At 33.5% G+C, this 103,037-nt stretch overlaps 7 protein-coding genes across 13 annotated transcripts in view; 4 read left to right on the forward strand and 3 right to left on the reverse strand.

Annotated features, from left to right (window-relative positions):
* Positions 1-5,826, reverse strand: part of LOC112031029 (uncharacterized) — an 8,165-nt gene extending 2,339 nt beyond the window's left edge. The window contains exons 1-2 of one of the 3 annotated variants that reach the window (XM_024063701.2): positions 5,470-5,826; positions 3,827-4,326 (exon numbers count right to left, since the gene is read on the reverse strand). In XM_024063701.2, coding sequence (XP_023919469.1) covers positions 3,827-4,326; positions 5,470-5,512 — 543 coding nt within the window. In that variant the 5' untranslated portion in view covers positions 5,513-5,826. Of the gene's footprint in view, positions 1-3,826; positions 4,433-5,469 lie in introns of all 3 variants that reach the window. The other 2 variants (XM_024063699.2, XM_024063700.2) reach the window with 2 other exon arrangements.
* A 16,546-nt stretch (positions 5,827-22,372) lies between these two features.
* LOC112031026 (uncharacterized) lies at positions 22,373-25,177 on the reverse strand. Of its 3 annotated transcripts, none has more exons than XM_065772947.1 (8): positions 24,919-25,174; positions 24,469-24,653; positions 23,770-24,045; positions 23,618-23,676; positions 23,125-23,161; positions 22,974-23,045; positions 22,702-22,852; positions 22,373-22,606 (listed from the first exon to the last, which is right to left on the reverse strand). In XM_065772947.1, the coding sequence occupies exons 1-8, from the start codon at positions 25,093-25,095 to the stop codon at positions 22,388-22,390; spliced, it is 1,176 nt and encodes a 391-aa protein (XP_065629019.1). In that variant the 5' UTR covers positions 25,096-25,174; the 3' UTR covers positions 22,373-22,387. The 3 variants fall into 3 exon arrangements, 2 of the variants coding, with proteins under 2 accessions (XP_065629019.1, XP_065629020.1); XR_010628768.1 differs by having other exon boundaries at positions 22,449-22,606; positions 22,702-22,809; positions 24,919-25,173; XM_065772948.1 differs by lacking the exon at positions 23,618-23,676 and having other exon boundaries at positions 22,702-22,809; positions 24,919-25,177.
* A 10,674-nt stretch (positions 25,178-35,851) lies between these two features.
* Positions 35,852-41,438, forward strand: LOC111996585 (NAC domain-containing protein 82). The gene is made up of 6 exons (XM_024028567.2): positions 35,852-35,981; positions 36,552-37,021; positions 37,165-37,436; positions 39,043-39,417; positions 40,061-40,387; positions 41,025-41,438. The coding sequence occupies exons 2-6, from the start codon at positions 36,829-36,831 to the stop codon at positions 41,268-41,270; spliced, it is 1,413 nt and encodes a 470-aa protein (XP_023884335.1). The 5' UTR covers positions 35,852-35,981; positions 36,552-36,828; the 3' UTR covers positions 41,271-41,438.
* Positions 41,439-45,311: 3,873 nt separating this feature from the next.
* On the forward strand, positions 45,312-52,586 carry LOC111996583 (NAC domain-containing protein 82). Its single transcript, XM_024028563.2, has 7 exons — positions 45,312-45,484; positions 46,347-46,847; positions 46,974-47,224; positions 49,744-50,106; positions 50,819-51,055; positions 51,251-51,460; positions 52,126-52,586. The coding sequence occupies exons 2-7, from the start codon at positions 46,655-46,657 to the stop codon at positions 52,459-52,461; spliced, it is 1,590 nt and encodes a 529-aa protein (XP_023884331.1). The 5' UTR covers positions 45,312-45,484; positions 46,347-46,654; the 3' UTR covers positions 52,462-52,586.
* Positions 51,913-54,678, reverse strand: LOC111996584 (uncharacterized). 2 transcript variants are annotated; one of them, XM_024028565.2, is made up of 4 exons: positions 54,465-54,678; positions 54,273-54,335; positions 52,999-53,180; positions 51,913-52,719 (listed from the first exon to the last, which is right to left on the reverse strand). In XM_024028565.2, exons 1-3 carry the CDS (start codon positions 54,555-54,557, stop codon positions 53,043-53,045), a joined length of 294 nt encoding a protein of 97 aa, XP_023884333.1. In that variant the 5' UTR covers positions 54,558-54,678; the 3' UTR covers positions 51,913-52,719; positions 52,999-53,042. The 2 variants fall into 2 exon arrangements, with proteins under 2 accessions (XP_023884333.1, XP_023884332.1); XM_024028564.2 differs by lacking the exon at positions 51,913-52,719 and having other exon boundaries at positions 52,945-53,180.
* A 15,593-nt stretch (positions 54,679-70,271) lies between these two features.
* LOC111996594 (uncharacterized) lies at positions 70,272-73,854 on the forward strand. Of its 2 annotated transcripts, none has more exons than XM_024028577.2 (6): positions 70,272-70,607; positions 70,725-70,865; positions 72,717-72,830; positions 72,955-73,117; positions 73,330-73,476; positions 73,571-73,854. In XM_024028577.2, exons 3-6 carry the CDS (start codon positions 72,721-72,723, stop codon positions 73,595-73,597), a joined length of 447 nt encoding a protein of 148 aa, XP_023884345.1. In that variant the 5' UTR covers positions 70,272-70,607; positions 70,725-70,865; positions 72,717-72,720; the 3' UTR covers positions 73,598-73,854. The 2 variants fall into 2 exon arrangements, with proteins under 2 accessions (XP_023884345.1, XP_023884346.1); XM_024028578.2 differs by having other exon boundaries at positions 70,272-70,595.
* Positions 73,855-78,012: 4,158 nt separating this feature from the next.
* Positions 78,013-82,276, forward strand: LOC111996586 (BTB/POZ domain-containing protein At2g13690). Its single transcript, XM_024028568.2, is given in 3 exon segments — positions 78,013-78,523; positions 78,525-78,975; positions 81,147-82,276. Coding segments are annotated over 3 exon segments (1,647 nt in total). The 5' UTR covers positions 78,013-78,266; the 3' UTR covers positions 82,086-82,276.
* Positions 82,277-103,037: the final 20,761 nt, after the last annotated feature.

Consider the following 103,037-nt stretch of genomic DNA (forward strand, 5'->3'; position numbering starts at 1 on the left):
TACTTAGTTTGTGCAGATATCCACAACTGAATCCAATATATTAAATTCCTCAGTCTTCATACCTTAGCATCATTTATGTGCCCCCTAATCAAAGCTAATGCTAAACATGGCCATAATCTTTCTAATCACAGTAAGCAATCTTGAATCACAACCATAACAACAATTTTCAACATAGTGATTTCAAAAAGAAAATGCACTTAAGCAAGACCAGAATGATAAAAAGGGAAAATTTTTGCACATAATGTAAGATTGTACTTTAAGGTTCAGAAGATAAGGGCAATAACAAGAAAATTATGTCAAATGAACATCCGCATCATGCTAGAGAATATCATCCAAATTGGTGTTTCTTTGGCAATGTAAGTATCAATATTCCATGCATGAAGTTATGCAAATGGCAATGTTTGTTCATACTTGTTGAGTCCATAGTTTAGGTTGGCAAACCATGATAAAATTTAGTGTCTTGTAAGTGTTTTTGAGTTGTATTTGAAGTCCAAGACACATGCCCTTGACTGCTCAAGAAGATTTGCAAGTTCTAAAATCTCAATGCATAGTTGACACACAGCTTACTAAAGCTGATCAATCAAGAATCATGCAGAAAGAATCCTGATTCAGCCCAATCAGCCGTCCAAGCTTCTAGTTTTCGTGGATTCCAAGCCAAGGTATAAAATAAAACCTAGAGGACATGAATTCGTACTTTGGGAGAGTTGTGAATTGTACACCTAGGGCAAGGGTTAACCAAATTCTCTCAAAGCATTACCCTGTGTTCAAAGATTGAAGATTTGGTGATCAATTAGAAGTTACAACAACCAGGGTCTAAATTTCCCTACAATACTAATGTATTCTCCATACTCATTTGCCTAGATTCATGGCCACAAGGAGCCACTTTATATGAAGATAGAGATTAAATAAAAATATGCTCAAGGAATGTCTATTCCAGACTCAAAATTTGTTTGATAAAAATGTGTACATGATAGGAGTCAAAGGTAAAGCCATACTCGTACCTCAATCACGAATAAAGAAAACTAATGAATTTGTAAATAGAACAGCAAAATCTTTGAATGTGTCAAAATGTACTAGGTTAGACTTTGAGATTCCCCACATATTCAAGAAAACTCTCAGATTTTCAATGACCTCCGCTTTTCTTTTGCCTTCAACTCCATGGGAGCTCTAGTGAAACTCTAGTGACCTCCAACCGCTGCTCTCCACTTTTTCTTTCGCCTTTAACTTCATGAGAGCCCTAGTGAAACTCTCTCCCTCCATTCTCTAATTATCACACATCCATAGCCTCCACCCTCTGCCTCTCTCCAATCACCTCGAATCCTCCATATCCTTCGATTCACAACAAATTCCTCAAGTAAAATTTACATCTCCTTTTGTTTTTGTTTTCCAATTTTGAATTTCCTTATGTCAAACTCAATCACTCTATAATAATTTATTTGGTCAAATATAACAACTATTAGAAATGTACCGTCAAATGATCAAGGTTTTGACGACTTTTTCTTTTTGGTTTGGCGAAAGGTATAGGTGAGATGAGTTTTGCCTCCTTTTTTGTTTTTCCTGGTGGATTTGTGTGATGGGCTTGACTTTATTTTTGCATGTAAAAGAAAATATTGAGGGATTGGAGTAGAACTGTGGCTCAGGGATAAGTTTTTGGCCTTTTGCACAGATGGGATGGTGGATGTTGGAGTAGGACAGAGGCACGAAAAAACTGTGGGATGGGTTTGAGAGGTGGTTGTGTGGGTGATTTGCAAAATTTTGGGTTACAGATTTTGGTATGGCTCAGGATTTTGCAAAAAATTTATTTGACATTATATGTTTATTATTTAATATTATTGACATGTAAAATTAAACTGTTTATTATGTAATATTTTTAATGCACTATATTTTACATTTCTTGTTTTTATGTTTGGAGTATATGTAAGAGATGTGAATTTAAATGCATGTGAATTTTTGTGTTATTTTCTAGTCAAGAAAGAATATATAAAACATTGGTCACACGCAATTAACTTAAAATTTTTCATTTGTGTTATTTTTATGGGTAATATATATGCATGTAAAATTATTAATATCTTAAAAAAATATTCACCATACCCATCCATTAATATGTCCTTACTATTGGCAAAAATGTATTCCGCAAGAATGAAAAACCAAATGCAATTTCATTCACTAAAATACTTTTCAGTAAAAATTTCAGCATAATACTAAATGCAATTTCTTTTAAAAAAAAAAAAAATGCATTCTATCATAATGCATTCCAGTGAAATGCATTTTGCGAGTAGTTACTAAACGCATCCTAAAGGGGCAACATTAACCAACCAAGAAGCAGAACAGTAATGTCTTTTCTACATCAGCCATAAGATGTACTTGGCTCTACTAAAATATTTCATCCATATTTTATTTCAAACCGTTTGAAGCAAATTTTAGACCTAATATCTTTTAATCCATAAATCCAATCTTTTAGCATCAGTGGAGGTACATGGATTTCAAACTGAGTCCATCACAGCATAAAACTCGCGAGGATTTCCATTTTATCACAGGTCACAGCTTTAAAAAGTTTTTTTTTACTACACATAACACTCCCCAGAAGTAACAATGCAATCATTAACAAAGATGACATTTGAGTTGTTTGGCATGCATACTTTGATGTCATATCAGTAATATACCATTGAGGAATGCAAATTTTGTTTCCAGTTCAGAGTTAAAAGTTTGTGCGACCTTTTCCCCCAACCTAAACCCACCACTTCACAGCCTGCCGCCCCTTTTGGGGGGGCATGTTGGTGTGGGGGAGTCCATTTAGAAAGAGGCAGCAGAGAATTTTCTGTTCCCTAGTATTAGAGCTTTTGTTTGCGAGTAAGTTCAATTCTTCATTAGAAATATTAATCAACATAGATGATGTTCTTTATTAGTTCTTTTCTGCATTCATAGAACTAAAAAAAGGGTATATGATACTGAGACAAAACAAAGGACAGGACAAGGTGTCCTTAAAGTAAGTTTAACAACACAGTCTACTAGAAAGAGATCAAAAGGCTGATATGAGTGTCCACATTGATAAATCTTTTCTTAACAAGTAAATTCTTGTTAACCAAGGATGCTCCCATTCAAAGGTAACCTCAATTTCTACGCAATACTCAAGATTCATTTGACGACAAGCTAAAATCTTGAACTATCCTTAGTGAAGTTTTTCACCCAAGAGTTAAATTACACCACTGTGTATCTATAGCAGTATAGCCTTTGGCTCTTGGCATGTTTATGAACTATGAAGAGGGCCAAATTCTCCTGTCTAATAGCCCAACCCTTGTCAAAAAGCATGGAGAAGTTGTAGCTGAAAAAGTTCTAAAGATTCTACCACCATCAATTGGACTAAGATTTCCCAAGGTGCAACCATCAAAATTTAGTTTAATTTTTTACAATGGGGAAATACAAGTCATATATACCGGAAACAATATAAGCTTACGCCAGTGCTAGAAACTGAATCTTAAAGTTTAGACCTGGCATTATTTTACTTTGCATGATTTGCTTGATTGATGTACTTTTAGCGTTTAATTTTGGTGTATCATTGTACACTTCCTGTGTACATGGGTGGTGCCCTTCTAGCATTTTCTGATGAGATTTTACTTATAAAAAAATTTAAAGTAATTAAAGAGAAACAAATCACATATGATGGTAAGATTGATATCTAGCAGCAGCAACATAATCAAAATGCATGTAAACAGATATCACACAGATAAAGTGGAATATAAAAACTATGAAAACTGCATCCCTAGGGCCTTAAGGCCTGAAATTATAAAATCAAGCCACAATCGGGAATGTAAATTAAATAACTTACCCGCGCCGCCCCTTTTTTGTGAGCATGGTAGGTGGGCCCATCTTTATACTCTCCATACCAATAATATGTCTCTGATTTTTTATCAAATAGAATACCCCCTCCATGGGCTTGAATAGGATTTCCATCAGTGTCCAACCAAATTCTCCCTGGATGATAGTAGGAGCTATCATTCCCTGCGTCCTTCATTGGATCTATAGCAGTTTTGTGATCAGGAAAGAACATATTTCTAAGTTGGGAATTTTCATCAAGAAACTCATCAATTATTGTGGTTGGCCTTTTGGGTCTTCTTTTTGCTGCACGTGGAGATCTCTTTCTTGGAGGGGGCATCGGAATATTTTCTTCTTCAACTGCTTCAAGTTCACGGAATTGTGGGTGATGGCTCATGCCCAATTGGAGCTCTCCACGCACCCCATCTTTTTGGCGAGCAAGGGAGTATAAATGAAGCATAACAAGACATCCTACCAAGCTCCATACCACAGCAGACGTTGAACATCTGCCCCCTGCATTGCAATGGAAAGTGGTTGGTTTCCTGTATTTGTTCTTGATCCTCATTTTCTCTTCTCTTTTTTTATCTTCAAGATAATGCTGCAATTAAGAAAATGCAACCTATGGAGATCCAATACATCCAACTAAACATGAGTCACAACTACACTAAATCGATGTTTTCTAGACTAAAACTTCTAGTGTATTTCATGAAAGTTAAAAGAATGAGAGAGAATCTAAAGCAAGAGTGAGAGTTAAGAAAGATATATGTAAATTGATTAAGGTGCCCTCCAATTTATATGAGATATTAAGTACTCAACTGTATAATCGCTAAAATTAATTGTCAACAATTCAATGAATAAATTCATAAAACTGAATAAAATCCAATCCATACTTCTTGTTATAATAGCTAAATTCAATGAATGAAGAACAACAAATGAGGAACAACAATTCAATGAACCAATTCACTTAGCCACAAAGCCTTCCCGGTTACATGAATATAATTAATAAGAAAGCATTTGAATCTCTAACAACAGCCAGATATTGATAGTTGTAGTAGAAAATAATGAAACCAAAAGTACCCACCAGTCCAAAAAAAAAAAAAAACCAAACATAAACTAAACAACTACAAGTACATCAAAAAAAAAAAAAAAAAAAAATCATTAAGTTGCAAATTATAAAAATATTATATAATTTCACATAATTTGTTAAAAAAAGTTATGTAACTAAAAATATACATGAGTTGTCTTTTTAATTATCACATAGTCAATTAAAGGAAAATAACTCCACCCAATTTAGAGTCAAATTTATTCCTAAAATAAATTTCACTTCAGATTTTTTTACGCAATGCTCACATCATTTCTCTTTTTAGAACTTTGCATTTTTTTTACCCATTTCGTCATTTGTAGTTTTGAGGAAATATGTTTTTTCTGGAGTAAAATCTTCTTTATCTTACTATTATTACTATTATTATTATTATTATTATTATTATTATTATTATTATTATTATTATTATTAAATCTTCTTTATCTTATACTTAATAAAATTGTAGTTTTATTAATATNATTGACACATCCAAATTGAAATAAGAAATATTCCTACAAACCAAGTAAGTCATATATATTAGAGAACAAACAGTCACGTGTATCAAACATGTTTACCTGAAAAGACACGGACCATGATTGCAGCTAAATTCCCAGACATGGGTTTGCTGCCGACGGTGCTTCAATTTCGACCCCTCCAGTATAGTAAACTAGCAAAGCAAGCAAGCCATAAGACAACCCAGTTCACTATTTTATCAGATTGTAAAAAAGAGAATGATGGGTTGTGCTGGTTTAGACTTTAAGCTTAATTGGTTGAATGGATCTGAGTCTGAGTCTAAGGAGTAAAGAACGATGATGACGACTTGCTACCAAAGACGCTATGCCGCTAGCTGTTATGTGCCTGGGGCTTTGGTCTTGACTCTTGTAAAGGGTATCTTAAGGTAGACATATCTGGGAAGCCTGTAATGATGGACTCGTAATTATTTTCCTCGCCCTCCATTTTTTTAATGATTGTCCTTTTTTAAATTAGATTTTTTGAGATTTTATAGTTCAACTTCAGACTACGATTGCATTTTTTTTACCCATTTCGTCATTTGTAGTTTTGAGGAAATATGTTTTTTCTGGAGTAAAATCTTCTTTATCTTACTATTATTACTATTATTATTATTATTATTATTATTATTATTATTATTATTATTATTATTATTAAATCTTCTTTATCTTATACTTAATAAAATTGTAGTTTTATTAATATTGAGAAATATCCATAGAAAATTACCAATTAATGACATGTCTCAATATTTCGTTAGACTTTTTTTTTTTTACCATATGTCTCTTCTTGGATTTAGCTTATTTTAACATCCAAAAATAGAATGTATAATTTTAAAATTTAATATTTTTTAGGTATATTTATAATTTTTGTCACTCATTCTTTAAATAAAATAAATCCAACGAAGACACCCTAATGGAAATAAACACTCATGCTCAAGATTTGGAAATAAGTTCTCTAATTAAAGCAAAACATGAGATTTGATCACGTTGACTTTTTAATGTAAATCCATAAGTATAAAGCAAAATTTGCCAAATAGTAGCTTTTTAGAAAAAATTTTGGTGCATAGCATGCAAATGAAATATTTTAGTAAGTTTAACTGTTTTTGAAACTTAAGTTCCAACCCAATTTCCTCTTGCATGAAGTCTCATGTGGACCAAAAAAAAAAAAAAACGTGGAAATCGAGTCTAGAAAACTCGATTTCCATTTGAATAGAACTCGAGTTCCTTGTGAAAAATCTTGGAACTCGAGTTTCATAGGCTCAAGTTCCACTTATTTTTTTTAATAAAAACAATCTAAGTTACTAAAATGTTTCATTTGCATGCTTTTTTGTTAGTATTTTTCCAAAAAAATGCTTTTCTGCAAATTTTGCCTAAGTATAATGTCAAAAATGTTTGTCATGATGGTTGTGTTTTGATGCACGTAGCTAATGGTCAACAGTTACATACAATTACACGGAGAAAAAATCTTGGGTCACGGGATACCTTATCCTGCACGGATGTCTTTAAACTCCTAATACAGGCCATAATATAAAAAACAAAAGACTGCTATTAATATTGCAAACAACTTGCCCTGACAAATATTGCCAACCACCCAGGACTTAAAAGAGGGCCAATTAATTAGTACTATTATTGTTTATTGATTATGATTATTATTACTGATTAAATGCCATATGCAGGGCTTCTTTGGTCACCTAAAGTCATTGGTCACGAAGAGTCACACAGTACGGGAAGAAATTGCAGTTAACTGTTTTCAACTTTTGTAGTTTCAAAAGAAAAATTACAATTTATTTATTTTAGTTAAAATGGTATATTTGGCACTCAATTTTGTCATTTTAGAGAAGTGTTACGTACATAATATTTTTTACAACAAATTATAAGTAAAAAGTTATTATTAGTTTTAATTTGAATTCACAAATTAAAATTTTTTTTTATCCACCCGTAACAGCCTACTACCTAAAATGTGTTGTGAATATAAAATCTCTCTTTATTTTAAAATCTTTCTTTTATTTGAAAATATTCATTTCAAAATTGTTTAAAAAACTCTTTTAATTTCATTTCATACATGGAAAATATTAACATAACTTGATAAATAGAATTCATGTCACATCATAGCTATTCAAGCCCCGATCTAGCCTGACAAATTGCACCGAAGCCATGGTGATCGAACTGAGTAACATAGTTGCCAACAGTGAACAAAGTAATTGCCAGACGTGTTTCTAAGTTTCCAACATCAGCCAGTTTCTCCCTCTAAATTCCAACCTCTGCATCGCACCATTAACCTACCTATTAAGTTTTCCTCCTCACAACCACTACATGTCTCCTCCTTGCCCAGATATTGTTCAACCCAAATTTCTCCTCCTCCCGCTCACCTCTTTTGTTGCCATCGCTACCTATCTATCCTTTTTTAGTCGTTTGGGTTCTTAGATCTACTGAATTTTGATCATTTGGGTCCCTAGATCTAGCTACTGAGTTTTGGTTATTAGGTTCTCACTTCTCAAATCTACTTAATTTTGGTCTATTTTTGTACGATTTGAGAAATTTATTAAAGTAGAACAAAGTTCACAACAGAACAACAGCATCTAGAGACATTGGCCAACAAAACACTAGATTACACTATGCACAAAATATTGCATAACTGTAGACTAGAGACATTAGCCAGTTGTTGGGCTCTCAATCTGAGAAGACCAATGAGCTTGGCATAAACCCAAACAAGCCCTCCAACACCAACTGAACTTGCCGCTATTCACCCCTAATCATAACCATAGGCTCCATATCATCAAAATAACCTCGGTTTCATGAATTTCAATTGCTATGAGAAAATAAGATTAATTTTAATACAAAAGGTTAAATGTTGAGAAATGTCCAATTTAACTTCTCCTTTTATTTTTATTTTTAAGTAGTCTCACACTTTCACCAAATATAAAAATAATTCCTAAAAGGCCAAAAAAAAAAAAAATTAAAGAAGTTACATCCGGATTCCACGAATCTGGGGGAAGTTATTGAACCAAATAACCGCCCTAAAGTACCCTATATAAGGACCGGTCCGGATTATGTAAAGGTATGATATTCTGAGATCCTTACATTACAGTTAGATTTCCAGGAGGGAAGGCACTAACTTCACCATCGGAGGATATTGGACCGGTCCACCCCGGTCATTCCTTTGATTCTTTTCTTCTTTTTCAGGCCTTTGCGAACGTTGTAGCCCATCGGAGCCGAAGTATTCAACCAAACTGATTTTATCCACTATCAAGTAGCTTTTTAGAAAAAATTTTAGTGCATAGCATGCAGATGAAATATTTTAGTAAGTTGGACTGTTTTTGGAACTTGAGTTCCAACCCAATTCCCTCTTGCATGAAGTCTCAAATGGACCAAAGAAAAAAAAATATAGAAATCGAGTCTAGGAAACTCAATCTCCATTTGAACAGAACTCGAGTTTCCTAAACTCGAGTTCCTTGTGAAAAATCTTGGAACTCAAGTTTCATAGACTCGAGTTTCACTTTTTTTTTTTTTTTAAATGTCTAACTTACTAAAATGTTTAATTTGCATGCTTTTTTGTTAGTATTCTTCCAAAAAAATGCTTTTCTGCAAATTTTGCCTAAGTATAATGTCAAAAATGTTTGTCATGATGGTTGTGTTTTGATGCACGTAGCTAATGGTCAACAGTTACATACAACTACACGGAGAAAAAATCTTGGGTCACGGGATACCTTATCCTGCACGGATGTCTTTAAACTCCTAATACAGGCCATAATATAAAAAACAAAAGACTGCTATTAATATTGCAAACAACTTGCCCTGACAAATATTGCCAACCACCCAAGACTTAAAAGAGGGCCAATTAATTAGTACTATTATTGTTTATTGATGATGATTATTATTACTGATTAAATGCCATATGCAGGGCTTCTTTGGTCACCTAAAATCATTGGTCACGAAGAGTCACACAGTACGGGAAGAAATTGCAGTTAACTGTTTTCAACTTTTGTAGTTTCAAAAGAAAAATTACAATTTATTTATTTTAGTTAAAATGATATATTTGGCACTCAATTTTGTCATTTTAGAGAAGTAATACATACATAATATTTTTCACAACAAATTATCAATAGAAAGTTATTATTAGTTCTAATTTGAATTCACAAATTAAATTTTTTTTTTATCCACCTGTAACAGTCAATAATAACTCACCACTTAAAATGTGTTGTGAATATAAAATTTCTCTTTATTTTAAAATCTTTTTTGCATTTGAAAATATTCATTTTAGTTTACGCTTTCAAAATTGTTTAAAAAACTCTTTTAATTTCATTTCGTACATGGAAAATATTAACATAACTTGATAAATAGAATTCATGTCACATCATGGCTAGTGATATTCAAGCCCCGATCTAGCCTGACAAATTGCACCGAAGCCATGGTGATCGAACTGAGTAAAATAGTTGCCAACAGTGAACAAAGTAATTGCCAGACGTGTTTCTAAGTTTCCAGCATCAGCCAGTTTCTCCCTCTAAATTCCAACCTCTGCATCGCACCATTAACCTACCTATTAAGTTTTCCTCCTCACAACCACTACATGTCTCCTCCTTGCCCAGATATTGTTCAACCCAAATTTCTCCTCCTCCCGCTCACCTCTTTTGTTGCCATCGCTACCTATCTATCCCTTTTTAGTCGTTTGGGTTCTTAGATCTACTGAATTTTGATCATTTGGGTCCCTAGATCTACTGAGTTTTGGTTATTAGGTTCTCACTTCTCAAATCTACTTAATTTTGGTCTATTTTTGTACGATTTGAGAAATTTATTAAAGTAGAACAAAGTTCACAACAGAACAATAGCATCTAGAGACATTGGCCAACAAAACACTAGATTACACTATACACAAAATATTGCATAACTGTAGACTAGAGACATTAGCCAGTTGTTGGGCTCTCAATCTGAGAAGACCAATGAGCTTGGCATAAACCCAAACAAGCCCTCCAACACCAACTGAACTTGCCGCTATTCACCCCTAATCATAACCATAGGCTCCATATCATCAAAATAACCTCGGTTTCATGAATTTCAATTGCTATGAGAAAATAAGATTAATTTTAATACAAAGGTTAAATGTTGAGAAATGTCCAATTTAACTTCTCCTTTTATTTTTATTTTTAAGTAGTCTCACACTTTCACCAAATATAAAAATAATTCCTAAAAGGCCAAAAAAAAAAAAAAAAAAGGTAATTCTCATATTTTGTTTGAGAGTAAGTTATTTAGTTAAAATTGAAATTTTTTTATTAAAAGTACTATAAATAAAGCTAAAAAGTAGCTATATTGAGATCTATAAATAGTACTAAAAAGTTTAATATAACCCATAAATAATAAAAAAAAAAACTAAAAAAAAACTAATTTTTTAAGCCTATTTCAATCGTAAGCCTGAAGTTTTGATTTACAATCAAAAGAACAGCAGCTAGTGCGGTCTCCTAACGAATTGAGAATAGCTAAAATTAAAAAATAAAATAAAAAATGTTAATTAATAGATGGAAATTAGTTGGTGTGACATCTTTAAATTCGGGATTAGTTGACCAACTATTAGCGTCTGACCATATGTCCTTTTTACTTCTCTTGCGGGTGTTGGTGGGGCAAGCATAATAAAAAAATTGCCCATTAGAGTTCATGTTCAACTGCCCTAGACGCAAAGCAAAACTAGACCAATTTTTTTTTTTTTAAATTAATAATAATAATATTTTTCCACAACTTATAGAGTTCTCTAATCACCATAACACATAAATTCATTATTATTATTAATATTACTTTCACATGTGTTAGCAATGATAAAACATTTTAACAATCTAGGAAAAAAGTTGTGATTTTTGTGTTTGTAAACTTGTGGATTTGGATAGCTTATTTTACTATTCAGTTTATTTTTGTTACTATTCAGTTTATTTTTATTACTATTTATGGGCTCCACTACACTTTTTGGTACTGTACGGCCCCCGCGTCGTACCCTATATTGGGCCTTGGACCCTGTCCTGGGTATATGGCCCATGAGGCCAATCCCCTTATACCCGGCAGCCCACCCCAGGCCACGCATACTGCAAGCCCGAGCCTTGCCTCTTCATCGTTTCTCGGCAACACCTTCCCAGGCAGTGACAGATATTTGACTCTCGGGAAGCCCCGCGCTGTACCTACCCGGCCGTGCCTCGGAGAGCCACCGCTGCCGAGAACTATCGTAAAGGTGGGAACCAAGTTCCAACGCCACCCTCACAGTTTCCCACTCCTACCTGACCACCCACTTACGATCGATAATAGTGGACCGCCGGTTGCACTCGTTGACAAGTAATTATGACCTCTCCACTAAACTATGGACTATAAATACAGGAAGTTTTGAGAAGAGAGGGGTTAGAGAATGGACGGTAAGAAGAGTGTATGCAGAGAGTGAGCAGAGAGAGAAGGTGACCCAGACCCACGAGGAAAGAACAGAGAGGACGTTAAGTCTTAGCGAGAAGAACGACCCAGAGTAGGAAATCCAAGCCCACCATACAAATAAGTTGTGAGCCCAAGTGAGGCCCAGCCCAATGGGCTTTGGTATTGGGCGCGCACATAAATATTAACTAATATTTATTCAACTTTCTATATATACATACATATATATATATATATGTGTGTGTGTGTGTGTGTGTTTAAAAATCATTCATATTGCTTTGAGATGTAAAATTACTAATTAAATTTTTGTTTTTGATTTTATTAACACTTCTTTTACAATGAAAAATCATCAATCAACTTCATCTTCTTATGACATAATCAATCTTAAATATGATTATTAATTTATTAAAGAAATTATATAGCTTTACTTAATAATATAATCTACCATGCGGAAGTACAAAAATTAAAGTTTCAAGTTGTTAGAAAAATTGATTGTTTATGATTATTCGGCACTCGTAAGCATAACAATTTTTCCTTAGGCCTTGTTTGGGAGAAGGGAATGAAATGAAATGGAATAGAAATTAATGAAAAGAATAATTTAAGAATATTCTTCCATTCCTTTGTTTGAGAGTTTTAATGGAGAGAATAGAAAGTTTATTTCCTTATTTGAGAGTTTAAGTAAGAGAGAATGGAATGAATAGGAATGAACACTCATTCTTCTCTATTCCCTTAAAACCTTAAATTTTAATTCCCCCCGAAATTGGGAAGAATAGGAGGGAATGAAATTATATTTAATGAATTTTTCGCTAAAACTCCCAAAATACTCCTATATATTCAACCCTTTATTTTAAAATAGAGGTCTAATAGTAATTTTGTCATAAAATGATTCGATTCGATTCCATTCCTTCCATGTTACTCCCAAACAAGATTACTTACATTCCATTCATTTTCATTCATTCCCATTCCTTTATTTTAAAACATCCAATCAATGTTACTTAATTCCACTCCATTCTATTCTTTTCCATTCTTTTCCCTTACTTAAATACATTTCATTCCTTTCCATTCATTTATGATCATTCCATTATATTTTCTTATGAACTCCCAAACGAAAATATTTAAGCAATTAGCTTATGTTGAATTATTTTCAATGGGCAATTTAGTTCTCTCTGTCTCTGTCTCTGTCTCTGTCTCTGTGTGTGTGCGTGTGTGTGTGTGTGGGAAAATATGCAAAACTTTCATTAAAACAAACAAAAAGAACCAATATATACATGAAGAGCATTATAGCTCAACTTCATTTTCTAGTATACACTATCTGCTCTCCTAAGTGCAGAAGAGGCCTTAACCACAGCCTAATTAAGGGCCTTATTCCACACCTAGAGGCAGTAGTTTCTACCTACCCTTGAGACCTTAGCCCTGAGGGCCTTCTTGGTCTTTGCCACCCCCACATGATAGCCATCTTGCTCGGCTCGGTCGCTTACCTTCTCGGCCTCCTCCAATTTCTTCTTTAGGTCAATAATTTGCTCTTTGGAAGTGACTAGTTGGTCCTCGGCCTGGCGAAGAAGCATTCGTTGACCTTCAGCTTGACTCTTAGTGTTGTCTAAGGCAGCTTCAACACTTTTTTTGTCCCTCTCCGCCTCAGTCAGCTTATTCTTAAGCTCTTGTATACTTTTTTCAACCACGTGGAAGGCCTCTACGGCCACTATATGTCTCCCTTCTTCTTCCTTCATCTGTCGGTGAGAGTAGTTTATCATCTCCTTGCTCTGAATGTGGCTTGAATAGCTTGTAAAAAAAAAAAAAGGAATTGGTTGGAAGACTTACATTGCAAGGTCTTTTTTCAGGCTAAGGAGTACCTAGTGTTTCCTCATTGATCTGAGGTTAGCCATGTCGCCGGGGAGCAGCAACACCTGTTCCACTACATCGACAACATAGCCGATGCACCCCATCTAGCATAAGGGTAGGGTTCCAAGCTAGAGGTCTAACTTGAGACTCATGTCCCTTGTCAGCCGCCATCTGCCCCACCCTGGCTTATTTAGCCCCTCTTTGGGGCTTAGCCTCTTGGGAGGGGTGGGTTTTTCCTCCATCCACCACCTCTTTACCCTTATGCTCCCTCTTCCTCTTGTGGTTAGCAGAGTCAGTTTGGAGGGGCTAGGTGGGTGGGGGGGGGGGGTAGGAAGCCTAGTCTGGGCTGACTTCCCAGGTGCATTTACCCCTGTTTGGGACTCCAACAGCTCTTGGAGGGTCGACCTTAGCTTGCGCTGTATCCCTATATTGTCTGGCGTGATAGTAACTTCTTGGTGGTGACTGATTTGGGTTGGAAGAAGCTGGCCGAGGTCATCAATTGAGATCTCTAGGAACAAAGGCTAGTTAAAGACCTCGTAGATGTCTTCTGAGTCCGAGATGTCTACTATCTCTTCTTCTTTTTCTTCTTCCTCTTCTTTGATGATAGGATGGGAAGGAGTGGCCTCTCTGCTTGTATACTGAAGTGGTAGAGTTGCTAGAGGTATGCCTTCTGGGATAGGGCCAGTGGTAAGGAAACTAGGAGCTGCGACGTTTATTTGGTGTAGGTGCAGGTCCCTTGCCTTTATCTGGCACTTCGACGCCTGGAAGCTAGACGATAGAGGCTTGTAGCTGAGGATCAGATGGGCAGCTCTCAGTTGACTGTCTTTGTGAACGAACACCTTAGCCTGGAGAATCTTGTCTAAGCTTGGTTAGTTGACAAGGTTGAAGTTCGGGATGGCAGCGTGATGATCTGCAAAACCATTATGAGAAACAATTAGAGAAGGGAATGATTAAATCAAAGGAAATTTCAAATACCAACACAAAAGGAAGAAAATAGGACCAGAATGTGTCAAAGTGAAGAAAAGGTAACTTAAAAGAAGTAAGCCTAGACCTAAAACCCAACCTGGTTGCCCCTCCCTTGTCGGGCAGGGGAGGCCATCGTGCCATTCCCCGGATATGATTAGGAAATCATTGTTCATGCCCTTGTTGGAACTAGGAAGGCATGAGATAAGTTTGACCTCGGGGTGCCTAGTTTTTAAGTAATACCCCTACCTCTTTAGGTGGTGAAGGTTGTAGACCCAGTTGACATCATGATGAGTAAGCCCTAAGCCCATTTTTTCATTAAGGGCATCTACACTCTCTAAAATCCTAAATATGTTTGGGGTACATTGGGTAGAAGTTAATCTATGAACCCTAAGGTAGTCCCTAGTGGTTCTCATAGGAATTCTCATCCCACCCTTTATAAAGGCAATCATTGGGATGACCACTTCTCCCTCTTGCCTTTTCTTGTGCCATTCCCCCTCCTTACAATATCTAATGGAGACTCTTTGTGGTATTTTGTATTGAGCTTTAAAGTTCTCAATACCTTCCACGAAGTCTACCAAGTAGGCAAATCTACCCATTTATTTGAAGATAGGTAAAAATGAGAAGAACAAAAAGGGAAATTAAGAGGGCTGAGGAGGAAAGAAGTGTGTGAGAAGAAAAAATAGAAGGAAAAGTAAACATAAAGAGTTGAAATGACTTACGTGAAATAGGAAACTCTCCTCAGACTAGCACTTGGTATTTATGAGTGCAAAGAATTAGTTTGTGGGTGCAAAGGTTCAGTGTATGAATGCTAAAATGAGATAAATGAGGTGTTCAGGTAATATTTATATTAGAAAGAGGGTGACGAGCGGGAAAATTCCCGCCCAAGTTCCAATGAAATCTCCAGCCGTTGGATCTGCATCACATCGTAGAACGTGGGGAACATAGAGCCGCAAAAATTTAATGAGGGCACATCTTAGATGCTGAAGCATCAGGAGCATGCGTTAGGTAGTTAAAAAGGCATCTGCGCAGACAGAGGTGATGTATGGTAAGGGCAGAGTGGTTGTGGTGATATCGAAATCCTCTTTTTCGCTCGAGAAGCAAAAGAGGGGAATTTCGAGAGGCTATTATAGGATGTTAGGCCTAGTAGAATATATTGGGCTAGGGACCTAGTTCGAGGACACTTCATAGTCCGAGAATGGATAAACGTGTTATAGAGGTCAACGTTAATAAATAAAGGAAGGGATTTAGGCATGATGTTCCAGGGAGGTGATCCGAGGAGGAATGCTTCCTCGGCTAAGCAAAGTCCAGATCAGAAGATGCGGTCTGACATCAAGAGCAACATTTCGGATAATTCCACTGATGGGGATAAGTATCAAGAAGGAACAACACAGAGGGAGGCTATGAAATATCTAAAGGGAAAAATGCTACCACCGCATTAAATACTTTGCAGCTAACTCTCTGGCCGCATTAATGAAGAATTGATACCTAAACAGTAATTTTCAGCCTTACAGTTACTCTCCAATGACTTCAAGAAGGAGCTGATAGGATAAAGATCAAAACCAGCAATCTAATCTACACGTGGAGGGTAGAGATGAAGGAGGATGATAGTATAAAATAGAAAAAACATCCTAAGGGGAGGGGATCGGGAATTGATAGAGAAACGCTGTTGCAATAAGAAATATACTTATAATCAAATTCAAGAATTATATACAAGAACTGATCTCCTTAGATTGTGCCAAGGACGATTTTCATTAGTTACAACCAGTTTATCTTTACCTTATTGTCATTTGGATCCACTATAATTGCTATCCAACTCATTATAATCTAGTTTTTCAACCTACTCTCTACAAATTCATTGTGTTGGACTCTTTGGGCCTAGATCCTTTGCATTTTTGGGTCTAGGACTCAAATCATATCCTTACATACACACACACACACATAACAATAAATTCTTAATTATTATGACATATTAAGAGTTTGAAACTAAAAATAAAAACAAAAAAAAACAAGAAACCCTCATGCCACTTGTTCTAGCTTACCCATGTAAGCTTTGTATATTTTGATATAAATAAAAAACATGACATAATTTGAAAGGCTTACCAAACCAGAATTTTGAATAGAACTCGGGATATTGACCTATTTTTCTTAATTTACGTTTAAGTAATCAAATTACTTGTTAATTTAGATATGTAATTAATTTATTGAATTTACCATGAAACATATTTTGATTATTTTTTATTCAGTTAATTATATAAAATATATATATTTGTAGGAGCAATTTTTTGTTTGATTTTCCAATATCCTGGTCTTCACACTCGTGCAGGAAGTGGTATAGGGATTAGATAGCTTGTTGACAAGAAAATTGTAAGGATGCAATTCGAGTCCTTAAATCAAGTGATGGATGAACTTAGGCCCAAAAAGCCCAATACAATGAATTTGTAGAGAGCGGGTTAGAAAACTGGGCTTTAATGAGTTGGACAACAAGTAAAATGGATTCAGATGACAAGAAAATGAAGATAGACTGATTTAAACTAAATGAAATCGTCCTCGGCATAGTCCGAGGAGATCAGTTCATATATATATATATATATTTCTCTCAAGTTTGATTATAAATTCAGCTCTTGATTGCTATAATGTTTTTTTTCTTAGTTTCTCGATCACCCTTCTCTTATTGTCTCCTTTTTCTTTTATACTCTCTTCCCCTTTCATCTTTACCCTCCACATATAGGCCAGATGGTTGGTGTTGGTACTTGTCTCATCAGCACCTTCCTGAAGTTTTTGTGTAGTAGCTGTAAGGCTGAAAACCACTGTTCAAGTATCACTTCCACATTAATGCGGTCAGAGGGTTAGCTGCAGAGTATTCAATGCGGTGGTAGCAGCTTTCTCCTTAGATATTTTAGGACTCCCCCCTGCTCTATGTTTCTGTAATACTTATCCGTACCAACAGAATTTCTTGGAACATTCCCTTGAACGGCAAACCACCTTTTCGGACTTCGACTTTGGTTAGCCAAGAAGGCATTCATCCTTGGCCCACCCTCCTGGGCCTTCATGATCAAAACTAACTTCTTTATTTAGTAACATAGACTCCCCTAACAATGTTTACTCCTCCTTGGATGACTTCACGTCCTAGGATTAGGCCCTAGTCCCAATATATTCATAAATAATGAGCTCTTGGGCCCAATACTCCTACAACAATAAAATTAAAACAAAGAAAAAGTTTTATATCAATTAGTATACTTAATGGAGACATGGTCATTGATTTTACTAGTTGCGATAGATACCATTGAAATGAAAAAAAAAAAAGAAGAAGAACAAAGCAAAAACAAAAACAAAAAGCATTAGCAATGACCATTGTAAAAAAAAACAATTACACCATAAAAGGGGAAATAGAAGTACGAATGATTGTTTTAAAAAACACCCTATAGCTGTGTTTGAAAAAAAAATGCTATTATAGACTTGTTGGACCTATAGTCATGGTGTATAGGTCACGCCTAAAAACGTGGCTATAGACCAAATGGACCTATTGCCACGTTTTTAGGAGCTGCAGCTGCGTTTTGAAAATGCAGCTATAGACCAATTTTTTTGTAATGCGCCAATATATATTCAAGACTATTAAGGATGAAAAAATTATGCATCAATTTCAAAATATGAAAAATTATTGAAGGCAATTGAATAAATTAAGGCAAAAACACCATTTTGGTCCCTACATTTTGGTAGCAGTCAATTTGGTCTCTGTTATTTTCAATTTCAGTCAATTTGGTCCCTACCGTTAACTCACTAATGAAAAATGCCTATGTGGCAAACGGTTTGTATTGTTGGCGTATCTAATATTAAAATATTTATTAAAATGCTGACATGGCTTAATTTTAGTAGCCACATCAGCGCATAAATGAAAAAAAAAAAGCCAGGTCAACTTTTAGAAAATAATTTTATTTTCTTTACCAAACTTTTTCCTTTCTCTATTTTATTTTCTTTTAATTTTCTTTTCCATTTCTTCAATCATTTGTTGTTCAGAAAAGATTCATTCATCATTGTTCTTGGTAAGTTAAATTAGGATTAGAACGGATCACAAAGAGAAGCCATGTCCAACGGCAAACATTTGGTAAAATCCTTTTCTTCTAGAAGCAAATTATAAAAGAACATTTCAAGCGAATCCATTATCCATCTACCTGTTTTGCATACACAACAATAAAACCCAGTTCAAGCAAATCCACCATCCTTGTACCCATTTTGCATATCTAAACCCATTTTGTAGGTCACACGAGGTGAAGGCATCTCAGAGAATACAAGAGAGAGAAGCATCGGCCTCCCAACAAAGGTCATTGCTACATGCGCATCTACCTCTTTCTATCCTCTAATCTCCATGGATCTTCGCCTTCGCGACCACCATGGCTGGATCTGCACTGTGCCAGTGGCTTTTATCTCTTCCCCTCTCCTTAAATAAACCCTCAATTCTCACAATCGAACTTAAATCTAACCCTTTTCTCACTCAATCCGATTCTTTCCAAACCCAAAGCTCTTGTTCTTTGTCACTCACACGAGTTTCCGAGATTTATGATGGAGGAGATTTTTGGGTGTTGCGGTGGACTTGGTTGGCCAAAGATTGGTGGTGGTGGTGGTGGTTTTTTTTTTTTTTTGCCATCTAAGCGTTGATGTGGCGACTAAAATTCAGATTTTATTTAATATTTTAATATTAGATATGCCAACAATGCAAACTGTTTGCCACATAGGTATTTTTTGTTAGTGAGTTAACGGTAAGGATCAAATTGACTACAAATTGAAAATGACAGAGACCAAATTGATTGCTACTAAAATGTAGGGACTAAATTAACTATGACCTCAAAATGTAGAGATCAAAATGGTGTTTTCGCCATAATTTAACTATGTAGGAATAAAATAAATTATATTTTACATTTATATTATATTTTGTACGATAATTACATATTTATTTGTTATTTTATTCTAAATATTGACCTGCACTTAGAAGAAGAAGTAGAAAAGGAATAAGCAAAGTGATAATTTCATTCTTCGATTAATATTTTTAAAATTAAATTGGTCTTTTAAAACAATTAGTATGAAAACAATTGCAAGTAAATCTTTGCTCACGAGTCACGAGGACTATCATAAGAAACAATTTATTTTTTATTTGAGTCAAGAATTATTTACTTTTTGTAATTGGTGAGTTGTAATTAGTAAAGTAAAAAAAAAAAAATGCAAATACACCTCTTGAACTTTAAGATAGTGGTCATAACATCCCCTAAATTTTTTTTTTTTTTTTTTTTGAATAATTACACAAACGTCATGCATCCATGCAGTGCCTCTAAGACATGCTACTATCATTGCTTATGGTTATGACAAAATCACCCTGACCCATTTGACCCTCAATGAGGCAACAATGAGACACCTATGTTCCAACCCCATCCCATCCCATTACCATCTTCGCCTTCATTCTCAATCAAGAATAAACTAGTACATGGTAATGAATAACCAAAAAAAAAAATAACATCCCCTAAACATTTTTTTTTTTTTTAGAATAATTTCACAAACGTCATGCAACCATGCGGTGCCTCTAAGACATGCTACTATCAATCTATCATTGCTTATGGTTATGACAAAATCACCCTGACCCATTTGACCCTCAATGAGGCAACAATGAGACACCTATGTTCCAACCCCATCCCATCCCATTACCATCTTCGCCTTCATTCTCAATCAAGAATAAACTAGTACATGGTAATGAATAACCAAAAAAAAAGAAAAAGGATCGTAATGTGCTTGTGGGCTCAATAATAAACTAATTTGAATCAATTACTTGACTAAAATATTATTTCCTTAGCCAAAAATTTTTTTAATTATTATTCTCCTACCATGATTTATTCCACGTCTTGCGACGACCATGGAGTGAATTTTTTCTTGACTTCCCACAAGAATATTTGAATTTCATCTTCTTTTCTTCTATCACAAATTGGGGGTGATGGAACACATAGTGAAGCTTCTTCCTCTATCTTGATAAGCTTTTGTCACCCATATTAATACTAAAACCACCATGAAAATGGAAAGAGATAGCATTGATGACCATAACAATCGAATTGAATTGCTAAATGGCTTGCATTGATGTGAAACAACATCAGAAAATCTGTCCTTCACAAAAGTGCATTCTACCAAGCTCTGCACATCTGGATATACATCTAGCAAAGATTGGACAGAATAACTATAAGCCGAGATCATGTTGAAAGAGCCCTCAGGAAGAAGTTTTCCTTTGCTTTGACATTCTTTACTCGAGTTCTGTTTGTAACAGGTGAATTCAGCAAGAATCTACACAAGTACACACGATTTTGCAGCCAATAGTCAGTTTTTATATATACCTAAAACTTAAAAATGTTATTAGAAATACGTAGTTAAATAATTAAATTTATCATTTCTCAATAACTTAAACTTTTAAAAGAATCGGTAATTTAACAATAGCTACAAATTACTTTTATAGCCTTGCCACATATAACGCTAACTTCAAATTACCGACTTTTTTCTTATTTTTATATCTTATCTAAGTTAGAATGAAGATGGCAAAATGTCTTCACCAGCTTCATCCTGTCCTCTGGTTTTTCCATCCTAAATGGCAAACATGATAGGGGTAGATTTTGCATGTGCTATCTCTTCCAACCAGAGAGCATATATAAATATACATCATCCACATTCCTCTCTCTCTTAGTTATTGACATTCTCCCCTTCTTCCCTACTTATTTGTCATATCTTTTTTTTTTTTTTTTTTTGATAAGTTATTTGTCATATCTTGTCTCCTTTATAAAAGTTTCTCTCCCTTTTATTTTATTTTATTTTATTTTTTTAAGTTGTGTAAAATTTAACTGATGACCCCCAAAATGTTCTTAACATATGACAGCTAAAATTTTTTTTCTTCTTATTATTATGTATAAAATTTTACTACATTTATGTAAATGACTAATGCATCATTTTTTCCTACTTATTACTCTTATACCATTACCATACTTACACAACTCATTTATTTTCCTAAATCATTCATTTTTTCTCATTAAAGATTGCAAAATACCTCCACCTTTCGAGGCTCGCATGATAGGGATGGCAATGGGCAGGGCGGGGCTGAAGGATGGGGTCTTCGTTCCCACCCAGTATGGTTTTATCTTGCCCTAGCCCTGTCCCGCCTCGCATGACGGGGAATACTTTCTCACCTCATCCGCGCCCCTTGGGGCCCCGTGAAGCCCTGCCCCACCCCGTAAAACTCTACTTTTTGTTCATTTGCCCTATAACTAGTACAATTTTTTTTAATGAAACCTATTTCATAAATAAAAATATACTTGAAATTACAACTAAATTTATCCTATCAAATCAATTTTTAGAAAAAATTGAATAATATATCCAAGTGTTTAACAAGACAATCATAAAAATAAAAATCTTATAGTATAACACATATCAAAATAAAGGCAGCGAATCACATTGAGTAGAATTAAATATGCTAATATTAATATGATTATTTAAATAGTAGGGTTTTAGGGTATGAAAAATTTACAATTATAACCCTTAGTAACGCAAGGCGAGGTGGGGACGGGAAGGGGTGGGGCGGGGCTAAAATCTTGCCCCATCCCCGCTCCACCGCCCTTGAGGGGCGGGGGAAACCCGCGCGGGGCGAAATGGGGAGGGGTGGGTTAAGCGGGGTGGGGAAAAATTGACATCCCTATTGCACGATTCTCACCTATGCAAGTTTTTTCTGGCCTAAAACGGGACATGACATCCACAATCTTACTCTATCTCATCCTGTTGTTTTCCTTAATAATAAAACAAACATTTTTTTTTTTTTTTTTAAGTATGACTTGCTTACTTTTGGTAAGTCTCCTACTTGAATAGCATCTTTGGGGCAGCTATACGGCAGGTAGCTGTAGTCAGGTGCTCCCGAGAAAGGTTGACAGACCAATTTAAATCCACTATCTAATCCCAACATCTTGTAATACTCTGATATTTTAGAATTCAACTGCAACACAAAGATATAGAACCACTTGTTACACATAATGACATAACAATTCAACTCTTTGCATGTATGCAAGTGTAGTTTGACCAATTTAGTACCCGATCTATAAAAGTATGGATGTTGTTGCCAATTTCAACCAAGAGTTTTTGTGAGAACGAGGTACTCTTGCATGGTAGTAATGAGCTCAGACTACTATTGTGGGGGTCCTGTTCAAAACCTACAAAAGCTGAACATGTGTCCTTTCCAAAACTGCGTTTCAACAAGTAAATTTGATGACCACCGTGAATAAGAAAGCCAATGTTGCGACAGTATATTAAAATTAAATGTTATCCTTAATTCTCGAAGAGGAGCGAGGAGAGGTTTTACTCACTTGTGAAGGAAGAAATCGATGCCAGTTAACACCCAGCAGAGAGTTGTTAAAATCCAGCAGCAGAAAATTATACTGAAATGAAAGCAGAGCATGTGGGTGAAAGAGAGAGACCTTAAACAAATTAAATTGGTTTAAATTTAATTTTACTCACGCTATAAATCCGGGGTGCCAATGCAACGAGAGCAGAACTGAGCCAAAGCAGCAATCCATTAGTCTAACCAAGTTGGTTTTCTATACATCTTTGTTAGAATCAACCAGATTCAAAAGTATGTAAACCATAGAAAAAAAATGTACAAGTCATAAAAGAAAAAGAGTTTTTCTAAGTTCTAAAAACTTGTTTTCTATCTACCAAAAAAAAAAAAAAAAATTGCTACACTATATTACAGTACTGTGTAAATTATTTTCCATTATAAAAGTGTATAATTCATCCAAAATTGTCAATAAATTAATCCTGCGTTCAATGAGCATCATGCCACTAACCAATTCTTGAACGTAGAGGGTTACTTTTGATGGTGTCCTGTTTTCTGGTTCTATCTCAATGTTGCATTTGTTAGACTTATATGTTCTGCCAAAGTAATTAAGGCATGTGATATGCTTAGATGCCTAATTCATTTATGAAGGGTATCACAGTAAAGAAAACATACCTATTGCAGCAACCAACAATACCAAATTGATAGTTACAATCACAAGATGAACTATGTGCCTAGACACATTTCAAAAAACAAAAAATAAATCTTTTGAACATATAAACAACACATCATCATAGCTATGTTAATTAGGGGAAACAAATGCTTACGAAGATTGAATTGCATGATCAATTGAATGGCCATTCTTGTCAACAAAACGTCGGATAACATGCGATTCTCTTCCAAGTCTATCTATGGTAGTATTCAAGCTCATCGATATGTTTGGATCATATGGGAGTAAAAGGGACTGCATTTTAGTCAGTGATGTTATTACTTTCTGGATGGTCTGACTGGCATCTCGTCCCATTGTGACAATAGTTCTTATTATTTTCTCTGTTCTCCATAAGGTGCTATGATTTGCTGCGAGGACAAAACTGGATGCAACTCTTGAAATCCAAGAAGATGCATATACAGATATTAGATTAGTAACACTACCATAACTTTATAGCAACAAACAAATAATTAGGTAAAGCATTATTATTATTGAGAAAATTGCATTCACCTCATTGAGGATTTCTTTATTACACTCACCTTTCCTAAAATGGAAACTATTTACATAGTAACTAGAACCACACTTATGGGCCCACTGCCCACACATATGGTGAAACAGAAGTCCCATGAAACTGCTTTCATAAGATACTTTCTTTTTTATGAACGGGATGAAACTTTTATTGCAAAAAAAAAAAAAAAAAAAAAAAAAACCCGGGTCACAAAGAAGTATCACAGACATTGACTTGCTCTCATAAGATAACTTTTTTCACATGACCAGACAAAAAATATGGAATTAAGGATCACTTTGACGTACTTACATGGCGAGAACGGTGAACAGCAGGACCATCAAGAACATTAGGAAATAATGATGACCCAAATACTTCATAAATAGCCAAGAGCCACTGCTTGGCTTCTTCACGATCAAGAAAATTCCAAATCCCAGCCCACACAGCAACCAAACTACCCCAATCGCATAACCATAGGCTCCTGTAAATGCCGCAGACTGGAAAAAATGAGAAAAACACACTAAATCAATCCCATTTTCTTTAACCCCACATTATTATTATTATTATTAATTTGCTAAAAGTTTCTATTTTTCTCATAACATAATGGTTGACTGCTCCAAAAAAATTGGACATTTGCTTTGGAGTTGGGACCCCTATATATTCAGTAACATTTATGATGTGGGTTCTATCCTCACAAAAAACATAACACAGAAAAGCAATGATGAATAATTTATGTCCTCCTTAAGAGGCAATGTAACTTACAGCCCAGTAATGCTTGTTTCTAACGTCGTAACGTCCTCTGTAGTAATGAAAGTGGCGCACAGGATCAGGCCTCTTGAAATTTGGTTCCTCAGCTGACACTGTACATTTTGGTGAAAACAAAGTGGTGTAAACCAAGAGGAGAACAAAAGGAAGAAGAATCCCATTTGGGTTGGACATAGAAGAAGCTGTTTTTTATTCTTTGTACAATGAAAAGGGCTTCCAATATGTGTTCTCCCAAACTTTTTTTAACTTGAGAGAGAGAGATATATAGAGACGTAGTGACAGGGAGGTTCTTGGTATGATGACTTATTCAGTAAGGTAAGAATAGCTTGTGGCTATGGTTATTCTGGAATATTTGGTCTGTTGAAAAACAGCAACTTATTATAGAGTGAGGTAACGAATCAAGCGAAGTTTCAGGTTGAATTTGACCACTTTTTTTCCGCTTCATGTCTTTCTCCGTAAGTCTCTCTGCTTAATTAGTTTTCTTCTACTGTTTGTTTTTGCTATATTTATAGGGGTAGGCTTTTCATTTCCTTTTAGCATGTGTGTCTTATTGCGCAAATTTCTCTGTGTTATTTCATATTTGATTAAAAATGGGATATTCAGACTGCTTGCAATTGTAACAGAGTTGAATGGCATAAATGATAAAACTATTGGTATTGAATGGTGAGATTGATGGTGCTAAACTCATATCAATATTAGCCTTGCTAAGATTTATGAGGCGTGAAAAAGCACCTGGGCGTGCTCATGTTTTGTATCATTCGATCTCCATTTGCATTGTGATAAATAGAATCTAGGGAATCTATTTGATGGCAAGAATTTATAGTTAGCATTCAATTTGATGGCAAAGAATATATAATATCAGAGTCATTTAAAATCAATTAGCATTCTTTATTTAATAATAAAATTTTAAATGATATTATATAGTTTCATATAGACACCTTTAAAATTATGGCATTAAATTTGAACAATGAAAAAGATTATGCAAATGAAGAGGATTTTAGTTTTTAACATCGTGAGTAAGTTTTTCACCTTCTCCAAAGAGTTGTTATCTTCATGTTCTTTTTGTTAGGTTTTGTCATAGTGCTTGAATCATGGTTATTATTATCATCGATCCTTTTTTTTTTTTTTGGGGTATATTTAGGGGTGTCAAATGGGCGGGCTTGGGTGGATTTGGGGTGGGCATAATTGGGTTGGGGTATATAAAATCCATTTACCCATTAAAACTCATTTAAACTAATTGTTTCTAACCCAAATCCAACCCAACCCAATTATTATGGGTAAATCCTAACTCACCCAATTATCCAATTATCAAAATTATTAAAATACCATTATAGTGAAAACATCAACACTTTCTTGGATTCTCTTTTCCACTCTCTCTAGTCTCCATTTTTTAGATTAAAAAATTCCACATAAGCACATCCATATCAGCAATTATATTAAAAATCCAAATAAAAAAATATTTTCTTTTCTTTTCTATTTTCTCTCACTTTCTTGGCAACCAAACAGTGTGACAACTACAAAGAAATGTCATTTCAAGCTCAAAATTTTCCTGGAATTTCAAAAGCAACTGTCCTTGAAAAAAATAGAAATTCTTCTGAACCAAAAAAAGAGAAAAATGAACGCATCCTTATCAATTACTCCATTCTTAAATTACCCAAATAAAAAAAAAAAAATTCAAACCCAGCAATGGTGTTTGAGATACAATGTCAAAACTATTAAGTCAAAAAGTACCCCAACTCAAGCTTTTGTCTTTCACGATCAGTGAGCTTGGCAGCAAACCCATTTAAACTCCTTTTGTAACTTCAAAACCAAACAATTTTCTATAGAACTAGAGAGAGAGAGGGAGCGAGCATAAAAAGTAATAATTGCTTGCTAGTGATACAATAAAAAGTTCGAGTGGTGCTTCGGGGGAGATGACGGCGAGCCGAGTCTGGACTTGGCGATGAGCCTTCACGTTTTGGCGGCGATCTACTCAAGTTTAGGGCAGTTCGAGGAGGTGATTCCAGTTCTAGAGCGGGCCATTCAGGTTCCGGATCCTCCTAGAGGCGCCGATCACGCGCTCGCGGCATTTTTCGGTCTTATGCAACTCGGTGACACATTTTTTATGCTTATGGATAGGTGGATCGCTCAATCGCTTGCTATGAAGAAGGGCTTAAGATCTAGATCGAAGCCTTAGGCGAAACTGATCCACCCATCGGTGAAACTTGCAGGTTTGAATTTTTGTGCTTTTGATTTGCTAAATGTAGATCGGATTTCCATAGAGAAATGTGTTTATTGTGCCTCATTGTTCTCTGTGAGAGCTAGAGAGAGAAAAAGAGAGAAAGCAAGTGAGAGGAGAAAGAGAGATAAGTGTTTGGAGTTCGAGAAAATGAAGGAACATAAAAATACTGAAACGTCAGAGGTTTTTTTTTTTTTTTTTTTTTTTTTTTTTTTTTTTATGAGAAGGGCTGGGTTGAATTTGGATGTATTGTTTTTTGGATTAAATGGGTCTCAATAGGTTTTTAGTTAAAACCCAATAATTATTGGGTCTAATTGGATTGACGCCCATTTAACCCAACTAATAATTGGGTGGGTTTGGATTCAATTATAGTGAGTAGGTTTGGGTGAGCAAATGGGTTTGGGTTTATTTTGCCACCCCTAGTATATTAAATTTAATCATATTGATTGAATTATGGCTACAAATCATGCCAATCATGTTTAATGGGCTTATTAATGTTTTAAAAATCAAACAACTTAACGAATTAAAAAGTGAGAGGTTTAAGGTCTTAAGGTTAGATTAATTTGAGTCATACCATAATGACATCATAAATAATTTAATAGATAGTAAAATACAAAATGATTATATAGTTGTTAATTTTTTTTTTTAAATTGGCTAAAAAATATCTAAATAATTTAAACAGCTTTCAAGTATATTTTCACTTAAAATGATAAAAAAATGTAATAAAGCATAACCAAGCAAAATAAACATTTTGTTTATCAATCCTCAGCATAAAGCAATATTTAATATGAAAAAGAAATACCCTAATCAAAATAGGGCAAATTACATTTTACCCACTTGTGGTTTGGCGAAATTTAAGTTGCATTTCTGGTTTGAAATTTGACACTTTACTCACCTGAGATTAACTCAGTTAAAGTTCTATAATTCACTTCTGTAGGGTTAGGATTTGTGACCCAAGCCCAAAACAATAAATTTGTAGTGTGGATGATAGAGCTAGGTTGACTATGGAGCTTACAACAGTTGACCACAACACCCAAGTATAAACCAGCATAAAAATACACGTAAAGATTAAATAAGCTGAAGTCCGAAGAGATTTATGATAAATTGAGTACTGGTTACAATTCTTAGGGCTACAATAAAACCTTTCTTTCTTTTTTTCCCCTCTTTTTTTTAGGAGCCCTTCTTCTTTATATAGCATCCTCCCCATCATCCCCATCGTCCACTTGTCTTCATCTAGGTCCTTACTTGAGTGCATGTCATGTCATGTATCTTTCTCAGCTTTTTGTGAGTGCGGTAGCTGAGGTTACACTGTTCAGGAGTATTTTCCACATAAATGTGGCCAGAAAGTTGCTGCAGTATATTTAATACGATGGGCAGCAGTTTTCCTTTAGATATTTCTTCATTCTTATCGTCTCCAGATATACTCAGAGCTTATCTTGATAATTAGGATTGCTAGGAAGACCATTCGAACATTCTACACATTTGATTAATCAATACTATTTCGTATCCGAGGAGTAGGACCTCTTCGGACCGCTGGTGACCTCTTCGATGTACCCCTCCTTCGTTTCCGGGTATCCTTCTTCAGATGGACTTTATCTCAACCGGTTCCTTTCTTTCGACACACAGTTACTCTTCAAATAGGGCCCTAGGCTCACTACGTTAATATTGGCTTTTTCCCACACAACTTCTATTAAAAACATAGCTAAATATGTAATTTTACTTCACTTTTATATCTGTCTTCTCAAAAACACAAAAAAACACAAAAAAAAAAAAAAAATACAAGATCAAATAGATAAAAAAGATGTTGGTTTCACTTATGAAAAATGAGTGAATGTCATAAGACAAAATAAGAAAGAAGAGAGAATGTTTAGGAATGATGGATCCAAAGATGACTTGCTCAGGCAGATGAGTTGAATTCACCTGCCGATTTCCTCTAATCCTTTTATATATGCTTTGAAATTTTAAAGCTGAAAATTGTGGCTTTTATCTCTAATTTTGAATTTATGCTTCATATTATTACTTTTTTTATTATTATTTTGATTACATAATCTACTGATTTAATTAAAAAATTATGAGTTTTGAGAATGGTATCTCAGAAATTTTCCTTTAAGTTTTGGGCGCTGATATATTTGAATTATGTCGAATTGGGTGTGATTAGGGCCCTAAACTAATGCTCACATTTGCAAAAAAAAAAATAGGATCTTAAATTCTATGGTTTTATTAGTTATAATTATGTGAATGGCATTGTAGATGATGTCTAGTCCAGATTTGATGAAGATGGCCACTGAAGGTATGAAGAACATGAGGCCTGAAGACTTGAAAATGGCTGCAAAGCAGTTGATCTCAAATTATGCTCTAATAATTATCGATCAACTGTCGATTTCATATCCGGTTCTTTACTTTATAAATTAGTTTGGTAATTTATTATGTCAATTGAATTGATGATTGAACCTGCTTGTTAATGTTTGTGAACGGCATTTTCCCCTCTTTCAAACCACTTTTGGTCTTATTTGATCTTTTTTTTGTTTTTTTTTTTTTGTTTTTGTTTTAGAGGAGAGAGACATAAAAGTTGAACAAAATTACATATTTAACCCTATTTCTAATAGAGTTGGCTTACAAAACTTTAATTGAGTTAATCTCAAATGGGTAAAGTGTTAAATTTCAAATTACAAGTAAGCAACTTAAATTTCAGCCAAATCACACAATACATTGAAAGAGAGAGATGATAGTGAAAAAATCAAAATTTTGAATAATTAAAAGAAATAAAGAAAGTTAAATGCTGTATATTTTTTTTAAAAAATTATACTAAAAATATAAAATCTTTTGTCAATGTGGGGCCCGTGGGCCCGATAGCCTCGGCCCATCGGGTATTAGGCCCAAGGCCAACGCCGAGGAGGACTGACCAGCCAAGGCTAAGTCAGGCAAAACCTCTGCTGTGACCCACGCCGAGGACTTGTTCGTCCTCAGCGTTCTAAGGATAACTTTCGGGAGGGGACAAGCTCAGAGCAAGCTGTCACATTCGCACTTAATGCATTCACCTAACCCCTCTGGCCGCATTAATGGGGATATAACCCCTTGGCAGGGCAACGTTGATCAGAGTGAACCACTTGAGTACTGATAAGGCCTCTGATGGGACGGACGGCCAGAAGAAAGGCAAATGGATGATCAACAGATGGAATAAGGAGATAGGCAGATGGAAACTATATAAGAAAAGCAAGTAAAGTAAGAAGGAGGGGGAAAGAGAGAGAACAAGAAGGTCTCCTCGGCCACGGGTCGAGGAGCATTCCCCCATTTGTAAAGAAAACTCTTAGTATTTTTTATAAAGAAAGTTCATGCATGGTGATCGACGGCCAGCACCTAAACCTTTAACCCACTCTCTATAAATTTATTGTTTGGGCTTGTTGGGCTGAAAACCCAGCAAAACTCAGGGTCAATCCAAATTGAGTCCCTACAATTGGCGCCGTCTGTGAGAAGGATTAGGGTGCTGGCCGGCGCACCAGGCGAGTGTTCTAAGTATTCGTTTTACAGTAGGTTGAAAGAAAAAAAATATATAGAAGATTTGACAGTAAAAAAAAAAAAAAAAAAGATCTTGATTTTATTATTTCATGAATAGAAAAAGTACAAGTTACAATCAGAGGCTCAGGCAGGTGTGTTTTACATACAAATTTACAAGCTAATACTACCAGCTATTTCTACAATCAGAGGCCCAGGTGGAGCCGCCCTAAGAAAAAACTAGCCGGTGAGAAGTGTCAAGCCGTCCCTTTATTGGTATAAAGAGAATGGGAGAGCTTGACAAGAGGCGGAGAAGGGGAAGGGCAATCATGTTTCCAGGCCACCAACAACTCCCTTCTCGGCCAGGCGGAGCTGGAACAAAGAGAGGAGCAGATGCAGGGGCTCCGGGATACCTTCCCCCATGATGTTCCCTCGATTCTCTCCGATCCTCTCGAGTGTTGGCCGTTGGAGACGGCAACACTCGAGCACCACCCATGAGGTGAATTCGCACATCTTTCTCGTCGGGGGTATGCTCCGAGGAAAGACGTTAGGTTCTCTANTAATTATATCAAATGAGACTCAACAAATATATATATATATATATATATATATATATATATATATATATATATATATATAATTTTTAATTTCAATAGGATTTAAATTTTATATCAAATGGACTCTACCAACATATTCATCCTTTAAAAAAAAAAACTATATAACCAAATTTGATTAGGTATCCATAACCCTATATTATATTATGAATAGTTTTTTTAGGGATTATTTGTTACAATTTCAACTCGGCTTTTCAAACCTATATTATATTTTAAATAGTTTTTTTTTAGGATCATTCTTCCAACACCACTTTACTGTACAGTCTCTTGCATTGATTTTGGTTCTTGGAGTGTCTTCAAAACAAAAGATATGTAAAGTTTTCTTATCAGGTTTAGTGTTAACATATATGATATATATTTTGGTCAATTTGAAAAAGTTTGATGAAACATAAAAGGAAAAAAAACTAAAGAACACACGATTTGGAAAAAAAAAATAGTGAATGTATTAGGCAGAGGCTTTTGGAGATTGTTGTTTTTATTTTTAGAATTCTTTATGTTCATGTGTATGTATGTATTGGGTTTAATTGAATTGGAATTATCTTTGAAACTTTGGTTTTTATTGAATATTGAAAACGACAGAAGAAGTATGTTCCAATACTTGGAGTCTTCTGTATATTTGTTGTTGTAGTTTAAACTTGCTATTTGAATTGTTAAATTGTTAATTCATAGTTTCATTGTTCATCTATTAATCATAAATAATAATATTACTATATTACAATAATCATTATATGGTATCAATGATGTGATCATTCTGAATGCTTTCTTTTAGAGTTTAGATAGAATCTATTTTATGATTAAAAAAATTTACAATTAAAAGACTTTTGAAATTACATTTTTTAAAAAATTATTGGATATGTTGGATCTTAAATGACTTCTATTAAACTCCATCCTTTATGACATCATTAAAAAGAAAACTCATATAGATAGGTATTAGGATATTATTTGGAACTTTCATAATAGACTAACGTATTACACATGGTACAGATCTAACTGTAACATCTTATGCTATAAAATAAAAATTGGGCCTATGGTTATCTTCTCTTTTCAAAAAATGGTTAAATTCTCATTAATTGTGATAGTTCACTTTTAAGTAAAATAGAAACTATATTAACTAAGTTTTAAGAAATTTAAAATTCTATTTCAAAAAATTTCCAAAACATTAGATTTTATTTTAATTATTTTAATAATTTTATATTGTAAAAGAAAAAAATTTATACATTACATACAATCATTACTTCGGTTACCTTCTAAATGATGGAGGATATGAGAATGCAATTTATAGATCTACTATCAAGATAACATAGATTAGATTCGCGATGAATAGTAGAATTAATTACAGTTGAGTATTGTGTGAAGTTATCGCCATAGATAGCCCACGTCGGGATGTGTTACGTGAAACCAATGATATAAAAGAAAAAGAATTTTTCTAAACTATTATATTGAACAAAAAATTAATTATTTCCACTCATTTTCAAGTTATTCATTTTTTTAAGTCAAATCATAGATCTTTAAGCAAAATAAATATTTTTAAATTTTATTTAACTATCCCATGCATCTCACGGGTTAGTGACTAATTTCAATAATATACTATATCAATCATCTTTTTAGCTTTTATTTAAACCCTAAGAAAAAGGTTGAATGAAAATTTTACTTCTTTGAGGGATTGTTAATCTAATCCAACCGTAGCACCTATTGGCAACTATCCAATTCCAAACTGGTTGCCTGTGAATTTTATTTGGGTTTACACATATTATTATTATTTTCTAAATTTCTCACATGCTAAAATACGCCAATTTTCTTTGAGATTGATATGACACTCCTTTTATTTATATATATATATATATATATATAAAGAGATAGAATTTCAACTTATAAATTCCACTCTATGATTATTTATGTTTATCAAGGATGGCTCTACATTCAAGCCAGGGTGGTAATAGGACCACCTTGACCTAGGAAAACAATAATTATAAATAAATTTTAAAAATTTTATAATTTTTTTTACCTTTAAAAAAAGTTTGTGACAACTCTAAATTTTTTTATGCCTAACATAATTAAACTTTGGTAGACAAATTTTGACATCAAACTTGATTGTAGACTAAAGCTACAACTCCACCTAATATTTTTTTTATTGGATGTAAATTTTGATAAATCCACAATTGGATTATATTTTCTTATTATATCTTCCATACTTGCAAAATTTCAATAAAATCAAAAATCAATAACTATTTCATCAATCAAATATTTCAATTTCGAGTTTTTGTTTTAAATGACATAAAAGTAAAGAGCTTGTAATATAAATGACATAAAAGTAAAGAGCTTGGAATATTGTAAAGATTGATTAAAAAAGTTTTTTTGGTTTCTTCTTAAATAAATTTTATTCTCTTTCAAGTTTTATGGATTCTTCAACATAAAGAAATGGAAGTTCTAAGCCATTACCATTCTTATGAGACATACCCATATTGTGCTCTAATAGAGGTTTAAAAACCATTTAAAAGAGATAGTAGAAAATCTATTTTTTTTAGTTGTCTAGATATAGTATATATCTTAGTTATTTAGATTCAAATAGTTTAGTTTCTAGGTTTTTTACATGTTCTTGTTTGATTAGCATGTTAGATTTAGTTCTTAGTTTTTGCATGTTTAGGGTTTTTCAATTTCAATTAAAATGTTCACATGCTCTTAGAATATGGTTTTTCAATTGCAATTAACATATTCACATGCTCTTAAATTAGGGTTTTTTCACACATCAGACATACATTCACCATCTCTTTCAATATCCAATATATACATGCCTAGAATAGGATTTCATCATGCTCTTTGATGTTTCCTCTTTGTATTCACATGTTTTAGATGATAGAAACTCTTGCATGATGTGATATGATCATTGGCCACTACAGTTTAGAAGATTGGTTTTACTAGGCATGTTGTGTATCAAACATCTTCCCAATCCTCTAACTTAGCATTCAAACTTAGATCAAGGGTTAATAGATTAATTCTATCATTTTTATTTTATCTTTTAGATTGTAACTAGGAATCAAAGTTTTTTTTTTTTTTTTTACTTCTAAAGGGTGATCCCCTGAAAAGTTTTAGGGGCTTAAGGAGTTAGGTTAAAACAATGATCTGATGACCCAGGCCTAGCCCAAATCACAAGGAAAATACCTAAAGCATAAACAAAGGCAAAAGGCCAAACAAGTTAGGATCCTCTTGCCGAGCAAAGCCAATGAGATTTGGGTTGCTATGGTAACATCTCACTTGAGGACTGATGAATGATAAGGCAATCGAGGAAGAAGGTTTTACTTAGAAAAACGAGCCAATGATCCAAGAAATGTGGCATGCAATTGAAGCAATAATCACATCCGCATTAATTAGGTATTCCTACTTAATACAAGCAGCAATAAATGGTGAATGACCAACCTGAACATTACTTTACACCCCAAAAAGTCCTCTTTCATTATCGAAAAAAGGAGGGAAGAGATGCTTGATGAGACAAGCATCTTCTGAGATTTAACATGGTAATCCACTATTTAGATAAGGGTGAACTGAAAGCATAAATAGGGCCTTTCCTTACATGTAGAATGGAATTGGAAAATTAAGAAAGAAAGTGTATAAGTCATATGAGAGTGTTTTTTCTTATAAAAGCTTGCCTATAATCTCGGCAAAAGTGTAATTGTGTCTTTAAATCCAACAATGTTTGTTCAAATTCTTGATTTTACTTGTTCAGTCTTCCCATTATGGATTACCCTTTTGTTTTATAAATTTGTGGTGTTGGTTAGAATTTCCAGATCAATCTTCTGGTTGGGTCGAAGTGTTTTTTTACCACCATATTACTTTTGTTGTAAATTGTATCTAGGATTAAAATGATGTAATTTATTATTATTATTAAAGATGTATATCTTTTTCAATTTGTCAATAAATGATGTACTTTTCAATTTGGTCTTTTTATTTTTTTAATTAAATAAGTTGCGACTCTATTGTACAATATATAATTTAGGAGGTATGATAACAACAATAGAACCTTTTCATTCTATCTTGAGAGGCAGCGACACTACTCTACTTAATTCATGTGGGAAATGGCTAAAATCACTATTGAAAAGTATCTAGGTTAGCTCTTTATTATTAGATCAAGACATTAATCAGTTTTTGGTGTAGGCAGGGATTAAATCCAAAATCTCTTATTCAATCATAAGAAATGTTATCAGTTGAACTAATTAAAACCCACTATATAACAATAGTAGTATGAAGTGAAGTGGGAACAATTTATGGGGGTGTTTAGTTTGTATTTTCAAGCAACAATTTTTAGTTTTTAAATAATATTAAATGTATTTTGACACATCTTTTCACATACACATACTTTTAAACAACAATTTTCAATTTTTAATCACATTTACCAAACTGCCCTGTATATCTGAAATGTATTAATACGTTTCCCTCATTAAAAAAAAGAAAACGAAAAAAGAAAAGAAATGTACTAGTACGTCATAAGCGCAGACAGAATCCAGTCATCAACCTGACCATTAATGTGGTAAGCAGACCAATCAAAAGCCTTGGATTGCCGGTGAAGCTTCCTGACCAATAAGGTTTAAGGAAAAACTAAACACGCTTGCTCAATCCTCGACTCTTCTACTCTGTTTACTACTACTACTACTACTATTTAAACAACTGTGTTACCTATGCGCTCTCTCTCACATGCTCTCTCTCTCTCGGTATCTTTCCCCCCCTCTCTCTCTCTGCTTCAGGTATGCTCTCTCTCTGAAATGTTTTTCTATTATTTGATTTTGTTTTTAGGTTTTTAATTTTACTTTTTAACTCTTTTGATTATAATCTTGTTTCATATTCTAGGGTTTTTCTCCCTTCTTGTGTTTACGCTTATCGCGTTTATGCGGTCAAAATTAGGGTTTTATTTTTTATAATCTGGGTTTGTTTTTATTTTAATAAAAAATGGAAATTTGTTGCTTGTTATTCTTTTTGGTTCTTATTGCGGGCGATTTGGGCTGTTTCTATGAGTAATTATCTGGTTTATCTGTTTTATTTATCAAAAAAGTTATCTGGGTCTGTTTTGATTTTGTCAAACATCTATTAGTTGTTTCAATTTTCGCTTAATCTGGGTTTTAGGTTTTGTTTAGGCTTCTCTATAATATTATGTCCTTTTAATGTAAAATCGATTCAGGGGGTTTCTTTCTTTACTTGAAAAAAGAAAAATAAGTAGATGAAGATTTGATCGGTTGATTTCTGTTCTTATCATTTAGTCTGTGTTATTGCTGTGAGTGTTTCATATCATTGTGTGTGCCTAATTATGTTGATTACAGGAATATCTTGCGCACCAGATGTCGCTTGATCTCAACAAGAAGCAGACATCAATCATTTGGTGTGATTTTAATTTCATGAACCGAGGAAGGCTCTGGTGTTCGTGGAAGTTTTTGTTTTGGCATTGGACTTGACTGTTCACTTTTGTCATTCTCATTGCATTATATTCCACGGTAGAGTTATTGCAGACGTTTTGTTATTTGTTGATTAACATACAGCGGGTTACACATTATTATTCTTCACTGCTTGTAAAGAAATTGTGTACGGGGAATCAAAGTTATGGAATCGAGGAACTCTGGCTTGGATCACTTGATGGGGAAGGAGTTGTTTCCCTTTCCGGGGGTTCGGTTTAATCCCACAGATGTTGAACTAGTTATGTTCTTTCTATTGAGGAAAGTTATGGGGAGAAAGTGCCCCGTTGAAGTCATTGCAGAAGTTGATGTATACAAGGTTTCTCCTTGGGACCTTCCAGGTACTTGTGAAAGTTCTCATATAAAACACTTCTTTGTTTTATTTTTTTTATTTTTTGGTTAGTTACACTGTTTTGTTTTATTGATTAGTATATTGTGCTCTCTATATTTGTTTCTTACTATAGTGTGTTTGTTCCTTTGCCAGATAAATCTATTGTGAAAGGGGATCTAAAATGGTACTTCCTTTGCCCAATTGAGAAGAAATATTCAGCTGGGGCTAGAATGAATCGTGCAACTGATGTTGGGCACTGGAAAATCACTGGAAATGAAAGACCTGTTCATTATGATAACACATTGGTTGGTTCAATAAAAACTTTGATTTTTCACATGGGGAAAGCACCAGGGAAACGAACGGATTGGGTTATACATGAGTACAGACTTGATAATAAGTACCTGGCTAAGAGAGGAGTTGCTCAGGTAATGCTTGGTTATTTGTCATTCTGTTGTATGATACTCTTATATCCATTCTCCTCCACTAGAGGTTCTGAAATTATAATGCATGTGCCTCTTGATTGACTAATGCATTACTTGCCTTTTGATCCAGACTTCCTTCATTTTTATAACCGTCTATGCTCACAATTTAAAGTTTGTTACCTGGATTGACATGTCCAGGCCTGGTTACTCTTTAGAAGCACTTAGTTTCGCAATCCAAAGTTGTTTACATCCCACCTCAACAGCCTATTGTTTAGTTAACACTTACTGGACTTTCGCTATTCCCTGTCAAAAGTGTTCTCAAGGGACTCAAATTGTCTTCAAGAATGTTACATATTTACATTGTCTGTTTGTAAGCTTCTGTTATACTTTGTCGTTAGGTATGTTTTAGAGATTAGAGAATGTTAAGAGGGTTTTCTTGTCTGTTGAATCATCTGCTTGAATTTTTATGAGTTAAATTTTCTTTTGATTGACTAATGCATTACTTGCCTTTTGATCCAGACTTCCCTCATTTTTATTACCTTCTATGCTCACAATTTAAATTTTGCTACCTGGATTGACACATCCAGGCCTGGTTACACTTTAGAAGCGCTTAGTTTCTCAATCCAAAGTTGTTTACATCCCACCTCAACAGCCAATTGTTTAGTTAACACTTACTGGACTTTTGCTATTCCCAGTCAAAAGTGTTCTCAAGGGACTCAAATTGTCTTTGAGAATGTTACATATTTACATTGTCTGTTTGTAAGCTTCTGTTGTACTTTGTAGTTAGGTATGTTTTAGGGATTAGAGAATGTTAAGAGGGTTTACTTGTCTGTTGAATCATGTGCTTCAATTTTTATGAGTTACATTTTCTTTTGTGTTTGAATTATGGAGAAAATTTAAAAAATTAATTATAGGGACCTATACTTTGGTGCTTGCAGCGCCTGAAGTTTTTTTCTTCAGTTGACGAGCATGTCAGTTATACTTTTAATTGGATAGAATATTATCCTCACTTGTTTGAATGTTCCAAATATATCCCCCCTTTGATTACACATACAATAGTCTTTCCCCTACCTCATCTGGCATTTACATTGCAAATTCTTGAGAAACATAATACTGCAACATGACAACCATAATCTCTACTTAAAAAATATTCTTGTTGATTGAATTTTATGTTCTGCTGAACATGTCATAATTTTGTTTTGCAGTTAGTCCATTCCATATTTGTCTATTTTTCCATTTTACAAAGATTCCATTTTCCCACTTCCAGCAATGACTTTCCAAAATTACCACTAGAAAGTTGTGCACTCCTTCAAAATAATGGTAGTTTTGATTTTTTTTCTTTTTTGGTTCAAGAAACACAGCAATGATTTCTTTCTTACCCTTTCCTTCTAAAGAAAGATGACAAAGAAATAAATTGTGTTTGTTTAAAAGCTTGAGTTTACTAAGATGGACAAATATAATGGTATAGAATAAAATGTATTAGTTGTATTGTGATGACCTAGCACTTTTGGGCAAGTTCTATTTCTGTTTGCACTCCATGTATAAAACTGATTGATTGTGTTCTGGTTATTGAATTCAAATTGATTCTCTTGATGTTCATGTCTTGCAGAATGGACATGTGCTTTGTATGATTTTCCATAAGGAGGGCCTAGGCCCAAAAAATAATGCACAATACGGAGCACCGTTTAAGGAAGAAGACTGGAATGATGATGGAGAAGTCGGCTTCGTAGAAGTTGCCTCTTCTGGTTTTCCTACTCCAGCCTCTGTACTGCCTAATAACTATAGCAGTTCACTTGCTGCTGGCACCTCCCAATGTGATGGCACAGCTTCTGAGTCATATTTATCTGAAACTGTGCTATCTGAATGTGAGGTGCTTCCAGCAGTTCACAGTATTAATGTTGTTTCAAAGGAGTTTAATCAAGTATACGATGGTGATGTTACTTCTTCAACATTGGAGGTTTTAAATGAAGATAAGAAAAATAAGGTGTTTAACCACTTTTGCCCATTTTTCTTACAAATGTGTTCTGGTATGAAATATTTTCTAATGTATATTGTTCACTATGAACTTGCTCCAAGCTTTTGACATTGATATGTTTTTTGATGTGGTAGTTACATTAAGTATCTGTCATATTCCATCATTTCCAAAATTCACTAGTGAAATCAAGATATCTGGATCCAAAACGTAATACATTTATTTATTATTTCCTAATTTTGGCAATCCAAATTTCATTCCATTTCATTCCTTTCTTTTCCCTTTTTACAAAGTAATTTTAGAAAATATTGAGTAAAACAGTAGTTACATATATGATGGAAGACTGGAATTACCACACTCTTATTTAAACTGAACCAGCAAGTTTCTACCCAAAGAGACTTAACACCAAGACTCGGTAATAATTAAAGTAGCCTATGAAAGGTGTCAAGAATGCCCCAAATTGAAACTAGACCACAATTCTTGAATATTTTGGCATTTAATCTTGTTCTTCCTTGAACTCTTTACTGTTTGCATCAGGGGGACCATCTCTTAGCATTTAACATTTTTTTTCCTGATTGATATACTACTCTTTTGCTTGCAAATGTTCTTTGAAGTTCTAAGATTTACTGATGTTGATTTGTTTACAATTGTGCAGAATCCCATTCATGATAGAACTGATGCAGCAGCACTACCTGTTGATGAATCTACTATTTACAAAGACTTGGGAGATCTGGTCAACACAGCTGGACTAAGTGAAGGTGGATACAATTTCTCCATTGGTTCTCCAGACAATTGTCTTTACATGGGGGATCTCAGAAAGCCACTGCCTCCTGAAGCTGGTGAATCTCAGCATGTTTCAACCAATGACCAGTATCCTGGATTCAATGCTAACATATATTCAGAGCAGTCTCCGTTGAGTTCTTGTGATGCTGCTCAGCAAATATCTGTGTCAGATGCGTGTGATCCGCTGCCTGGGTTTAAGGTGAGCTTTTGAAGTAATCAAACCATTACTGACCTGGAAGTTTCATATCTTTTCCGTTTTGTGCTTATGAAGAAACAAATCTTGGTTATCCAGGTTTTGAATCGGCATTTTAATAAAAAAGTTACGTTGCAAAAATTCCTTGAATTGAAGGAAAAAAAGACTCCATCCTTTCTTGGTAGTAATGATCTCCTCATGTGTATTCATTAAAGCTAATATAATAGTTTCCCCTCTCCATATATCTTGTTTTGTTTCCAGTCTGTTTAAATTTAGTCCAACTATCCTCGGTGGGATTAAAACGGCTAACAGTCTTTGGTTTCCCTTTTTATCTAATTTCATAGCCCTTGTTTCATGTAGGTGCTGGAGTTTTGTTTGGTATTTTCATATGCTATATGCCACTATAAAATTTGAATCTAGATTTCAAAGCATTCTTTAATTTGAGAGTATTCTACCTGCTGAAAGTATACGATCATTTTGTGAAAGAAAAGTAGTTTGAACTAAACAGCATAACCATAGTTATTGAGTTTATATTTTTCCATCACCTGCATGGCTACATTTAACATATTTTTCTGATAGCTTTGCTAGCAAGTGTTTTTTGAAGTTTTAATCTTTTCTGATGTAGAATCTTATGATTTTGCAGAATGTTAGTCATAATGGACTTGCTGAATTGCCATCTGATGAACCTGAAATTTATGAAGGCTTGGGAGATCTGGGCAATACATTTGGACAAGGATGTAATTTTTCCACCGTTTATCTGGACGATATTTTAAGCATGGAGGATCTTGAGACTGAAGCTGGTGAACCTCAACAAGTCTCAGATCTCTACCAAATAGTCTTTCCAAACCAAAAAGAGAGAAAAAGAAAAAGACAAGAAGATAATGATTAAATAAAATAAAAATTGAATGAATTAATGTGAGTGACTGATATGTGTCGCTTGTGCTATCAATGTTTCTTTTCGATCGTTTCTGAAATCTGAAGTAGTATTACTTTCTGAAAATTGATAATGATTACTTTCAAGATATCAAAAAATGTGGTCCAGTTCATTATTGTTTTATAGAGTTGTATTTTCTTTTTAATAATTTCCAGTTTACAAAGCTAAGCTCCTATTGCATTAACTTGTGAATGATTTACTATTACCAGATGGCATTTTCAAACTGTAAAGATCTTGTTATATTATTTCAGGCAACTTTTGACCCTTTATTTTTGGAACATGGCTTGTGTCCAGTGGCCAGTTTCACTGGACACAACCTTGTCCCTCATTTGTGTTCATCCAGTGCAAGTGTAACTTACCAATAAAAAAAAAAATGTAATCATGATTGGCATCTTGTGTAGAGTATGTGGTTATTTCGCTGGTAGATTGGATTTGGTTTAATTAGATTGTCATTAGGTATTTGCAAAAATTAGATTCCCTCCTAGCAGTCTTAATTATAATTTTTTTACCTGTAAAGAAATTTTCAACTTTGAGAAACAAGGTAGGGGATTCGGTAGAGAGCAAATCAAACAGAAGAATGATGGAGGGACCAAATTTCGTCCTATACGCGTACTAAATGGTTTTATACGTAGGGGCGTACTTCTAATGACTAGAAAGAAGTAGGGTTGCGCAAGACGTTTGCTTTCCCCTTGAGTGAGAAAATTTAAGGTTGGTTTTTTTTTTTTTCTTTTTTGGAAGCAGTATTAAACCATCATGTATTTAAATTTAAAATAGTTATTTAACATATGACTATCTATTTAGTATGATAATTTTTTAGGAAAAGGTATTTGATATCAAATTATACTATGTCAGTGGTATCAAAATTTAATAAATGTGAGACATGCTAGCAAAAAATAACTATAAATTTTGCTTTAACCAATGTGTTTAAAAAAAAAAAAAAAAAAGCCAAGAACACAATAAATGTCTCGATATTTTCTCAATACTTTTATTTTAGCTATGGTAAGCCTTGGTATGATCTTTTATAATTTTATTTTAGAGTAGGGCTACACCCGTCATAAAAAAAAAAAAAAAAGTTACATCCACAACATTTTCACAACAAATTCTCAGTGGTAAATTGTTATTGTTTTTTAATTGGGCAACCACTTTAAACTATGCATTAAAAGAAACAACAATCAAAGAACCAACAAAAGAAAATTGTGCATGAAACAATGAATTTTTGCTCACCAAATTTGACTAAACCAAAAAAGAAGTCTAGGAATATAACAAAATGTCACAATATTTTCACAATACCTTTATTTTTAGCCGTGGTAAGTTTCGGTCTGATATATTATTATTTATTTTATAGAAATGCTATCTTCATAATATTTTCATAACAAATTCTAGATGGCAAGTTGTTGTTGATTTTAAAATGGACCCATGACTGATATCACTTTTTTATCCATCAATAGTAGCCAACCTATGATTTTTTGTGAAATTAATGTGAAAATCTTGTGGACTTATCATTTTTTTTTATTTGATCTATACGAAACTAAGATGTTAACAATTGTGAAAAATATTGTGATAACAACAAGTGTTATAACATTTTTACAAAACATTTATTTTCAGTCGTGGTTGGTCATAATCTCATATTTTATTATTTTATTTCGACATATAAGAAATTGACATCTTAATAATTGTGAAAATATTGTGAAATTCGTTGTGTCAATATAACAATATAAATGCCAGCTCATATAAATATTTAAAAGAAAAAAAAAAGCACAAACTGATTAAAAAAAAAAAAACCTATAGCTACTACAGTGTCAATTGAACAAACCAAAAGACACTATAGCTACTGTAGCTACACACATTCGCGTATTTTATACGTAGATAGAAAAAGAAGAAGAAAAAGGTGTTTGGTGCTAGATCCCTCGGTCTGGTACTAATCTTAATCCATGTTGACCATTTACAATTTGTACACAATCGGATCTCTTGCCTGCATAGCTTTTTTTTTTGTTAGTAAATCATAACTTAATCAAGCAATTAACGTGTTAGATTCATAAAAATACTTCTAGCATTACACATTGTCAAGCGGTCTTCGCAAATCAAACTTTTCTCTTTCATTAGCATATTTGTATTGAAAAAAGTAGATTTATTATGTAAAGAAAGTCGGAGAACTTAATAGAATCTAAGTCTTTCTTTTTATATATATCAATTTATTCCCCCCCTCAGCCTCATCTTCATCCTCAAACTTTCATTAAACTTATTTCATTTCTTCAGAGTAACAATAAAGCTATGGACAACATTTAACTATTCATTAATGAGTTCAATCAATGAAAAGCAAGGGTGAGGGAGAATATGTGTTGAAATTGTAGGCAGCGTTGTTGTAGATTTTGAAATGTGATTAGGAGAGGAGAGACAAATAAAGATGTGTCAACTGTCAAAAGTGAAAATGTGTAAACTTGTTGGCGGTGATGAAAGAGCAGCAAGGCCAGTTCGCAATCGATTATCTTTAATAGCTCCATTATTTATTTTTATTTTTGCTTTGCTCTTGATTTCTGCAAACATGGTGTTGGATTTGCTTTATTAAAGAAGCATTTGCTTTATTAGAGCATCTCCAATGGTCTATGTAAAAGCAAAATATTCTCTATAATAAAGAATGAGACCAAAAAAAGCCACTCATGGATTCTCTATACCCAAATTTTTTTTTGGCGCATGAATAGTAGCTCATCAAGTTGATGGGTTACTGTTCATTTTTCAGATTTTTTTTTCTATTATAATAATCAAGTGTTGAATAAAAAAAATGTTGAAAAATGTGTAGTTATTAAAAAAAGAATAAATAATGAATGAAGAAATAATATTTAAATGAGATAAAAAATGTGATAGAGAATTTGTTAGAAAGTAAATTTGAAAGAGTGGGTAGATAAAGGTAAAAATTACTATTCATTCTTCAAACAATACAAAAATTTGATGAATTTGCTGGAGATGCTCTCAATGAGTTCAATCAAGGAAAAGCAAGTTTGATAGAGAATATATACATGTGGTGAAATTGTTGCAAATCTTAGGGGGGGGAGAGAGAGAGAGAGATGTCAAAGTGAAAACGGGTAAACATGTGGGCAGGGCAGTGATGAAAGGGCACCAATTTTTGTTGCATATGTAATGTGGTTTTGAGCCTCGACTCGAGTAGGAGAAGAATTTGAATAATTTTGACACTATATGTATGTCTATGCATTGTGGCGTATAATTCGAGAAGTAGAACATTAATTTTTATAATAATTTTCTAGAGGTAAGAGACAGTTCGCAAACAATTTGTATATTACTTTTTTTTTTTTTTTTTTGGATGAATTAGGACTTCATTGCTTGATATTATGGTCTAGTAAAGTAATTGAATTTAAACTTATTGTGATGATGATAAAATCAAGGGTAAAATATCATTTTCGTCCTTAAACTATCACAAAAGTTCGTTTTTTGTCCCTAAACTTTCAAAAGTTCTATTTTCGTCCCTAAACTTTTCCAAACGTATTGATTTTCGTCCCTCCGTCTGACGGAGTGCTGACGTGGCTTTGACAGAGTGCTGATGTGGGGGGGACGAAAATCAATACGTTTGGAAAAGTTTAGGGACGAAAATAGAACTTTTGAAAGTTTAGGGACGAAAAACGAATTTTTGTGATAGTTTAGGGACTAAAATGATATTTTACCCTAAAATCAATTTGAGCATCTAGAAGACTAGAACTAGAAGACTCTAAATAAAAATATATAATAATTTTATTACTATAAAATACTTACAATAACAATAATATGCTGATTGAAAGTGGATATGTACATGAATGGAAGCAAGGTTTTCTTCTAAAAGTAGTGTCAAGTGTGAACAGAAGATATTTTACGTCATAAATACTTTTTTTTTAAAAAGGGAAGTACGTCATAATGTATGCATATATATACAGTCTGCTTAATGAGGCAAGCCGACCAATAAGGTTGAGGAGAAACAATACACGTTTCGCTCCACTGCCTCTATATATAAATGTAGTTTGCCACTACAAAACTAGTACAACAGCTTACTACTACGTTGTTTAACAACACAAAATTCCAATCCCCAATTTCGCTCTTCGTAATTCTTAAAGTAAAATCAAAACCCTTCTCTCTGGCGCTCTCTCTCTCTCTCTCCCTCTCCCTCTCCCTCGCTTCAAGTTCAGGTACTGTTTCTACTCTCTCTCTCTCTCTCTCTGAATCTTTCTATTATTTGCCTTTTGTTTTACGGTTTTTGATCTTAGTTTCATATTCTAGGGTTTTTAGGTTTATTGTGTTTATGCGATCAAAATTTGGGTATTCCTGATTGATTTATAATCTGGGTTTGCTTTCATTTGATTAAAAAATTGGGGAATTTCATTGTTTTTGTTGGGCAATTGGGTTTTTATATCTATGACTTATAATCTGATTTTTGTTTTCCCCCTTCCTGTTTTTATTTTTTTAGTCAAAGATATATTTACTAATTTCAATTTTCGCTTAATTTCCGATTGTTACTAAGGGGTTTTGTGTTTTTTTTTTTAGGCTAACTTTATAATCTACTTGATAATTTAATGTGCTTTTGATTTTAATCCTATCAGGGGGTTTCTCTACTTGGAAAAAGGGTCAAAATTAATGAAGATTTGATTGGTTGGTTTATAATCTGGGCGATTTGGGTTTTATATCTATGAATCATTATCTGATTTTTATTTTACTCCTCCCTGATTTGATTGTTTTAGTCAAAGTTGTATTACTTAATTTAATTATAGCTTAATTTTTGATTGTTATTCAGGAGTTTTCAGGTTTTGTCTAGGCTACTTTGTACTCTACTCTATAATTTTATGTCCTTTTGATGTTAATACCATCCTATCAGGGGGTTTCTCTACTTGAAAAAAGAAACAAATTAAATCAAGATTTGATTGGTTGGTTGTTGATTTATCTTCTTATCATTTAGTCTTTGGTATCTGTTTTGGGTTTTTATTTTTTATTTCTGAATTTGTGGGGGCGTTTCTTGTCATTGTGTGCCTAATCAATTAATAATGTTGATAACAGGTAATTATTCCACACCAAATGTCTATTTGTAATCTCAACAAGAAACACTTTTCAATCATTCGGTGTGATTCTAGCTTCATAAACCGGAGGAGGCTCTGGTGTTCATTGAAGGTCCTGTTCGGCACTTGATTTTTTATACTCAAGTGTCATTCTTATTGCATCGCATTGTAGGGTAGAGTTCATTTCTTGTTCCTGTGAAAACATTGCGTTATTGGGGAAAGGGGTTTGGGTTTTGTTGATTAAGAGCAGATTACACGTTATTATTCTTCACTGCTCGTGAGGAAATTGTATACTAGATTTTCAAAGTTATGGAACCGAGGGAGTACGTTTTGAATTGCTTGTCGGGGAAAAAGTCGTTTCCCATTCCTGGGGTTGGGTTTCATCCCACAGACGTTGAGCTTGTTTTGTACTATCTATTGCGGAAAGCTGTCAAGAAAAAATTCCCCGTTGAACTCATTGCAGAGGTTGATGTATACAAGTTTGCTCCTTGGAAACTTGCAGGTATATGGGAAAAATATTTATTTACACTCTTTTGACTTTTATTTTTATTTCATTAAATTACTCTATTTTGTTTTATTGATTATCACATTATGCTTTCTTAATAAAGTTTGTTTGTTCTTCTACCAGATGAGTCTATTGTGAAAGGGGATCTGAAATGGTACTTCTTTTGTCCAATTGAGAAGAAATATTTAAGTGGGGTTAGAATGAATCGTGCCACTGATGATGGGCACTGGAAAATCACTGGAAATGATAGACCTGTTCTACACAACAATGCATTGGTGGGCTCAAAAAAAACTTTGATTTTTTACAAGGGAAAAGCACGAGGGGAACGGACGGATTGGGTTATGCATGAGTACAGACTTGATGATAAGCACCAGGTAATTATTGGTTATTTATCATTCTTTTGTATGATAGTTGTGTCTGTTGGTGTAGTCTTTGTATAAGCTGATTGTGAATATAGTTTCTTTCCTAGTCCATACACAGGTTCAGAGATTATATTGCATGTGCATCTGAATTGACATATGTGTTACTTGCCTATTCACCAGACTTCTCTAATTTATTTGTTCACAGTCCAAAGTTTGTTCCCTGGATTTAAATGTCGATCTCGATGGTTAGGCGCAACACTTGTTGCAATCCAAAGCTGTTTATACTTTATATCCCACCTCAACAGTCAATTGTTTAAATGCACTTACTGGACTTTCTGTTATTCCCTGTAAAATTGTTTTTGAGAGACTCAAATTGTCTTTTTTTTTTTTTTTGGATAAGTAAGAAAGATGTATATTCAAAAAACTGCTAAATGCAAAGTAGCACAAAGCATATCAAAAAGTACAAAAACAAGAGAGAAAAGCAAAAACATAATAAAAGAAGCACTAAATTCAATATGAAATTGGGCATAACATTAAAGAAGCACTAAATTCAATGTCGATCTGACACCGCGACAGTGAACATCGAGGACTCGGGTTTGTCTGTAAAAACTTCCGTTGTTGTCATCGAATGGGCCAGGGGTGTCAGATTGGCCTTAGAAGAAGGCTTGCCCATTTCATAAGAACTTGGGCCCGAGAAGCAAGTTGCGGTTGGCTGAGTAGAGCCCAAACATGGTTGGGCCAATGTGGGATTCAAAAGCTTAGGCCCACAGTGGGCTTATTTTTACTTGTTTCCCATGGAACCCACTTAAAATACTTAGGTCCACCTTTGTTATAATCCTATGAAACCCTCCTCTTTCCTTTCTCACCCACCTCCACAGTCAAACCTTTTCCTATCCAGCATGCATTCCTTAGAAGACTCCCAATACCATAATTAGATTCTTTTGAATTTGAATTAAACCTTAACGGAAATCTCAATTTATCTCCTACCGGTATTCTCTCTCCCAAATTAATATCCATACTAATGCTCCGAGGTTTCACAGCTCCTCCGCCAGCAGCGAACGGGCAAGGAGTGGCCACCAGTCTACTACTCAATACCGTCTTTGCATTCTGGATCCAGCACCACCATCTTCTCCTCTCCTAACTGTGTCTTCCCCTTATCTGTGATACATAACTGCGTCGGATGCTTTCTATCTTCTACTTTTATTTTGATAGCCTTGCACAGTTTCAGCAAAAGTTCTAGAGTTTTGAATCTGAGTAACAAATTTCGAATGGCCTGAGCCACCCACCACGTATTGGGAAGGATACATCATATTTCTTAATTCAAGCCCGAAAATCCTCCAACCATTTTTTGCTATGCCTTCGGGGATAATGACCAACCTCCTAGACCCGCCAACTTTGAGTTTAGTCAATAATAAGAACTGACCAAAAGAGTTGGTGCTCTGTTGGAGAGTAAAAGCAATATCACTGTCCCTGAACTCTTACCCATGAAAACTGACCTCATAAAATATTTGCCCCGCTCAAAAATTTGTAGTGAGAAATAATGTCCCCCTTCCTCTATAACTAATTGAAAAAACCTGGATTCAATGAAAAAACTGTGAAAGCCCCCCATATCTGATTGGAGTAGATGAAAAGAACAAAATATCTGGCTAATCTGAGGTAGCCAGGCATGTGTAAGCTTCCTGTGTACTGTGCAGTTTTGCATGTTTTAGAGATTAGAGTTCATATTTTTTGTTAAGAGGGTTTACTTGTCTGTTGAATCAACTGCTTGAATTTTTTTATTTGAGTTAAATTTTCCATTTTTTGTTTGAGTTATAGAAGAAATCTCAAAATTCACTATTTTATAGGCAACTCTGCTGTTTGCAGCACCTGAAGTCTTTTTTTTTTTTTTTTTTTTCCTGTTGGTTGATGAGCTTGTCAGTTATACTTTTAAATGGATGACATATTATCCTCATTTATGTGAAATGGTCCAAATATGGATAATAGAATGTTTTTTTCTCTCTTTGATTACACATTCAATAGTCTTCCCCCTACCTCATCTAATCTAGCTCATGCATTGCAAATGCTTGAGAAACATGTTACTGCAACTTGACAACCATAATCTCTACTAAAAAAGATTTTTGTTGATTGAATTTTATGTTCTGTCAAACATGGCATAATTTTGTTTTTGTGGTTAGTCCATTTTCCCACTTCCTAATTCAACAGCTTTTTAAAATTACCATTAGGAAGTTGTTGTTTACTCTCTCAAAATTTGGAACTTTGTGATGATAATTTTGGAAAATTTTCTTGTTAAAGAAACATGGTAATAATTTCTTCTTACCCTTTCCCTTCTAAAGAAAAAGACAGAGAAATGAATTGCGTGTCATTAAAAGGTTGAGTTTACCAAGAGGGAAAAATATAATGGGATAGGGAGTAAAATGTATTTGAATTGTTGGTCAACTGCTACATCTATTTCTACTCCTACATGTATATAAGTGATTGATGGTGTTCTGGTGATTGAATTCAAATTGATTCTCCTGACGTTTGTCTTTCAGAGTGAACATGTGCTTTGTAAGATTTTCCAAAAGGAAGGCCAAGGCCCAAGAAATAATGCCCAATACGGAGCACCATTTAAGGAGGAAGACTGGATTGATGATGAAGAAGTTAACCGTTGTGCTGGTTTGTCTATCCCTGCCTCTGTGCTGCCTAATAACCATAGCAATTCACTTGCTGCTGGCACCTCGCAATTGAACAGCACGGCATCTGAATCATGTTTTTCTGAAATTGTGCCATCCCAGCGTGTGGTGTTTCCATCATTTCAAAGCAATAATGTTGATTCAGAGGAGTTACCTCAGGTTTTGGGTGATGATGTTTTGTTTTCAACATCATTGGTTTCAAATGAAGATAAGAAAAATAAGGTGTGTAACTTCTCTGCCCTTTTTTCTTACTAGTGTTCCAGATCTAGTTGCGATGGGAATTTTAAGTAGGTTATATTTTCTAATGCACATTGTTTCATTATGAACTTAGCCAAAGCTTTGGACATTGCTATACTTTTCAATGTTGTATTTACATTTAAGTATAGGTCAATTTCCATCATTACCAAATTTCATTAGTGAACTCAAGATACCTGGATCCAAAATGTTAAACATTTTTTTTTTTATAATTTCCTAGTTTTGGCTATCCAAATTTCATTCTATTTCTTTCCTTTCTTTTCCCTTATTGGAAAGTAATGTTAGAAAATATTGAGGAAAACGAAAGTTACAAATAAAGAATTTGCCCAGTTGGTTGGCACCTCCTGGTATTTTCAAGACAACCCAAGGTTCAAATCCCCCCTCCTCCATTGTAACAATCGAATTAAAAAAAAAAAAAAAAAAGTAAAACTATTATTAAAACTGAACCAGCAGCTTTCTCCCTAAAGTGTCAAAAAGGCCCTACATCAAAAGTAGACCACAATTCTTGAATCTTTTAGTATTTAATCTTGTCTTTCCTTGAAATCTTCACTGTTTGTGTCAGGGGAATGATATTGTAGCATTTAACATTTTTTTTCCCTGATTTTTATACTATTTTGCTTGCAAATTTTCTTTGAAGTTCTAATCTCTACTGAAGTGGATTTGTTTATGATATTTGCAGAAGCCCATTCATGATAGAACTGCTGAAGTTGATCCTAATAACAAACACTTGGGATATCTGGCTGGACCAAGTGAGGATGTATACACTGGTTCTCTGTACAATTGTCTTTACATAAGGGATCTCGATACGCCACTGAATATCCATCCTGAAGCAGGTGAACCCCAGCATGTTCCATTCAATGGTCTCAATGCTGGACACAACGATTATATTGATTCAGAGCAGTTTCCCACATCAAAAGTAAACCACAATTCTTGAATCTTTTAGTATTTAATCTTTCATTGAACTCTTTACTTTTTGTATCAGGGATTCAGGGGGATGATATTGTAGCATTTAACATTTTTTTTTCCTAATTGTTATACTACTCTTTTGCTTGCATATGTTCTTTGAAGTTCTAATCTATCTACTGATGTGGATTTGTTTACGATTTTGCAGAATACCATTAATGATGGAACTGTTGATGTTGAACTTCCTGTTGATCCTATTTTTGAACACAATGGTCTTAACATGAGGGATCTTGATAAGCCACTGAATCCAGAAGCAGGTGAATCTCAGCACTTTCTGGCCAATTCTTTTGGTGCTCCTGAAGTCTTATATGCGCCACATCAGTCTGATCCGGGGCCAGATTTACTTTGTGAAATTGAGGTGAGCTTTTGAAATAATCAACCTTAACTGATGTTCTTCTTTTACAAGTTTCATCGTATCTTTTCCGTTTCCCATATTTTGCTTGCACCTCACTTGTATTTGTGAAAGATAAGGGATTGGTGCTTATGAATAAAAAAACTATGGTTGTCAATGTTTTGAATCTTCATTTCAAGAAAAAGAACTGTTTTAAGAGTTCCTTTCCTCTACCCTTTTATAGTAGTAATGATCTATTTGTGCTTATTGGTCTATTAAACTTATATAATAGTTTTCCCCCTTATATATTTTGTTTTAATTCCAATCTGTTTGAATTTAGTCCTACTATCCTCGGTGGGATTAAAACTGCCATCAGTCTTAGTGTGACCTTTTTATCTTACTTGAAGGCCCTTGCTTCGTGCTGGTGCTGGAATTTTGTTTTGTAATTTGATGTGCTATTTGCCATATAAAATTTGAACTTAAATTTCAAACATTTAAAATAAATAAAGAAATTGAGAGAATGTACATTTTAGCCACCAAAATTTTAAAATGTCACTTTTGAATGAAAAGTAGTTTGGACTAAATGGTGTATAAAAATTTATAAAATAAGATAACATTTTTCTGATTGCTTTGCTAGCAAATTTTCTTTGAAGATTTAATCTCTTCTGATGTAGAATCTTATGATTTTGCAGAATGCCAGTCACAATGGAACTGCTAAAGCATCATTTCCTCCAGATGACCCTGATTTTTTTGAAGGCTTGGAAAATCCGGGCATTACTACATCTAGACATGGAGATGTCCCCCCTAGTTCTCTGGAATTTGACATGGATGAACTCTGGAAGCAATTGGACTGCCCCCTTGAAACTGGTGAGTCTCAACACATTCGAACCAATGACCTAGAGCAATTTCCAGTCAATTCCTGTCATGCTTCTCAGCAGTTACCTGGGTCAGATCTCTCTCAAAAGGACTCTTCAAACAAAAAAGAGAGAAAAAGAAAAAGGAAAGAACATAATGATGAAAGAAAATGAAAAACTTTTCTTCTTTCCCATTGTTTATATGTAATAAATTGATGACCTACTTTCATTGTGTTTGAGTTGTGATTTAAATAACCTGAAGTGTTCTGTTTCTAATAATTTCCAGTTTACACAGCTAATCTCCTATTGCATTAGCATGTGAATGATTTTACTTTTACTTGATAGCATTTCCAAACCCAAAGTACCTTGTTTATTGCAAGCACCTGGTTTACCCTCTTAGACGACCGAGCAATGCTAAACCCGTAACTTGACCTGACAAGAAACCAAACCCATTAAGATCTTAGTCTCTTACAACTATCAATGATTTTTGCCATCTTACTGGGTAGTTATCTCCCAATACTAAATTAGATTGTTATTAGCCATTAGCCAAAAATTCATCTTTTCATAATGGCGACATGCAGCTTGACAGTTTGAATGCTGATCAATACTACTGTAGAAATTTTTAACTTCAGGAAAATATTTTAAGGATTCAAAAAATAACAAATTCAAAATAGGATGATTGAAGGGAAAAATTGCATCCTGTACACGTACTACTATATTTTTACATAGAAATTTGCATATAGTTCACGAAATGACTAGAAAGGTGCTGATGCTATATCCCTCGGCCCAGCTGGTAATCTTAGTTGGTCTTCTGTAGACTCGAGCTCTTCATCTTCTGTGTCTATCATTGTATTTTCATTATGTCTTGCAGTACTGACAACTGGCTCTATTCCCTGCCGAATATTTGCAATTATTAGACAATGAATCATACAATCAACTCCTCAAAAATATAATAATATAACTGTAGTAATAATAACTATAAAAAAAAGAAAAAAGAAAAAAAAAAGAGCAAGGGGGAGATTATAAAAAATACAGTAAATCATAACTTAACACAAGTTTTTTTTTTTTTTGGTTGTGTGTGTGTGTGTGTGGTGGTGAATACAGTAAATCATAACTTAACACAAGTTTTTTTTTTTTTTGGTTGTGTGTGTGTGTGTGTGGTGGTGGTGGTGGTGGTGGTGGTGGTGGGGGTGGCTAAGATAACTTACAAAAGTAATTTAACAAATGCTTTTAGCCTCTCACATCCATCTACACAAATGGATTATTATTGTTGTTGTTATATGATCAATCGATTAGCTTCATCAACATCATCATCATCAAACTTCCATTGCATTTATTTCATTGATCTCTTCAAAATAACGCATCTAAGTGCTACTAACTTAAATCTCAAATTCTTATTTTATGAATTCCTTTTTGCTAAGATAATTTACACAAGTAATTTATGTGTTGATTCATACAAATGATTTTAGCTTCTCACATCCATTGACCTACTCAAATGGATTATTATTGTTGTTGTTATCAATATATCAGCTTCATCATCATCATCAAACTTCCATTGCACTTTATTTCATCTCTTCAAAACAATGCATCTAAGTGAAAATACTCAATCAAAAATTCTTATTTTATGGATTATAAAACCAAAGAATAGATTTTATAGCTGAAGAAACACATACAGAATGATGACATTTTATAAAATTTAATTAAGCCCTTTTTTTCCCATACCTACCATGCATCAGACTACCGAACAGTTTTCCATCTCAAACTCAACAAAGTGTATGCCAAAATGATTTTGCGTTATACTTGCTTCAAGATCCATCATGCAAAAAATAATCCCATGCATACTTGGTGATTTATATGCAAGAAGCTATTTCTCTCTCTCTCTCTCTTAAACAAAATCAATATCATTAAAACCAACAAAGAATTATTAATTCAAATAAAAAAAAATTGAAAATTTGTACTGATCAAAAGTTTTTTCGACTCATTACCTTCACGAAGATAGTCATTGCTTCTTCTATAGTCTTTGTATTTAATACATACAAGGCTGCCTCCTATAAACAAATTGACGCACCAAATTAACATCCCAATAGTATATAACAAACTCATAAACATTTCACACACACAATTGCAGCACAAAATTAATGCAAAACTTAATTAAGCAAATATATAAATCGACTAACCCTTGCATATTGGATTTGATCAAAACCCAAAGTCCTAGGCTCACTTTCGATTGATGATTTCCTATCAATCCGTACCGTGGATGCTCCTTCCATTTTATGTAGTGAGAGAGAGAGAGAGTGAGAGACCAAAATATATTTGGAAAGAAAGAATTATTAAGGTGCAAAGCAAAGGTGAAAGGAGGAAGGAAAACGAAGAATAGGTTTATATATATAGTTGAGATATAGTTGAGGGGTTGTGAGCTATGTGCCACCACAAAACGAAACGTGGCAATCTGGACCAAAGGGAACTACATCTATATACGAGGCATTCTGGAGAAATCGATAGGACACGTGGCGCGTGATGATTACCTCGTCTCAAATGGAGAAACTCGTAAGTCAAAACATGTGACGTGGTGTGCGTTTCCCATTCCCATAATAGAAAATTTCGAACGGTGTTTTTTTGTTCACAAATTGCGTATTTGTGCGAGGCACTTAGGCCAATCAGAGTGTGACACCACTGCAATAGGATCCCCATGAGTTGTAGTGTTGAGATACACGTGTGTGTTTAGCGTCGGTAGTTGTCGGTTTTTGGACTTTTTGGCCCGGATCTGTACCCACATTTACTGATTACGTCATTGGGACTGGATCATTGGAGAATCATGCACGTGATTCTCAACATTTCTAACTTTTTTTCTCTTTTTTGACCTCAGAAGATTTCTAACTTGGACATATATGGTAATATGGGAGAAAAGCATGTCAACAACCGTGAAATTCTTGATGCTTCGTCCATATGATCCTTAACGTGTGAATGTCTTTTTTGCTCTTTTGGTTTTTTTTTTTTTTTTTGGTTTTTAGTTTTTTTAAAGAAGATAGAACCATGAGAGCAAATCACTTTCCACTTAAGAAAATAAACCCTACTTGTGCATGGTCCCGTCATCCTAATGCTAATTGATAAGGGTAATTCTGAAAGTTTGATAAACTCGTTCACATAAGGCCAAGTTGACGGTCTTAATGAACCCGTCGACCTTGCTTGTGTATTCATCAACATAAACGACAATATCATAAGGCCGACGGTTCCACCTCAAGGCTGACGGTTGCGTCTCAAATGAAACGACCATAATGCAGACGGGATAAGAAGCTAACGGAAGGAAGCTGAAGGGGATAAGTAAACCTTTGACGGGTCTGACATGACCTTGCTTGGTCTCTACGCATGAGTATATAAGGAAACATTTTGTGCTCCACGACTAACCCCAATCAAGGGAATTCCTACAAGGAAATGATCCCGCAAGATACGCATATTAATGAAGATCTTCCCTACAAGGAAAGACCCTCTATGCCAAGGAACAAATGTCAACCTTGTACTACTATAAAAACCTCAAAACCCTCATAAACGAAGTTACGCATAATTTATCTCATTTATAGTACTCTAGAGTAGTGAAAAGTTTTCTAACTTGACTTTCAGAGGGTATTTGGCTAGTACCACATCGATACTCTGTACAAGGTTTTCCTTGTTTTTGTTTCGCAAGTGTTGTCTTGAGTACGTGAGGACTATGTGACTTACTGACGATTTTTGACATCATCACTAATGTATCCGGAACTGCTTCATAGTAGTAAATCACTTCCACCTAATGAGATCAATCCTACTAATGCATGGTCCTGCCACCTCGATGCTAATGTATTGACACTACTTCATGAGAGCAAATTGCTTTTTATCTACTGAGATAAACCCTACTTGTGTATGATCCTGCCACCCTAATGCTAATATATCTTTTACGCTACTCAAACTTTAGCACTAAAAGCAAGGTGGACAAGGTGCTTAAGTACTAGGTCCTCACAATGTTATAAATCTGTCACTTATATGAGTGTATCATAGATTGAAAGGTGATGATGTTTGAAAATCATTAGGACTTACGCTCTAAGCTTCAACGGCAGATTGATAACCTGAAAGAGAAAGAAAAACTTTTGAAAGTGACCAGGGTGAATCGGCGAAGGACCCTCTGATGGTTAAGTCAGTTTCTCTCTAAGACTCAAATATAGTAAATGGATAAATAGTAAACATACCTTAGTCTAGTGAGGTTGGGTCCTTTTTTATTAAGAGTTTGAAGTGGGTCAGCTTGTTAGGTGCCACGAACATCGTGGGAGATGTGTGGACTTAGTGTAGAGAGTAGATCGAATTTCAGGGAACTCATTGCACATTTCAGGATAGTGAATTATGGTGCATTTAGTCTTGGTTTGTAGAAAACGCTTAAAATTCACTAAGTGTTTATTGGTCGTCTATGTCCTCTTGAAGTGTAGACGACTTGTCTTCCTTAGACGACCTTGCTCCTTGGTGTTAGCTGCTTTTTCCTCTTCTCCTTCTGATGACCATCTTGGACGTGAGTTTCTTGGACGACACTAATGGACGACGTATACTTATTAAATTACCCATCAAAAGGGATATGCATTGATTATAAAAAAACAAAATAAAATAAAAAGAAAGGGATATGTATAAGTCAGTCATAACTTCAAGTTCACCAGCAGGCACCTCTTGCTTCAACATCTAGATCGGTCTGAAATCCTTTTCACTTAAAATGTATTTGAAAAAAAGAAAAGGAAAAAACATAATAGGTAGAAGACATCTCATCAAGATCAATTTAATGGTAACTAGCAAATTTTTTATATTATATTTTAGGGTAAATTGCAAATTACACATCTAAAGTTTAACAGTATTTCGATTTTACACCCTAAAGTTTCAGAATTTGGATTTTACTCTTTAAAGTTTGGGAGTGTTTGAATTTTACACTTTAATATTTCAGAATTTGGATTTTATCTTCTAAATTTTAGGATTGTTTGGATTTTACTTCCTAAAATTTGAGGGTATTTAGATTTTACACCCTGAAATTTCACAATTTGAGTGTAAAATCCGACACTCCCAAACTTTATGGACTAAAATCCAAATTTTAAAACGTTAGGGTGTAAAATCCAAACACCTTAAACTTTAGGGGATAAAATTCAAATTTTGAAACTTCAAAATGTAAAATCCAAACACTTCCAAATTTTAGGGATGTAACTCAACTACTAATTAATTAAACGAGTCGCTAACCCGTGCGATACACGGAATAGTCATACAAAAATTTTAAATTTTCATTTTGTTTAAAGTTATGATCAATTGAAAATAAAAGTTACAATTTAATAGGAAAAAAAATCTAATACCAATAATGCATGATAAGTCCAACACCAATAATAATTTGGTATTTTCTTTGCTATCAGTAATAATTTGTTATACCTAAAATTTATGCTAAACATGAAATTAATAATTATTCCCAAAACATAAAAATCATATGCAATAGGAATAATTTTTTTTAATTTTTAAACTAAAGAAATTGTTAACAAACCTAGAGCGGTAGTAATAAAGTTTGAAGTTGTTTATCTAAAAATGAGAGTAGGACCTCCATAATAAGTATTGTTAAGTCATTAATTTTTTTGAGGGATAAGTTATTAATATGTAATAGAAAATAATGTAGATAATCTAATATAACTCAACTTATTTAATAATTTCAAAAAAGTATATCAAAACCACTGAAAAGTAAGTGTACATGAGGTTGGGAAAGTGGTCGGGAAAAAAAGTTTTAAATTCCTTATTATACTTTTCAAATTGCTCAACTCCATTCCGTTTTTCCCTTCTATTTTTTTTTCCTTCTTCTCCGTTTTCAAATTCTCTCATCTTTATCACTTTGGAGTTTATTTTATTTTATTTTTTGGTTTTTTAACATCTATCATCCAAAAAAAAAATTTTAATTTCCTCATACTTTTCAAATTGCTCAACGGCACAAGTACATTCTGTTTTTCCCTTCTTCTTTTTCTTCTAATTTTTTTTTTTCTTCTCCACCTTTTTCAAATTCTCTCATTTTTATCTCTTTGTTATTTTTTTTTACTTCAATCTTGAATTGCTCTCATCCACACATTTATTTATTTTACTTTCAGAATGCCTTATCTTTTATTTTCCCAATCCTACACAACTACATGTTATTCTTTTACAAAAAATCTTGTATAACCATTGCGTTTTCATCATGCTCCTTTCTTTTTTTTTTTTTTTTGGTCAAAATATTTTGCAGAAGCATTCATGTCAACATTTGATAGATTTCATGGTGGTGATAAGGTGCTGTTCAGGTCTTTAAAAAAATAAAAAAAAAAACAAAAAACAAAAAAACAAAGAATCTTTCAATTTATCTATTGGTTTGGGGTTTAAGATGGGCGTAATTTGGCAATTTCATTTAGTGGATTTTTTTTTCCTTAATAGAATCAATTGATTTTTTTAAGTCATTTGGTCGATGATTTTCACTTATTTCTATGAGTTTTTGATACAAATACTATACTACTTGATATATCCTATTTTCGCCCCTATAATTCACCTGTAGTCTTAATTTGTACCCAATTTTTCTTTACCATACATATGAGAAAGGTATCTGACCTTTAAAGTTGATTTGGTGGCGCTTTGCTGGCTGGCATCACCGAAAAGAGAAGTCCTATTGCAAATAAGAGAAAAAAAACTTTTCTGGAAAATTTTTTTTTTTTTTTGAGAGAGGGAGAGAGAGAGGGAAAGAAGTTCGTAGAGAAAGAGATAAAAAATATTGTATATTTATAACTACTGCCCAAGAGAGTGAAACGTTGTGTCTAAAGTTATAGGCAATTGGTTATTTTTTTTTTTACAAAGTTTAGCAGGAAAAGAGCCAAAGAAAAAGAAAAAGAAGAAAATAAATACAGATAACTAGGACAAAATTACCCTTTGCCATTAAAAACGCCACTATAGAGCTTAACTCGATTTGTAGTAAATCGAGTTTTAAAAGAGAGGTATTTCTCTAATTAGTTTGAAAATGCAGGCATAAGGCTATATAATTTGCTTGAAAAGGGTAAAGGGCAACTTTGTCCTAGATAACTAAACAACTACCAAACAAATAAAATCAAAACGTTTGGCATAAACCTCCAAACGAAAAGGCAGTTTTTTGTTTGAGTTCTTAAAATGTTAATGTGGCATTTATTTATGTAGTCACATGACGCAATAAAGAATGGTCAACAAAAAATCAAATATTTCGACTATTAGTTATTATAAGGATTTCAACTTTTTTTTCTTAAAAAAGAAAAAGAAAAAAGATTTCAACTTTTTTTTCTTAAAAAAGAAAAAGAAAAAAGATTTCAACTTTTTTTTTTCTTTCCAGTTAAGGTTATTAGTTGAATATGATGAAATTGATATAAGTTTGAAAATTGAGAGCCGATAGTGGCACAATTAATAGTTGAGAGCCTAAATTAAACGTTACTCCAAATTAGTAATTTAACTTATTATTTATTTATTTATCTAATCTATTAAAATGAATTTAAAATCGTAAAATCAAATTAGTATATACATCTTTTTTTTTTTGAAATGTACATGTGATATATTTTAGTAATTAGAACTAGATGATTGTTAGATAAATATTATGGAGTGAATAAAAAATTGACTCCTAATATGTTCACTTGAACATAATATTGAAGTGGTGAGAATTATTGAGTCCCACATAAGAAATGATAGAGAATATGAGTTTTGGGTTGGACATTGGGTTAGGCTTTAAGCATGTGTAGACTGGGCCCTCTTGTCAAATTATTAATAATATTTTATTATTTTATTTTTTGAGTCAGTAAGTTTGTATGTGTTGTTGCCCACTTTGGTAGAGAGGGCCAATAGTAAGAATAAGCCCAACAATATGGGAGGAAAAGAGTTAGTAAATTGAAAAGAAAACTATTAAACCCAAATGGCAGAAATAATGGATCATAGGCCTAGAAAATAATAAATGGGTCTCAAAGAAAGAAAGCGGGCCTAAAGGAGCCAAGAGAAAAGAAGTAGTAAACCCATGGGCATTATATGAAATAGAAAACAAGCAAGAATAGGCCAAAGAGGCCCGAAGTAATGAATTAAGTGAGTAAGGGGTTGATGAAAAGCCCATGAATCTTAAAGGTAAAAAATATAATAATTTGGGCTGGGGAAGCCCAAAATACTTAGCTAAGGCCCATAGGAGTAAAGAATTGGAATGGGCCGAGGATGTCCAAGGAAAGGAAATGGGTCGAGGATGCCTAAAAGGATGAGATGGGCCAAGAGAGCCCGGAAGTAATGGAATGGGCCAAGGAAGCCCAAAAAATAGCATGAATACTAGCCTAATGACAATACTAGGCCACTGGAATTAAGCATGCAGTAGGCCTAAAAGAGGCCCTGCAAGCATGGGTCATACAATAGCACAACAGGAATAACAGAATGACATGATAGAAGTGCTAGCAGACTTACAAAGGGGGGCAAAGGATGGATTAAAGAAGGAAAAGCCCACAATTAAGCAAGGCCCAGCCCAGGAAGGAAGTGAGACATAAAGAACAAAGGCTTAAAGACCCATTCACACCACAAGAGGTCAAGAGCGAGTAGCTAAATGTACAGATGAGCCTTCAGGTCATGGCAAACGTATGAGCAGCAAACAAGCCATGGACACGCATGGAAGTGGAGCACGCACAAGGCTCAGGCATTACCAACCTATACCCAGCCAATACAGGAGTGGTGGGCCATGGGTCAGAGGTAAGAAAGGGTATGGTCTGGTGGTGGGGAGAAAGGGAGAGCCTATTCTGGGGTTTTCGCTCAAACTCTTTTGGGGGAATTGTCCTGCTGGGATGACTTATCACCCAAAAGAGGGAAAGATGAGTTGGAATCATTAGGTGCATGCGATGAGAGATAGTGAGGGAGAATGTCCACCCTTATCTGGATAGGAATGCCACGGTGAGCAAGTAAACAAAATAAGATTCTTTGTCTAGTAATAGGATGTGGTATGACTAGCACAGGTAAGTGGTGGTGGCTGAGCAGTTGATAGACCAGTGGGTGGTCTGGAAGGACACCTACACCCAGACAAAAGAAGTTAAGGGGTAAAACAGTAAAAACCCCTCACCACAGGCAGTATAAAAGAGCCCTCCGCTGTGTACAGGAAACAAGAAGAAGAAGAAGAATGGAACAACAGGAGAGAAAAGCAAGAGTGAACATAACAACCCCAGAAAGGAATAAGAAAGAGAGAGGAAAGGGAGAAGAAAACTTAGAAAGAAAAAAAAGGAGTTAGAAAGAAACAATAGAGAGTAGGTAAGAGTGTGATAGCAAGCATGCACTAATAGGCTAATCATTTTTCTCCCTCTAAAAGCCTACCCTTTATTAAGGATTAAGGAATTTGAGTATAAGCCATTTAGGCCTATTCTCTCAAAGTGGCTAATTTCCATGGTAGGATCTCCCTGCGAGCTTACCTACATTGAAGAAGTGGTTCATTTCTTGGACTTAACTCCGTAAGACAATCAAACGTGGCAGAATAACCACTTCTTCTTTCATTTATTGATTAAGCATTGGTGTTATCTCTCTCTTATTATTATCATCCTATTTATATCGCATTTATATAGCTGCATTGCTTTACCTTTTATTTCATTCAATATTTTTTGCTTTCCAGCTGACAACAAGCGTACTTCCTTTTATTGTTACTATATTATATTTGTCTGCCATAACCCTTTTGTAACAGTTTCCTTTGTCATGAGCATGTCACCAAAGTTTTAACAAAGGGGCCTTAGTTTGTGCACAAGCCAGTTTGGGGTGTGTTTCAGCCAAGCCGATCCTGACTCTCCAACCCAGAACTTTTGGGCCATAGTGTGGTAGGAGGCAGCCCAGCCCATAGTTGCAAAAAGGCCCACCACAATATGCAACGGTTATCTCTAAAACAATGTATTTTTTCAGTAATGTATATATTCATAGTTCCTCATTCATGAAAAACAACTTTTGAGAAATTCTTCCAGAGAGAAAATATTTTATGCATTCATTTGAGTCAAAGAGAGAGAAAAAGATATAGATTAGTTCACAGAGTACGGACTTTGTGTGCTTTTTCTCCGTGCTATAGATCATTTTATCCTGGAAGGTAGATGTCCGTGAGTCTCAAACCACCACAAACTGTGTGAGTTTTTAATTATTTGCAGATTTCTTTTTATATATATAGTAACATTTTATTACTTTTACCTATAACATCTATTTGTGCTATTGCTTATATTTAAATTTGTATGTTCTTTTTTTTTTTTTAATCACAAAAGTAAATTGTTGGGATATATCCAAAAATCTTAAAGCAAACTTTCTATAATTTATTTGTGATTTACAATGAAAGGATTTTTGTGTTTTTCACAAACTTGTGTGCCAATGTTAATCGGCAATTTGTTCTACTCCTAGGCAAAACTAGAAAAAACTAAGTTTGAATTTTTTTTGGGTTTGTTGTTTATTGAAAATATCTACTTGTTTATATTATAAAGTTAATTTGTGATCTTTGGCTTTTTGATAATGTTGATTTCGTGTTTAATAGTTGAAGGCCAAAATGGCCATACACCATTGTTTTGCAAATATTTAGTAATATACCACTATTTGTGAAATATTTAGCAATCTACCACTTTTTTGAAACTTGAGTTTGCTGTGTAACTCGAGTTTTATAAACTCGAGTTCTGTGAAAAAGTAGCCTTTAAATTGTTGTGCTATTTTTTATGGAACTTGAGTTACATAAAAAATTGGTGGAAATTTTCCATGGAACTCGAGTTTGTGAAACTTGAGTTACACGGCAAACTTGAGTTTCACAAGCTCGAGTTTTAAAAAATTAGTAGATCCATACATATTTTTCCAAACAGTGATATTTGGCCATTTTGGCCGACAGTTGAATTTTTGATACTGTTTGTTGGTATTGATTATTAAAGGACTTTCCATCTTCTTTATTTATATTATATAATATTAGGCAAATTTGTCTCTTTCGAATCATTGTTTGGCTGGGCTTTGTTTAGATCCATTTGTTTAGTTTGTACGAATTGCTTGCTTTGTTTCTGCCATTTGGTTTTACAAATAGTTGGTTTGACTATCTATTTTGCACAATAATGTAGTTTGAAAGTTAATATTTATATATATTTCTTAAACTTGGCTGGTTTTGAGGATTCAATTTGATTTTCTTTAACATTGATGTCAAACGAAATTGTTGTGAATCCTGTTGTGGCTCAAACCAACATGAATGTTTCTGTGGTGGTTTCTGAAGTGAACTTGGTCGGAGGAAATACCAAGGAATGGTGGGTGGACACTGGGGCTACTCATCATGTATGCTCTAAAAAAGAAAATGTTTTCTACATATAATCCTGTGGGTGATGGAGAAAAAATTTTCATGGGTAATTTCTCAGCCTCTATGGTTGAAGGAATTGGAAAGGTTGTGCTAAAGATGATTATGAGCAACTATCTTACTTTAGAGGATTGACTGCATGTGCCAGACAGTTAAAAGAACCTTGTATTTGGCTCATTATTAAGCAAGAATGGCTTTAAGTTGGATTTTGAGTTTAATAAATGTTCACTCTTTAAGAGTGGAATGTATGCGGGCAAAGGATATTTGAGCAATGGCTTGTTTAAGATGAATATAATTAGTGTATTTTCTATTATTGGTAATAATAAGAGTACATCTTCTGTTTACATGCTTGAGTCATCTAATGTTTAACATGGTAGATTAGGTCATGTTAATTATCATACTTTACATAGATTGATTAGTTTAAATTTACTACCTAAATTTGAAATTGATTTTGATCATAAGTGTGAAACTTGTGTGCACGCTAAGATGGCCAGAACATTTTTTATATCAGTTGAAAGAAGAACTGAACCTCTAGATTTAATACCTAGTGATGTATGTGACTTAAAATCGGTACAAACTAGAGGTGGTAAGAAATATTCATCACTTTCATAGATGATTGTACTATATATTGCTATGTGTACTTGTTAAGGAGCAAGGATGAGGCAATTGAGGCATCCGTTCAATATAAGAATGAGGTTGAGAATCAACTCAACAAAAGGATTAAGGTTATAAGGAGTGATAGAGGTGGAGAATATGAATCACCTTTTGGTGAGTTCTGTTTACAGCATGGTATTGTTCAATAAACCATTGCACCTTATTCACCTCAGCATAATGGAGTTGCTAAAAGGAAAAATAGAACCTTGAAGGATATGATGAATGTGATGTTGTTAAGTTCCAGTTTACCACAGAACTTGTGGAGGGAAGCTATTATTTCTGCCAATTATATTCTTAATAAATTGCCTAAAAAGAAAACTAAAAAGACGCCATATGAATTATCGAATGGTAAAACGCCTTCCTATCAATTCTTAAAGGTGTGGAGGTGTCTAGCAAATGTGGTTGTCCCTATTTCTAAAAGGATAAAGATATGGTCAAAATCAATGGATTGTGTTTTCATTGGTTATGCCCATAATAGCAGTGCATATCATTTTTTAATTCATAAATTTGACATTCTTGACATGAATGTAAATACCATTATTGAATTAAGGAATGCAGTATTTTTTGAAGAAACATTTTCTTATAAATCCACACAAGAATCAAGTTCTCTTAAGAGAAACTTTGAGTCTACGTCTAGTACCTCTAATGATCAAGAGTTGATGGAAGAGAAGAATGAGGTTGAGCCTAGACATGGTAAGAGGGTTAAAATGTCAAAACCGTTTGGTCAAGATTGTCTAACTTATATGTTAGAAGATGAACCTCAAAGCTTCAAGGAAGCCATCTCTACACCTGAGGCACCTTTTTGGAAAGAAGCTGTCAATAGTGAGATTGAATCCATCTTACAAAATCACATATGGGAACTAGTGGATCTTCCACTAGGTTGTAAACCTCTAGGATATACATGGATATTCAAGAGGAAATTGAAAGTTGATGGATCTATTGACAAGTACAAGGCAAGACTTGTTGTAAAAGGTTACAAACAAAAGGAATGTGTGGATTATTTTGACACATATTCACTTGTTACAAGAATAACATCCATTTGGATGTTGATGGCTAGAGATACATCAAATGGATGTAAAAACTGCATTCTTAAATGATGAATTAAATGAAGAGATTTATATGGAATAACCTGAGGGGTTCATTGTTCTTGGTCAAGAAAAGAAAGTATGTAGGCTTGTCAAATCTCCTTATAGATTAAAACAAGCTCCAAAGCATTAACATGAGAAATTTGACAATGCAATGATGTCAAACGGGTTTAGAATTAATGAGTGTGACAAATGTGTATATATTAAAGATACTGCAATTGGCTATATCATTATGTGTCTCTATGTTGATGATATGATCATTATAGGTATAATAATCATATCATTAAAGCTACCAAGAGAATGTTAACTAGTGAGTTCGACATGAAAGATTTAGGTGTTGCAGATGTGATACTAGGAATGAAGATTTCTAGAAAATCGGATGGACTTGTCTTGTCTTAATCACATTATGTTAAGAAAGTTCTTGAGAAATTTGGGAAATATGATGATAGTCCACTGAGAACACCTGTAGATGTAAATTTACATCTAAGTAAGAATAAAGGGCAAGGAATATCTCAATTGGAGTATTCAAGAATAAAAGGCAGTCTTATGTGTATAATAATCTATACATGACCGGACATAGCATATTTTGTCAGCAATTTGAGTAGATACACTAGTAATCCAGGGGAAGACCACTGGAAGGCATTAGTTAGGGTTTTGAGGTATTTGAAATACACCCTAAACTATGAATTGCACTATACTCGGTATCCAGTTGTACTAGAAGGGTATAGTGATGCTAATTGGACATTCGACACAAAAGACATAAAATCCATGAGTGGATATGTCTTTACCCTTGGTGGTGCAGTTGGATCTTGGAAGTCTTCTAAACAAACATGTATTGCTAGGTTCACAATGGAATTAGAATTTATTGCAATGGACAAAGCAAGAGAAGAAGCAGAGTGGCTTCATCATTTCCTGGAGGATATGCCAATGTGGATGAAACTTTTGTCTTCTATTTGTACACATTGTGATAGCAAATCAACTATTTTTTTTTATACCAGATAAACATGCATTAACAAAATAGGAGACAAGTACATAAGGACATAACCAATACATCAGGTTTTTACAAAATTTGGGTCTAGCCTTCACTTGTGAACTAGAAAACAAGTAGTGACATAAGCTAGGTCTATTACATGAGCAATAACTTCCTTAGGAACAAAAAGGAAGCTTGTAGTTAAGCCCTGAAGCCGAAGGTGGTTTAAGTCTGAAATCAGGTTCTGTTCAAGCCAAGATGGTCCTCTGCTCTGGTTGCATACCTGTATGAGACCTTTGCTACTACTCAGGATAAGGATTCTATTATATCCCAATTCCATAGCTTTGATCACTACTTCTCCCACAGCATCTTGAATTGCAAGATAATAGGGTTTATTTCCATAGCTAGCTCCTCTTGTGTACAAAATACTTCTTGCCATTGTTTTTGCCTTAAAGGCATATCCACTCCTCTTGGTTCTTCTATTAATGAAAGCTGCTACCTTAAGGACAAGTTGCTAGTCTTGATTAGTGAATAGTTGATGTGGTTGCTGACTACAATTGGACTTCTGGACCTGGTTGTTTTTTAAGGCTTCTTTGTACCTGCATAAGAGAGATTGGGAAGTTAGAATAACCTCCATAGGATTTGGCACTTTTCCCTGATGGAGAACCAAATTTCTATGGTTCCATATGGACCACAAGGTTGTAAACAAGGATTGAAGTAAGCCCATTTTGTCCTTTTCCCTGAGATCATTCTGCAGCACACAAGTTTCTACCCATTTCTTGATTGACAAGTGAAAATTATCTGAAGTCCTAATCTCCAAGTTTGATCCATGCTAGACAGCCCAAGCAAAATAGCATTTCAAAAATAGATGTTTAGTGGATTCTTCCTCATCATTGCACATAAGGCATTTGTTTGAGTTTTTTAATCAAAAACTTAAAAATAGGCAGACTATCATGCAATAATTTCTAGATAAAAGTTAGAATTTTCATGGGAAGTTTGACCTTCCAAATTTTCTTCCAGACATTATTAAAAGTGCCAAATGATCTGTGGTTTTGAGGATGAACTGGGCAGTAGCTTTGGAGAAGTATTTGGTATGCTTTCTTTACCTTATATTCCCTAGAACTTGAAAATTTCCAAATGAGTCTATCCTCTATATTAGAAATTCTAGATAAGGTTAGATGAAGGATTTCCTCAGCATCCTAGGGTTGATATAACCTCCTAATCAAGTCCACCTTCCATGTTTTTAAATCTTGATCATGAGGTCAGCAACAGTACCATTGAGTATACTGTTCTCCATTAAGGCAAGATTTGAAATTTGGTACCAATCTGGGTAAGTGAGAGGAATTTGATGTCCACTTCCAACCAACCATCTACCATGGTGTATGGATGATAATCGTGGTACAACAATACTTTTCCAAGTCCAGGAGTGGTTTGGTTTAGGTTTATACTCACTTAAGGAAGCTATTGGGAAATTTTTTTTTTTTTTGGGTAGGTTCTAGCTAGTAAGGAATTGGGGGCTTGTTGAATTCTCCAAAATTGTTTAGCAATCATGGCTTGATTGATTAGACTAAATTTTTTCAAACCAAGACCCCCCCTGCACCGAGGTTGACAGATTTTATCCCAAGTAACTAGATGAAGTTTCCTATCACCCAAATCATGTCCCCACCAAAATGCTCTAATGATAGCATCTAACTTATTACAGACAGTCTTAGGTATTCTAAGGCAAAAAAAGGTGTACAAAGGTATGGCTTGAAGGGCTGAAGAAATCAATGTAGCTCTGCCTGCTTGGGAAAGGAGTTTGGCTTTCCACCTCTAAAGCTTACTTTGTACCCTATCATTGATATCTTGGAAGTCAGCCACTCTTCTTCCTCTAAGTTTGAAACTAATGCCTAGATATTTACTAGGATTTTGAACAAAGTTCACTTGGAGAGAAGTAGCAATGGATTCCTAAACCTCATGAGATGTATTAGGAGAACAAAAAAAGGTCAAATTTATTGAAGTTTATGGCCTGACTTGAAATTGAGCAGTACCACAAAATAGTCCTCCTAAGATTGGTGAGAGAGGTTTTGTCTATTTGAAAGAAAAACAAGGAATCATCAGCAAACAAGAGATAAATGAAAAATATACCGTTCCTACCAACACGGATTCCATTGATATTCCTAAGATTTTCTTCCTTTGAAAGAGCAAGGGAAAGGATATTGGTAGGGCACAGAGTCATATGTACAACAGTAAATATTGACATATACGTCGTAGACATAATACTATTAGGCAGTTGCTTTCTAATGGAATTGTTTCCATTGACTTCATTGAGTCGAAAGAGAATGTAGCGGATCCGTTAACCAAAGTCTTGAATAAAGAGCAAGTAAACTGCTCATCGAGGGGAATGGGGTTAAAATTTATGACATAAAAGTCTCCGGAATGACAACCTAACCTAGTTGACTGGAGATTCCAAGATCTAGGTTCAAAGGACAACTGAATCGTGGATACTAGTTTTATTACTATGGAGACAACATCTTCCACCCATTCCTATGATGAAATAGTGATGACTGTAAGCGATGTTCAGGGTAAGCTTTGCTTTTAATGATTCTTATATATTGGAAATCCAAGTGGGGTATAGTTGGATATTCATAATAAGAGTCACCTATATGAGTGTGTAGTGGGTCGCTTCCATGAGAATTTTAAGGTTGAATTCTCTAAAGCACTTTATGAATTTACTAGAATATGTTTAGGGCCGAAATGAACAAAACCATAAGAATGAACTGTGTTCGAAAAGGAGCTGTGTGAATTCTGTTATCTTGGTATACACAAACGGCTGAACAATTCAAGACATTATGTTCACTGATTAGCCAGTATATCTGATAGTCTTTCACAAAAGAAAGTTCAAAGCCAAAAGCTACTTCTCCAGACACAATAACTTTTCTTCTACTCTTTCTGTGTCTGCATTACCATTTGCATTGTGTTTTATCAATTTCCATTCATGAGGGAGATTGTTAGATAAATATTATGAATTGAATAAAAATTGACTCCTAATGTGTCAACTTGAACATAATATTGAAGTGGTGAGAATTCTTGAGTCCCACATAGGAAATGATAAAGAATATGAGTTTTGGGTTAAACATTGGGTTGGACTTTAGGCATGTGTGAACTGGGTTCTCTTGTCTAATTAATAATAATATTTTATTATTTTATTATTTGTTATTTTTGAAACAGTGTGTCTGTTCAATAACGTATATATTCATAGTCCTTCATTCATGAAAAACAACTTTAGAGCAACTCTTCCAGAGAGAAAATATTTTGTGCATTCATTTGAGTCAAAGAGAGAGAAAGAGACATAAATTAGTTCGCGGAGTATGGACTTTGTGTGCTTTTTCTCTGTGCTGTAAATCATTTTATCTTGAGAGACAGATGTCTGTGAGTTTCAAAGCACCACAGATTGTGCGAGGGGCGAAATTTTCTTTAAGAAGATTGTGTCAAACACAAGACTTGATTTTATCATTCATCCTTCATGCATTTGATTTGTGAGTTTTTAATTATTTGCGGATTTCTTTTTATATATACAGTATCTTTTTATTACTTTTGCCTATAGCATCTATATGTGCTATTGCTTATATTTAAATTTGTATGTTGTTCTTTTTTTTTTTTAATCACAAAAGTAAATTGTTGAGATATATCCCCCAATGATTAATGTTGTTTTTTGTTTTATTGATCAAAAGATAAATGTTAGTTTGTATGATTGGAATTTGGAAGTTTGAGCGAATATTTTTCTCCAGTATAAGTCAAAAAGTATGTCTGAATTTGTAGGAAGAAAAGCTAAAATTTTCATTATTGATATTTCTCAAAAAAAAAAAAATCATTATTGATATTTACTGTAAATTGTTATAGTAATTTGATATATATTACTACATTAGTAAAACCCTCTGTTTATATAGAATAACCTTAGTATATTGCTGTCCCTTCAAAAAAAAAAAAAACCCTTAGTATATTGCTCAAGTTAAATTGTTTTATCTTCTCAAAAAAAAAAATTAAATTAAATTAAATTGTTTTAAAAATAAATTATTGTGTAAAAAAAAAAAAAACCGCCAAAGCCACTGAACTAGAGTAGCGACTTTACGTATCTACAATAATTTTCTTCACTTTCTCTCAAATTTTTCTATCCCAGCAAATACTGAAACAGGAAGACTTCCATTTCTCAGTCTCTCTCCTACCTTTTTACTGTTTACCAGTCCCAACAAATTCCAGATCCTTTCGCTTCAAGTTCACCATATATGCACAAAATGGATGTGTTTCTGTATGTCTGCTTGTATGTACTTTTGTTTGCCTGTATTTATGTTCTGGGTTTTTGGCATTGCGGATGTTGTAATTTTTTATTTCTTCATGTGCATAGCAATTGTTTGACGAAATGTTTCAATGAGTGTAGGTTTATGAGGGATAGTTCTGGCAGATTTGAAGACTAGGAGGGTTGGTTTTTTCTTTGAATTGAAAGAGGTATGGGAGAAAGGCATGCCAGCTGGTGAAAGAAGTTGCAAGTGGTGAAAAGGGGCAGCTCACTCCTTACAATGTAAGTCCTGGAGCTTGGTTTTTTTTAATGCTTAGCTAGCATAGCAAAAGAATTTGGTTGTTTCGTGTCCTAATGAATACAAAGCTTTTGGAAATGGGAGGATGGAGTATTTTTTTGGGAAATTTTTATAAATTTATCTGGTGGGTATGTTTCTGTTTTTCTTTTTGAAAACTATTCAAAATTTGATGGTACATGGTTTGTTTGTTAGCATAGCTTTATTAATGGGTAGGTGCTTGGTGTTATTGGTTCTAAAACAATATTACTTCATTTTGTGCGAGTCTTTCCTTTCTGGTCTATAACTTAACCTTTTATTGGATATATTTTATTTAGATAAATTCCATATCTGTAGATTTCTTTTGGCCATAATCTTTGGTGTTTTATAATTTCACTTAAATTAGAACATAGCATTTTGCAAAACATACAGGATCTTGTTAATGCTAGTCGCCTGAATGATAAGTGCACTCTTTGTTGAATGTTATCTTTGTTAATAATGTTTGAAAATTCATTGGGGACTTAGAGCTTGATCTTCTAATTTTACATTGTTCTTTGAACAGAAGAAAATAAATGTTTTCCTTGAAATTGGATCTTTCTCACATTCTTGTCTCCAATTTTTTAAGCCTTGGGGCCATAATTGCTTCATAAGCCCACTTGTTTTCTTTTACAGGACATGGCGATCTATGTCTTGTGGCAACACTTTTGACGCCCAAGTGTGGCAAAACTCAGATTATCTATTTTGATCATTTTTCCCTAGTGTCTTTTGATAAAATATTTTGAAACTTTTATCTTGATACATGGTGCATCCCCTAATATTTTCTTGATACATAGGTCTAATAATTTTAAGAAGCACCCTCCCTTGCTGATCTCTAATGTTTTCTTCTCACTTTTCAACTAGCAAATATAAACGTGTTTCCAAGGCGCACTCAAATGTGCATATAGTTGCATGGACATGTACAAGTATACATATTAGCATATCTGTACATATTTGATGCATACATAGATAACTGTTGGATAATTCTTTAAAATAGTCAAATTAGATGATACATAAAAGGGAGTAGCACTCTAGGATCCAAAACTGATAGGAACCCCAAATTATGTCATATGACTTGTAATCTCCTTATAGTTGTTATAACCCCTTTAGTTAGTTACTTAGTTGAGATTAGGATGGGTTAGTTAGGATTTGAGCACGTGTAGCTCATTTAACACATGCTTAATTTATAGAGCACATGTTGAATTAACTAGCCAATTATCTTAAGCCATGTGGGCCAATGAGATTAGAGCTAGTTTCCTATAAATACATAATTGTAATTCAACATTAGATATCAATGAAGAATAAACCAATTTCTTAGCGCATCTCTCTCTCTTAATCTCTCTCTTTCTCTACGGAGGTCTAGGTCCCCTTGAAGTGGCCTACAACAACTACTATTCCCATTCACCATTGTTACTTTTCCACAATTCATATTCATATTCTAGCAAGTTCTTATCAAAAACATCCTCTCCAATGAGCTTAACCCCAAAATTTCTCCTTCTATAAGAGAGAATTAGCTCCTTTTTTTGTGTGTGTGGCTTAGTCACAACCATGGGACAATTTTGCATAGCAGCTTAGTTATTTTTATTATTATTGTTTTTGGGGGTGGGGGTGGGGGTGGGTGGCGATTGTTTTCTTAGCTAGTTGGCAATTTGAAAATTCTGGTAACTCATTCGGCTGGAATTTATTATTGGGAATTCCTTTCATTCATTGACTATTATTGCATACGGCTACTACTCTATTACCATTTTCATATGCAATGATATATTAACATCAGTTTGGTTTGGTTTGGCTCATAAGCCTCATACGACTTTATATTACCACAGAAAAATGCAGGAAGAAGGATTGGATGTGCTAACAACTAGAAATGCAGATCACTATGGAGCTCTCATCCACCACCTTTCTTTAGTTTGCAATAAGCGCTGTCTAATGGCATATGTGTAACTATTTCTTTCTTGCCATTTATTTTTTATGTGCCAACCTTTTCTAGCTTCCTCTTTTGTTGGAGGTTCATCATCTTCACCAGTTATCATGGATATGGATATGGTATTGATAACCATGCAGGTACAACAGAGCAGAAAATATACGAAGTTTGATATGGAAAGTAGGGCCTGTGCTTCCTCAAGAAATTCAAGAGAAGCTCAGTCACACAGAGGAAGACTATTTTAAGAAACATGCTGGAACTTTGCAATCATATATGTCGAGACTTGACCTTGATTTGACTGTGGTAACCTCTCTCTCTCTCTCTTTCTCACACACACACACACGCGAGCGCGCACACACAAAAATAGGCAAATTAAAATTTATATTATGGGACTATCAATGCTACAGAGTTGGAAGTATCCATATTCTGATTTTTTTTTTTTTTTTTTTTTAAGAATTATTTATATAGATTGATTCTGCACCTCAAAAGTAATACCTATATCTTTTCTTTGACAGGATATGGTGCCACCCAAAGATCCCTATATCCAGGTGAGAGTCCTTGACGATATTGATGTGGTACTAAGTGATGGTAAGACAATCAATTTTGCTCGACACTCAATGCACTTTCTTAAACGAACTGATGCTGAGCAATTTATCTCAAGGGTGGGTTGTCTGCGGTAACTTTAAACTTGAATTCTCATAGCAGAATGGTTTTTGTGAGTTCTTCTAACCTTCCATCTTATTCCTTTGATAACAGGGTTTGATGGAGGAGCTCACCAGCTGACTTAACACCTTATTTTCTCAATGTTTATCTCTTTCTATGTAAATGTAGAGAAGAGATCAGTTATGTCTTAGCATTTCTTACCTGTGAAGGGTGCCCCTTTGTCATTTTCTTTTTGAAAATGGGTAAAACTAAGGTACAGGTTCTGCCCACAAAAGACCATCAAGAGCTGTGAAGAGCTTTTAGAGTCTCCAGGCAATGCTTCTAGACTGAAACCCAATGGTTATCTTTTTCAATGTAAATGGTTAGTTTGTTATCAATTTCTCTCATTTACATATGAGACAGGACAGGACCAGTTGCACATATGACAAATCTTAGCAATCTGAGAAAAAACCAAATTTGAAAGATAAATAATAAAGAAAACAATTAGGAAAATTAGCACAGCATTAGCAGTCTGAAATCTAAATAATACAGAAATGGATGACCTAAAACATGCTTTAGTTTGAAATAAACTCTATTATAGGAAAAGCAAATGCTTGGCAACGGATGACCTAAAATGCCTGCCATGTTACATTCGGTAGTTCTAGAATTGCAGGGGATGCACATGAAAGAGATAATGCTATGGAAGTACTCAAATTCTCAAATATACCAAAAAATGGCAATGATTACGAGTTAAGGCACATAAGAAGTCCATTTTTTTTATTATGACTTCTAGTATTATAAATAATAGATAATACTAATCTTTCTTTTTCTTTAATTTGATGGTGGTGTGTTGTTATTTGCAAAGGTAAATGGGACTTTTGTGCACACGATAATCTTATGATAATTAAATAAAATTCATTAGAAAACACAAAAAAGGCCGGCAAGTCTAGTATGTGAGAATTATACAAGCCAAAAAAGGTGAAGAATTCAACCTCTGAAATTCAGATGATTAATGGAATCTAACAACGATGTCAAGCATAATCCCACTCATGTACGGTGCATAAAAATAAAAATTTTCAACTTCAACACTTACAGTTCATTGTCTTCAAATTTGAGTTCTTTTCAGATAGTCAGCATCTGCACAAAGGAACAACCTTCCAAGTGTCAACCCTGTCGTATATTTAATGTTCCACTTGGTTGTGAGGAATTTAGGGATGGCACTGGGGCGAAGCAGGGTTGGGTCAGGGCAGAAGAAACTCATGTGAGGTAGTAGTGGGGTAGGACGAGTTTTAAGTAGATAGAAGATGTTTTACTAATCCTAACAAGATTGCTTCGACATAGATAAGATAAAGATGAGATAGGGAAAGTGTGATAGTGAGAGCTTAAATTGTTTTAAAGATAATCTATAATATGTATATAAAATAAAATATTATAATTAGGTTATATATAACAAATTTTTACATTATTATGTATAAATAAGTTAAATAAATAAATTATATATATATATATATAGAGAGAGAGAGAGAGAGAGAGAGAGAGAGAGAGAGAGAGAGAGAGAGAGAGAGAGAGAGAGAGAGAGAGAGAGAGAGAGATTCAGGGCAAGTTAAGACAAGTGGGACAAGCAAAACATCCACTTGGGGTTGGGGGGCTGAGGCATGGTGGGTCATGCAGAGTGAGTCATTTTATCATCTTTAGTGAGAATGGAAAAGTGGAATGAGATAAAATGTTTTACTTTTCCATGTGTGTTTGGTTAAAAAGATGAAAAATAAATATAATTTTTTTTATTTGGTTGAGAAGAAAAATGAGAAGATGAAAAATATAATTTATATAAATTTACTAAAAATTGGTATAAATAACCAAACAAGACAAACATACAGTTGGTGGGCACGGGAAAAATAAAATAAAAAAGTGATGTGGGAAGGGCAATTGAATCATTTTAATTTAACTATCCATTTTCACTCTTATTTTCTCTATCCCTAAATTGAGGATAAAACAATTTGATAGGCACAAGTGACACCTAGGTCCCACCACTTTCCTTCTTATTTTTCCTAGTTAATCAAACAATGAAAAATATCAAATTTTCACAAAAGAATTCACCAAAAGTATTCTATTCTTATTGTTTTCACCCTAAGCGGATGATAAATCTTGTCATAACCTAAGGAAACGACTTTCATAATTCAAAATAATATTTTCCATTATACATTATAATAATACATTATTATTTTGAATATTTTTTTTTTTAGAATACTAAGTATTAACACACACAATGTTTAATAATAATATTATTAATTTAAAATAATAATAATAATTATTATTCTTAATAATATATATTTATTAGAATATAAATATAGAAATAATATAATAAATAAACAAATGTTCAATTTTATAACTATAAATATAGTTACTATACCATTAATATAAATTTTCTAAAAATTAAAAATCCCAGAATTATTTAAAATATTTGTATGTAAATTTTCTAAAAATAAAAGAAAAGAAATAAAAAGGCCCGTTTATAAATAATAAAAAATAGTGTAACTAGAAAAGATATCTCAAATATGTGTATATAATATAAATTAGAGTACAATTTACCACCTGAACAAATTTTAATTTTTGATTTTTGATTTGATGCTAGATTGGATGATAAAATGCAGCGCGATTCTTGATAAAATTGAAGCCATTATTACAATTGATGTTATAGATTTAACTAATAATGTATTTTGGAACATCTAAACTTTTTACCTTTAATATCATTTGAGTCGTTTTCAAAACATGGTATATAACTCTCAGTCTGCATACTACTTTTGTGAAGAATACTTAACAAATGATTAGGTTATTCCGTTATTTTAAAGCTAAATCTCACTTTTGACATTAAAGAAAATAGTTAGTAGCACGCAAAATCATGTTCTCTTTCTCTTTCTTTTTCTTTTTCTTTTTCTTTCTCTTTTTTTGATAAGCCGCAAAAAATGATGTTCATGGAAACCAAAAATCTCTTACTTACTTACTACTTTGTTTTCTGTTATGTAGTAGTAGTGTATTTGAAGAACAACCTATTAGCTGAGACTTGGAACCAAACAACCTGGCATTGATGATTGATGCCTTTCCCACGCCAAGAAGCCAAGAAAGTGCCCAAAAGTACTGTATGCCACGAGAGCTCCAGCTCACTCCTTTTAAATAACAAAAATTTATTATTATTATTATTTAAAACACACCTACTTTCCTTCAATTTTTTTGCTAAATGCCAATATCTCTCACATATATACCGTTTACGTTTACCCATATGATGATAGCTGCTTTGAGGGAAAAAAAAGCATATGCCCATATTTCTCTTACACACTTTAAAAAGATTTTTATAAAGTCAGGTGTAATTTTTATTTTTGTGGGGTTTGGAAGATATATATATATATATATATATGTTTTTTTTTTTTTTTTTTTTGAGAAGAAGGTTTGGATTATATTGGTTTGCAAATTTCTTACATACTTTATAAAACAAAGTTTAGCTACAAAATTGAATGTAACCTAATACTATAATTTTACTTAATAAAATAAACATTACTATATATTTTGAAAATCTAATGTTTTTTACGTTCTTAATACACATGTCAAATTTTGTGTTAATTGAATATTATTTACTATATGATCTATATAAGTTTATATTTTATACATAATTTCAAACTATAAAAACTTACAATTTAAATAATTTATTGATGATATAGTTATTGATCTTTAATTTTTTCTAGAAATTTTGTAAGCATGGAGGATATAAGAAGAAGATGTAATCTAATGGTAAATTTGTCAAAATTCACATACAATAAAAGATATTAAGTAAGGTTGTAGTCTAAGGCTACAACTAATTTTGTAATTAAGGTTTGTCCTAAATTTTTTTTTTTATTGACCATTTTGTTTTACATTGTTTTTATTCAAATTGTGTTGAAGGAGGATTAGAAGATCATCCATGTATATTGTATCACATCATCATTTTAATAAGTTACATGATTATTAAAATGTCTATTTGGCACAAAACTTTTAGCTTTTGTTTTTTGTTTCGTCCTTTTTTTTAAAAATAAATTAACAAAACTAACTTTTTATGAAAATATGCTAGATTTTAGCATTTTATCACATGCTTATAGCATACAAACTACCAAAAATTCAATCTCAAAAAAAAAAAAAAACCAAAAACTATATTTTTTTTATAAATATTATATAGATTAGCTACCAAAAAATTGTTGGATACCAAATAGACTATGCCACCAAAAATACTAACAAATAATATTTTAATTTATTTTTTGTTTAAAAAATTTCAATTTATAACATTCATTTTTAATAATAGCTCTTTATATTAATTTAAAATATCAATTAATTTTTAGTTTGGCAAAAATTAATCTCTTAATTTCTTATTCAACTGGGAAAGAGAGAGTATAACGGTAAGAAACGCAACCAAAAAGAAAAAGGGAAAATGACGGGAAAAAGAGTTTGTGCACCTCATCTTCTTGATATCTTGACCAATAGAGAAAGAAACCAAACTATCTAAAAGCATTTTACCCAACTAAACTCCAAAACACTCACGATTCCCAAGCTTAGCAAAAAAAAAACAAAAAACAAAAAAAAAAGACCCATCTCCCTCAACCTCATCATCATCGTCATCATCATAATATTACTTTTTTTTCTCTCTCTCTCTCTCTCTCTCTCTCTCTCAAGAAAATAGAAAATAAAGAAACAAAACCAATACCTTCCCATTTTTCACAGTTACACTCACTCTCAGACTGTAACGCTCTACTCTATACCTGCTGCATCATCATCAGTACCACCCAAAATGAGCGGTTCGACCCGGCGGAAACCCGGGTCGTCGTCACGGCGTGAGTCTCAAGCTCGCCGGAGATCATGGTGTTGCTCATTCACGGTCCCACCTTCCAGCCCCGAAAACCTCTCACTCTCACTCTCTCGCTCTCATTCTCACCCCAAAACTCTCTCATCAAAACCCACGAACTCCTCCGTTCCCAACTCCCCACTGAGCACTAAATCCGGGTTGAGCCTCGTGGGCCGAACCCGGATCGACCCACGTCGGATCTTGTCCCGGGTCGGGTCTCCCCATCGACTCCGATCCCACCGTCCATTCCATTATCCAAGAAGAACAAGAAGACCCGGAAGAAATCATCACAGCCGTCGATTCCTCTGTACCCGAACCGAAACCCGAAAGCTTTCGGGCCCCACCTGAGATTTCCGACAAGGAAGCTACTGTGTTCGACGTGAGGTTGAACTTGAGAGGGAAAACTGGTGGTGGGTGTTTGGTTTTGGAGCTGAACTCGCAAGTTCTGAGTACGAGTTCTGAAGTGTTCGCTGGTTTAATCAGCGAGTTTAAGAGGAATGGTTCTTCTTCTTCTTCTTCGAAGATGTGTAGGATTGAGGTTCCAGAAGTGGAGAATCTTGGTGTGTTTAGAGAGACTATCGAGCTCATGTTCGAGGACGATATTCCTAAGCGTCTCTCGAAGATCGGTGTCTACCGCTCAATCGATATTCTCGAGGTTTGTTTGTGCTTTTTGGTTTTCGTTTTATGTCTTTGTTTCTTGTGTTTTTTTAACTGGGGTTTTGTTCAATTGTTGTTTGTCATAGTAATATCCAAGTGGGTTTTATCTCTAAAATTAATTTTTGGTTTTTTTTTTTTGGTTTTTGTTTTTTGGGTGCGTGTGTGTGTGTGATTGAAGTGTTTTTGCTTGGTTTGATGTGATAACTGATAAGTGTCTGTGAGTGAGTGAGATTATGTGCGCTGTCGCATGCATGAAATAGCGTGTATGAAGAGTGGGGGGCTATGAGTTTTATGAATTTGGATATTTGTGTTTTGAATCAGATTGTGTTTGGGTAAAAAAACTAATTATGCGCAAGACTTTAGAATCCTATAAATTGTAAGAATTGAAATATCCCTAGACTTTAATTTCTAACTTAATACCCATAAATAATATGGTAAGTCTCCTAAATTTTAAATTTGTACTTTAAATTCTTGCAAAATGAACGCAACCTAAAAGGAATGTGGCTTTATGGGGAAATTTGGCCCCTTCCATTTTGAGGAAACCGGACTTATAAGTTTGTTGAATTTAGTGGTTGCCTAAGTTTAGAGTGCAGATGACCAATAGTTTCAATCAAAGACAATGCCTCCTAAAAAAAAAAAAAGAACGTTCTTGTTATTTTTGAGCAAAACATAAATAATTTTTTTGAGATTTGATGGATAAAATATGCAATTTGAAAGAAAGAAAAAAAAAATCTCCCCTATTCCTTGTCTTAGGTGATAAAGAGAGTGCCGGTGGAGGAGATCCTACTTATGAATCAAAAGGGAAAAAAAAGAAAAGAAAAGAAAAGGAGGGGCAGGGGGTGTTGAGCATTAAAGTTACAATGTAAAGTTAATAAGATCAATAAAATTTTAAAAAGAAGAGACTATATACTGCCTAAAATTATCATGCAAAAATCTTAAGAACAGGGACTTAAGGGGTATGATTGGTCAGTTCTCTCCATATATTCCGTATTATGCACAGTGGAACTATACTCCAATATTTTCCTGTTAAAAGACTCCAAAACTTCTCCCTCCAACTAACAAGTATTTCAATAATCCACAATGCAACCCAAAAGGAGAAAACACCAAGGCCCACAACTCCCAAGCAGTCTTCTATGGTGAGTTATTAAACTGTCCAGTCCATCAATTCTATGCTAGGTTTGCACATACCTTACCAATCATGATCTTCCCCCACTTTTCAGATTTTCCACTATCAGAATCCACTAAAGCTGCTGACCATACAAAGAAAGCAATGCTCCGTGGTGCTTCAACGCCCTGTATACTTTCCCAGGGACGTAACACCTGTAAACCCTTGCAAAGCATTATAACAAGAACTTCAATCAAATTTTCTAACCTCCAATACGACCTTCCACCTAAGGGATAATTAGAATGCACAAGCTCGAACAAAGAATCTATCAGCTCTAACTCCCAATCTTGGAATGCTCTAAAGAAACTAAGGTTTCATTGTTTGCTCTCTTCTCTTGAAATACATGGACATGAAGCTATAGAAGTGTCCTTATCCTCACATATTATTGATTATGTTTGTTACAATGAGATCAATTCTCCTTTCTTTTTACTTCTTTTGGTTGGATGGTTGGGTAGGGAATTTAGATAGGTTCAAAGGAAATCTACCCACAGGGGGTGTATCAGTGGTAGGTAGGATTGGCATAGGTATTAGGTCTAAATATTAACATTAAAAATTAGAAAGTGTGTACATATGGAAGTTGGCCCTCTAATGGGATTTGAGGTTTCTTTCCCTGGAAATTGCTGTCTATGCACATCTTGGTCATTCATTTTCTCTACTCATGTCAGTAGAATGATGCCCTGCATGATTACTGTGTTCACCTCATTGTAGAGCATGGAGGTACCAATTGCTTTTTCTTAATTGCATATCTTTTTTTTTTTTTTTTTTTTTTTTTTTTTTTTTTTTTTAAGTTAGTAACAATTTTGCAATTGAGAATTAGATTTTATCAATTTAATGGATCTGTTCTAAGAGATAGATGAAATTAATTGGAGAGAGAGAAAGAGGACTGGACTTCTTTGAATTGAAACCACGGTGTTAACTAAGAAAGCTTCTGTGAATTGTGAACTATGGAATCTGTAATAATAGTTGTGTGCCTCTTTAATAACGTCTTCTCTTATTATTACTAGGTATCAGCAGGTATAATGTTCACCAAGGGAGTTTTGTCCTGTTTAAAGTTCCTTGAGGCTGTTCCTTGGACTGAAGAAGAAGAGGAGAAACTGAGGATCCTGTTTTCAAGATTTAAGTTCGATGATATAACAACTAGAGATATTTTGGCCAGACTGTACTCTCGTAACTCAGTAGATTCCCAACAACATTTAGCTAGACAGATTGTTTGGTCTATCACCAGTTGCACTGATGCTAATGCTAGGAATGAGCTAAAGCCTCTAGTCAAGGGTCTCCTGTGCAGAAGTTCAGTCTATGAGAAGGACCATGCTGATGTCAATAAGGAAGATCTATACAGTGTTTGCCAGTCCTGTCTGAGTTCGATTGTCTGCTTGTTTGAGGAGGCTTCTGACACTATTCCCAGTGAGAAATTGGCCAAGAAGGAAAAGGGTAGTCCCTTGATTGAACGAATCTCAAGAGAAGTTGATAACATCAACTGGTTGCTAGAAATCCTCCTTGATAGGCAAATGGCTGAGGAGTTTGTGGATATGTGGGCAGATCAGGGTGAACTGATTAAGATGCATGAGAATGTGTCTCCAATGGTCAGGTACGAGCTTAGCAGGGTTTCAGCACTTCTATTCATTGCAATGGGGACCAGAAAACTGCATTGCCCGTCAGAATCAAGATCAGGGCTTCTCCTGGCATGGTTTGGCCCAATGCTATTGGACTTTGGTTGGCTGCAGAGATGCAGAAAAGGGCTTGACATGAAGGCATTGGAGGAAGCTATGGGTCAGACACTCCTTACTCTTCCTTTGAAGCAGCAGTATATGCTATTTATGGAATGGTTTCGGTGTTTCTCCAAGCATGGCACTGAATGCCCTAATCTAAGCAAAGCCTTCCAGATTTGGTGGCGCCGCTCATTCCTAAGAGGCTCTGAAACTTATGCAATTGAAACCAGGTGACTGGTAAGCCTCTTTTCATTTACCACTTGTGTGTAGTATTTTAGAAGTTTAGGGGAAGAGATTCTGGAAAACATCTGGGAGTCAATAATGTAGATCAATTGTGTAGAATTGTTGTAACAGCTGTAAGTGCATAAAATGGCATATCACAATTCTATTAGATTATCCATCCTTGTGTCTCCAGGAGTTTTTAATTTTGCTATTTTAAATACTGGACTTTATTAGCCATGACATTCTACATGCTCTGTCTTGTCGGAAAATTTTTAGGTACTTTTTGAGTACGGAAAAATTGTGCTTCCTCTTATCACATTCATGGTGAACTCTATCATAAATTTAGTGAGTGGACCCTATCATAAATGTAAGAGAAGAGGGCACCATTCTCCGTACTCTAGAAGTACTTAAGAATTACTCCTGTCTATATAACATAAATAAACCACCAACGGAGAACCTGTCTTTGGTACTTGTTACTTTGAATCCTCTCTTAAATTTTGTTTTCCCTTTTTAATTGTTTTTGTTCAAAGCTTTTCTCTTTGTTTAAGTTGTTATATTTGTGAGTTTTAATAGATATTGATGGAGTGTTTAGATTGTCATGGTTTATAAAAGACAAAAGCTAGTCCTTTTTTTGGAAACACACCTCCGCGGCCTAAAGAAAAAAAAAAAAAAAACTACATTTATAATTGGTTGACACCCCCATGTAGAAGGCTCTTTGAACCTTGATGTGTTCTTCACTTCTTTTCATCACTACAGATTTCCCCAAGGTCACGGGGATTTGTGTTATGCCTAGTTGTCTGAGGGGGCGGCCTATTCAATGAAGACATAAGAGCAATCGCCAATTCGCAACAATCAAAATTTTAAAGGAAAAAGTCACTTTCTTATACATTGAAGAGTATAAAATACATGGTTTATAAAATACATCCTATATATTACTTTATTTTCTTATACATTGAATTAAAATATTTGTCATAAATTCTTTTTTTTATTAAGAGAGATGTGACATAAAGTTTGGTTTAAAAAAAAGTTTTACAAAATGTTAAAGGGGGCTATCAAATTTGTTGAATATTGTAACATTTTGCAAACATATTTGAATAGTAGAATTGAAGAGTCAAAACTGGATTTTTTTTTTTTTTGGTATTTATTTATTTAGAATTATTTTTATAATAATTCTTGACTACATTGTTCTTAAATAATTTGGCTAAAAAAATGTTTTGAGAGCTGAATGTTTTGAGAGCTGAAGCATTAGCACAGAAGAATTGGCTTGGGTGTGCTTTTATGCACTAGACCTATTGAGATGTGAACACGTGACAAGTGAGCTTGGGTTTAGTGCTCCTCTAAATTGGATCTATTAAAATATACGTGTCAAATATTTGTCACATGTCCATATTTATGCACTAGGCTCCATCCTTGTCCTAGTACAATAGGAAAATGATTGAAAAATCTTAAAAGGTTCAAAAATTCATTCATACAATAGGTTAGCGGGCTTTTAAAATGTAGTTAGGGATTACATGATCTTCTTAGGGTTTTAACTTTTAACATGGAAAAGGAAAATAATATTAAAAATGATTTTTCTCGTCAACAAACAAAAAAAAAATACAACAAACTACAAGGACCAGCGTCCTTCTCAGGAGGAGCAGCCTCCAAACTCCAAGCAAGGAGGACAAAAACCAACCCCAAAAGACCCCCACAAAATTACACGTCTAAGTCCATTTTGCAAAACAATTAGCCGCACCAATTTGCAACTCTAGAAACCCAACTAAAAGATATATTCTGAAAATGAAATATCTTTTCTTTTTTTGGCTGAACATAAGAGAAATATCTTGAACGATAGTCCTAATTCCCCAAGGAATAATGGAATCTGAAAGGCATAAATAGCCTGGTAACAAATGAGTGAGAGTCTCCTTCCAAAACAATTGAGCCAAAACCTTTATCAATTGACATGCAAACCGTCCATCGCATTGCTTCAACCTCCGCTTGCTTGGAAAGGAAGGGTGGTTTTCACTCTTTTGAAGCAAGCAAAAAGCAACTCCCCTCTCTAATTTTCGGTCACAATAGAACAGTAGTAATTGAGTGATTCTAACCCACAACAACGTCTACATTAATTTTAATCACGCCCCTACTTGGTGATTTTAACCAAACACATATAAGTAACTTTTCTTGATTCTGGAAATCATTAATAAGGTTTATTGATTTTTTTTAAAAAAAAAATTCTTTGTACTTGTTCTAGAATAAACATGGCCATCTTTATTATTTATCTATTATTTTAATAATTTAATTTTTGTCACCAAAATTTCATCTAAACAAGTCTTAGTCCTAAAATTTTGACATCAGCAATGAATTCTTAACAAATTAGTTAGAGTTAGCCACATGTATTTTTTTTTTCCTCCATTCTATTTTATCTTATGTCATATTCTAGTTACTTCTTAAATTTTCATGTAATTTTTTTATTACTTTTACTAATGTGATTTTTGGTATTCCTCTTCTTTTTTCCATTCACTAAGCTTGGATTAACTTACTATTTTTTATTGATGCATTAGGTGTTCTTCTCTAAACATAACCAAACTATCTCAAGTAACTCTCTCTCATCTTTTCATCAATAAAGGCTATCCCTATCTTCAAGCTAATTTCCTCGTTTCGAATCCTATTTTTATTTATATTTCCACTCATCCATCCTAACATTCTCATTTTAGATATACTCGTTTTAGGAATATGTTGCTTTTAAACCAATCAATATTCGTTATTATAGAGAATAGCTGGTAGTATAGCAATCTAATAAAATTTTCCCTTTAACTTAATAGGAATTCTATGATTGCACAAATACTTGTGATGCACTTCTTCACTTCATCCAACTACTCTTATCCTATGATTCACACATTCGTCAATCCTCCATCTTTATGAATTATTGATACAAGATATCAAAATTTATCGCTCTTTAGTGTCTCTTAACTATCAAGTCTTACAAACACTTCATTTTTGTTTCTACTTTTACTAAATTTACATTTCTTGTACTTTGTTTTAGTCCTACTTAATTGAAAGCTTTTAGATTCTAGAGTGTCTCGCCAAATTTCTAACTTGACACTAACTCCACTTCTAGTTTGATCCATTAAAACTATATAATTTGCAAAAAGCATACACCTTCGGACATCCCTCTTTGATCGATTTCGAGAGCCCATCCATCACTAGTGCAAAGAGATATGGACTAAATGCTAATCCTTGAAGCAAGCCTATAGTGATAGGAAAATCATTTGTGATTCCTCCACTTATTCTCAAACTAGTTACAATTGTGTTGTATATATCCTTATTCAATTTAATATACTTCAACGAAATTCATTTATTTCTCAAACCCACCTCATAATTCATATGAAAATCTTTACAGGCCCCTCTATGTTTTTCCATTAGACGTCTAAGTAAGAAAATATCTTAAATAGTTGGCTGTCTTGGCATAAATCAAATTTAGTCTCTAATATCATTGTAACATGTCTTAATGTTCAATCACTCTTTCCGAAGTTTCATAATGTGACTTAAGTTTAATTCCACAATAATTATATAGTTTTAAATATCCCCCTTGTTCTTGTAAATAGGTATTAAAGTACTTCTCCTCCACTCACTAAGCATTTTGTTAACACCAAAGATCTGATCAAAAGGTTTGTCAACTAGCATATTCCCACATCACTTGAGCTCTTCCAGACTTCAATAGAGATTTTATCTGCTTATATGGCTTAATTTTCCTATTTTTATCTTCCTTAATACATCATTTATCTCGGTCATCCTAATTCTTCAAACAAGTACGGTTTCTATCCTCCATTGGGTTACCTAAATCGCTCCAATCTTTCATATTGTTTGCATTAAAAAGTTTAGCAAAATGAAATTTTCATCTCTCTTTGACTTGCTCTCTATAAACATTGTTTGATCTTCATCTTTAAGCACTGATCACCATTTAAGTCTCTAGTTTTCATTCCCTTGTCTCAGCAAGTTATTTTTTGATAATCTGCATAAAGTTTTTATTGCCAAAACAAAACACACACACAAAATAATTTAAAAAAAAAAAAAAAAAAATCCAGAGGACTACACAGGAGAGCCTAGTACAAAGGCTTGCTCCAAGCAGATTACATCATAAACTTGTCTTAATCGCTTAGCAAGTTTATAAATATGCTTATTTCCCTCCTTCATCCCCAACTTATTATATAAGTTATCATGACCCTTACATTTAGCCTCTTGGACAGCCTGTTTTGCCTTCCTCTTCAACACGTTATAATTTTCGTTAGCACCATTATCTCTACGTTTAGGTTGGCATTTTTAGTGCTCTCTCTCTCTCTCTCTTTCTCTCATTTAATTGCTTCTTGAACCTCTGTATTCAACCACCAAGTCTCCTTAGTTGGTAGTCCACATCCTTTAAATTCTAAAAAGAGTCTTTAGCCGCTATTTTAAAACATGTAGCCATTCTATTCTACATCTTATAAACATCTTTGTCTAAATCGCATTTGCCCTCTTTGATCATTTTATCTTTGAACACATCTTATTTCTCTCTCTTAAACTCCACCACCTAATGCTTGAATTTCTTTGTTTAATATTTCTTCTTTCCATCTTTTAATACAACTATCTAATACCACCACCCTATGTTGAGTGGTTACACTTTCTTCTGGTATCACCTTAAAATCTTTACAACATTTACTATCCATTTTCTAGTTAGGATAAAATCTATTTGACTAATGTTTGCATCACTTTTTGAATCTAAGTGTTCCTTAATATCAAATTATATGTTGTTGCAAAATCTAATTTAGCATCTCTTAGTTCATTCCTTACTCCATATCCATAGCCTCCATGAACTCTTTGAAGTTTGAATGCCACCACTATTTTTTCCAATATGACCATTTAGGTCTCCTCCAATAATATCTTTTCCCTTTTCGGTAACCCTTGAATCAATTCATCCATGTCCTCCAAAAGTTTTTTGCTTAATAAATTCTTCCAATCCTATTTAAGGAGCATATGCATCAATTATGTTAATTGTTTCTGCTCCTAGGATAATTTTTATTTTTATATAATTGTATCCCCCGTCCTATTAACCTCAACAACTTCATTTTTAAGAATTTTATCTATGATTATTCCTACTCCATTTCAATTTTATCTTATATGATTATATCTTGTATGTTTAATTTCTCTAGATTTTGTGTCTACCCACTTAGTTTTTTTGAAGACATATTATATTTATTTTTCTCCTAATCATTGTATCTACTATTTTCATTAGTTTCTCAGTTAAAAACCCTATATTCCAAATACCTATATGAATCGTATTCTCTTGAACTAATTTCTTTACCCGCCCTGTCCATGAAATTGCAGAGACTCTTGCCCATTTTTCACTACACCTGAGTGCCAAAATATCATGTCACTTGTAGGGACCCTAGTTAACCCTTGCCAACTTTTCAGTGTAGTGTGTTGCTAGTAGGGGATGCCCCAGTGAGTATCTATAGTAGATAATAGAGCGACTAAATTTTAGTTTGGCCATCAACCTATCACACCCTCCTTTCCTGTCCTGGGATTGGCTGTAAACAAAATATATGACACTAAGTATGGACACAGACGAAGTTCACCAAAATTGCATTTAACATAAGGAAAACTGAGAATCACCTGCATGGGCATTCTACACCCGATTTCATCAGATATGAGAGCTATTTGCTTTTACAAAGGGAACCATTCGTAAGTATTCAGTCATTAGCCGTAAGTATTCAGTCAATATAGTAGAAAACTAAGAATTTATATTAATTAATACCTTGACCAAATACCTCTATTCAAAGAGATTAGGGTCATGATTGCATCAACAAAAACCTAAGATTCCAATTTTCATAATTATATATAAAAGAAAATAATTAGGGTTTTGATAGATAAAGGAAGCGGTTTTAAAGAGAAGAAGATAATAGAGCCATAGCCATAAGTTGGTTAATTTAAAAATTAATTTATCGTAAAAGTAATCCACGACTACAAATACCCTTTAACATATCCTCAATTTTATAATATTTGAGAGTATCATGGATACTCATAATAGCATAGCAAAAGTCGGCTTTCTATTAGAATTAGGGAAGAAGAAAAAAAAATTTGAAGCAGCGAGCCTTTGATGCTGAAATGAGAAAATGGAAAGCAATCAGGTAACATGAACAAATGAACAACAACAAAAATTAATTTCTAACTTAAATGGAGAGATGAAGTGTCAAGGGAGAGAAAAAATGGACCTATGGAGTGAATTGGGAAGGGTAGTCAACATGATTTAAGATTGCTAGAAGGAAAAAGAGTGGGTATGTTGATCAGTCGTGGTGGCTCTAGGAACTTTTTTTAGGATGGTCACTAAGAAATTTAAATTATACAAAATCTAATAAAGCGATAACTTGAATATTTGCTACAATTATGAGTCACGTCACTAAGGAGAGTAAAATTGTTGTGACCACAAAGCCAAAAAGAATATAATTATCGTCACTATCAAGGAGAACTGACAACTATTTTTCTTGGTACCATTTTTTAGGGAAAAATGAAATTAGAGATTATTTTTATTGAATGGATTGAATGAGTTACAAATTTAAATATTTAGCGATTTTTATGCTTTTTTTTTTTATTTTTTTTATTTTTTATAGTAGGCTTTTTGTTGAATAATTAGATCAATTGTTGTTGTTTGGTCTTATCTTGTTTTTGTTTGGTTTATGTTTGTTGTTATGGGGTACATGAATTTAAATAAGGAAATCGCACCACGTGTTAACCATGGTCGAGGGGGCCATTATTGTGCCAAGGAGGTCACACCCTCGAACAATAAGGCCACGTCAGTGGCACGTTACTAGAGGAAGTCATACTATAGAGAAAGAGATTCGGAGAAAGGGTTAGCACTGACATGACTGAAGGGATGGTGGATGCCACCACATTTAATGCATCCCATTAAACCTCCTGGCTGTATTTTATGTGGAGAAGATCCCTGAATAATGTTGCATTGGCTGCCACAACTTACAAGGGGCTTGGGAAGGTGTTTGATGAGACAAGCACTCAGGTAGTGGCCTGAACGATCAACAACTGGAGGGCCAAGATCATTTAAAGGGAGCTATATAATGTAAGAGACCCTCCAAGGAGAATGGATCCGAAAATCTTTAGAGAAAACATTGTAGCAACAAGAATTCAAATTGTATCCAAGTCTAACAGAACTTTATTCAAGAACCATTTTTCTCGGAGGAAGGATTTCCTTGCTTAGAACTTGTCTTTCTTTTCTTTCTTGTTATCTCTAACCCACTGTGCGTGTTGCTTGTTCTATTGAAGCCTAACTTTTAAGTTCACTCTCAACAAATTCATTATATTGGGCTCTTTGGGCCTGAATTCTTCTACCCTTTGGGCTCAGGAACCAAAACGCCGCCCCCACAGTTGTTATTTGGGCTAATATTTATTGTTGCTATTTAAGTTTTTTTTTTTTTTTTTTAATTTATAAAAGGGATTCAGGATTATGTGGTGTCCACAATATTTTTACAATAAATCTTATGCAAAAAAACTATTATTGGTGGGTAAAAAATTAATATCAATATTGAGCCCAAATTAGAATCAGTAATAGCTTATCATATTAGATTTGTTGTAAAATTATTGTGAAAATATTGTTAATGTCTTATTTTTGTTCAACCCCACTTTTTGTAATTCTCATGTCAGGGTGTTTAACATTTTTATTAGGATGGTTAGAATAGGTTAGTTTAACATATAATTTTTTTTTTTTTTTTGTTGGTAAAATACTATTTTAGTCCCTAAACTTTACCAAAAGTTTGTTTTATTATTCTTAAACTTTAAGAAGTTCATTTTTTGTCCCTAAATTATTAAAAAGTTTGTATTTCATCTCTAAACTATTGAAATTTATTTATTTATTTCCTTAAACTTTACTAAAAGTTTGATTTTCATCCCTGAATTATTGAAAAAGTTTTTTTTTTCATCATTATTTTTGTCTTTATACTATTCAAAAAACTTTTTACAAAGTTTAGGGATTAAAAAAGAACTTTTTAAAGTTTAGGGATGAAAAGCAAACTTTTAATAAAGTTTAGAAACCAAAATAGTATTTTACTTTTTTTATTTTTGGCAAGTGTATATATGAAATTTTTTGCAAGTCACCACTCTGGCTTGCATATAGAGCCACAAGTGTCGATTAGGCTTCAAAAAGTTGTCGATATGAAGTATGAAATAATATCATATAAAATCTTTTTGGAATTCAACATCATGTAAGAAATAAGACAACTTAAGATTATAATTTCACTTAATATCTTTTTATTGGATATAAATTTTGACAAATTCACTATTATATTACATTTTCTTTTCATATCTTTCACGCTTGAATGTTCCTATTAAAACACAAAAGACCGGGTTTCTTTTGTATTCTCGTCCCACTATTCCATCATTCTGACTACATCACCGTGTGCTATTATTCCTTGGCCATTCCCTTTCTCACGGCACGGCTATTTGATACGTGACTTGATTCAGACTTTGAGGAATGTTGCATAATACATATACAAATAATAAGTCAATCACATGCATTATAAAACCAAAATTCGAAGCAAGAGCATATGTGACATGTCCTTGTTAACGTGCAAATGATTATTGATTAATCTAAATTCACATTTACAAAATCCCTTGTTACCTGCTATATTAAATCTTGAGATAAATTTCTTAAGAATCTCTATCACAAAATGGGTTCCAAATCAAAAGACAATACAACAATAAATTTGGAACAAAAAAAAAGGAATCAATAGGTGAACATCACTTCCAAGGCGTTTCCTACTCGGTAGCCTCTCCCTGACATACTCTCTCCTTTGTTCTTCTCCCCATTTAGCTTCTTCCAATCTCTTTGCAAGAATCAAAGGTGGAAGCTGTTGTGTGTTGGGTCAGTTGGGTGGAGATGAAGAACCGAGATTGAAGAGGTGGTGTCATTGTGGGACTGGTTAGGATGTGTGTTAAGGCTTGGAACCTTTGCTCCCATGTTGTGTGTTGTTCCATAATTTGAGAGAGTATTAGTGTTCGTTTGGGATGGACTGAAATTTTCAGTTTATTCGCAATTTTAGTTTATTTTTGCTACTATTTATGAGTTTCACTGCACTTTTTGATACTATTCATGAGTCTCATTATACTATTTAGCTTATTTTTCAACTTTTTTTTTTTTTTTTAATTAAACAAAACTAAGTGAAAGAGAAATTAAGGGTTTGTTTGAAATTCGCTTATTTTGCTGAAATTGAAATTTTTTTGCTAAAAGTATGGTAGATAAAAATAAAAGTTAGTTGAAATAATACAATGAGACCCATAAATAATAATAAAAAGTGCAGTGGGGCCCATAATCATAAATAGTAACAAAAATAAACTGAATAATAAAATAAGCTGACAAAATTAATCATGCCAAATGGACTCTAAATTAAATAAAACTAAAGACAAACTCTCAGGCAGGAAATACCCAAGCATCCCAAAATAATTGGAACAAAATAGAGGAAGGAGGGTGTGAATACAAAACAAAGCTATCCTAATAGGAGATCTTTCCTTTGCCAAAAAGTCCATGCAGTGCGTGCATTGATTCCCTTTTGCAAAAGATGTGGTGGATGTGGCTTTTCTTAAAGAGTAATGCTACAGACACAAACTATTCTACAAACATTTTACAAACGGCTAACATGGCACACTCCACCTCAGCTTTTTAAAAACTAAAATACCACGTCAGAAATTAACAAAGTAAATTAAAAAAATAAAAAAGAAACGGAAACCCAAATCACGTTTGTAACAAAACCCTCTCCCTCTCCCTGTCTGCACCTCCCTCTCTGCCTCAGCAGTACCGTACGGCTTTGCATCTCCTCTGCCTCTTCGGTCTCACATTCAAGCTAAAGAAATCTGCTTCCCCTTGCCGACTAACGCCGCAGCCACACCTCTCACTGGAATCATTGCAGAAGCCGCCAGAACCCGCCAAAACCATGGCTGAGAACGGTGTTGCAATCAAAACTGATGAGAATGATGCTCCCACTTCGGTATTTGATGCTTCTAATTCTTCTACTTATGGTAATTCCTCAACTACTTTAGATAAGAAAGACATGCAATGCTTTAGATAAGAAAACCATTCACAGTCAAACAGGCCAACATTCTGCTATTCGAAACGTATTCATTCTATAGAAACAAAGGAAATTATATATATGATATGATTACAATGGAAAGATGCTGTTGGAAAATCCGAAGAAGGCATTATTTGTTGTCCCATTATTTGAACTAGGGACTTACTGATTTTTTTTTTTGAGAAACGACTTACTGATGTTGATGGCTCTTATTTTTGAGAGCCACTTATTTGTTCTATGACAGAATTTTATATGACAGAATTTTTAAAGTTTATAGACAAAATTTTTAAATTTTATGGGATTATTTTATGCTTGACTAAGGTGTTGCAATCCCATATAACAAAATTTTATATGACAGAATTTTTAAATTTTATTGGATTATTTTATGCTTGACAAGAGGAAGCAAATTTCTTTAGCTTGAATGTGAGACCGAAGAGGCAAAGGAGATGCAGAGCTGTACGGTACTGCTGAGGCAAAGAGGGAGAGGGAGAGGGTTTTGTTGCAAACGTGATTTGGGTTTCTGTTTCTTTTTTATTTTTTTAATTTACTTTGTTAATTTCTAATGTGGTATTTTAGTTTTTAAAAAGCTGAGGTGGAGTGTGCCATGTCAGCAGTTTGTAAAATATTTGTAGAATAGTTTGTGTCAGTAGCATTACTCTTTCTTAAAAAGGTGGAGGAAGGGCTTACAATCAGAGATTAAAACACTACAACGACGAAATGAATCAGATAAGTTATCATGGGATGCAAAAATTGTAACCACAGTCTTCGCGTCAATCTTAATGTAGAATTTTTTAATATTTAAATTCTTTGCTAAAACAAGACCATAATACAAAAGAGGCCTAACATGCAATATCACAAGCTAGGGATTTAGCTTCTTTGATAACATAATTTACGAAGCAAAAAATAGCAGAAATATCTAGCCCAAATCTTCAATTATTAAATGTGCATTTGAGTTTTGATTATAAGCTAATTTATTGCTTTTTCTTCTTTCTTTTTTTTCCTTACCATTTGTACCAGATATTCCCCTACTTATTTTATTAGCTTTGATCTTTTATTTATTTTAGCAAAAAGTTAGACACTTTTTCTGATACAAGATAGAATTTTACTCTAGCCTAATCTAAGTATATATGTGTGTGAAGCTCACTCTTAGAGATTTGAACCCCAACCCTTCCTCCCCACACTCCACAAGCACTTCTATTTGTGGAGTGACCATCACACCAAGAGTGTGCGGTGGTAGCTAAACACTTAAGGCTACAAATCAAAAAGAGTGAGTTAGCATTAAATTGGGATAATAACATTTGAAGCATGACCTTTAGGAATAAAACTAGAAGGCAATATTAATATTAGTACAAGCGTATCCAATATATATATATATATATATTATAGTACAAGGGAAGTAACATCCAGTGCATTGAGCTACCTTGCACTATTATAGAACCAAAAGCAGAGATATCACGTGGGAGAGCATGGGGTTCTGCTAATTTGCACATTATATGACATTCTTTTCATTCAGCTTTCCGCCTTATCTAAAATTAGGATACGTTTGGTACACTGTAATGATTATTACATGAGAATAGGAATAAGTATTACAAGGAATACATTAAGTTGGAATGTAATAAGTATTACTATTCATTAATTTGGTGACCATTTAAGAATAGAATCCTGAATATGCATCCACAATTTAGTAGAGTGTAAAAAGAATGTGTAATTAAATCATTTTTAAGTCAAAATTCCTAAAATACACTTATTTTAGGGTGTTCAAAATAGAGCTAATAATTAACAAGAAATTTCCTTTTGAAGATATGGCAACTAATAGCTTTTTAAGAATTTTTAAAAAAAAATTATTACATAAGGTGAAGCAATAGATATTTAGTACTTTTGACAAGGAATAGTTATTCTTCATTTTGAAGAATAGCTATTCATAAAGAATAAATATTCATTGTAATAAAAATATAATCAAACAACCGAATAGTTATGCCATAGGAATATTTATTACATTACAGTGTCTATTACAGTCTACCAAACATGCCATAAGCATTTATGTCAAACTATCAAGTAATGGTAGATGCATTTATTTCGATGTATAATAAAATTCAAAGAATTTGTATACATTTATAACTTTAAATGATTTGGATAGATATGGATGGATCTAAAAAGTCATGGGAAATAAAGTAATTATGAAAAATTTTCAGTTTTTTGCATAAGACTAACTTCAATGCAGAATTGCTAGAGTCAGATTCAATGAATATGATAATATGATTATGTCTCCACATTTTTCCAATATAAATCTCCAATTCCTTTGGACTTAAACTTGCATAAATTCTTTGACAATATCTTTGGTTCTCTTTCCAAGGGGTATGTTAATTTCCAAAATATTTTGTTTAGCTTTTATGTATACGTTTTTAATGATGTAACCTTGTAATGCGTGGCTAGTTTTATCATATTATGTGCTAATTAGATTTTTGGTTTTTCTGTATGATGCATATACTTGCTAGGGATTTGTAATATTTTTAATGTTTTGACTACTTTTGATTCAATTAAAATATAGGGGTTAAATTGTGGTATTATTGCGTCACTATGATATTATTGTTTCTTTTGTTGTATCATAAAATTCTAGCAATTTTTATAGCTAATTGATTAAGATATAATTCTTTCAATTTCCACCCTATTATAATTTTAATCTTAGAAAATCAAATTTTTCTTCAATTAAAATTTTAATGTGCCTTAATTTTATCTCTCATGTCAATTCTGAAGCTAAAGAAAAGCTACTTTTACTTAAAAATTGTAGGTGTTAATAATTGTAGGTGTTGATATGGTGGATATAGAGACTTTAGTAGCATAATAAATGAAAAAAATTAACACTATAGAATCTATATATAAAGCATAAATCTTACAAGAAAAACACTGAGGAATCAACAAGTTTGTAGGTGACAATGTGAACTGTGATATGGTGAGATTTGTTGGTTGCATGGATTAGAGGTATTTTCCTCAAATTTTTTTTGTTTAAATTTCATTGTACTAGAAAAATTTGTAAACTAACAATAATATTATTCATGAAATCAATGAGTCATAAATAATTTTTTATAAAATTTATCAAAATGTATTGTACATTGTGCAAGATATCAGCTAGTTGTTATAATGAGGTGATGTTGTCTAACTAAGTAAGGTGGTCTCTTGACTTTTGCACTACTTATTTTGAATGAGTCACTTGACACTAAAATTAGTAAAATTAAACTAAACATGCAAAACTAAATCAAACAACAATGAAAAATTAATTTGGATTCGAATCAGCTTCTAATTGTACTTTGAATTAAATATAATATATTAAATTAGTAAATATTAATAACTAAAATTTTATATTGAATATATTTATAGAAATAATTTTCTCAATTTAATTAAAGATAAAATCTATTTAGTCAAAATTTGTTTGCATTGAGTTGTTTAGTTCAAAGAGATGATGAATTTTAATTAATTCAAACTAATATAATTTAACATAATTTGTAACTCTAAGCTTCTTTTAACCCAAAAAAAAAAAATTGTAACTCTAAAAGTAAATATATATTAAATGACGATACAAAATATATATTTTAAAAATTTATGTGACAATATTAAAAGAAAATTATTACAATATTATTTCATTGGATGATGTATATCACAGTCATATAATGGCGTGTACCATGTTCTACAAGATTGGACCCCAAAATGGAATTACATCCTAATTAAGAATCTAATTTTGGAGTTAGTAAAATGGCCCAATCCTAGGTGTCAGCAGGGGCTCGGTTATCAACAGCGGTTATGCTTCTTTAACGGTGCCCAACTCTCTAAGACTGACACGTGGTAGCTACAAGCCATGCATGCGTTATAAAACCAAAGTATGATACCATTCATGTCATGACATACATCATGCATGCATGTACATGCCCTGGAATGTGAGGACTGGCAGGTACATGTATGTCCTTTCGCTTATACATGCATGTATGTAGGGTTTCCCTTCCATTATCTGTAGTTGATACCCATTTAATAGATAAGCATTAATAAATAAAATGCCAAATTAGAGACTATGCATAACAGACCTTACCTAATTTAATTTGTTGAATTTTTTTGATGTTAGGTTTTCTGCCTAAAAGGATACTTAATTTCTTAATTAGGTTATATATATATATATATATATTATAAAAGTTAGAAAAAATATTTATATATGATACATAATTAATAAGTATTAGTAAGGGTCTGTTTGGGATCCGTTTATTTTGTTGAAATTGAAAACGTTTTACTAAAAGTACTATAAATAAAGGTAAATATTAGTTAAAATAGTACAGTAAAATCCATAAATAATACTAAAAAGTGCAGTGGAACCCATGAATAGAAGCAAAAATAAACTAAATAGTAAAATAAGCTAGCCAAACAGATATTAAATAAGAATTCAAACAAGGGATTTTGTATAAAAGAGTGTATCTAATTTAATTAAATTTGTTTAGTGAATATAAAACGTAAATCAATTAGAATTTGTTAGGTGTAATTTTTGTTGCTTATCCAAAAAGCACGATGAGTATTAATTGGTTTATGACCAGCAAGTCTAGTATAGTTTGACATTATTAGTGTGCATTTGGTATTGGTTTAAAAAATCAGTTTTTATTTATTTATTATTTAACTTATTTTTGCTATTATTCATGGGTCCTATTACACTTTTTGATATTATTTATAGATCTCATTGTACTATTTCAGCTACTTTTTAGTTTTATAAAAAAAAAATTCAGTTTTAGCTAAATAAACTGTTCCCAAACGGACCCTTAATAACTTCAAGAAACAAATTTTAATTTAATTTTTTTTAGGGAAAAGACAACTCTGCTAAAATTAAGAAAAATTGGCTAAATCAGCCTAAAGTACAGAAATAAATTGTGATAGAACATCCTTCATCTACACAAGAAAATTTAGTATATTAACTACAAATCTAGCCACAAGAAAATTTAGTATATTAATTACAAATCTAGCCAGACTGTAAGCAATTTTATTACGTTTTCTCTTAACTAACGTAATTAAGTAAATGAAGTAGAACAAACTGAAACATCTTCAACAAGTACACCATAAGGGGACAGGTTTTCAGTACCACCTCTCAGAGCTTGAATTAGCAGCAAAGAATCTCATTCCAGAATAGCATTAGAAATACCTATCTCGGATTCAAATTGGAGAGCTTTAGCAGCGGCCAAAGCTTCAATCTCCAAAGGAAGTAAGCTTGTGGAAGTTGCTGCAAGCAAGAAGCTAACACCAAGCCTGGGCTATTCCGAACCACCAAACCAATTCCAGACTTATTGCTTCGGGAAAAATGGCTCCGTCAAAATCTATCTTAGCCAAATTTTTAGGAGGTGGTTTCCACCACACACGTGGTTGTCAAACTCGTGTTTTTGGGATTGGTTGAACTACATGAAACTCTCCAAGCCGCTCATTTGATACATGGGATGAAGTCTTATTTGGTTCCTTTGAGTCCAGACAAACCACACTATTATGGCAAAGAGGCCGGGACTAACTTGCTTCCGGAAAATCCATATTGCTAGTTCCTTAAAAGTCCCAAACTGTGTAACCTTACAAAAACCCCATAATGTAGAATCCAACCATACCTCATCAAGTTCTGAACATGACCAAAGCGCAAGTTGATCCTCCGAAGCTAAATTGCAACGAACACATATCCATGACGGTCTGGCGTACCAAGTTAGCTTTAGTAGGCATAGAATTGCAACAAGCTTGCCACAAGAGATTCTTCACCTTATTTGGGAAATGTAGTAACATTAGAATGAGTCAATAAATAGTTGAAGTTTTTATTTTATATCATATCATATCATATACTATATAATAAAAGTTGGGCTTAAAAGTTGTGGTTGTGTCAAGTGGTTTCGCTAAATTGTAAAATTTTTTTAGATTAAAAAAAAAATAGATATAGTTTTTTTTTTTTTTTGTTTTTATCTTCTTCTCTTATAATTTCTAAGTTGATATGCAAAAATTGAAGAGTCTAAAACCAATTAAATACTAAATCATATATATATATATATATATTGATGATGCACTGAAATCAATAGGCTAAATGCTCCGAGCTACAACAACTGTTTGATGACTTGAAGAGAAAGAAAACAATTGTCTAGGGTGACCAGGATGAACCAACCAAGGACCTTCCAACAGTTACGCNTAAGTTGATAAAAATCTTAATTTGATTACAATTCAAATTCTTCATCTAATCCTTTTATTATTTTAATTTATAAGTTGATAAAAAAAAATCATAATTTGATTACAATCCAAAATCTACTTCTAATCCTTATTGTTTTTATTTAAATTATATTACTACAAGTAAAAAAAAAAAAAAAAAAAAAAAAAAAAAAAAAAAAAAAAACAACAACAACAACAACCACCTAATTTTTTTAGATTTAAAAAAATCTAAATTCTTCATCTAATCATTTTATTATTATAATTTATAAGTTGATAAAAAAAAATCATAATTTGATTATAATCCAAAATATTCATCTAATCCTTATTTTAAAAATATTATATTATATTACTACATGAAAAAAAAAAAAAAAAAAAAGCAACCTAATTTTTTTAGATTTTTAAAAAATAGATATAATTTATTTGTTATTATCTTCTTCTCCTATAATTTCTAAATTGTTAAAAATCTCAATTTAATTACAATACAAATTTTTAAATAATATACTTTTTCCATGCAACTTAATTTTAAAAATATTTTTACTATTTTATTTGTTATTAAATTTAATTGTATCATCAAAATTGTTTTTATTAAATTGTGCATCACACAGGCATAATACTAGTTATTATATAAATCTATATATATTAATTGCCAAAACTAAGAGAAAATTCAATTAGATTTTAATTGGATTGTCAATTTTGCGTCACGTGTTCCATTTAATTTTTAATTTTGTGTCAAGTGAATTATAGAGTATAAAAATCGAAGAGTCCAAATCCAATTAAATTCTAAATTGGATTTCAATTGGAATCCAAATTTTCACCACGTGTCCATTTAAGTTTTTAATTTTTGTAACAAGTGAAGTATTAGGTGCAAAAACCAAAGAGTATAAACCAACTAAATTTTAAATCATATATACATATATAATGAGAAACCATTACATATTTTAGAAATGTATGGTTTAAAAAAAGTGTAAGCTAATACCATGTATAATTTGAACATCTTCCAAAAAAAATGAATAATTCGAACTGTATAATTGTGATTTTTTTTTTTAAATTGTACCTGTGCAGATGCATAAAGTTACACACTAATATAAATATAAGGACAAAACTTAGTTACAAAATTTGTTGTAGCCTAAGGCTACAACCTTACTTAATATCTTTTTATTGGAAGTGAATTTTGACAAATCCACCATTGAATTACATCTTCATCTTATATCATCCATGCTTGCAAAATTTCTAAAAAAATAAAGATCAATAGTTATCTCATCAATAAATTGTTTAAATTGTAAGTTTTTGTAGTTTAAAATTATGCATAAAATATAAACTTATAGATCATATAGTAAATAATATCCAATTGATACAAAATTTGACATGTGTATTAAGAATACAAAGAATATACAATTTAACGGTTAGATTTTCAAAATATGTAATAATATTTATTTTATTATATATATATATATATATATATGTAATGAGAAACCATTACATATTTTAGAAATATATAGTTTTAAAAAGTGTAAACTAATACTATATATTATGTATAATTTAAATCATATAATTGTTATTATTTTTAATTGTATTTGTGTATATGCACGAGATTATATACTAGTTGGAATAAAAGACAGCTAGTATCCAAATTAAGGTTTGAAAAATCTTATACTACTGATTTAAAATGAATTTATGTTAATTTTATTAATGAATCAATTTTGGATCCAAAAGTGGAGGTATAGGGGAATTAGGATAGGGGGATAGTTTGTTTGTTTGTGTTTATTTATTTTTTATTTTTTATATTTTGATAGTTGAAAGATGAAAGATTTGAATATTGAATGTTTCTATTGAAAATTTTAAAAATATTAATCAGTTACAAAGCTTTTGGCTGGATATGGGATAGTTGGCATAGCCATACGCTAGTTGGAATAAAGGACAGCTAGTATCCAAATTAAGGTTTGAAAAATCTTATACTACCGATTTAAAATAAATTTATCTTAATTTTATTCATGAATCAATTTTGAATCCTAAAGTGGAGGCATAGGGGAATTAGGATAGGGGGATAGTTTGTTTGTTTGTGTTTCTTTATTTTTTATTTTTTATAATTTGATAGTTGAAAGTTAAAGGATTTGAATATTGAATGTTTCCATTGAAAATACCAAAAATATTAACCAGTTACAAGGCTTTTGTCAAGATAATGGATAGTTGGCATAGCTTAAGTGATTTAGCTTAACCTCAATTTGACTTGAGTCCCAATAATACTAGCTAGTAGGCATTCTAAGAATCAATTTTGTGTACTTGAGCATTCAAATTTAGGACTGGATCTTTGTTCAAATCATTTAGGACTGGATCTTTGTTCAAATCATATGGGATTAAGCCTCTGTCATTGGACCACTCACCCTCAACGGTGATCTCTCTTCTACTTATAGGTTTATCTTATCAACCTTAAAATTTTATCTTCCATCACAAATAAATATTCATCTTAGAAGATCTGATGAGCTAGTTCCTTTTGGATTACTGATCGTCTTATTTCCTCAACTATTAGTTGTGACTATTTTATTCATACAACTTTTAAAATCAAATCAATTTCATATTTACGTCTTCTCTCTATTTAAATTCTAACATAATTAATAATTAAATTATTATAATTACCTACTTATTAGAAATGGAAGACTCAATGTAACAAATACAAATTATCACAACTACTCCAACCATATGCTCGTCGCGCATAGAAGCGGACGGATAAGCACTTGCAAGCCTAACCTTGACACCCATTTGTCACCCTCATGGATGGACGGGTAAAGATGGGCGTATTGAGCCTACATGACAACGCTCGCATCACCTAAAACTCTCCTACATTTACAACAACCGCTGGCAAAGGGATAACTCCCATCTCCTACAAATCAGCGAAAAGATAACTCCCATCTCCTACATTTCAGCAAAGGGATAACTCCCATCTCCTACAAGTCAGCTGAGAGATAATCCCATGTCCTTACAATTCAACTAAGGTGGTCATCCACAGGCCCATATATAAACACCAAGGCACTCCAATTTCGAGGTACACAAAAAATACTATTCGGAAACTCCTTCAAAGTTCATTGCGGGTTTCTGACTTAACTTTCGAAGGGTCATAGGTCGACACCACACCGGTGCTCTCTGAAGACATTCCCTTTTTTGCAAGTTCATTACTCTTCACCTTTTACTGAAGATTGCAGGTTTGGTCGATAGATCTACTGACAATTTTTAGCATCATCACAAGTCATCTTTTACTTAAGTTTGCTTCAGTGGGAGGGAATTTTTTGAAAAATATTATACCCACATACTAGGTTTTTGTAAAACTATTTAATTCATAACCAATAACCAAGAGGGCCTTTCCAACAGTATGATCAAGAGGCCGTGTTATCAATGATATTGCTAGGGCCATACAATTCCAAATTTCCAATATGAGTAATTCTTGTACTACATAAATAGCCACAACTTTTGCCAAAACTATCCTACACTTACATGACAGACTAAGATTAGCTACCTATTACTTTTACATGAATTCACCACTTTTTCTCCACTACTCATAGTCTACCACATTAACAATTATGGCAAAAGTTGTAGTTTTTAATATGGTCCTAGTATTTTTGTTCCAAAATAAACCAATTCGTCCTTCAAGGTTTGAAATGGGGAAGTACAATTGTATAAACTATAGCTTTATAGTCATCTTACTTGCCACATTGCAAGATGAGTTTATGGTGAAACCAAGGGGGAAAAACTAGTACAGGGGCAAGTTAATGCCTAAAGCCTTTGCCACATGCAAGTACGGAACAAGATTGTTGCTTAGGGGGGCTAAAATTTGTTTTATGTGTCCAAAACTCTCGTTCTTGTGGGGTTGGGAAGAGGTGATGGTATGTAGAATTTCTCCCAATTTTTTTAGAGACTAATTCTCGAGCTCAAACTTGCAACTTATGGTTTTGGATTGAAGGCACTTGTAATCGCACTAATGCCTATCCTCTAAAATTAAAAGCATGAAAAAAAAATTTTGACCATTAAAAAATAAGAAATATAATAAAATTTAAAACTAAATTAATACATGAAAATTAAAACTAGCACATATTCAATATTAAAAAAAAAATGCAAAAAAAAAAAAGGTGATGAAATTATTATTTCTTAATTCATTTCTACTCAATTATAAGCCTATCAATAGGTCAGTTCAAGTCAGGTTTGTGCCCAACCTGCAACAACCTAATCAGATTAGGTGGGAAACTACCAAACTCGCAGCCAACTCATAAAGGTATCAGGTTGGACATTTCGGGTAAGCCTTGGGTGGTGGTTAGTTTCAGGAGAAGCAGAAAATCGTCAAAAAAGGAGGAGGAGGAGCAAGATCTCGTTAGATCCAGCAAGATCTTGCCAAATTTGGCAAAGATCTTGTTAGACCTAGAGAGATTTCTGCCAAATTTGGGGAAGAACTCGCAGGATCTAATGAATTTTGCCAAATCCAGTTGTGTTGGTCACCAAAATCCATTGAATCTAGCTGGAAAAGTTGCTAAAATGGGTAGGAATTGCCAGATTTACCTTGCTTTTCAGTTGGGTTGGGTTGCTCAAGTTTTAGGGGAGGAGATCCACAACCAACCTGTCTAAGTCATTTTTGAAGGTTGGGACCCAAAGTCGACAGCCGGAGCAGGTAGTGACAGGGTGGGTATGGTTGGCTTTGTAG

The sequence above is a fragment of the Quercus suber genome, unplaced genomic scaffold (assembly GCF_002906115.3).
Source record: "Quercus suber isolate HL8 unplaced genomic scaffold, Cork oak 2.0 scaffold_66, whole genome shotgun sequence".
In the NCBI taxonomy this organism is placed as follows: domain Eukaryota; kingdom Viridiplantae; phylum Streptophyta; class Magnoliopsida; order Fagales; family Fagaceae; genus Quercus; species Quercus suber.

What these genes read in the sequence shown, in the direction of transcription:
- LOC112031026 (XM_065772947.1), bottom strand. Translation starts at nt 25,095, where the DNA reads ATGTCCAACCCAAATGGGATTCTTCTTCCTTTTGTTCTCCTCTTGGTT. An exon ending in GAAACAAGCATTACTGGGCT is followed by an intron (nt 24,654 to 24,918) that starts GTAAGTTACATT and finishes CATTTTTTCCAG; the next exon opens with TCTGCGGCATTTACAGGAGC. An exon ending in ATCGATTTCTTCCTTCACAA is followed by an intron (nt 22,853 to 22,973) that starts GTGAGTAAAACC and finishes GTTGAAACGCAG; the next exon opens with TTTTGGAAAGGACACATGTT.
- LOC111996585 (XM_024028567.2), top strand. Translation starts at nt 36,829, where the DNA reads ATGGAATCGAGGAACTCTGGCTTGGATCACTTGATGGGGAAGGAGTTG. An exon ending in CTAAGAGAGGAGTTGCTCAG is followed by an intron (nt 37,437 to 39,042) that starts GTAATGCTTGGT and finishes CATGTCTTGCAG; the next exon opens with AATGGACATGTGCTTTGTAT. An exon ending in ATGAAGATAAGAAAAATAAG is followed by an intron (nt 39,418 to 40,060) that starts GTGTTTAACCAC and finishes ACAATTGTGCAG; the next exon opens with AATCCCATTCATGATAGAAC.
- LOC111996583 (XM_024028563.2), top strand. Translation starts at nt 46,655, where the DNA reads ATGGAACCGAGGGAGTACGTTTTGAATTGCTTGTCGGGGAAAAAGTCG. An exon ending in TGCTCCTTGGAAACTTGCAG is followed by an intron (nt 46,848 to 46,973) that starts GTATATGGGAAA and finishes TTCTTCTACCAG; the next exon opens with ATGAGTCTATTGTGAAAGGG. An exon ending in ATTTACTTTGTGAAATTGAG is followed by an intron (nt 51,461 to 52,125) that starts GTGAGCTTTTGA and finishes ATGATTTTGCAG; the next exon opens with AATGCCAGTCACAATGGAAC.
- LOC111996584 (XM_024028565.2), bottom strand. Translation starts at nt 54,557, where the DNA reads ATGGAAGGAGCATCCACGGTACGGATTGATAGGAAATCATCAATCGAA. An exon ending in ATCAAATCCAATATGCAAGG is followed by an intron (nt 54,336 to 54,464) that starts GTTAGTCGATTT and finishes ATTTGTTTATAG; the next exon opens with GAGGCAGCCTTGTATGTATT. An exon ending in CAATGACTATCTTCGTGAAG is followed by an intron (nt 53,181 to 54,272) that starts GTAATGAGTCGA and finishes AATATTCGGCAG; the next exon opens with GGAATAGAGCCAGTTGTCAG.
- LOC111996594 (XM_024028577.2), top strand. Translation starts at nt 72,721, where the DNA reads ATGCAGGAAGAAGGATTGGATGTGCTAACAACTAGAAATGCAGATCAC. An exon ending in TTGACCTTGATTTGACTGTG is followed by an intron (nt 73,118 to 73,329) that starts GTAACCTCTCTC and finishes TTTCTTTGACAG; the next exon opens with GATATGGTGCCACCCAAAGA. An exon ending in CTGAGCAATTTATCTCAAGG is followed by an intron (nt 73,477 to 73,570) that starts GTGGGTTGTCTG and finishes CTTTGATAACAG; the next exon opens with GGTTTGATGGAGGAGCTCAC.